This window comes from Pelophylax lessonae (genome assembly GCF_965119305.1).
Source record: "Pelophylax lessonae genome assembly, chromosome: 4".
Taxonomy (NCBI): Eukaryota; Metazoa; Chordata; class Amphibia; order Anura; family Ranidae; genus Pelophylax; species Pelophylax lessonae.
In genome coordinates, this window is record NC_138771.1 from 178451588 (window position 1) to 178595766 (window position 144179).

Sequence of the window (144179 nt, forward strand, 5' to 3'; positions counted from 1 at the left end):
CACGGTACTTGCACCTACAAAGGTCAGGAAGGGCTTGTTTTAAAGCGTATTTACTAATTGTTAAGAATATGAGAATACTTAAATGTCTATAGGATCACAGTTTAATGTCTCAAGGTACTCTGAAAACAAAGCATAAAACAAATAAACTAATGGACATAGAAAAATGAAATTGTGGAATTGCTTTATCAAAATGTAATCTAAATTTTTGACTCAAAATAGCAACATTTTGCAGATATAACAAGTGAACACACTCAAGGCATTCTTTCTATAGTGGAAATCAAATATTGTTCAAAAAATTCTCCTCAAACACTCAAAATTTCCAAAAATGTGTTGCACTTGTAGTTTGCTTTGCCTTTAACCTTATGTCCAGATCATCCCAAAGCACCTCGATGGGGTTTAAGTCTGGACACTGTGTTTGCCATTCAATGATTTGAAGCCTACCATCTCGTTCTTTTCTTCTAAGGTAGTTCTGACCCAACCTGGAGGTATGTTCATTATCTTACTGTAGGGTGAACCCCTGACCAAATAGGCATATTCTAGGTCGTAATCCATGGCACTGCAGAATACAGTGGTAGTAGTTTTGGTTCAGGGTGCCACTCACTTTGTGTAAGTTGCCAACTCTGGATCCAGAAAAAGAGCCCCAGACCAATATGCTTCCTGCTTCATGTTTGACAGTTGGTGTCACACACTGAGGAACCATTTTCACCTCTACTCAACGGCATACAAAAACCCCACATGATACAATGAAGATCCCACATTTTTATTCATCATTCCACAAGAAACTCTTCCAATCTTCAGTAGTCCACTGGCAGTTGTTTTATTGCCCAGGTAAGCCTCTTTCACTTTTTTTTTTGCCATTTTGGAAATGGCTTTCTTACAGCCATTCGACCTGCAGCATAAAGTCTTCTCTTCACAGTTAAAACAGAGATTTGCTTACTTCAATTAGTGGTAAGCTGCGCTTGAAGCTGTTGTCCTAAGAACCGCCTGGCACGCTAGCTGTTGACTCTCAGAAACCTGTCTTCTGATTCTGTTGTGGCTTTGGGTCTGTCAGACATTCTCCTGTCAGAGTTTCCTCTAGTTTCCAAGTGTTTTTTGATTGATCTAGTTTGCAATGTCTCTAAATGAAAGACTTACACTTTCAAAGGTTATAAGGATCTGTCTGTCTTCCTTTGTAAATTGCCTTTTTCTTGACATTTTGAGAGCAATAAACTACTTCCTGCAGTAAATACTATCCATATATTGCTTATAGGCCTAGGTTCACACTGATGTGGTGTGAGTTGAATTTGTTTTATAGTCTCCGTCTCCTTTTTCCTCTCTCTCTCTCCCCGTTTTTAAAATTGCATCGGATTCACACTGCATATATGGGAATGGCCTCTGTAGAAACGTATGTTATTTCACTTGCCATGCGATTCCATGCGTTCTGGAACACATCAAAAATTGTATCAGCTTTCACCAGGGCTAAAGGATGAGTTCACCTTCTGGGGAAAAAAATAATAAATACACTTATGCATGCAGAAAAAGTGCATTTATAATTTTTTCTCTTAGGAGCCTGGAAAGCATTGCACCTGTGATGAGTAGATGACAGGTGCAATGCCAGGCTCCTGCAAGCTGTCTGCTCGTACCTCTCATATAGACAGACAGTTACTGAAGAGCAGGAAGAATCAATAAACTAGGAGAGCGCTTATGGGCGCCCTCGCAGTTTATTGAGACCTTCAAGCTGTCTGCCACAATGACAGATGTTAGTTGTAGTTCTTTCATTCACAGAACTCTGTAAATAAATTGCTCGGTCATGTGGTCCCGCTGTCTTAGGGGAAGGATTGTGGTGGTGTGTGTGGTGCAGGGCTGCTGAAGCATGTTACATGTTACACCCTAAATATGGGTGTAATGTGTAACATGCTCCCGAAGATGAATTTATCTTTTAATGTACTTACATTGCTGCAGAACAACTGTGAGTTGTTAACCCATTACTTCTTCCTTGAAATAGTCCTTTTTGTATAACTCTGAAATGTCCCTTATTTTTCAGTTTTTGTTAACTTTTTTTTATTACCTCTGGTAGTTTACTATTTACCTTTGCACCAGTTCAGGCTATTCACTGAACTTGAACTGTTTAAATTAGAAAAAAAAAAGAACTAGAAAATTGGGGGTGTTCCAAAACTTTTTACTTCAGTAAAAAAAAAAAAAAAAGTTTAAAAGTAAACTACATGAGGTCCTTTTCATGGCAAAGAAAAATGGCATGTAAAGTCAGGAACACAAGAAAGGCATGTGACACAAGGTTGTGAGGGCTATCTATAGTGCTTGTGGAGATGTATTTGGAGAAGAGTTCTACAGTATTGTGTTCCCTACTTAGAGAAGGTTACACTTCTACAGTGTGGTCAGAAGGGGCATTCGTCAGCTCCTATTGAGTATAGCCAACAGTTACACAGAGTTGAGAAGAACATTCTTGGTACTAAACCTACTGAAAGTATTATCTTGCAAGTAGCAGTCTAATGACTAATAAAAAAATGAACCTAATGGACTTGTGTACTTTGTAACTCTTTGTATTAAACTTTACCCCTTAAGCCTGCCCATCAATCCCCACAGATTTAGGTTAAGATCCCTATCTCTTGGGAAGCAGATAAATCAGGCAATTTGCTCAAAAAGCTTATAGGATAAAAGTATTAAACAAAGGCAGGCTGCTAAAGCATAGAAGAAAAGCAAGCTTATGTATTTGCATAACTTATTTGTTCATGGCTAAAAACATTTTCATTGCTACTGAACGGCATTATAAATACATAAAAGACCCCAGATATAATAGGCTTTCGACAATACATGTACAACAAGGCTAAGGTAACCACAAAAAAAGTTACCGAATTCTATGAAACTTAGCATCATATGCAATCCTTTATTTGTTAATACTGAATTCAAATCTAAGAATAAATGAAGAACAGAGCTTAATCCATCAAACATATGGGAATGGTTCTTTGCTTGTTTTCATCGCATATGCAGAACTAAAGCAGAATGTGAATAATACTGCACATTTAAAGACTCATGATTAACAATATTTCTTTGTCCAGATTGCATGTTTGGTTAGTGACACACAAGAGAAATGCCATAGATCATTTTTATGGTTCTTCTTTCCTACAGGACAGTATTTATTACAACAGCACTTGTAGGTAAGTACCTAGGGTATTTGGGGGGGTTCTTATTTTGTTTCCTTGTTCTGCCCATCTCTGGATATTTTTGTGCCGAAATCCAGCCAACGCAACAATGATGGAGTGCCAACGCACCATAATGGACCAGTGGAAGATGTTGACTAAATTCTTTGGGGTAAATTTGAATTTTAAAGTTCTGTTGTTATTACTAATACTGCTAATACTAATACTACATTCTGACTACATAGCAATGAAGAGCTCAATTCCAAGCAGAGTGTATTTTACCTTTTTTTAACTTTTACATCACAGGCTGGCCTTTGTGAATGGTTAAGCAGAGGCAGGAGGTGGAAGTACAACATCTGAACTGTTGTCTTCAATAGATATTCCCAGTTGTGGTGGGGAGTTTGCAGTGTTGCTTCCACTTTATGATCTGGCAGCAGCTGGGTGGAGCTTAGAAACACCTAAAAAGCAAGAGAACACTTAACACAGTTAAAGTAAGTCATAGAAAATATCACAGTTAAAAAAATGTAAAAGTTACTATACCTGGATTTGGGTTTTAAGATGCATTTTGTAGGTACAAAGGACTGTGTCTTGCAGTGTATTCAGCAGGTAGGCTCAGCTTCTATTTATTATTATATTATTATTATTAATAAACAGGATTTCTATAGCTCCGACAGTTTATGCAGCGCTTTACAACATAAGGGCAGACAGTACAATTAAAAAACAGGTTAATTTTGAAAACCTAATAAAAATATTGTTTGAAAAAAAAAAAAAAACAGGTTAATACAATAGGAGTTAAAGAGCCCAGCTCGGTAGAGCTTACAATTTGTTTAACCAGGTCCTTTTGTGCTATACCAAACATTCAGCTTTAGCTACATGCGCAGGGCAGGTGTACCTAATTTTCTCTTTAAAATAGTATGTAACTACAATGTCTGTCTGACTGCATATCTATTTCTATGGCGTTAGTTGGGCTGTAATCTGGTTTGTGTATATTTTGCTTTTTAGTTGCACAGGTGAGCAGATATGGGATCCAAAAGATCGCTTTACAAGTATGTTGGGGGAGCAAAGTTAGCTGCTCATTTGTAAGTTGCACATTAATTGTGCACCACCATTTGTTGTTTTGTTTTTTTTTGTTGGAGGGAGGTCATTTTTTTAAGCCACCCTCCTAATATACCTTCCAAATGCTGATGGTATAAAAGCAGGTATCAGTGTACCACGTGAAAGTATGTTCACAGCCATTCTTATGATTAGTGCACTGACCTGGTTTAATTCAGTGTTGGAAAAAGGACTTAATTATAAAAAAAAAAAAATTGAAACAGCAATTCCTTCAGACCCAGCAATAAACACATCTGTCCATCTGTACTTACAGTGGGTACGGAAAGTATTCAGACCCCCTTACATTTTTCACTCTTTGTTATATTGCAGCCATTTGCTAAAATCATTTAAGTTCATTCTTCTTCCTCATGAATGTACACATAGCACCCCATACTTACAGAAAAACACAGAATTGTTGACATTGTTGCAGATTTATTAAAAAAGAAAAACTGAAATATCACATGGTCCTAAGTATTCAGACCCTTTGCTGTGACACTCATATATTTAACTCAGGTGCTTTCCATTTCTTCTGATCATCCTTGAGATGGTTCTACACCTTCATTTGAGTCCAGCTGTGTTTGATTATACTGATTGGACTTGATTAGGAAAACCACACACCTGTCTATATAAGACCTTCCAGATCACAATGCATGTCAGAGCAAATGAGAATCATGAGGTCAAAGGAACTGCCTGAAGAGCTCAGAGACAGAATTGTGGCAAGGCACAGATCTGGCCAAGGTTACAAAAAGATTTCTGCTGCACTTAAGGTTCCTAAGAGCACAGTGGCCTCCATAATCCTCAAATGGAAGACGTTTGGGACGACCAGAACCCTTCCTAGAGCTGGCCGTCCGGCCAAACTGAGCTATCGGGGGAGAAGAGCCTTGGTGAGAGAGGTAAAGAAGAACCCAAAGATCACTGTGGCTGAGCTCCAGAGACGCAGTCAGGAGATGGGAGAAAGTTGTAGAAAGTCAACCATCACTGCAGCCCTCCACCAGTCGGGGCTTTATGGCAGAGTGGCCCGACGGAAGCCTCTCCTCAGTGTAAGACACATGAAAGCCCGCATGGAGTTTGCTAAAAAACACCTGAAGGACTCCAAGATGGTGGGAAATAAGATTCTCTGGTCTGATGAGACCAAAATAGAACTTTTTGGCCTTAATTCTAAGTGGTATGTGTGGAGAAAACCAGGCACTGCTCATCACCTGTCCAATACAGTCCCAACAGTGAAGCATGGTGGTGGCAGCATCATGCTGTGGGGGTGTTTTTCAGCTGCAGGGACAGGAAGACTGGTTGCAATCGAGGGAAAGATGAATGTGGCCAAGTACAGGGATATCCTGGACAAAAACCTTCTCCAGAGTGCTCTGGACCTCAGACTGGGCCGAAGGTTTACCTTCCAACAAGACAATGACCCTAAGCACACAGCTAAAATAACGAAGGAGTGGCTTCACAACAACTCCGTGACTGTTCTTGAATGGCCCAGCCAGTGCCCTGACTTAAACCCAATTGAGCATCTCTGGAGAGACCTAAAAATGGCTGTCCACCAAGGTTTACCATCCAACCTGACAGAACTGGAGAGGATCTGCAAGGAGGAATGGCAGAGGATCCCCAAATCCAGGTGTGAAAGACTTGTTGCATCTTTCCCAAAAAGACTCCTGGCTGTATTAGATCAAAAGGGGGCTTCTACTAAATACTGAGCAAAGGGTCTGAATACTTAGGACCATGTGATATTTCAGTTATTCTTTTTTAATAAATCTGCAACAATGTCAACAATTCTGTGTTTTTCTGTCAGTATGGGGTGCTATGTGTACATTCATGAGGAAGAAGAATGAACCTAAATGATTTTAGCAAATGGCTGCAATATAACAAAGAGTGAAAAATTTAAGGGGGTCTGAATACTTTCCGTACCCACTGTATGCTTTTAAACTGTTTTTTAATCATTCTCATACACTTATAAGAATATTTAAGAAATTGGATTACAATTACATGGATGTTCAGGAACTTAAAAAACCTGTACTAAGAGAAAACGGAATATTATTTTTGAGTCCCCGTTTGAAAATGCTAGATGCTTGGGAGTCAAACTGATCTTTCAAATGCAATTCTTTCCAAGTTACTGGCCTGAAATAAACATGCAGCAGATGAAATCAGGTAAACTTCTGATGTGCATGTTTATTCTGTTCAAAAAGTGCTGAAGCCATTAGATCAGCATGACAACCAGGGAGCTAGCATTTTCAGCAGGGCATGTGAGCAATGGCAGCTCCCATATTTCTGTTAGCACAGGTTTCATTACTGCTTTTGAGTTGAAAATACAATTTTTAAAAATGTAATAATATTTATTTGCACTAGATGGCAGCATTGTTCTTAACATGTTTTTACCCACTAACATCTCTTACCTTTTCCTTTCTTTTACATAAAAAAGATCAATTCAATCTGCGTGAATTTAAATGGGATTTAAATCATACTGATTTATGAATATCAAATTTACAAATATCAGCACCTAGATAGATCTCTTGGCCAAATAAACAAAAATGAAAACTTAAAGAATTATCTGAAAAAAATAGACTATACACCTCTGCTTAAAAAAAAGATCCAATATTTGTTTTCATTTGTTTACCAAAGTATGGAAATAGGAAGAGCAGTTTTTATAATAAATACAATTTTTGCAGAAGGAGAATTGTGCGTTTAAAATACATAAGCTCTATAAATATATTCAGGGATAGCAAACAACTTTCAAGTGTGTGTTTCTTTCCCCATGCTTAAAGAGCTGTCACTACAGTCCCAGAGTAAACATTTCATCATTTACTTTTAGCCTGACAAGGTCTGAGAACATGGAAGAATGTCTTCACTGCCAGGATAAATATTTCTGCATTGCCATGCACGCATGTAATTAGAAGATTACACGCTGCTAGATACAGAAATAGCAGAGTGCAGAATGCACATTTGGAGGGATCTCTAATGTCTTAGTCCTGGTTTGAAGATTTATGATCTATAGTGTAGCTCAATCTACAATCAACATTAAATATGACAAAGAGTTCCCAAAATTCTATTGGTTAGGTAAAGACACAGCACAGCAGAAGCTCCCTATCTTTTGGCTCACTTTGACAAACTAACAGAACTGTCCAATTTGTCTCATTCACTGCTGTATTATTTCAGCTTCTGCTATTGAACTCTGTAAACAACATACATTTTACAACAGATAAAAGATTACTTCATATTCATACCCAATACTTTATATTTACCTGACTAAAAAAGAGAATGTTTCTACATTTTTATTCTTTTTATCCTGACCATGATAAATTAAAAAAATATATACAATATATTGTCAAAAAGTATTGGGACGCCTGCCTGTACATGAACTTTAATGGCATCCCAGTCTTAGTCCATAGGGTTCAATATTGAGTTGGCCCACCCTTTGCAGATAAACAGCTTCAACTTTTCTCAGAAGGCTGTCCACAAGGTTTAGGAGTGTGTCTATAGGAATTTTTGTCCATTCTACCAGAAGCGCATTTGTGAGGTCAGGCACTGATGTTGGAGAGAAGGCCTGGCTCACAGTCTCCACTATAATTCATCCCAAAAGTGTTCTACCAGGTTGAGGTCAGGACTCGCTCATCCATGTCTTTATTGACCTTGCTTTGTTCACTGGTAAAAATCATTTAGTGGAGGGGGGATTATGGTGTGGGGTTGTTTGGGGTTACGTCATCGGAGACCCGATCGAAGCCGGAAGCGGCTTCGATCGGGACTCCAGCCAGCCGACGGACACAGGAAGGCGGCGGGAGGGGGACGGGACGTCCCCTCCCGCTCGCCAGGGTAATGATTGAGCAGCTCCCTAGCCGCATCGGTCATTACCGCCGGAAAGCCGACCACCAGCTCTAAAAAACGGTATCGGGATGGTGCCTCTAGGTATAGGCATCACCCCAGTATAACCACGCAAAGCCAGCTGACGTAGGTCTACGTCGCTGGTTGTAAAGTGGTTAACAAATGTTAAAACAGAAAAAAGAAGCCTGGCCATGTAATCTGCAATTTAGTAAATGTGCAAATACATTGGTGACCAGTATCTAAGATGCAGATTTGTCTGCAGTTATTAAACTAGAAATTACACTGAGAGCATATATTAGCATTATACCTCCCCCACTGTAACCCCCCACTGTTATTATACGTGTAAAATGCACCCTCTTATAGTAGTCTACACTTTCTCTCTCTACCCAACACATAAAATAGCCGACTGCTCTTATTTTATGAGAGTTTTGTAAGGTTGACTGCCGTTTACTTCATACAGTGCCTTACAAGATTATTAATACCCCTTGAAATTTTCCAAATTTTCTCATGTTACAACCAAAAACGTAAATGTATTTTATTGGGATTTTATGTGATAGATCAACACAAAGTGGCCCATAATAGAAAAGTGAAAGGAAAATGATAAATGGTTTTCAAAATTGTTTTATTGTAAATAGTTATAGTAAGTAAATATCTTAAAATTTGTATTCAGCCATTTTCGTTCCACTTCACAATGATATGCCACTTTGTGTTGGTCTATCAAATAAAATCCCAATAAAATACATTTACGCTTTTGGTTGTCACATGACGAAATGTAAAAAATTTCAAGGGGTGCGAATAATTTTTCAAGGCACCGTATCTCATGTAGAGCTTCAACCCACCACATGAACCTTTCCTCATGATGAAAGGCCATACTTTTTTGTTGTATCTGCTGGAAAAATATATAGCTGGTGAAAGCATATGATATGGAAGAATTTGGTGTTGTAGACTCTCACTGGTGTAGTAATTAAAGTATGTTGAGTTGGTACAAGGACTATAGCATAGACTATAACACAAATAAAGCAGCGCTAATAATATTTAAAAAAATGGCGCAAAGGACAATAAATTGAATAGCCACAAACAAAGTGCAATTGTGCAAATAATAGTGAATATAAATAGGGCCCATATGGACATAGACCCAAAATTCATACAAAAAAAGTTAAGCAAATCAAGCGCAAAGAACAGTCCATTCAGGTGCAGACGAATCCCTTCACAGTCTGTCCAAAAAAACACATCCATTCAAAAAGTTTAGTAAGTGCTTTTAGGACAAGTGAAATTCACCACCAAATGGCAGTAACAGACAGACAATCATTCATTCATTGATTGCCTTTATATTTGATAGTCATTTCTTTTGCATGTGTGCCCTTTTTTCTAAATAAGTAGCTGACAGACACTCATAACCAGAAATGTAGGACTACAAATTATAATTGTCAAACTCGCAAGTGGTAAATCACAAGTAACGGCATCCAAGAGAGAGATGGTAACCACTCAGCAGCGGGTTGCAACATAACACCGAAGGATGGCAAAATAAAAATCCATAATGAAGCACATTTAAAAATATTCAGTTTTTTTATTTCAAAATATTCCAAAGCAGTACCAATCGGTTACAGCAAAGACAAAATAGCAGGCTGACAGCTTACATGATAAAAAAACGCTGTTTGCTATTGGCAGGTCATGCATGATGGTGTAGCAACAGGCCATGCCCTACGCGTTTTGTCAGCAAATTACATCTTCGGAGGAAAGGCTTTGATATGTGTACTGTTCATACAGTTAGTAGACCATTTCCCTTTAAAGTGTCTGTAAACTTTAGACATGAAGTATTGACAAAGCATATCCCTGTATAGTGTGTACTTGTCTCCATCCTTTTAATGCTTTTTTTTTTTTTTTTTTTTTTTAGGGGGGGGGGCTGAATCATTTAAATGCTCTGCTTTATGTTACTGATTATTATGACTATTACAGAGACTTATGTAGGGCCGTCAATGCGCCGTACTTATCTCAATTAAGAGCAATACGTTTAATTTCTGTCTGCTGCTTCGTTCTTCTGCTATCATCCCTTCTGACAAGTTTTCCTGACACCAAGAGAACGATGACAGGGGAGGGATCTTCACCATAGATTGACAGCCTCAGCTCTGTTCCTGTGTGCTTTGTGAAGGAGGGTGTGCCTCTTTCCTCCAATCAGCTCTTCTCACTGAGCTCTGCAAAGTGTAGCTTTATCTCTCTGCTCCCTTTTTTCTGATCACTCAGACAAGCTTTATAAACTCTGCACTTTGAATGCCTGTAGAGAAGAGAAGACTGCAGATAAACAGGAACAACTTATGTAGGATCATTTGTTTCATCTCCGTGTATCACCTGAGGATAGTCACTTCACTGGGTATATGGAAGGGTTTACAACCACTTTAAGATCCCTCCGCTGTTAGTGCAACATGGCCACACACCATTTGGCATAGCATACTGTACATGCCACTTTACTACTCTCCTCCAGATATAAACAGGCAAGGGAAATTCATAGAAGAGTTAGACAGAGCTGGGTCATTAACAGGATCAAGCAGGCTTTCAGCAACACAAATCACAAGGGTAAAGTTGAAGACTATCCAATAATGATACTAGTCAGGCCTCAGGTTTAAAAAGGCTGCCAGGAGCCAGGATCTGTAGGTGCTAGCTTGGTTCTTTACCCGCCCATTAATTTCTATAGTGGGACATGTCCTGGATTCGCAGGACTGGGGATTTTTGATCAAATATAAGGAGTCCTGCAGGGTTCGGGATAATTAGAGCTCATTCATATGTGCAACTATACTGCGGCCTCTCTGAAAATTGGTCTATAGTGAAACTCTTGGGTGTTTGACAGGTACTGAGGGAGCAATATGTTGCTGCCTCTTCACCTGCTTTAACCTCCAAAAGGCCAACCGATGCCATAATCGCATGCAATGCACACAGTTGCAGGACAGTTGAACGTGACCAATTCATTGGAATGTCTAGACTGCTTGGCCTACTTAAGCCTGGTTGTTTGCTGCTGTAATCGGACAGCAGGACATGGCCTCCCAAACTCCATACAAATCACTCTTGGATGTTTGTTAGGCACTCCCAATGAATTGTATGTATGTATATTTTCCATCCATATTACGTCATCACATGGGTCGAATTCAAGCATGAAAGGGATGTGAAGGGATTGTGTGAGGTTAAGGAAAGGAATAAGGTAGGCTGGGATGGGAGGTAGGGTGTTGTCAATGCACAGTAACAGCATGAGAGCAAAATTCAGAATGTTATCTTATGTTGTCTGCACTAAATGCAAGTACCCCGTGTACAGCACCTTACGCAGCAAAAAGTACTTTAAGCTTTATATAGTACTATCTAGTATAATAAAAACCAAGTGTTTTTATTATACTAGATAGTACTATATAAAGCTTAATAATTTATAACCTCAGCTTATTAAAGTAAAACTCTACTTTTGCTCTACTTTATATAGACCATCCATCCCAGATTCAGCAGGCATTTTCAAGATTTTTTTAAAATTCTGTTGTCCTGAGCAGTTTCTCATGTTGGGTGCTTTCCAGCACCTGGAACAGCATCTTTGCTGGTATGGTTGGATGAAGTGATCTTCCTCCCAAGGACTTTAACATCAGGGCATTCTTCCCCTCACAAAGAAGAATGCTGAAATATGTTTGCTCCCACTGACCACCAATCTTGGGGACATTGCTCTCCCATTGATTACCATACATGGGGCATTTTTCATCCCACTGACTACCAACCATGGACTACCAACAGTGGGTCATTTTCCAAAAAATGCTGCGCAATAAATAGTGAACCAAATAGTTGCTAAAACGATCCAAGAAATCAATGTACATCAAATAAATATGCTCATAAAGCAATAAATATATATCTAATTAATTATAAACACCAATAAATATTGTGTTGAAAAAGGCTAAATAAAATAATGTAGATGAATAGTATCCATATAAAAATTAATAAAGTGCCAAATGTGAAAGTCAAAAATCACAACTGATATATATGTGAAAAAGGTCAATATGTGAAAAGAAAAATCCTAGTACAATTAATGCAAATACAATAATAGCCTCTTAGAAAGTGCCAATAGTGCTAAATACATACTAATAATCACTAATAATAAATATGTGCAAAGTCCATATGTGCAGGTGCAAATGCAGCTTCTTCAAAAAGTGCCAATAGTGCTGATTATGTGCAGACAATAGAGCCACATAAAGTGACAGGTGCTCCAAGGTGACACAGTGATAAATCTCCACAGCAAACTGTGCACCCCCTTGTGAGTGGGCGCTCACCTTATGCAGTGCGACTTAGCGATTAACCTAAAGTCAAACAGCACTTAATGGGATCTGTTTTAATCTTCCTGGATGTGGATCCTTCACAGGAAACAGCTCCTTCCATTAGCCATCACACGTTTACCATAAAAAGGGAAAACTCCATAGTGCTGAAATCCATCAGAGCTCGTCTTTTAGACTTGCTTCACCCAAATACAGGAGCTTTTATTATTTTCTCCTGTGTTCTCTGGACTTGTGTCTTGAGCCTGTCTTTACCCTTTTCTGCTGTCTTATAGTTTTTAAGCTATTCTGTGGGTACAGCTTGGCAGGCGTTCTGTCTGACAACTGCGCCATCGTGCGACGCCGCACCGAAATAAACTTGATGTCCCCTTCTTCCCACAAACAGAGCCTTCCCTTGGTGGCAGTTGACCACCACCATCGTGGTGGTGAAGGATATGGAAACTTGACTGTGTTAGTCTATATTCTGCACATAGAAAAGCATTTGTAATAGAGAAGTTTATATCTTTTAATACATGAAGAAGTATTTGTGGGTACAAAGACTGTGGCAAATGTGTGAAGTGTATACTGCAAATAGGCTCAGACTACACCCTTCAACCACACTCTTATAAGCTATTCACAATATTCAGCGCAATGCAATGGTTTACATTGTGTCATGCTAGCCATTGAATAATGCAGAAGGTTTTGAGTTTAAAGTGATATTAAACACAGGCTATTTAATTTACGTTGCCCCTTTCCATTTCTGTATGTGGATGATGGCACTGTAATTTGTTTAACAAAAAAAAAAAAAACATCTTTATTATTTTTTTGGCAATAACACGGTATGGGTGAATTTATGACAGTCACAGGCTGTGTCACGCTCCTCCAGCCTGTGTCTTAGAATAAGAGGGAGGTGAAGCCTTCATCAATCTACATGTAATGCTCATTTACCACTGTGTATACACCTACACGTGTGACTCTATAGTCACATGGGCTGCTCAGATGTGATAGTGAAGAAATGCTCAGCACAGAAGCTCAGGAAAAACTGAGCATGTGCAGAACTGCCAACACTGCTCTGCAAAAGCCCTAACTGCATTGGGGACATGGACAGAATGGGTAGATAGAGAACAGCAGGATCAACCAGGTTTTTTACAGAATACAGAAAAGGAAACTCATAGTGACTGAGTCAGTATGAACAGCATGTAAAACATAATTTATTGATAGTTCTTTATGATGTGGGTTTAGTGACACTTTATGTGATACCCTTTATTGGCTAACTTGAGTTATTAAATATGCAAACGTTTAGGATAATTTGGATCCCTTCACCAAGCTTTTTATATAAAGCCTGATAAAAAGATTTGCGTTATCCAGAAAGCTTTCTGTCCTTTCAGAAAATGGGAAGCATGCTAGTCCTTTTCCTTCTGGCTTTCTTTTTTTTTGGAAGCATAGCTTCCACTGTTCAGTTTCTCTTTAGCCTGAATATGTTCTGCTTTTACTACAGAAGACATCCACTGGATTTTGTAAATTTTGAAATTTCTTTGTAACAGAAATACATTTTAAACAGGATTTACCTGAACCCTACCCCCACTTCTGCTATTGGCTTAGAACTTGAGAATATGGATGAAATATAGGCCTACACAACTATATCCCTTTTATGCGTTCGTAAAAGCTGTCTGTAGATTTATTCAAATCTGGTCATATATAAAGTAAATACATAATCTGACCACCACAGCCACAGTACTTGGCAGCAGTTTATAAATTGAGGAATTGTATGTTTCTAAGAGCGGTAGAGGAGGAGATGAACAGTGCAAATAAGTGCTCCACGTGCTGCTAAACTCATAAAGGAACAATAGAAACCATGGGGAGGTTTGGTAATGTGCCTAATTGACCGTTTTTACAAACAGTAGCTGGTCAGTTGTGCAGTGTTTGTACGTATAGCATATTTTTGGAGCCCAGTTTCCAGTTCTCTCCGGAAGGGCTCTCACATGCTTCTTCTATTGGTGCCAACAGTCCCGATTTGGCCGGGACATTCCCAGAAATCAGGCCAATGTCCTGTCTGAGAAAAATCCTGAAAATTTGCCTCTGTCACAGACATCAGGACAAAGGCAGCATGGCATGGGAGTGGCAGATGCAGGAGCACATGGAGAGGCAGCCCAACCAATTGAGTGGAAGCCAGCAGCCTGCTGAGCCCGTGGATAGTGAGCTGAGCAGAGGACTACTCTGACTGCACTGATGGGCACTGATGAGACTGCTCTGACTGCACTGATGAGACTGCTCTGCTGAGACGGCACTGATGGGAACTGAAGAGGCTGCACCAATGGGCACTGATGAGATTTTAAAGGTAAAGGTATTTTTTTTTTTATCCAGCAGTCACTGGACTGTGAGAAATTGGGTTTAAAACGGCACTGGCCAATTTCTCACAGTCAGACAGTGCTAACTGTCAGCTAACAGCACTCTTTTACTTATATCTTTTAGATAGAAGTAAAAAAAAAATGCTGTTAGCTGACAAAGATCTCCAGTGCAGTTTTAAACCCAATTTCTCACAGTCACACCTTGCTGGCAACTTTCACAAAGGCGCCTTTCACACAACGGGTCCAATCAGGTCTGCCTGTCAGTTTTCAGGCAGACCTGATAGGAAGGTCCATGCATCCCTATATGGACAGGCAGATGTATACACTCTATTTAACCACATCCCCTTTAAGTCATGCCCAATATTCAGCCTAATTTAATCCACGCCCATTTTGCACCACGCACTGGTAATTTATGTTGTTGTTGCCAGACACGCCCACAAAAATGAATGCCCCACCCCTAATTACTATATTGCTCAGCCTACAATGCCTTTCTGCCAAAAAGTGTCCCTAACAATTTTTGGGAAACTGCAACTGTCCCACACAATGTCCAGCAAAGTTATAGTATCGAGCATTTTACGATTTTATATAACCACACCCAGCTATAGCATAAGCATCTGTTCACTAAAGATATCCTACTTTTCTTTTCCTGCTTCCTATAAACAACTCTATGGATATAACTGAATAGTAGACTGTCCAACTGTGGATTTGTTGCTGGTTCACAGTAACTGGTAGAGCTGCATTACAGGGAGCCTCTCCAAATACAGTATGAATACTGCTAGGCAGGGAACACAGAATGCTTCTGGTGAGCTGTGTGAAGGAGGGTGTGTCTTTTTCCTCCAATCAGCTCTCAGACCTCTCCTCTCTGAGCTCTGAAGAGTGTAAATTCAGCTCTCTGCCCCTTTTTTCTGACAGCTCAGACAAGCTTTATAATTTACAGGACAGTTGAATCTGACCAATTCACTGGAACGTCTAGACTACTTGGCCTACTGAAAATTGTTGTAAAGCCTTAAGGTTTTTCTGTGTTGCAGCTCCCCCCAGACACCTCCCTTTTTCTTACCTGAGCCGATCCAGTGATGTGCATGAGCGCAGTGGCTCCAGCCGCTTTTGCTCTCCTCATTGGACAGATTGATAGCAGCAGGTGCCATTGGCTCCCACTGCTGTCAATCAAAAGCTGTGACACAGGAGCAGGAGCAGGGCCAAGTCCCACTGTCTGTGTCAATGGACGCAGCAGCGGGACTCAGGAGCGAGATGAGTATCCCCATGAAAAGCAGCTTTCCGTGGGGGCAACCGATGAAGAGGAGGGGTCTGGAGAGCCGGCGGGGAACCCCATAAGAAGAGGATCGGGGTTATTCTGTTCAGAAGCATTGCACAGAGCTGGTAAGTGTAGGCATGTTTGTTTTTTTTAAATTGAACATTTACAACCATTTGCCATGCAAATTGTTCTGACCAATTGACCACCAACGTTGGGGCATTTTTCATCCCATTGGCCACCAACCATGGGCTATTTTCCCCTCAGCTGACTGTCAACACTGGGAAATTCTTCATTTCACTTAATGCCAATTGTCCTGCCCACTGCACCCTCTAAGCTGTGCATTACATATTCCTATGTACAGGATTTTATTGTCTCAACAGTACTTGGTTAAAAAGTGGTTTCCAACTGTTTTAATTAAGTTCTTCTTCAAGTCAGGCTCAGCCAAAGTGTTAAGTCTCTGTCTATATTCTGCACATAGAAAAGAAAAATGTAAAAGAGAAGTTTACATCTTTTAATAAATGAAGACTTATTTGTGGGTACAAAAACTGTGGCAAATGTGTGAACTGTATACTGCAAGTAGGCTCGGACTCTATTCAACCACACCCTTAAAACCCACTCGCAATATTCAGCGCAATGCAAAAACACCCATTTTATTGGTTTGACAATGTGCTCTTTCTTAGCAGTAGTAGATTATTGTGTCATGCTAACCATTGAATAATGCAGAAACTTTAGAGTTTAAGTGATACCCTTTATTGGCTAACTTGAATTATTAACCACTTAAGGACCGGAAAGGTTTTACCCCCTTAACCACTTCTGGACCGGAAGGATTTGCCCCCTTAATAACCAGGCCATTTTTTGCGATTCTGCACTGCGTTACTTTAACGGACAATTGCGCGGTCATGCCACACTGTAGCCAAATACAATTATTGTCCTTTTTTCCCCACAAATAGAGCTTTCTTTTGGTGATATATTTTTATTTTTTGCGCTATAGACCAAAAAAGAGCGACAATTCCGATATAAAAAAATATTTTTTTTTCACATTCTGCTATATAAAACATTCCCAAAAAATAAATTAAAAAATCAAAATGTTTTAACATTTTAGGCCAAATTGTTTTCTGCTACATATTTTTGGTAAAAAAAAAACGCAATAAGCGTATTTTGATTGGTTTGCGCAAAAGTTTTTGCATCTACAAACTACGGGAAAGATTTATGTCATTTTTATTGTTTTTTTTTGTTTTTTTTTTACTAGTAATGGCGGCGATGTGCGATTTTTAGCGGGACTGCGACATTGCGGCGGAGAGATCGGCCACCTAACTGACATTACTACAGTAATCAGTGCTAAAAATATGCACTGTTACTGTAATAATGACACTGGCAGGGAAGGGGTTAACACAGTGGGTGATCAAGGGGTTAAATGTAAGCCTAGGGGAGTGCTTTTAACTGTATGGGGGATGGGCTTTTGAAATGATCACAGAGACTTGTGATCCTATATAGAAGGATCACAGGCGCTCTGTGATCATTCCAGGGAGAACAACGGTTAGCTGTGTTTACAATAGCTGACCTTTCTTCTCTCTCAGGGGGGAGCGATCGTGGGTGGCCGGCAGCAATCGGAGCTGCCGGCGCCATGCATCGGAGTCCCCGCTGCCGAGTGGGGGTGGGAGCGTGCTGCCGGCAGCAGCGCGCGCTCGCTCCCTAGCTGCAGGCACGTGACCGACGTACAGCTACGTCGGTTCGCGCAGGAGGGGCTGCCAGTAAAATTGCGGGGGCGGTCGTTAAGAGGTTAATGACCAGGCCATTTCTTTGGTGATACGGCACTGCGTTACTTTAACTGACAATTGCGCAGTCGTGCAAAGCTGTACTCAAAAAAATTGATGTTATTTTTTTCCCACAAATAGAGCTTTCTTTTGGTGGTATTTTATCACCTTTGCTGTTTTTATTTTTTGTGCTATAAACAAATATAAAGCGACAATTGAAAAACTGAAAAAAAAACAAAAAAAAAAACAAACAAAAAAACAAAAAAAAAAACACAATATTTTTTTACTTTCTGCTAAAAAGCATTCCCAATGAAAAAAAATTGGAAATCAATTTATTGTAAACATCCCTTACAGGGATGTAATAGGCAGTGACAGGTACTCTTTATGGAGGTAGCTGAGGTCTAAAAGACCCCAAACTCCTCCACTGCACTTAAAAGCATTCAAAGCACCAAGTTTGGTTGTTTTGAATGCTGTCATTTTTATTTTTTTAAATCTGGCGCCTTTAGGTTCCAGTACCCGGAAGTGATGTTTTGACACTGCTTTCGGGTTTTTACATCGAAGACCTGATCAGAGCCGAATGCGGCTTTGTTTGGGTCTTTGGCCACCTGGCGGGCGTGTCGGCTGGTCCCTCGGGTCTCCCGGTGGGACAGGGGATCCAGGCGATCCGTGGAAGGCGGCAGGAGGGGGGACATCCCCTCCCACTCCTTGTAATGACAATCAAGGGGCTGCTCAGCCGCATCGGTTGTCAATACAAGAAAGCTGACCGTCGGCTCTGAACAATGGTACCAGGTTGAGGTCTCTAGCTGCAGGCATCACTCCGGTACAACCACTTGAAGAAAAAAAAATCCACAAAGCTTTACACAGACACGTGGCACCTTTATTTTCAGCTATGTTGCTATAAATTTTAGGTTTCATTGAATTCATCTGAAAATTACTGACTTTTTTTAAATTAAAAGATAATGAAACCCTACCCTGGTGTTTTAGCATTGTAAATTGACCCCGTGATGAAAATTGCTCATGGAGATGTTCCTACCTCGTCCAGCTTTTTGCTCAGTGTTCCAAAGATACAGCCATCCTAAATTTTTCGTAAATTTCCACTTTTCTTGTAAAATGGAGTTTGACCCATCTCTTCTTCTTCTGAGCCTCTGTTCTGGTCTTTGGAGGTGATAAGTGGGCTTACTTAACAACAAGGAGCCTCTGGGTGGTGGGGGCCATGCTCCGCTGTACAGGAAAAATGTACATTTTAAGCTGCTATCTGTGTCTGGATTAGGTGGTTGACATTCAGTTTTAATCTCCATTTACGTTTTTCATGATACTCTCAGTATGAATAGCCCAGCTTTGTGAAAGGTTCGCTTTAATGTTTTTTTTGGGTGCTGAATCATGTTTTATATGCTCTGGGTTACTGATTATTATGAAATTAAACAGTAACTTATTTAGCGCAGTCAATTTACATCTATATTGTGCATTCACATCAGTCCCTGCCCTCAAGGAGCTTACAATCTAAGGTCTGTAACTCACATTCGTAAAAATACTAGGGCCAATTTAGACAAGATCTGATTAACCTACTAGCATGCAATTAGAGTGTGGGAGGAAACCCGTGCAAACTCAGTGCAGGTTGGTATTCAAACCGTCGACTCAAGTGCTGATCATACCCATCTATCATTCAGATGTCTACACTATTTTTGATAAACAGTTTTTAGTTAAAAAAAAAATGCAAAACAGAAAAATCAGTCATACCAAGCCTGCTAGCCCTTTGCAAGTGCCATAACCTATGCATTACAAGTACTTCCCTGTCCCTTGCACCTGTTGTGGTCAGCAGGTTTCTAGCTGTTGTGCTAACACTACCCCACTGCTAATTAACTGAAATTACTGAATCCCAGCTGATTGGGTTTGCAATGCTTTTTCTAATTAAAGGAGAAGCTTGGAGTTTTTAAAAAAAATGACTATACATACTTACCACTATGCTGAAGCACTGGTGGGATACTGCAGTTGTCCCATGTCGGATCTAAGCCTGAAAACTGAGCAATCAATGAGCACTGATCACTCAGTTCTCGGTCAGTCAGAGGGCAGTCATTGCTCTCTGCTCCTACGGTGCTTACCAGAGCACAAGGCTGGGGAGGGGGCGGGAGCGGCGGCTCCAAATCTCTACATACCGAGAGGCAGAGCCAGTGGTCAAACAGGGTCAGGATCCGCCATGTCAGCGGATAGTGGGCAATAGCCGATATTGGCTGATTCTGGGTCAAAGGTGAAAGATAAGAGAAGTGTGGCCAAAAAAGCTTTGGCCATACTTCTTTAAAAATAAGATATTTTATATGTTTATACTTATATGTTATAACTTGTATATAACAGTATATACATATTTTGTCCACCACAACCACAGCTGTCTGCATCTATTGACACAGAACAGGCAGCTTGGCCCCAACGCCCCCTCAGCACAGCATTTGATTGACAGCAGTGGGAGCCAATGGTTTCCACTGCCATCAATCTACCCAGGAAGGAGGGAGACTGCGGTGAGGTCCGCTGCTCTCGTGCACATCACTGGATCAGATTAAGCTCAGGTAAGTATAAAAGGGGGCTTGGGGGGGGGGGGGCATGTGCAGCACAGGTGGTTTTTCACTTTAATGCATAAAATGCATTAGGGTGAGAAACCTTAAAGCGGAGTTCCACCCGTTTTTGTGTTTATTAAAAGTCAGCAGCTACAAAAAGGGCTGGCGGGAGCCTCGCTTCTCTCCCTCTTCTCCCTGTGGCGCCAGGATCTCTAGTGTGGGCACCTGGCTGTGACAGCTTGCGGCCTCACAGCCGGGTGTGCACTGCACTTCCTGAGTTGGCGGGCAAGGAGGGGGAGAGGAGAACTTCCACTTGAGCAGCCTAGGTGGCCCAACCGGAAGTAGGAGCGGGTACCTGTCAAATGTAGGTACCCGCTCTCCCCCCCTAAAAAAATGACATACCAAATGTGGCATGTCAGGGGGTCAGGAGGCCTTAAAGTGGAAGTTCCATTTTTGGGTGGAACTTCGCTTAAGGCTTTAGAACCACTTTAGTTGCATCAATTACATTAAAACGTTTCAGGGGAACCCCTCTTCTTCAGGACTTAAGTAGCCGATGTTAGCGAAATTATAGAAGGAGGTACGGACCTGTTCAGGCTTGATAAAGACTAGAATTAAAAGCAGCAAGCTGACAATGTAACAATTACTTGGTTATGCAACACTGTACCCAAATGAACTTTATATCACTTTTTTGAAACAGATAAAGCTTCCCTTTGGTTGTATTTAACCACTTAACGACCAGCCACGTAGATCTACGTCGGCTGACTTTGAGTGGTTATACCGGGATGATGCCTCTAGCTAGAGACATCATCCCGGTACCGTTGTTTGAAGCCGACGGTCGGCTTTCCGTCGGTAATGATCGATGCGGCTCGGGAGCCGCTCGATCGTTACCCGGGGGGGCGGGAGGGGACGTCCCCCCCCCCCGCCCGCCTCCTGCGGCTTTGCTCGGGGCTCCCGTCCCACCGGGAGCCCCGAGCACCCAGCCGGCGCGTCCGCCGGCTGGATGGAGTCCCGATAAATGCCGGAAACGGCATCGATCGGGTCTCCGATGACGTAACCCGGAGGCGGTGTCCATGACGTCACTTCCAGGTTACTCTGCTGCAAAAGGCGGCAGATTTGAAAAACGGCTGTATGCAAAAATGCCGTTTTCGGTGTTTTGCATACAGGGAAGTGTAGTGGAGGGGTCTAGGGTCTTTTAGACCCTCGATCCCTCCATAAAGTGTACCTGTCACTGCATATTGGTGTCACAAGGGATGTTTACATTGCTTGTGACAGCAATAAAAGTGATCAGATTTTTTTTAAAAAAACCTGTAATAAAGTTAAAAAAAAGAAAAAATAAATAGGAAAAAAAAAAAAAAAAAAAAATTTAGCCGCCCCCGTCACCGTTAGCTCGCGCACAAAAAAAAACGTATACGCAAGTCGAGCCACAAATGAAATCGCTGTTCAAACCACACATGTGAGGTATCGCCGCGATCGCCAGAGCGTGGGCAATAATTTAAAAAAAAGAGCTACACTCTAACTCTAAACTGGTAACCGTTAAATAAATTTAAAGCGTCGCAGATTGAGAACTCTATTGACCGTAGTTTGTCGCCATCCCACGGGGGGGGGCGCAATTTTAAATCGTAACATGTTTGGTATCTATTTACTCGGCGTGACATCATCTTTCACAATATACAAAAAAAATGGGCTAACTTTACTGTTTAGTATTTTTTAAATGCAGTGAAATGTGATTTTTCAAATTTTTTCCAAAAAAATGGCGTTTTAAAGACCGCTGCGCAAATACTGCGAGACAAAAATATTTGCAATGACCGACATTTTATTCTCCAGAGTCTTTGCTAAAAAAATATATATAATGTTTGGGGGTTCTAAGTAGTTTTCTAGGAAAAAATACTGGTTTTAACTTGTGAACAAAAAGTGTCCGAAATAGGGCTGGGGGTAAAGTGGTTAAAAAAAACAATTTTTTTTTCATTTCTTGTTATATACTGGAAAAACTACTTTGTTTTTCTAAAAAATGCCAGAACAGTTTGAACACCCACAAAAGACCCCTTTTTAAAATAGCCACTCAAAAGGTAAATTCAAGTTTTGCAACATTTTTGCTTTTTTTTGTGCAGGATGGAGGTGAAGTTTATATACAGGTCACACAGACAGGCTGGAAGTGGAGAGATACAGGGGAGAAGGGGAGAAGGGGGGGGGGGGGGACACAATCTATTAAAACCCCTTATCATTGACCTGTTTTTGCTTATGATCCCTTCATTCATAGTTCTTCATCCATAAATCCTCTCTTTCTCGTTTGTTGTTTACAATTGTGAACCCTCCTCTTCCTGTCACGTTACATTGGTCATCACAGTAATCACAAAAACTGCTTTGATCAGCTCAAATCATAGCCATTCAAAGGTGCACTGACCGCCTAAAAAAAAAAAAAAAAAATAGCACAGCAGGGCAGATCAATGTACTAACACCAGAATGTTAGTACATTCTCTGCTGTACTAACACCAGAATGTTAGTACAGCAGCTCAGACCTGAGCTGTCACAGGGTTGAATGAAATAAAAAAAATTAGTAGTGTGTACGAGGCTTTAAGTGAAATTTCTCTTTGCAAAGTGAGTTTACATTAGGTTTGGTGAATAAGGTAAATTTTATCTGACAACTAGTATGTAACAAGATAAACGATACAAAGGTGTTTATGGTTGACAGTAGTTAGTAACATTACCAAAAAAAGAATCACAGGGCAGTCCTACACCATATGGAGAAATTTTAGCCCCTCACTAGGGAACCTAAAGCAAGAGGATGAGCTGTAAAGTATTCTCTATACAAGAATCAAAATTGGATAAGCTTATCTCTGGATGAAATAACTAAAGCGTTAGTTTGAGACAATACATTATCACAACTCTCCACCTGAATATCAAGAATATCTCATTTTCAGGGTTAACATTATTGATAACCCTGAAAAGTAAGTGCTTTTGGAGTTTCTAAGTCTCAATTTATATCTTGATTTCAGGGTTATCCTATTTAAGTAGTAGATGGAAATTATTTTGTATGTAATGTTAGGAGGTCACCAGCATTTTCGCTAAGAGATGTTGTAATGCAAAACCTGCTAACCACAGCTGAGCTGCCATTGAACTAGGAAGTCGCATGCATTAAAAAAAAAAAAATAAACACTCTAGAAATCTGGGATTCCTATCAAAAGATTTAAAATTAGATCTTGAATAAAAAGCTGGTGAAAGTATTCAATTCCAAATCTCACCCAATAGGTTTCTCCTTAGAGCCCAGATAGTTCCGGAAGCTGGAGGACACTAGTCTAGCTCAGTTCAAATTAAATTTGCAAAATAAAAGTACTTTGTAAAGAAAACATGCTCTAGTCCTTTAGTAAATCAACCTGAGTAGATATATAGCTATTTTAACTTCACCCAGTACCCAGGGGTTCCTGAATCCATGGCACTCAAACTAATTCTGACCTTCAGTTTAGTAATTGAAGCTCAGGTTTGCCTCCAGCTCCCATAATGAAAACCTCTCATGTAATACCTTAATGGGGTTGATTTCCTAAAGGACTAGAGACTGTTCAAAAAGGTATATGAATGTTCACTGAGTTTAGTAAATGTGAACGAGAGTTTACTTTCATCAACCAATCATGTGCTAGCAAAAGTTCTGTTTTTTCCCCTTGAACATAACTGGATAATTAGATTAAACATAGGCTCACCTTTTGTACTAACATTAACAGGTTAGTCCACCTTTTTTGACAAAAATAATACATTCGCTCATATTCATTTAAATAATAAATAAATAAATAAATGTGCTTTGAATGCCTGGAAAAATGGAGTACAAGTGGAATGCACAGGCTCCTAAAAGCGCTTCCTGCTGCCGCTGGGTATGCACCACAATTAGGTTACAGGGCTGCAGGAAGTGTCAATGGATCACGAGTGCAGTGACTAACATATAGGGGTTGATTTACTAAAATTGGAGAGTGCAAAATCTAGTGCAGCTCTGCATAGAAACCAATCAGCTTCCATTTTTTTTTTTTTGTGAAAGCTTAATTGAACAAGCTGAAGTTAGAAGCTGATTGGCTACCATGCACAGCGGCACCAGATTGTGTACACTCAAATTTTAGTAAATAAACCCCATAGTGTTTTGTTGAGAACTAAGAGTCCCTCTGCCGTGGTGGCAGACAAAATCTGTTTTTTCATTCTGGTCGATGAATGACTTGGCTATGGGTGTAATATGAAATATGGTCAAAAAGATGTTGTTAGCCTTTACCTTGGCAAAGGGAAAATGCGCATAAGTAAAAGAAGCTCTACTTCTTAAGTAAATCAACCCCACTGTGTTCTCTTTTATACAAACTGCAGTACAGCTTTACTTTGAATACCTAGGTAAGTGTTTTTGTCCAGGCGTGGTTAAGCTAAATATGCAAAGGTTACATTATATAGCCAGTTTAGGTGTAAATAGTACATAGCAGTACACAAATGTCCAATAATAAAAAAATAAATATGTAAAATGAACAATGGCCCAAAAATTATGAGTGTTAAATTAAAAACCACAACTACAGACATAATGTGCATAGCTTAGCATATAGATTTATTAAGCACAGATTTGGTTTGAGTATTTCGACCCTCATTTCAAAACACAGTAAAATTATACAGAACAGCAAATACAAAATTGTATAATCATGAAAACAAAACAGGCTCCCTTTATATAAACTGGTAACGAACATTTTCTTAAGAATGCAATGAAAAAATAGATTGCTATCAAAGGAAGAGGCAAACATTCAAAAATGCACAAACAGAAAAGACAAAATAGTACAAATCTGCCTCATGTCTATGAATAAAAAAATAGTCCAAATTGACCTGCTTAGTGGGAGTCCCACAAAGTGTATACGTTTTCCTAAAGGAATGTAACAATCAGAAGCTATTTCGCTTTCTCTGATAATTTAAACTGGTGCACTTTATTACCAACCAAATATTTAAGAGTAGAGTTAGCTCCAAGAGAAAGAAAACTTGTTAAAGTAAAGAATAATACCCTTGTTTTGTAGAGAATAAAATCATGAGGTCAGCTTTAAGCCAGTGCAGTAAATTAGAACATTATCAAAATAATCCTTTTTTTTATTATTTTTTTATTTTTTTTACCAGGCTTCTCTTTTTTTGGGCTTAACCAACCTAGTCAACTTCAAGGTAAAAGAAAAAAAAAAAAAAAAAGTAAAAAATGTGATCTTACAAGGTCTATAAAGAGTTTGTGTATCTTCATGCACTAGAGTCGCTGTTTAATGACAAAAGACATTGTTTAAGGGCAGTGCTTTACTAGAAGATATATGTGAAATATGTAGGCTGCCATTCCTAATACCTCCTTAATATGAGAGATAGCTGGCTAATGCTCCTATGCTAGTACATTCTGTGTTAAAGACCCAGAACAAGCTTGCTGGTCAGGACTTCTGATTGCTCTGGCTGCAAAAAAAAAAACTGAAGCCAATTTTTGCAGTATAATATCCAGGGCAAATGTGTAATCAGAATGAGTTCAGCAAAGGTAGTGTACAGCATGTCTATTTTTTAGTACAGGCTCATTTACGAACAGGCATTAAGAAAAGAATAATTTGAGAAATAAACCTGGGTATGAGTCACTGTGCATTTAATTAAAGCAGAAGTTTGGGGGTTATAAAAAAATAAACATACTTACCTCTCTTCTGCAGGGTCCTCCTGATGCACCAACTATCCCATGCTCTCTTTAAGAGTTGATAGCTGACCGGACACATAACCATTGATCAGACAGCTCTTGGTCTCTGCAGGGATTTCCCTCTCCTTTCTGCTACCCCAGTGTTGACTGGGGCCACAGTCAGGTTAGTGCATGGGAACTGCTTGCTCTGGTTATCAGCTGCATGCTGTCAATTAGAAGAGGCTGGGTGGATTGCGACAATATTTTCAGGATCCTTCTTGAACCACGGCTCTGCCCTGTTAAGCCACTTGCCTTCAGTAGCCCACTATGGACTGGCTTTAGGTCATAGGAGTACATTAGTAACCCTATTCCTGTGACCAAAAAGAGGAGTTCATTAGTAAAAGAACTACTGTGACCAAAAGGAAAAGTATTGCCAAAAAGCTGCCATTGCCTTTTTGGAAGGTTCATGTTCCAGAGCGGTCATCCTTAACCTGTGCAAATCACCGACCCAGAATGACAGCCCTGGAACATGCACCCTCCAAAAAAAAAAAAAAAAAGGGCGATGGAAGCTCCCATATTTATTTCCTACAAGTGGTCAATCAAGAATTGAATTTCCTTAAGATGTCAATTTTACAGGCTTTGTTTGTCCAAGTGAATAAAAGAAGAATTGCATTTGCCCAAAAGTACCCAAAAGCATAGGGTTACTTATGCCACACTCCCTTGTGTTTTTCTTTTAAAAGGATCCTCATTTAAATGTTTTTTCTTTTTTAATGTAGATTAAACATCAGACTCCCCAGTGTCTTTCCATACTCCATGCTAGACAGGCAGCTCCTATACAATCAATGGTGCATGACATTAAGGCTTCGTTCACGTACTGGCTTATCGGATAGCGGGCAGAATTGCTGGGATTCTTCCCATGATCCCGAATCATTGCAAATTGCAGGACGCCCATGCGATTCCTGTGACTTGCAATGGCACCTCAAACGTGGTGCGATTTTGCCACGATTGTCGCCTGATGAATCGCGGTAATATCTCGCAAACAGGATCGCGGGACGCCTGTCGCCCAAAAGAAATTCTTTTTTTGGGCGACAGGCATCCCGCGATTCTGTTTGCGTCAATCGCCGCAAAATCGCGCTGCGTATGGGGTGCCATTTCAAGTCACAGGAATCCCACAGGTGTCCCATGATTTGTGGTTATTCGGGATGGCAGGCAGAATCGCGACCTTATACGCCAGCATGTGAACAGAGTTTTAAGCAATTCCCTTTTCCATAGCTTAGGGTATCCTGCACTACTTCAACTAGGTAAGATTAGCTGTACATTACTGTCCAAGCAATACCAGAAAAAAAAAAAAAAGTTTAGAAGAATATCTTCTCAGGGTCACCTAACTGGGCTTTTTATAACATGGAAACACCACTGGGTGGACAAATTCACAGAAAGATTCAAGCAGAATTAAGTGAAATTATTTTACCATTACTTTTAGATATTTAAAGTGGTTGTAAAGGTAGGGTTTTTTTTTACCCCAATACAGTCTCTGCATTAAGGTAAAAAAAAAAAAAAAATCTTCTGTGTTCAGGTTTCATCCCTGCCAGCACCCCTTTATACTTACCTGAGCTAGATCTTGATCCAGTGCTGTGCCAGAGAGTAGACCTCTCTCTCCTCATTGGTCATGGAAGCAGCAGCCAGGGTCATTGGTTCCTGCTGCTGTCAATCACAGTCTGTGAGGAGAGGTCAGGGAGCCGAGCCACAAGAGCGCCTCCATAGCAAGTGGCTTGCCATGGGGCCACTCAGCAGAGGGGAGGAGCCAGGAGCACCAGCACAGGCCCAAAAAGAGGAGGATTGGGGCTGCTCTGTGCAAAATAATTGCACAAACCAGGCAAGTATAACTTTTTTTTGTCAATATATATTTACAAATCACTAACTTTTTCTCCCTGTCATTTCCTAAGAGTATTCAATAAAGTGTTACATGGGGTAACTGAGATCACTTTGTAGCAGAAGAAAACTTTAATGAAAACTGTACAATAAACAAACCAAAATATTAAGTCAGTTAATTAGATTGCCCTTTAACTTCAGAAATGACCTAGCAATAATAAATACATTTGACACACAAAACAGGCATAGTATATAAAGTCAATTTAGAAGATTGACTACAAAATGAACTTTTGAGAACATTACAAAACTAATGATATTTTTGCAGTTCTTTAAAAATTGGTTTCACTGACTTGCTTACAATAGACATAAAGATGGCACAGTAAGTTACAGGAAATGCTAAACATAACATGAACCTAAGAGGAATTAGTACATCTACATGGACGATTATGGCACATGAAAATGTGGAGTATGGTGCCAGTTTATGGAACTATCTTCTCACAGATTGCCAGTAGCTTAACTGAGAATGTTCAAGTTTACAAGGATAAGTAAATACATTCCTAATCAAATAAGAAGTTTTAATTGCCGTTTTAACATTTAGCAATATTATTGGATTTCCCCAAAATTATTTGAAGTTTTTTCATTACTACAACCCACCCCATACATTTTTATTCAGCAAAAGGAAAGAGCATTAAGCAAAAGTGCAGTGACCAATCAGAATTTAAAACTGATTTGGCTTTAAAAAACTGAACGCAAGATCCGATCACTGCAGTTTGCATATGACCTACTATATGTTCTGACAGCCTTACAGAGTTTTCCTCCCTGCTTTACGAAAATCAAAATAAAAAAAATAAAAAAAATGATCTGTGCTAAAGCCACTCAGAGTTCCTTTTTGTAATAATGTGAAGAATTACTGTGCTAGTGGCAGTGTATTTACTGGTGTAATGAAACTGCAGTCTTCATTTTTTTCTGATGACAGTATTATTAAGATAATTTCATTCATCAAACGGTTTGAAATAAGTACTACCTCTGGTAGCACATAGCCACAAATCATATATTCTAACTCAGATTTTTCTATTACAGGAGGAGAAATCTGAATGGTTGCAAAGAGCAATATGATCAGTTCCTATTTTAGACCATTAGATAACTGAGACCCTAAAGGAATGCCTGGACATTAATATCCTTATTGAACAAAGAGTTCTTATGTGCAGTAATACAAAGCAACCTAGCAGAATCTGTTTTATCATTTTATTCTGAGCAAATTGAATTCTAATTGGCTGCTACAGAATACTGCACTTGATCGGTCTCTTTTGGCATTTTTCCACTGCAAGTACCGGCTCGGCTCTACTCAGGCCCTGCTTGCTTTTCCACTGCTGGTACCGCATGGTACGGTGTTGGAACGGTTCGGTACGGTACGGTATGATTTGCTTTTCCACTAAAGTAGTACTAAAGTTAAGTGGGTGGGATAACAACGGGGTGGGTGGGATTCTCTGACCAATCAGTGGCTAGTAGTGACTGCATGCAAAGGATTGTGGGATATGGTACCGGTTATGGTACCTTTTGGAACCACAATCGAGTAGGTACTGTTTTTGAGAGCCGTACCGTTCAGTTCCATGCAGTGGAAAAGCGCCGCTGTACCGTACCGAACCGTTCCTACACCATACCAGTCGGTACCAGCAGTGGAAAAGCACAAAAGCGAGCAGAACCGTTCGGTTCCATGCATTGGAAAAGCGCCATTTGTGTCTATATTGGATATTGTATTGGTGCACCATTTTACCACCATTACTGACTGTAATATTCCACGGAGAAGTTGTTCTTCAAAAGCTGCCCACACGTAAAAACTAGTCAACCAATATACCAATACCATTTGTCATCAGATAGGCAGAATAATGATGACACAGGTGTGTGACAGCATACTGTAAGAGGTTTTTTTTCACACTTTAAGAAAACATCAAGAACAAACAGAGTTTGACCAAGTTTGCCACACATGACTTCCACTGATCAGGCCGAATGACTCTAGGACTTTGCTGAACATTCAAGAATGGTATAGAAAAACTGATCAGACTTCTTGGTGTCTTTACACCTGAAACGTGTTGCCACTTACTGATGTCACCACTCCCATCAGCAAACCAAACAAACAAATGTTCAATTCACAGCTTCAGGGGAAGAAATTATTTGGTTACTTTATTAGAAGAAAGGTGTATTCTTGATACAATAGAACCAATAACAAATAAAAATCTGTATCAAGACTGAATGCCCAACAGCATGACACGCTGAAAACTCTGGGGAACACTGAAGGCTTTACCCAAAGCTGATAGCCTTTTCTTCCTGCTAGTGAAAATGTTTGGCTCAGCCTTATTGTAAGTAAAGCAGTCTCACTATCCCTAAAAAAAATAAAAAAAAAAAAGAATCCAAGACTTAAAACAGCTAAAGTAACTGAAATTTCATTAAAATGTATATATAGTATATATAGATGCCCTTCAGTTGTTAAGGTAATCTTCACAAAATAATACACTTTTTTATTAAGATGTACCTTGTTGGGCACCTATATTTGCAGTTCAGGCATACTGTATCACTAGTCCTATGTAATTGTTATCAGTCCACCACGCTTACTCCTCCAGCACGAAACCAGTGTAGCAGAACTACCTAGATCCTAGTTTTTTATTCCAGCACTTCAAAAGGACAGGGAAGGGTGCTAAAAAAAAAATTACACCAGAGATTTTGCTCTTGTCTTCCCAATGAACATAAAAAGCAACTATATTAATTCAGTCTAATATCATATTACCCTGCAAAATAGCTTAAAAACAAAGGGGTTGCACAAGACCTGCATGGCATCAATGCATCACCTAACCAAAAATATGTGTCAACCCATTAAAAGAAAAAAAACAGAAAGGCCACTTTGTCAGCAGACAGCTCTGAATCCAGATACTGTAATTTACCAGTCTTATCTTGGCTCTTGAAATATGCTTCTGCTATATCAGGCCTTAATTGCATCAATGGTGAAAATTCAACCTGAAAATGTCCATTAAGGCAAATCTCCAACAAAATGTTCTTCTTCAGTCCAGTAAAAATATCTTTCTACAGCAAACAACAATGCCCTTGACATTCTGGTGTCTATGAATTGTTGGCACTGGATATTTCCTGATTCATTCTCCTGAGGTTGCCTTTAACTTTGAGAAACTCAGGCTTGTTTTCCTGTTCTTCCTCAATCTTATGTTTTTCCATTTCCATCTGCATGACAAAGGAAAACGATTAGAAAATGAGAACTTGGATGACAAAGCATTCTTTAAAGTGATTGTAAAGTCTGTTTTTTTTCCTATAAAAATAACAAACTTGTTATACTTACCTGCTCTGTTGCAGTGGATTTGCACAGAGAAGTCTGGATCCCCCTCTTCTCGGGTCCCTCTTCTGTGATCCTGGTCCCTCCTTTCCGTTCAGTGCCCCCCACAGCACGCAGCTGTCCATTCAGACACAGAGCCCTGACCCAGCCCAGCCCCCTCTCTCTCCCGATTGGCTAGCTGACCTTGACAGCAGCGGCAGCCAATGGCACCGCTACTGTGTCTTAGACAATCAGGAGGGAGAATCTTGGATGACTGAGACACTCGTGCACATCGCTGGACAGAGAGGGACCTCAGGTAAGTGTTAGGAGGGCTAAGGGGGGGCTTCTGCACACAGAAGGTTTTTTTATCTTAATGCATATAATGCATTAAGATAAAAGAAAAACCCTTCTGACTTTACAACACCTTTAAAGAAAGTAAGCACTGCATGACAGCAGTAAATATAAGTGTAAAGCATGGTACAGAGTGTTAAAAGAGAAATTCAAGAATTTAAAAAAAAAAAAAAAACAACACATATTCACCTAGATGGCTGCAGCATCGATCCCAGCTGCAGCTGTCGCCCGACGCCTTCAAGACTGGGAACTGAGTGATCAAACACAGCCGATTGTCTAGTTCTCTGACTTCAGTGAGCAGAGAGCCAATGGCTCTCTGTTCTGCCCCTCAATCGCTCACCGGAGCTCTGGCCTGTGGAGGGGGTGAGATTGGCTGGCTCAGTCTCCCAGAGGCTTCTTGAGAGGCTGAGCTAGCTGCCGGTCCAGGTATCTATAAAGCCGGGATCGATCCAGGGCCTGAACTGGCATGAGTGACGTCAGCCAACAGCAGACTTTAGCCCGCATGCTCTGCGGGCAGTGTACAATTAACAAAAGTTTCCTTGCAGTTTTGCAAAGCTGAACTCCAGGATTAAATATTTTTTAAATGAAAAAAGGATGTGTGTGTATTCTTTCTTAAATGGTTTGTTACCCCAACATTTCCTATTTCTGATATGTGCCCGCTGCACCAGGTACTTGTATGAAAGTCCCCTGCTCTTTGTAATGCTTAATTTGTGTGAAACCTCTGGTGTTCCTGCCACTCCCGCTGCTTTCCTATTAAAACCTGACCACATAAAGCAGGAAAACACACCGTGGTCAGTTCTCCCTTAGTGTGCTCCCCCCGCATAGTCATACACTGGGAAGCTTTCCATTTAGATTTGAAACTGAATGGGTTGTTTTACAAGTGATTGTCAAGTCTTTTTTTTTTTTCTATTAAAATAACGAACATGTTATACTTACCTGCTCTGTGCATTGGTTTTGCACAGAGCAGCCAGGATCCTCCTCTTCTCAAGTCCCTGGCTGGAGCCCCTGGCCCCTCCCTCCTGTTGAGTGCCCCCCCCCACAGCAAGCACCTTACTATGGGGGCATACGAGCTGAGCCATAGCTCTGTATATCCATTCAGACAGGGAGCCGTGGTTTGACCCCACTCCCTCTCTCCTTTATTGGCTGACTGACTGACAGCAACGGGAGCCAATGGCACCACTGCTGTGTCTCAATCAGGAGGGAGAGCAATTCATTGACATCGCTAGATTGAGAGGGGGCTCAGGTAAGTATTAGGGGGGCTGCTGCAAACAGAAGGCTTTTTATCTTAATGCATAGATGAAAAAAACAAAAAACCTTCTGCCTTTACAACTACTTTAAATCTTGGTAAGCTTCTTGTAATATGGAATCCAGTTACTACTGCTCTCCTTCCTTGTGTAGGGTGACTGGTCTTGTATCCACCCTTCTGTAGGCCACCTGTAGTGGTTCGTCCTTCCCATAGCTCTGCTCTCTGCAGAGGCTATGCACAGCACAGTGATGATGCACTGCTACATTTACAAGGTAATAAATAAAGACTGTTTATATGAAAGTTTTTTGTGCTAAAAGTTTAGCTTAAAGTATATAATAATTCACTCACTTCTTCAAGTCTTTGATGTCTCTTTTGAAGCTCTATCTCAAAGTCTGACTTTTTTTGTTCAGCTTCTTCCTTTTGCTGTTTGACAACTTGATCCCGTTTTCGCTTTTCCATTACTTTTTGTAATTCTGGTTTGTTCTGGGGTGAAAGGCCTCTATAAGTAACAAACATAAATTAAACAAAAGTTAATCAATGATGTGACCATGTACAGTGGATATAAAAAGTTTACACACCCAGGTTACAATGTCAGGTTTCTGTTAAGTATAAAAAATGAGACAAAGGTAAACATTTCAGACTTTTCCACCCTTAACGTGACCTCTAAACTGTACAACTCAGTTGAACATCAAACTGAAATCTTTTAGGTGGAGAGAAGTAAAAATAAAAAAATAAAAATGTTATGGTTGCATAAGTGTGCACATTCTTAAACTAATACTTTGTTGAAGCACCTTTTGATTTTATTACAGCTCTCAGTCTTTTTGGGTAAGAGTCTATCAGCATGGCACATCTTAACTTGGCAATATTGGCCTACTCTTCTTTGCAAAAAAACTCCAAATCTGTCAGACTGCAAGCACATCTCCTGTACACTGCCCTCTTCAGATCACCCCACAGATTTTCAATTGGATTCAGGTCTAGGCTCAGGCTGGGCCATTCCAAAACTTTAAATCATCTTCTGGTGAAGTCATTTCTTTGTAGATTTTGATGTATGCTTTGGATCATTGTCATGCTGGAAGATGAAGTTCCTCTTCATATTCAGCTTTCTAGCAGAAGCCTGAAGGTTTTTTGCCAACATTGACTGGTATTTGGAACTGTTCATTATTCCCTCTACCTTGACTAAGGCCCCTGTTCTAGCTGAAGAAAAACCCCAAAGCATGATGCTGCCACCACCATGCTTTACTGTTGGTGTGGTATCTTTTTGGTGATGTGCTTTTGGTGCAGTGTTGTTTTTGCACCAAACATATCTTTTGGAATTATGGCCAAAAAGTTCAACCTTGGTTTCATTAGACCATAACACACATTCCCACATGCTTTTGGGAGACTTCAAATGTGTTTTTGGCATAATTTATCTGGGCTTGGATGTTTTTCTTCAGAAGAAAATACTTCCATCTTGCCACTCTACCCCATAGCCAAGACATATGAAGATTGCGGGAGATTGTCACATGTACCACACAGCCAGTACTTGCCAGGTATTCCTGCAGCTCCTTTAATGTTGCTGTAGGCCTCATGGCAGCCTCACTGACCAGTTTTCTTCTCGTCTTTTCATCAATTTTAGGGGGACGTCCAGTTCTTGCTAATGTCACTGTTGTGCCATATTTTCTCCACTTGAGGACTGTCTTCACTGTGTTACATGGTATATCTAATACCTTGGAAATTCTTTTGTACCCTTCTCCTGACTGATACCTTTTAACAATGAGATCCCTCTGATGCTTTGGAAGCTTTCTGCAGACCATGGCATTTGCTGTAGGATGCGGCTATGAAAATGTCAAGACCGACCTACTAGTACAGCTGAACTTTACAGGCACTTTAAATGATGTCAGGTGTACAATGAATTCTATTTAACATGAGTTTGAATGTGATTGCTTAAAAGGGTTTATTAAGGTAGTTCTAACAATTACTGCCAGACCCTCTGCTAGGATAACATGTAGTATGTGTGTGTCGTTTTTTTTTTTAATTCATCTTCTAAAATACCTTATTTCTTCTCCTTCGGACGTCTGCCGGGTGGTCATGTGACCTCTCTCTGTAGCACATAGATTGGAGGAAGAGAGTGACGGGCGGTCCTATGACCTCTGATCCGCAAGAAGAAATTAGCTATTTAGAATATAATTTAAATAAAAAAAAAAAGGCATACACTATATACTACATGTTTTCCTAGCATAGGGGCTGGCATTGTTAGCAGTAATATTTGCACTGCTCAGAACAGTGCTAGAAGAGAAGGGGAGGGGGGGCCACACATAGTGCTGACAGGCAGGGAGGGAGGGGGGGGAGAGCAGAGAGGAGAGCTGCGAATGACGGAGTGTAAACTGACCACGGTGTCAGGGCTCAGCACCCATGATAAACCATGGTCAGTTTACAGGGAGGAGGGCAGAACCAGGCAGGGCCAGCCAGGTATTTTGAGTGATAGAAGGGGCCAAATTACACAGCTCAAGCACTGTGCTGTTAGTCATGCTTTTTTTTTTTTTTTTTTTAGGGTAACAAACACTTTTATTCTGAGCACCGCTACATCCCTAGTTATAAGAGGGTGTGCACCTGACTTTTTAACAGGGGTGTGTAGACATTTTGTATCCACTGTATACACACATAAAAAAAGCTGTACACAATCTTGTAATCTTTACAAAGTTGATAATTTCCACTAATGGCAGAATAAAATATTATAGCTTCAGTAAATTGCAAAATAAACAAACAAAAAAAAAATACATTTGAGTACTTGGTCATCTCACAAATGTCTTTTCCCTAAAAACTGGATTTTTGACTTACCGTAAAATCCTTTTCTCTTAAGGTTGACGGATGCTGTTCTCTGATCCATATCAGTAGGGTTAAACTGTCCACTACAGGAGTAGGACACTAGGCAGAAAAAAAAAAAGTTCTGGCTTCGCCTATGGGCAGTCCCGGAGGGTACACCCTCTCTCTTCCAGCTTCCAGTTTTGTATCAAAACAGTGTCAGAAAGTAACACCAACCCAACTCAAAATAGAGGGGCAGGTACTGAGTCCGTCAATGAACTTAAGAGAAAAGGATTTTACGGTAAGTCAAAAATCCAGTTTTCTCTATCGTTCATTGGCTGACGCTGTTCTCTGATCCATATCAGTAGGGATGTCCCAAATCAGTGCCATAAAATGAGGGGTGGGAACAGCAGAAAATAAGTCCCCAAGGCTAAACATAGCCAACCAGGCAACATAGGACTCAGCAGACCAAAAGATTAGGCCCACCTGAAACAAACAGTAAACACCCTCAACGAAGGCCAAAAGCCCTCCAGACAGCAGACAGCAAAACTTTGCGGCCCAAAGAGGCACCTGCAGATGCCAGCACATCCACCTTATAAAATTTGGTAAAGGTGTGAACAGACTACCTAACCGTCTTGCAACCTGGAGCACAGATGCCTGCCAGGCGAAAAGCCCAGGAAGCACTAGGCGCCCGAGTAGAAGGCACCGAATCAGGGAAAGGTAGGACCTGACACTCAAATGAATAAGCTTGCACCACCGTCTGTCCGATCCATCTGGAAATAGTCGCAGCAGATGCAGGCAGTCCTGTTCATGGGCCCTTCATAAGTACAGAGAGCGAACCGGACTTACCAAAAAGACTCAGTAGTCGCCAAGTGCACCTTGAGTGCACGAACTCTATCCAGAGTATGCAATGCACATTCCTTAGGATGTGAGGGCTTAGGACACAAGATGGTAATACAATGTCCTCATTCAAGTGACACTAGAAACCACCTTCTGAGGGAAAGACGGATCCGGACGAAGTACCACTTGTCTCCGTGAACCAACATATAGGGAAAACGACAGGACAATGTCGCCAGTGCCGACACCCTGCACGCAGAGTGACAGCAACCAAGAAGGCCACCTTCTGTAATAAGGTAGGCAGGGGATACCCTCGAATACTTACAAAAGGAGGTTCTTGAAGAACCGTCTGCACCAAATCAAGGTCCCCAGTTGGTGACGGAGGTTGCACCGGAAGTACCAAGTGTCTCAATCCCTGGAAGAAGTCACGCACCAGGGAACGGGCAGCCAACAGCCTGTGGAAGAAAATTGCCAAGGCCAAAACCTGACCCTTGACAGTACTCGAGGCAAACTTTTGATCAACTCCCTGTTGAAGGAAGCCAAGCTCTGGGCCACAGAGTAAGAGCGAGGGGGAGCCCAAAGAGACTCACACCACGCAATATACGACTTTCTCGCATGATGAAAAAATAATCCAAGAAGTCGCTTCCTACGCTTCAAGCAGGGTGGGAATCACTGAAGCAGACAAACTCCTGTCCTTCAGGACCTGGCTTTCAACAGCCAAACCAGCAAAGCCAGCGACCGTAAAGCCGGATGGAAGATTGGCTCTGGAGACAATAAATCCTCCCTGAGAGGAAGTCTCCAAAGAGCGTCTGCAGGTAGCCTGACCTGACAAACTCGGAGAGGCCTGGAATCCCTTTCGCCTTGATCCTGCGAAGAATTCTTGGCAGCAAATTGAGAGGAGGAAAGGCAGACAGCAGCCGATACTGACCCTGGCCCATCCGTGATCACTCTCACACGACCATGTCAGCCTCAGCATTGTTCACATTGAACTTAGCAAATGTTCTTGCCTAGGCAGAACCCATAGTACCACCATTGCACTCGCCAGAGGGTCCCGGGAGCGGGCCACAAACCTCCAGTAGATGCAACGCCAGCAGGTCCATGTCTGGAGTGCTCCAATGAAGGCAAAACTGCTGGAAAACGGACCAATCCCCTGCATCCAAGGCCTGTCGACTGAGGCAATCTGCCTGCCAATATTTCACACCTGGAAAGGGAACAGCGGAGAGAGCTGGAACAAAGCGCTCTGCTCAACGAAGAATGCCTGTTACTTCCAAGGCCACAAGGACACCCTTGGTGCCCCCTTGATGAATGACATAAGCCACAGTCGTGGCATAGTCGATGGGATGTGCACTGGACAGCTGCAGGTGCCCGATCCAGTGAACTTGGCAAAGCCGGCTAGCTCTCAGCTCCAAGACATTGATTGGTAACCTGGATCCTCCGGCGACCATACCCCCGAAGCAGAGAACCTGCCGAGGACTCCTCCTCACCCGGACAGGCTAGCATCCGCGGTGACAATTATTCAGTAAAAAGGGAAGGAAAGATTTATAGATCAAGACTCCCTGGTCACCCGGCTCAGCCGAATCCGAAAGTCCAGAGAGTTTGGATTCTAGTCCTATTCAAGAAGGATTGCCTTCTGGGGGATCCTCGAGAGGGATTAAGCGAAAAGGACCATCTCCAAAGATGCCACCAACAGCCCCAGAACTCGCAGGCAGGTCCGAAGGGATGCCCATGTGCTGGACAGTAACAGTTGACCCGCAGTCTGAGGTTCCAAGAGTGTTTTCCCATAGGGAGAAAACAGCCTGACTGAGGAGTCCAAAGTCAGGCCCAGATAGTCCAGTCTCATGGAAGGGACCAGGGATGACTCCCAAAACCTGCTATTAAAATGCACTGAAATGCATTCCTACTGGCCCAATACTAGGATAAGCAATCATACTGGCCACTAGGAATCGAAGGGGAAAAGGGGGAACCAGCAAGCTTTAGTGTGATCAGTAAGTGCTGAAGCTTTGCTTTATCAAACCAACAGTGGATATTGAAAGCTGCTGCAGGTATATGCAGGTATATAGTATTCCTAAAATGACAGTCTGTTTAATGTAGCAATGCAGAAGATCTGCAATTTAAAAAGGGTCAGCATTCATTAGTGTGCGGTCAGCTTTTGTGTTTCCATCTGACAGCAAAAAATATCAACGTGTACATGACATTGCATTCACCTCAGAAGTGACAGCTGGTAAGCAAAACGTAGTATCAGATAAAGGTGAGGTTGGCAAATAAGCTCTATGAACACAGAACCCAGAGATCATGAAAAGCCTATTGTATGACTTGGTTAAGCTTTTCCTGTGTGAACAGTATACTAAAACCATACCTTTTTTGGTTCATTATTAATTCTCGGTGAAGATCCTGATGATTTCTGGAGGTCTTCACTGGATTGACCAGCTTGTGGGGCTTTACTAACTCTGGATTATCGGATTCAATATAGTCTGGTTCAGCCATGATGCTTTTAACAACTGGAAAGTTTTCCCCAAACACGGAGTCAGCTGGAGAATTACCTGTAGCAAAGAAAATGATAATCATTAAAATGGCATCATAAATACGCATAAGATACTATCAACTGTATTCTCAATATATCTCCTTTATCATAATATGGCAAATTAAGTGCAGACATTATCTAAATCAGCTTTACAAGCAGGTAATCCTGTCAGATACATGAGAAAAACAGACCACAGATTATAGCCTTAGTAAGTTACCTTCCAAAAAATTCAGCAACAGGAACAAAGCTTACAGGTCTAGAGACATTGATATTATATAACTTGTTGCCCTGCCCACTAAACCTAAAAAAGGACCAAGAGGACCATAAGGCCTGAAAATCCACCTGGTAAAACTTAGCAAACCTGTGCGCAAAAGACTAGGTGGCAGCTTTAAACCTGGGAAGCCAAGGCCTGATCATGAAAAGCCTATGAAGCAGCAACAATTCTGGTGTAGTGAGCCTTCACAGCAAGGGAATAACCTTCCAGCCTGAATAACTATTTGCTGAATTCACCTAGCGATTGTGGGTTGAGAGGCAAGGTGACTTGCATGTTTCTAAGTACATTCAGGCAGTGGAAAGCAATCTCCTTAGGATACTTAAGAGCCGAAAAAAAAGGAAGGCTCCACTATGTTCTGATTTAAATAAAATACGGAGACCACAGCGATGGGTAAAGAGGATTTCCAAGGTCTCAAGAAAAAACTTGTGCTTGTGGAATAAACAGTTCCTTACAGGATAAGGATAATAATCCTCAGGGCAATGGACTTTTCCAAACCTGACTCAAGTAAGGATAGAACTGAGTACTTCCCAAGATGAAGCTTGCTCTTCTTGCACCAAGGAAAATATGCTTTCCATGAGCAGTGGTGCAGTTTATAGGATGAGGGCTTTCTGGCCTTTAGCAAGGTAGGAATCACATGATCCAAAAGACCCCTGTCCTTCAGGACTTTGGCTTTCAACAGCCAAGCTGTCCATGCCAGCGAATTTGAAGCAGGATGAGAGAGAAGGTCCAGATAATCTAGTAGGGCCCATGAAGAGTATACTAGGAGTCTAACTACATCCAAGTATTATGCCCAACTGGGCCAATTTGGTGCAATGAGAATCACTGGTATGTCTTCCTTCTCTGTCCTCCGAACCATAAGTGGTAGGTGTTAGAGAGAGTAACTTATAAATCAGGCTGAACTGAATCCACAAAGTGACTAGGACTCCGAAGACCAAAGAATCCCTGGACACAAATCTGTCCAGCTTGTGGTTGAGTTTGGATGCCAGCAGGTCTACATTTGGCTCCCATACAAGAGGCAAAGTTAGTGAAACCGCTCCAGGTGGAGACCACTCTCAGGGAAACAGCTGTTGGCAGCTTAAGAAGTCTGCCTGCCACATTCACTGCAGACAGGATCGGAACATGAAGTTCTGCCCAAGTCCGAATTAACTCTGCTTCTCTGAGAGCAAACCCAACAACACCTCTATTATTTACACATGCGACCAACATGGCTTTGTCAGACTGGACCCTGCCTGGCAGTCCCAGGAGTTGAGGGGGGGGGGGGGGTTGGGAAAGCAGTGCTGAAGGGTAATCCAAATTGCCCTGAGTTTCTTCACTTCACCTGAACGGACAGGCAATCCAGGACACTGTCCCAGCTGGAATCTGTTGTCAGAATCTTTACCACCACTGGGAGAATGACTTCCCTGATTCTGGCGCAGGGTTGGAGAGCAAGCCATCAATCCAAGGCTAACTTGATTGCAGTGCTCAGATGTGGGGGTTGATCCAAGAACAGGGTCTGTTCCTCCAATGCTGTCCGTATGTAGCTGAAACAGTTTTGAATGTTCACGCAGGAGCAGATTGGCCAAACACCCCAGAATGGAATCCACCAGGCTGGCAGAAATGCCAACATTAGGGGCAAGGACCTTTGTAAATACTCCTGGTGACTGGACCAGGCCAAAGGGCAGGCTTTGGGGGACCATTTGTGTGGAAGAAGGAGCATGCAGTTGCAAGGGATACTTTTAAGTAAAATGTCTTTTTTACTTGTACTGTAGGCTTAAACAACCATTTATCCACTGCAAGGAATTTTTTTTAGTGCCCTGTAGTGCAAATGAGATGGGAATCCTACATTGTACAAGTTCCCATTACGTTAAACTCTGAAACATATTTTAACTCTATACCCAAATAACAGACATGACTGTTTGCAGTGAAGCCTGCAAGAATAAAACTCAATCAAGCATATTCAACAACCAGATGTTTGCAATTACTGAAACAGGAAGAGAAAACACCCTAAGCAAAAGATGCAGAGGGTACCCAGGAAAAACAAGCATTCATCGAATAAATATATTTACTCCAAATATTTAATTGACAAAACCCCTTATTACAATGCAGGAAATATACAGTAATCCTTATAATCAAGGAAATATGTTTCAATCATGATGTTGTAATTCTCTGATCATTTTACTAGTGGATGTATAATATATCTTCTATAATGAACATCCATTTAAATATATACAATTGATGACAAAAACTAGAAATTACCAGAATCACATTTTTCTTTTCAAGGATGAATTATAGTTCTTATAATATATATTTTTATTCCTTTTAAAGCAGGGTTGTCCAACCTGCGGCCCTCCAGATGTTGGAGGGCTACATCTTCCACACTCCCTTGCCAGCCTCTTAGCTGACAGAGTAGTATGGGAGATGTAGTCCTGCAACATCTGGAGGTCCTCAGGTTGGACACCTCTGTTTTAAAGGGTGGATTTCTCCTTTTTAAGATGAGGGGGAAGGCAAGTGTTAGGTACATCCACGTAACGCCAGGTACTTCAACTGACTGTTGTTGGCCCAGGGAAAGACTTGTTCCCTACCCATCCACCCCACCCCCTCCTTTCCCAAGCCTACTCACTGTCATCTTCAACTTTTCCTGCATTTCTGCTTTTTCTTGTGCTTTTCTTCGTGTTCTTCCCTATACTTGTTGTTCATCTACTACACTGGTGGACCCTCAAGCTTGAATTGCCTACATTCCCGATTAGATATCAAGAGGATGCCCTAATATATACTAAGATCTACCTTGAGTTCTGCTTACCCTAGTTTCTCTAGGAGCTTTTCATGTCCCCTATCATTTTGATCACCCTAATCTGTTCTTCACTAGAAGTGCTCTATGGTACTGAATTTGCAAAGCTTATCTAGAGGTTTTTGTCCCCTGGGTTACCATTGTAATCTGCGCATTTCTCTTGAACTTATGTGAATGATTGTGCCCATGTATTTGTAAACGGTCTCGAGGACTTTGTTTGATATATACACATAGATTGATAGATACACACACATTTACACATATATACCGTACACACTCACCGGCCACTTTATTAGATACAACTGTTCAATTGCTGACAGGTGAAGACGACTTGCTGAAGTTCAAAGCGAGCATCAGAATGGGGAAGAAAGGGTATTTAGGGGCTTTGGACTTGGGATGGTCGTTGGTACCAGACAGGCCGGACTGAGTATTTAAAAAACTGCTGATCTACTGGGATTTTCATGCACAACCATCTCTATGGTTTACAGAGAATGGTCTGAAAAAGCGACAGTTGTGTGTACAAAAATGTCTTCTTGAAGTCAAAGGTCAGGGGAGAATGAGCGGACTGGTTTGGGATTGTAGAAAGGCAACAGTAACTCAAAAACCACTGGTTACAACCAAGGTATGCAGAATACCATCTCTGAACGCACAACACATCTAACCCTGAAGCAGATGGGCTACGGCAGCAGAAGAGCACACCAGGTGCCACTCCTGTCAGCTAAGAACAGGAAACGGGGGCTACAATTCACACAGGCTCACCGAAATTGGACAATAAGATTGGAAAACGTTGCCTGGTCTAATGAGTCTTGATTTCAGCTGCGACATCCAGATGGTAGGGTCAGAATTTGGCATAAACATGAAAGCATGCATCCATCCTGTCTTGTTTCAACAGTTCAGGCTGCTAGTGGTGTTAGTTTATTGGTCTGGGGGAAATTTTCTTGGCACACTTTGGGCCCCTTACTACCAAGTGAGCATTGGCCTACCTGAGTATTGTTGCTGACCATGTCCATCCCTTTATGACTACAGTGTACTCATCTTCTGATGGCTCCTTCCAGCAGGATAATGCACCATGTCACAAAGCTCAAATCATCTCACCACTGGTTTCTTGAACAGGATAATGAGCTCACTGTACTCCAATGGCCTCCACTGTCACCAGATCTCAATCCAATAGAGCACCTTTGGGATGTGGTGGAAAGGCAGATTCGCATCATGGATGTGCAGCCGACAAATCTGTAGCAACTGCGTGATGCTATCATGTCAATATAGACCAAAGTCTTATGTTTCCAACAACTTGTTGAATTTATGCCACAAAGAATTAAGGCAGTTCTGAAGGCAAAAGGGGGTCCAACACGGTACTAGCAAGGCATACCTAATAAAAGTGTCCAGTGAATGTAAATATACATATACACACACAGTATTTGTGCATTAAATATTCATATTTTAAAAAAAATGAGGTTGTTGGTTCTCTTGTTAAACCATTCTTCCATCTCCTATGAGCTGCTTTACTTCGTAACAAAATGGAGGAACAGGCAGTATGCCATAAGAAAAAAAATTTGCTTTTAATTGGCACAATAAAACCAGAATACTAAAAGGTAACTTTTTAAAACAGAAGTGCTCAACACAGATATGGATAACTACATGCGGGGTGATTGGAAGCTTATAGAAAAACATACAATGCCATTTGCATCTAGTGTTCATGTAAAAAGTTAAGTGGAGTATCTACACAGGAGCCAACAGCAGTTCTCGAGTCAAACCATCAAACCATAATCAATACCTATAGTGACAAGAGCTGTCAATACACTGACTAAATACTGGACACACCTATAGAAAAGAATGTCTGACGTACAATGGGTGTTAAGCATGTGTACTGACAGCAGCTGTCATTGCAGACATCAATGAGAAATAAAATAACCCCCTGTAGTCAGGTTGCCATGACCACTCGACACTGTCAAGAGGCAGTCAATGTGTCCGTGGCCTGAAAGTCAATAACTCAAGAGTAATTTACCAAGGGTTGCATTTATAATAGCAACAGAAGAACATTACAGGCAGAAAACTGGCAATTCTAGGTAGAGGGTAAGCCGTTACAAAACATTGTTACAAAGTCCTAACTGAAGGAAGGAAACTGTTGAGACATTTTCAAGTCTGTTGAAACCCGCATTAAAAGCATCCTACTTTCTGGCACAAAAGAGCATGTAGGCCATACCAGCAAAAAACAAAACAAAAAAACATAATACGAGATCACTGATGGTTGTCAGCAACACACATATCATGTTTTTAAAGTGAACCCTGTAGCACTGAAAGAGATTAGAATCTATAGGCAAAGGGTAACTGGCAGGGATCCACAGCTAACAGTCCAAACACATCTCTTCAGCACACTTTGGGGACAGGAACACAAAGTTTACATCTCTTTTAAGGCCTCATTTACATAGTTACATAGTTAGTGAGGTTGAAAAAAGACATCAGTCCATCCAGTTCAACCTATGATGTGTGTGTGTGTTTGCTTTTAACCGTACATTGTATACCCCTGTATGTTGTGGTCTTTAAGGTGTCCATCTAATAGTTTTTTGAAACTATCAATGCTCCCAGCTGATACGACTGCTTGTGGAAGAGAATTCCACATCCTTACCGCTCTTACAGTGAAGAACCCCTTACGCATTTTAAGGTTAAACCGCCTTTCCTCTAGTTTTAGTGAGTGGCCACGTGTCTTATTGTATCTCCTCTCTCTGAATAGTTTGTTCCTTATGCTAGGGTCGCCAGTACAGTATTTGTACATGGATATCATATCCCCCCTCAATCGTCTCTTCTCCAGAGAGAATAAGTTCAGTGCTTGTAGTCTTTCCTCATAGCTGATGTCCTCCATTCCCCTAATTATTTTTGTTGCCCTTCTCTGGACTCTTTCCAATTCCAGCACATCCTTCCTGAGGACCGGTGCCCAGAACTGGACAGCATACTCCAAATGTGGCCGGACCAGAGTCTTGTAGAGCCGGAGAGTGTGATTTGTTGCTCCCAGGAGTCTCAGGTGTTTGTGTACAGCCACGGGCAGCAAGCTGTACATATCAATGACATTCTGACAAACGCCAAAGCTGCACACATATCTGATGAGCGGCCTGGGACACAAACGGTCTGCGTCTACAATCCGTCAGCCTGTCATTGATTTGTACATACAAACCTGCGACTCCGGCGCACAGAAATTACCCCTCTGAGGCTGTGAGAATGAGGCCTAAATTTACTGGCTACAGTGGTTCCTATAAACTGGGGATCGTTGACTTAAGGCTACGTTCACATGTGGGCGCAGCTGATCACGGGCAGAATCACCGCAATTCTGCCCACGATCCGGAAATCATTGCAAATCACGGGATGCCTGTGCGATGCCCGTGATTTGCAATGCCCCCCCAAATTCTGTGCGATGTTGTGATTCCCGGTAACATCGCGCAAACAGAATCGCAAGAAGCATGACGCACAAAAGAAGCTCTTGTACCTTTTTTGGGCGTCATGCGTCCCGCGATTCTGTTTGCGCGATGATACGGCAGGGCGGAAATCGCGGCAACATCACACAGCGTTTGGGGTGCCATTGAAAATCACAGGCATCGCACAGGCGTCCCGCGATTTGCAATGATTTTCGGATCGCGGGCAAAATTGCGGTGATTCTGCCCGTGATCCGCTACGCCCATATGTGAACGTAGCCTAAATATAGGGTGCCTGAAGAGCAACATCTGACATTTCCAAAGAGTTCCATAATATTAGTTTGTAAATGTGGCATCATTATTTGTTAAAGAGGAGTTCCAGCCGTTTTTTGTGTTTATTAACCACTTCTGGACCAGAAGATTTCCCCCCTCAATGACCAGGCCATATTTTGTGATTCTGCACTGCGTTATTTTAATGGACAATTGCGCGGTCGTGCGATGCTGTACCTAAATAAAATGGATGTCTTTTTTTTCCCCACAAATAGAGCTTTCTTTTGGTGGTATTTGATCACCTCTGCGATTTTTATTTTTTGTGCTATAAACACACAAAAAAGCGACAATTCTAAAAAAATAATATTTTTCACTTTCTGCTATAAACATTCCCAAAAAAAAAATATAAATTTTTTACCATCTTACGCCAATTTGTTTTCGGCTACATATTTTTGGTAAAAAAATAAATAAAAAAAAAAAAAAAAAAAAAATCGCAATAAGCGTATTTTGATTGGTCTGCGCAAAGGTTATCGCATTTACTAACTTTTTTTTTTTTTTTTACTAGTAATGGCGGCAATCTGCAATTTTTAGCCGGACTGTGACATTGCGGTGGACAGATCGGACCCCTGACTGACATTTTTGACACTTTTGGGGGGGGGGGACCAGTGACATTACTACAGTAATCAGTGCTAAAAATATCCACTGTTACTGTAATAACGACACTGACAGGGAAGGGGATAACACTGTGGGTGATCAAGGGGTTAAATGTGTACCTAGGGGCGTGTTTCTAACTGTAGAGGGGTTGGGCTTGTGAAATGATTACAGAGACCTGTGATCCTATATAGAAGGATCACAGGAGCTCTGTGATCATTCCAGAGAGAAGAAGAACGGTCAGCTGTATTTACAACAGCTGACCGTTGTTCTCTCTCAGCGGGGAGCGATCATGGGTGGCACGCAGCAATCGGAGCCACCTGCCCCATGCGTCGGAGTCCCCCCTGCCAAGTGGAGGCGGGAGGATGCCGCCAGCGGTGCGCGCTCGCCCCCCAGCTGCAGGCATGCGACCGACTTAGACCTATGTCGTTTTGCGCAGGAGGGCCGCCCTGCCGGAGCAAATCTGAGGCGGGCGGTCTGGAACCGGTTAAAAGTCAGCAGCTACAAAAAGTGTAGCTGCGGAGTTTCAGGCTGGGTTCACACTTAATGCAGGCCGTGGCTCACAGCAGGAGTCAAGTGCATCCCTGTTCTCCATTTCAGGGATGAATCAGGCCTGAATTTTTGCCTGAATTCAAACCTGAAACTGAGCCAAAGACGCACAGGACCCCTGTGCAAATCTGCTCCACAGCAGCCATGGAGAGGTGTGAACCGGCACTATTGAGAGCCGGTCAAAATCTCCTGTCATGCAAATTGGATGCGGAGAAACCCGCAACCAATTTGCATAAGTGTGAACCCAGCCTTAATAAACACACACTCACCTGTCCCAGGATCCAGCAATGTGGCTGCCTGAACCCTCGGTTCTCTCCCTCTCTTCTCCCTGGCACTGGCATTACAAGTGTGGGCACCTGGCTGTAAAAGCTTACGGCTTCACAGCCAAAAGCGCACTGCGAATACGCGATGTGCGTTGCGCCTCCTCAATGGTCGGGCAATCTTCTGGGACCTATGAAGTGTCCCAGAAGATTGCAGGGAGGGGGAGAGGAGAACTTCCGCTCAGATTGCCTTGGTGGCCCGACCGAAAGGAGGAGATGGTACCTGTCAAAACCAGGTCCCCCCCCCAAAAAAAAATGACATGCCAAAATGTGGCATAGGAAGGGGGGTGGGGGGGATGTGTAAAGTGGAGCTTTCCCTTTTGGGTGGAGCTCCGCTTTAATAGGCTATTAAAATAAAAGGGTTTTACCTTTTTTTTTTTTTTTTTTTGGACAAACCAATGCCAAATTTTAATTATTTTCTTTTAGCTTTGCCGCGGCTCCCACACTGGCTTTATGACAAAGATGTCAAAAAATTTTGATGCATTGTGTTGCTGCAGAGCATTCTTATGGGCTCACAAAATGATCAGTTCAGCTACTGGGCTTAGCGCTGGACAATGACTGTCACTAACCAATGCTACTGACACCATCTGTATCTGATGACAAACTTCTAATGACCATAGATAGCGTTATATCCAGCAGGGGCGGACTGATCATTCGGGCACTCGGGCATTGCCCGAGGGCCCGGCGTCAGAGGGGGGCCCCATGAGAGGGTCAGTCCGTCCGTCCCTGGACGGGAAGTGGCCACTGCATACCTCCTGTCACAAGGGACAGCTGGCGAGAGAGCTGCAGATTGCAGAAAAGTTTTTGCAGAGCCTCGTGTGCAGCAGGTCAGTCAGTGTGTGTGTACTATCACACACAGCGCTGCCAAAGGGAGGGGGAGGGGGCACACGGGACATCTGCAGCCCGGTGTCCCACTGGCAGCTATCATCCTCCTGTAAGACACCTCTCTCCCCACTGGCAGCCCGCACATCTTACTGAGCATCCCCCGCCCCCTTCGGATGTAAACAGACAGAAGGAACCCGGGAGGAGGAAGATTTCACTGCCAGAGCCGCGCTGAGGATCTGAGGTCTGTGTATAGTTATAGATACAGTGGAGGGGGGGTCACGGTAACCAGAAAGGGGGGAAGGGCAAGTAGCACACATGATGGAGTGATGGGGGGGGGCTAGAGGATATGTATTGGGGGTGCTTTGGGAGGAGAGAGTACTTCTGCTAGTGGGGGGAGGGGTGTCATCTCTCCTTCCAAAGCACCCCCCAATACATATCCTCTTACCCCCCTCTCCCCCAAATCAAAAGATGCTGCATCCCTCTGTGCCCTCCTCCCTCAGTGTCCCTCTGTGCCAGCGTCCCTCTGTGCCCTCCTCCCTCAGTGTCCCTCTGTGCCAGCGTCCCTCTGTGCCCTCCTCCCTCAGTGTCCCTCTGTGCCCTCCTCCCTCAGTGTCCCTCTGTGCCCTCCTCCCACAGCGTCCCTCTGTGCCCTCCTCCCTCAGTGTCCCTCTGTGCCCTCCTCCCTCAGCGTCCCTCTGTGCCCTCCTCCCACAGCGTCCCTCTGTGCCCTCCTCCCTCAGTGTCCCTCTGTGCCAGCGTCCCTCTGTGCCCTCCTCCCACAGCGTCCCTCTGTGCCCTCCTCCCTCAGCGTCCCTCTGTGCCCTCCTCCCTCAGCGTCCCTCCTCCCACAGCGTCCCTCCTCCCACAGCGTCCCTCTGTGCCCTCCTCCCACAGCGTCCCTCTGTGCCCTCCTCCCACAGCGTCCCTCTGTGCCCTCCTCCCTCAGCGTCCCTCTGTGCCCTCCTCCCACAGCGTCCCTCTGTGCCCTCCTCCCTCAGCGTCCCTCTGTGCCCTCCTCCCTCAGCGTCCCTCTGTGCCCTCCTCCCTCAGCGTCCCTCTGTGCCCTCCTCCCTCAGCGTCCCTCTGTGCCCTCCTCCCTCAGCGTCCCTCTGTGCCCTCCTCCCTCAGCGTCCCTCTGTGCCCTCCTCCCTCAGCGTCCCTCTGTGCCCTCCTCCCACAGCGTCCCTCTGTGCCCTCCTCCCACAGCGTCCCTCTGTGCCCTCCTCCCACAGCGTCCCTCTGTGCCCTCCTCCCTCAGCGTCCCTCGGTGCCCTCCTCCCTCAGCGTCCCTCTGTGCCCTCCTCCCTCAGCGTCCCTCTGTGCCCTCCTCCCACAGCGTCCCCCTCTGCGTCCCTCTGTGCCCTCCTCCCTCAGCGTCCCTCTGTGCCCTCCTCCCTCAGCGTCCCTCTATGCCCTCCTCCCACAGCGTCCCTCTGTGCCCTCCTCCCTCAGTGTCCCTCTGTGCCCTCCTCCCTCAGTGTCCCTCTGTGCCAGCGTCCCTCTGTGCCCTCCTCCCTCAGTGTCCCTCTGTGCCCTCCTCCCTCAGCGTCCCTCTGTGCCCTCCTCCCTCAGCGTCCCTCTGTGCCCTCCTCCCTCAGCGTCCCTCTGTGCCCTCCTCCCTCAGCGTCCCTCTGTGCCCTCCTCCCACAGCGTCCCTCTGTGCCCTCCTCCCACAGCGTCCCTCTGTGCCCTCCTCCCACAGCGTCCCTCTGTGCCCTCCTCCCACAGCGTCCCTCTGTGCCCTCCTCCCTCAGCGTCCCTCTGTGCCCTCCTCCCTCAGCGTCCCTCTGTGCCCTCCTCCCTCAGCGTCCCTCTGTGCCCTCCTCCCACAGCGTCCCTCTGTGCCCTCCTCCCACAGCGTCCCTCTGTGCCCTCCTCCCTCAGCGTCCCTCTGTGCCCTCCTCCCTCAGCGTCCCTCTGTGCCCTCCTCCCTCAGTGTCCCTCTGTGCCAGCGTCCCTCTGTGCCCTCCTCCCACAGCGTCCCTCTGTGCCCTCCTCCCTCAGCGTCCCTCTGTGCCCTCCTCCCACAGCGTCCCTCTGTGCCCTCCTCCCTCAGCGTCCCTCTGTGCCCTCCTCCCTCAGCGTCCCTCTGTGCCCTCCTCCCACAGCGTCCCTCTGTGCCCTCCTCTCTCAGCATCCCTCTGTGCCCTCCTCCCTCAGCGTCCCTCTGTGCCCTCCTCCCACAGCGTCCCTCTGTGCCCTCCTCCCACAGCGTCCCTCTGTGCCCTCCTCCCACAGCGTCCCTCTGTGCCCTCCTCCCTCAGCGTCCCTCTGTGCCCTCCTCCCTCAGCGTCCCTCTGTGCCCTCCTCCCTCAGCGTCCCTCTGTGCCCTCCTCCCTCAGCGTCCCTCTGTGCCCTCCTCCCTCAGCGTCCCTCTGTGCCCTCCTCCCACAGCGTCCCTCTGTGCCCTCCTCCCACAGCGTCCCTCTGTGCCCTCCTCCCACAGCGTCCCTCTGTGCCCTCCTCCCACAGCGTCCCTCTGTGCCCTCCTCCCACAGCGTCCCTCTGTGCCCTCCTCCCTCAGCGTCCCTCTGTGCCCTCCTCCCTCAGCGTCCCTCTGTGCCCTCCTCCCTCAGCGTCCCTCTGTGCCCTCCTCCCTCAGCGTCCCTCTGTGCCCTCCTCCCACGGCGTCCCCCTCTGCGTCCCTCTGTGCCCTCCTCCCTCAGCGTCCCTCTGTGCCCTCCTCCCTCAGCGTCCCTCTGTGCCCTCCTCCCACAGCGTCCCTCTGTGCCCTCCTCCCTCAGTGTCCCTCTGTGCCCTCCTCCCTCAGTGTCCCTCTGTGCCAGCGTCCCTCTGTGCCCTCCTCCCTCAGTGTCCCTCTGTGCCCTCCTCCCTCAGCGTCCCTCTGTGCCCTCCTCCCTCAGCGTCCCTCTGTGCCCTCCTCCCACAGCGTCCCTCTGTGCCCTCCTCCCACGGCGTCCCTCTGTGCCCTCCTCCCACGGCGTCCCCCCTCTGCGTCCCTCTGTGCCCTCCTCCCACAGCGTCCCTCTGTGCCCTCCTCCCACAGCGTCCCTCTGTGCCCTCCTCCCACGGCGTCCCCCCTCTGCGTCCCTCTGTGCCCTCCTCCCACAGCGTCCCTCTGTGCCCTCCTCCCACAGCGTCCCTCTCTGCCCTCCTCCTACGGCGTTATGTGTACACTGCGGCTTTTCCCATAATACTGACATCTGTATACTTTGGTGGGGACAATGCTGCTTACATTGGTGGTCAGTGGGAAGAATGTCCCTTCCATTGGTGATCAGTGGGAAGAATGTGCCTTGCATTGGTGGTCAGTGGGAAGAATGTCCCTTACATTGGTGGTCAGTGGGAAGAATGTCCCTTACATTGGTGGTCAGTGGGAAGAATGTCCCTTACATTGGTCATCAGTGGGAAGAATGTCCCTTACATTGGTGATCAGTGGAAGAATGTTCCTTACATTGGTGATCAGTGGGAAGAATGCTCCTTACGTTGGTGGTCAGTGGAAGAATGCTCCTTACATTGGTGGTCAGTGGGAAGAATGTCCCTTACATTGGTGATCAGTGGGAAGAATGTCCCTTACATTGGTGGTCAGTGAGAAGAATGTCCCTTACATTGGTGGTCAGTGGGAAGAATGCTCCTTACATTGGTGGTCAGTGAGAAGAATGTCCCTTCCATTGGTGATCAGTGGGAAGAATGTCCCTTACATTGGTGGTCAGTGCGAAGAATGTCCCTTACATTGGTGGTCAGTGGGAAGAATGTCCCTTACATTGGTGGTCAGTGGGAAGAATGTTCCTTACATTGGTGGTCAGTGGGAGGAATGTCCCTTACATTGGTGGTCAGTGGGAAGAATGTCCCTTACATTGGTGGTCAGTGGGAAGAATGTCCCTTACATTGGTGGTCAGTGGGAAGAATGTCCCTTACATTGGTGGTCAGTGGAAGAATGTTCCTTACATTGGTGATCAGTGTGAAGAATGCTCCTTACATTGGTGGTCGATGGGAAGAATGCTCCTTACATTGGTGGTCGATGGGAAGAATGCTCCTTACATTGGTGGTCAGTGGGAAGAATGCTCCTTACATTGGTGGTCAGTGGGAAGAATGCTCCTTACATTGGTGGTCAGTGGAAAGAATGTCCCTTACATTGGTGGTCAGTGGGAAGAATGTCCCTTACATTGGTGGTCAGTGGGAAGAATGCTCCTTACATTGGTGGTCAGTGGAAAGAATGTCCCTTACATCGGTGGTCAGTGGGAAGAATGTCCCTTACATTGGTGGTCAGTGGGAAGAATGCTCCTTACATTGGTGATCAGTGGGAAGAATGTCCCTTCCATTGGTGGTGAGTAGGAAAAATGCTCCCTACAGTGGTGGTCTTTTTTATTTAACCGTTCAGCTAAGAAGACATTTGTTGCTCTTGTTATATTGTGTTAATTTATGAAAACCTTAATTCTGGAAATGTACCTTTGTTGCACTTTATTTAATGTATGTGACTAACACGTAATATGGACAGTGCAAGATGTAGGCGGGCTTTGTGTGGGTGTGGCTTGAGTGTGGACGGGGACACGGGGCCCCATGATCTCTTATTGCCCGGGGGCCCCATGAGTTGTCAGTCCGCCCCTGATATCCAGTGTTGGGGTAGTTACTCAAAAAATGTAACTAGTTACTTCTGTAAATTGTAATGAGATTACTTTACTAGTTACTGCATTTGAAAAGTAACTTCACTACTTATTACTTTACTTTCCTCTTTTTAATTGACAGTGTAGAAGAAGATACATGACACTCTTTCTGCATACAGTTTATTGAATAAACACAGGCTTTGGGAAACATGAGAACAAAACCTGAAAAAACAGAATAAAACATAAAGTGCAACAAAAAGTCATAAACTTCATCCATCTCTATTCTTCGAAATAACAATTGTATCACACGGCTTGGGTAACGCAGGAAAGCGCGTTCCTATAGCCTAGTAAAGTAGTGTAGTTACCTCCTATAGCCTAGTAAAGTAGTGTAGTTACCTCCTATAGCCTAGTAAAGTAGTGTAGTTACCTCCTATAGCCTAGTAAAGGAGTGTAGTTACCTCCTATAGCCTAGTAAAGGAGTGTAGTTACCTCCTATAGCCTAGTAAAGGAGTGTAGTTACCTCCTATAGCCTAGTAAAGGAGTGTAGTTACCTCCTATAGCCTAGTAAAGGAGTGTAGTTACCTCCTATAGCCTAGTAAAGCAGTGTAGTTACCTCCTATAGCCTAGTAAAGGAGTGTAGTTACCTGCTATAGCCTAGTAAAGGAGTGTAGTTACCTCCTATAGCCTAGTAAAGTAGTGTAGTTACCTCCTATAGCCTAGTAAAGTAGTGTAGTTACCTCCTATAGCCTAGTAAAGTAGTGTAGTTACCTCCTATAGCCTAGTAAAGTAGTGTAGTTACCTCCTATAGCCTAGTAAAGTAGTGTAGTTACCTCCATTAGCCTAGTAAAGGAGTGTAGTTACATCCTATAGCCTAGTAAAGGAGTGTAGTTACCTCCTATAGCCTAGTAAAGGAGTGTAGTTACCTCCTATAGCCTAGTAAAGGAGTGTAGTTACCTCCTATAGCCTAGTAAAAGGAGTGTAGTTACCTCCTATAGCCTAGTAAAAGGAGTGTAGTTACCTCCTATAGCCTAGTAAAGGAGTGTAGTTACCTCCTATAGCCTAGTAAAGGAGTGTAGTTACCTCCTATAGCCTAGTAAAGTAGTGTAGTTACCTCCTATAGCCTAGTAAAGGAGTGTAGTTACCTCCTATAGCCTAGTAAAGTAGTGTAGTTACCTCCTATAGCCTAGTAAAGTAGTGTAGTTACCTCCTATAGCCTAGTAAAGGAGTGTAGTTACCTCCTATAGCCTAGTAAAGTAGTGTAGTTACCATAGCCTAGTAAAGTAGTGTAGTTACCAATATTAGTATTGTAACTAGTTACTTTACTTTGTTACCAAAAAAAGTAATGTAGTTACTGTAATCAGTTACTTTGTAACTAGTTACCCCCAACACTGGTTATATCCCACCACAAATGACCTTCTACCAACATGATACAACCGCAAAAAAGATTGGAGATAACGCAACTAACAATGGAGAGTGGTTAAATGCCTAAATAAAAAATAGACTATTTTTCATTTAGAAGCTGCTTTACTTATTCATAAAGAAAATATCACTACCATTGGGTGATCACCACCAAGAAGCTTCCTTTGTGCCAACGGAGCGTCGTTCAATGTTTATCACTACCTCTGCAATTTTGCCCAAGCTGTAGAAAACTGCTTAGAATGGCATCATCCTTGCCAAAAGTGATACAGCCATCCATTTAAATAAGTATTGAAACGAATGTGACAAGTGAAAGAAGAGGTAATGGGTACATGAAAATATTTTAATTACATTAAAGAGGAGCATCAGCCAGGTTTCCAAAAATTGAAAAAGTCAGCAGCTACAAAAACTGTAGCTGCTGACTTTTAATAAATAAGACAATGATCCAACGCCATCCTCACCTAGGCCGGTTCAATCATCTAGATATAGATCTATATATCTCAAATATGGCAGAGAAGGGGATAGGAGGATGAAAAGTGTAATCTTCCAGTTAATAGGGCTCATAGGTGTGCACAGCCTATTGCATTAGGGTGTGCACCTCAAAAGCTCAAGAACATATGCGTGTGTGCGCATGTGTCAGTATGGGAGTGGACGGTGTCCATAGTTTTTTATTTTTATTATATTCTTTTTTTATTACTTTTTACAATTTTATTTCATTTTTGTTTCAGAATTTTGTTAGGGGGCTTTGGTGAAATATCAGGGGTCCAAACAAGGGGAATCTGTGCCACACGGGGTGATTAGGGTGTGCCCAGGCACACCTGGCACCCCCCCCTGCGCACGCCTATGATAGGGCTGAGGGACCTGTCTTATGCACCCATCAAAAGTGTTGGCTATGCCCATGCTTTCCTACCCCTGCGTGATTTGCAGTGGCTGTATTATAGCTTCTATGAATTAGAAATGATGAATGGAGGACAGGCAGATAAATAAAAAGGTCCTCCTCCATTCATAGAGGGGAATTTATCAAAACTGAAACAGACAGACTCTAGAACAGCTGTGCATGGTAACCAATCTGCTTCTTTCATTTTCAAAGCTTAACTGAACAAGCTGAAGATAGAAGGCAACCGCTTGCCATGCACAGCTACTCCAGATTCTATCTTGTCTGGTTTTGATCAATTTCCCCATAGAGCACCTTTCATTTACAGAAGTCATAGTACAAGTTCTATGAATGGAGGTGGTGGGCAGAAAGGGTGAGCATAGTAAGCAGTCTTGATTAGTGCATATGACAAGGTCGCTCGGCTCTATTAATTCTGGTTGCACTGGAAGATTACAGCCGCAGAAGCAGGGGGACCAGAGGAGAAAGACTTCAACTAAAAAGAAGGAGACAGCAGCACAAGGAACACATCACATTTATAATAAGTAATACACCTTATGTTAATTTTTTTTTTTTTTTTTCTTTTTACTAAACGCAGGCCTTCACAAAGAGATATACAAGATAAACTTTTAGAAGATAAAATGAAAGTGTAGAAGTAGTATACAGGTAAAAAAAGAAGTACCGGTATTCCCTTTTACCTAAATATTAACCAGGTCCCTGGCTTGTCAACCTCCAACATATGTTATAAAACCATATCCAAAACTGCAGCACATTTTTTTTTCTTTTATAGAAATTTAAGAGATGCCTGGATTATTTAATTATGTTGTCTTTATTTGCATATTAAATCATTATCAAGCAATATATATTGCTAAGTTTTCACCAAGTTCTATAGTCTCCTATACAGGTGATGGTCAAGGCTTGTGTTTTTTCCCCTAAAAATAATAAATAGGTTATACTTACCTGCTCTTTACAATAGTATTGCACAGAATGGCACCACTTGTATTGGGGTCCCCCGCCAGCGCTCTTTGCTCCTCCTCCCCTCCAAGTGCCGCTATAGCAAGCCACTTGCTATAGGGACACTAGCGCAAGCTCGATCCCGACCCAGGCTGTGTGCGACTATAGACACGCTCAGCACAGCTCAGCCCTGCCCCCTACTCACAGGATTTGATTTACAGCAGCGGGAGCCAATGGCTACTGCTGCTGTCTCAGTCTGTGTGAAGAGAGCGAAAGCAACACTGTTTTTCTCTGGCACAGCGCTAGATCGAAATAGATAAGTATTCAGGGGGATGTTGATCACAAAAATTTTTAGACCCTAATTCAGAGAATGCGTTAAAAAGTGGTTGTAAACCCTTACAAACACCCAGTGAAGGGAGTTTCCTCAGGTGATACTCAGAGATGAAAACACATCCTACTTTTCAAGTTGTACCTGTCTATCTGCAGCCTCTTTCCTCTACATCCATTCAAAGTGCAGAATTTATAAGCTTGTCAAAAAAAAAAAAAAAAGGAGGACGGAGAGCTGAAGGTACACTCTGCAGAGCTGATTGGAGGAAAGAGACAACAAAACACACACACACGGACAGGGCTGAGGCTATCAGGTCCCTCCCTTGTCACCATTTTTGTCTTGGTGTCAGTTAAAATTAAGTGATTCATGCTGATAGAGCAGCAGACAGAAAGGACACTTTTTAAATGAGACAAGTACACACTATAGAGGGATATGCTTTGTTCATATTTCATGTCTGAAGTTTACAACCAATTTAAAGTGGTTCTAAAAGGCAGAAGTTTTTTTATCTTAATGCATTCTATGCATTAGGATAAAAAAAACTGAGTGCAGCTCACCCTCAGCCCCCTAATACATATCTGACTCCCATCTCGATCCAGCGATGTTGCACAAGAGTCTCCGCTGTCTGGGACTCTCCCTCATTGGCTGAGTCAATCAAAGTCAGTGAGCAAATAAGGAGAAAGAGGACGGGGCCAAACCGCGGCGACACAGAGCAGTAGCTCGGCTTGGGTGCCCCCATAGCAAGCTTCTTGCTTTGGGGGGGGGGGGGGCTCAGCAGGAGGGAGGGGCCAGGAGCGCTGACGATTGACCCGAGAAGAGGAGGGAGGGGCAAGGAGCGCTGGCGATGTACCCTGAGAAGCGGAGGGAGGGGCAAGGAACGCTGGCGATTGACCCGAGAAGAGGAGGATCTGGGCTGCTCTGTGCAAAACCATTACACAGAGCAGGTAAGTATGACAGGTTTGTTATTTAAAAAAAAAAAAAAAAACAAACAAGACTAATTATCCCTTCAAGGTTAAAAAAAAACCTTATGCCTTTACAACCATTTGAAGGTTCATCCTTGAATGAAAACAACAAGCCATAACAGAATCTTCTGTTCTGAGTACTTACTTCCTAAACAGAGCCAGTAAGATGCTTTTACATTGTCAGAGGAAACTACTAGCTCATTTTCTCACAGTTACTACGAGTCTCTAATAATGACTTCCTGGTAATAACGACAAACAGATCACCACAAAACCACTCCTAACTGAAAGACGACACAGGAGGAAAAAAATAAAAAAATAAGAGATGGCGCGCAGGGATGATGCCAAGTGTGCGCAGACCAAATGAAAAAGCAGTAATGAACATTTGATAGGATTTTAAGATGTCAGACACAAAGATAATTACATATATGGGGTTTAACCACCTCCTTCCTAAGCCTATTCTGACACTTCGCTCCTACATGCAAAAATCTACTTTTTTTTTTGCTAGAAAATTACTTAGATTACATTATATTATATAACACACACACATATTATATATATATATATATATATATATATATATATATATATATATATATATATATATATATATATACACACACACACACACACACATCATTATATTTATTTTACATACACACACATACATACATATATATATATATATATATATATATATATATATATATATATATATATATATATATATATACACATATATATACACACACACACATGTGTAGGGGAAAGCAGGAGTAGGTGAGCAGGTCTCTCAGGTGGGCTGGTGGACTGTGGGGAGAAGTTAGCCTGGAGGAATAGTGGAAAGGGACCACTGTAGCCAGGTGGGTTGGCAGTAATTTATATTGTCCCTGGAAGCGCTTGTTAATCGGGCTGTCGATAAATGTTACGCAGAAGTAGTGCAGCTGAATGGGAGACTTATTCCAACTCTGCTACTGTGGCCTTAAGTTTGAAATTTCCTTTTTTAATTTCTTGTAATTATCTCTATATTGAGTAGACTCTATAATCTTCCAAGTAGGCAAGATTAATTATGCAGAGTGGGCGGAGCTTCGGGGGAAGTGGGTGTGGTAATTGATAGCTGTGCTGCAAAGTGCCCCAGGAAATTTCTTTTAAATGTTGGCAACTATGCAGTAGCCACAGGAGTGATACAAGCTGGACACTAAAATCCTGCTGCACAGCTAAGGAGCCTCGGGTTCCTGCCCGTATTGGGCCATTGGTTCATATGACTGTGTAACTGTCAGGTATACACAGTGTTCCAGCTAGGTTCTGCAAGCGTGTGCTGGATGGAAAAAGAGGAGCTGTATATAGAGAGACTGTATATAGTAAAAGTTGTTGAAGTCAAATTGCCTACCATCCCTATCCAAGTTATTGTCCTTAACCACTTGCCAACTGCCTAATGACTATTTACGTCGGCAGTCAGCCCCTCACAGGCAAAGCGACTTAGTACTACGTCGCTAGCCTGTGAGGCTCTAGGGAGCGAGCGTGTGCCGCCGGAGGCACTCGCGGTTGTCCGTTACAGCGGGAGAAAAGCAGGCGGCTAATGTAAACAAAGCCTCCTGTTATTCTCCCCTGTGTAAGAATTGAGATCATACGGTTCTGCTATGTAGGACCGTTGATCTCTGTTCTTACACCTCAAGCCACATCCAATCACAGTTAGAAGCACGCCCCTAGGGACACACTTAACCCATCCCTCGCAAAAAAGTTAACCCCTTCACTGCCAGTGTCATTTTTACAGTAACAGTGCATATGTATAGCACTGATTACTGTAGTAATGTCACTGGTAACCCCAAAAGTGTCAAAAATGTCAGTCAAGGGTCCGATCTGTCCGCCGCAATGTCGCAGTCCCGCAAAAAAAAAAAAAAAAAAAAAAAAAATCGCAGATGGCTGCCATTACTCGTTAAAAAAAAAAAAAAAGACAAAAATCTTTCCCTTAGTTAGTAAATGCAATAACTTTTGCGCAAACCAATCAAAATACGCTTTTTGCGATTTTTTTTTTTTTACCAAACATATGTAGCATAAAACAAATTGGCCTAAAATGTTAAAAAATTTAGATTTTTACATTTTTTGGGGGGGAATTTCATATAAAAAAATGTGAAAAATATTGCTATTTTTGCAAAATTTACGCTATTTTTTTGCTTATAGCGCATGATCAAAAAAAAAAAAAAAAAAAATCACACAGGTGATCAAATACCACCAAAAGAAAGCTCTGTTTGTGGGGAAAAAAGGACGTCAAATTTGTTTAGGTATAGCGTCGCACGACCGCGCAATTGTCCGTTAAATTCACGCAGTGCCGAATCGCAAAATAGGCCCTGGTCAGGAAGGGGGGGTAAAATCTTTCGGGGCTTAAGTGGTTAATAAAACAAACAAAAAAAAGTCCCAGACTGCTCTCTGACTCAGGAGTGCCTGTGACAAATTGGTGTGCCTGGCTGTGCAGGGTGGGGGATCCTAGTTTACTTGTGGCTCTTTAGGGGGTGCGCTACATATACATTTGCCCATTAGCACACTTTTTTTTTTTTTTTTTAAGGAAAGAAAATAGACGGAACCTCCTTTACATGTACTAAATTTAGCATCATCATGAAAAGTAGGTGCAGTCCTATTTCTTCCTCTGAAGTAGCCAATAAATCCTAGGGCATCAAGTTTCTTAAAGACACTCAGCTCACAGGATATGCATATATAAGTAACAAAGGTCTGCTTTATTCATTAAAATCTAATGCGCCATCATTGTAGAGCCAAAATGAAGGTTAATTAAGCCTTATAATACAAAACATCAAAGGCTTCTCTCTCAGCTAAGCTCAGCATCAGGCCTACAAGCTCTGCAGAAAGACTCTGGGGAGGACATCAAAATGAAAGACAGATTCCAGGTTACAATATAAAATCTGAGAAGGAAATGATAACCTAGTCTGGCCAAATCCAATGTCAGCTTATAAATGCATACAATATTCATTAGCTCCTAAGAAAACATCTTTATATAACACCACTCAGAAGCAGCAAAGGTCCAGCTCAGAAATTGGTGCAGAATATTGAACATTTTTTGTACTATGCATTAAGCTGTCACACAGGAACCATACCGCATCTTACAATTTGATGTTTCCAGTATCAGTTCCTATATACCCCATGCCTAACATTTACTGTAATACTTCATAGCACTTTGTTCTAACTTCCAGGTTCCATAATGGGCACGAAAACCTTGCTAGATGGGATGTGGGGGGAAAAATAAAAAACACCCTCAACTGTTGTATAGTGTATAAATACAGATGTCTATGTTTTGCAACAGTCAATGGAACAATTAGCAGTGCCTAATTTGCCTATCGCTGGTCTCAATTCCTGCTAGCTCAGAAACTGGCAATGACACAATATAACGGAAGCATGAGTAGGAAGAATGAATAAAAAAAAGGGAAGATGACAGTTCTGTACTGGGTGTCATCACTGATAAGTGGTGACACATACAGAGCCACTTAAGGATAGCTGGGCCCAGGGGGTAGTGGTATTCATTTAGGTGCAGTATTAAGAGTAAATTGTAAGTATTTTTTTTTTCTTGAACTGTACTGAAGCCAATACGATCTGTGTAATAAGACTTCTTACCCTCCCAGAGCACCAGGGGTATGAATGGCATAGCACTTCCCTCAGATGCCAGCTTTCCCTGATCTTCAAAGAATTCCTTCAAGCAATGTAGAGGAGGAGATTAGGCAAAAATGTCATATACCGTAGGTAAAAGGAAATCTGGATAAAGCAACGGCAACAGATTTGCAAATATGCATTGCATGCATAATTTACTTTAAAAGTGGATGTAAAGGCAAGACATTTTTTTTATCTTAATGCATTTCCTGCCTTAAAGCAGAGCTATAGGCAAAACTTTTTTTTTTTTCCATTTTGGATAGAATAAAGCAGGGTTATAAGATTTTTTTTTTTTGCCATATGTATCTTTGCCAGGGAATACATTCCATCTCTTACTCTAGTAAAAGCACCTCATACAGTATAGTAAAACACTGGCAAGGCACACAGTTAACCCTTTGATCACCCTGATGTTAACCCCTTCCCAGACAGTGTCATTAGTACAGTGACAGTGCATATTTATAGCACTATATTAGTGTCACTGGTCCCCAAAATGTGTCAAAAGTGTCAGTTAGTGTCAGAATGTCCGTTGCAATATCACAGTCCCGCAAAAAGTCCTGATCGCCGCAATTACTAGTTTAAAAAAAAAAATGTAAAAAAATAAAAAACAAAATAAAAACAAACAATCCCATAGTTTGTAGATGCTACACTTGACACTTTGTGGGAAGCAGTGATACCAATACAGTGATCAGTGCTAAAAATATGCACTGTCACTGTACTAATGACACTGGCTGGGAAGGGGTTAATCATCTAGGGTGATCAAAGGGTTAAAAGAAGTTTTCTCCCCCCCCCCCCCAAAATCATACTTACCCATGATGCATCTGCCCCCCCACCAACTCTAAGACTGAGATCGCGCTGTTCTCAGTGCTCCATAAGTAGAGACCCGACTGTCAGTCCCCGGCTCACTGTTCTGCCCCCGCAACGCACACTAGAGCGCTGAGCTGTGGAGGGGGCAGGAGCAGGTGGCTCAGACTCTCCATGCCTTGCTGAGAGGTTGAGTCAGGTTCCAGTCCAGGGTTGTGGGTGGATTACAACTTTTTTTGTTGCGATCTTGCCCCAGCCTAGACTGACTCTGTGATGTCAGCCTTTCTGCTGAAAACGGGTCACCAGAGTGCAAAACAAACTGCATTCCTGTGATACACTGGAGAAAATACAGCCAAACGAGCTTTGGCTGTACTTCACCTTTAAATGTGTGCCTAGCCAGCATTTTTGTGTACTACGTACAGTGCTTTTACTAAGGGATTTGATGCATTTTCTTTCCCTGCTTTGCAGAGAGAAGAGAGCCAGAATCTCTTCCCAACAACTGACGGGTGCCAGTGGAAATCCCTTCGCCGGCACCTGCTGATTGGCTTCTGTCTCGACTAATCACAGCAGAAGTGGAGCGCTGACACACATACACGTGATTCTGCACACAACGACCGCCCTGTAGCAGTAAATCTGCCATGGGCAGTTTTGGGAGTGGTTAAGAAGAAAAAAAGATTTTATAACTGCTTTAAGGGCCGGTTCACATTAGTGCCATCGCAGAGATCGCATTTTATTCGGACCGCACTGCTCCTAAATTACATGCGAGCTCTGTATGGTGCAAATTTCAGCCATACACTTTGTATAGCTGAATTCGCACTAAACACGCACATGACCCTTTTTTTTATCCGCAGCAGAATTGGATCACATGGTGGTTCACACTAGTGCGATCAGATTCTGTGCGAACTTGCAGATCGCACTGCGATATGCGATCTCAACTGGGGGTGTCGTTAACTTTTAATTGACACCCCCTGTGTACCGCATATGGCAGTGTGAACTGCCAGGGGTGCGGATGCGATGCGGGAACACGCTGAATATTCGCAGCGTTCCTGCATCGCATAAGTGTGAACCGGGACTTACGGTTTATCTTGACTTACAATGTTAGTGTTTGCATTTAAAAAAAAAATAAAAATAATAAAATATGTTGGATTTCATATAAGATTTTATTTTATATAAAAATTATGTATGTATTTATTTCACTTGTGTTTTAAGTAGACAGGGGTGGTAGCTTACCTGCATTGCCTGCTGGGATAAGCCTGTATGTGAAATTAACAATGCAGGGAAAATTGCTGCAAAGGGGGAACACTAATGAGGGTGGGCACTTTGCCATCTTATTAAATAAAATGGCATGTATGTAAAAAAGAAGGGATGTGTCACAAATGATCCCCACATTTTATTGCACTGACCATTCCATGTCCTTTGACTCACTACAGCTACCCTATGAATCACAAAAGCAGTTTAATATCCCTTCCCTAAATCCTGCACAGCAGGGACAGAAGAGGATGACTTCGCATTCAACATCTGGCTCTTTTGGCACAATATGTAGAGCAGAACATGGGAATCTGTCACTCATTGAACTCCATATTCTCCTATATGCAGCTGCGCCTCAAACAAGCATTCTCCAGTGGCAAGGGGAAAACACGTGGTCTCAATTTTTGTGTCATCAGTAAGAGAAAAAAAAAAAAAAAAAAACCTAGGTCAAGGAATCCGTGTCTTAAAATATTTTTGTTTTTATAGTAAAGAGTACATCAGGAACAAAAGAAGATAAACACACATGGACAGGCAGTGTAAAACAGGAAACAGATTTATGATAACAATTTGAGATTTCGAATCGGATGGTGTTATAAACAGGCAATCTGGTACAATACAAAGGACCGTGCTTATTTACTTGGAGCAGGCCATTTACACGCATTTCTTCTCTTGCAGTGACACTAAAGTCATAAGGGCCTCCTGCACAATGTTAGCCCATTTTAACCTGTCTGCTGCTATTCTTCCATCTATCTATTCCAGTTTTCTTGTGGTCCATTCACACTTGTAGAGAAAAGGGGAAGTAGACGGGTTGGCAGCAGCTTCATTTAGATATCAGGGGACACACATGTTGAACAACATATAGCTTTTGCGCAGGATTAAACCCAATTAATCCATCCACTGTTGTGTTTTAAAAAGATCCGATCTGTTGTATAAAAAAAAAAAAAAAAAAAAAACCTCCATATTTGCCCTTTCTGGAGCACTTGCAACCTGTTGCCCATTCTGTTCTGGTATTGCAGCACCCTTGCGGTCCTTTTTTGGGTGCCGCACCCCTACTTCTTCTGGAGCAGCACATCCTTGCTCCCAATGCTGTGCATTCTGCAAAAACACTGGCTAGGCACAAATTTAACCCTCTGATCGCACTAGATGCTTAAAGGGTAAGTTCACCTTTACAGAAAATCTGTAAGGTGAATTTACACTGGACCCCCTCCTCACTATATCAGAGTCCTGTGATCCCCCGCTGTGAGACATTGGGTCGCCGGTTCACCGGTCTGGGGATTTGAAATCCTTGTGGCTTAATCCTCTATATGAACCCCGCAGCGTGTACAGATAGGATGCATTCTAATTGGTCGGTGCCGTCACATAGATGGCTCTGATGAGTCAGATTCCCATACCTCCCAACTTTTTGAGATAGGAGCGAGGAACACCTATTAGTAAAAGTATGTAGGCATAGGACACACCCCCTGCCATGCCCCCTTAAAGAAGAATTATACAAAAAAATGGTTAGGTAAATCCACAGGTGTTTTTTACCACTATTTCCTTTAGGGCTCTTTCACACAGGCGGACCGTTCAGATCCGCCTGTCCGTTTTTTTGGCGGATCTGAATGATCCCCCCATGCATCCCTATGGGGCATCGGATGTCAGCGGAGACATGTCCACTGACATCCGATCCGTCAAATCTGGATGGATGGAAACCCTATTTTCCATCCGTCCAGCGGATCGGATGAGAACAGACCAACGGTCCGTTCCCATCAGATTCCCCCATAGAGATGTATGGGGAACTGACAGCTGTGTCTCCGCACACAGTGCGGAGAACAGCTGTCATCCTCCTGCTCAGCGTTGGATCGGCAGATGGTTGACGGACACATAGTGTGAAAGAGCCCTTATATTGGCTTTTGCCATTTACAAATGCAGCAATTTAGATATTGGATGAAAGGTTTAGAACTGGGAAACACTTTTTGGAAAGCTAAAAAATGCATTTTATATACAACTATATAGACCAGACCAACATGAGGGACAAATGAGGAGGAAAGAGGGACAGAGGGACTTTGCACCAAATCAGGGACAGTCCCTTGAAATCAGGCCCTGAGATTCCACCTAGCCCGTCCTGTCCACACTGGAGAAGAGGAGAGAAAGCCATGGGGGTTTCAAATCCCTGCACGGGTAAACAGACGTCCCGGTGTCTCACAGGGCAGGGGGGGGGGGGGGGGGTCATGGGATTCCGGTATAACGGGACCAGGGGGGATGAGGAGAGGGTCCAGTGAAAGTTAAACTTATAGATTTTCTGTACTTAAACCCCTTCCAAGCCAGTGTCATTAGTACAGTGACAGTGCATATTTTTAGCACTGATCACTGTATTAGTTCCCCTAGTTCCAAGTTTAGATTTTATTTTTTTTTTTTAAATTAAAAAAAATTATTGCGTATGTTTTATAGCAGAAAGAAAAAAAAAAATTATATATATATATATATATATATATATATATATATAGATTTTTTTTTTTTTTTTCCAAAATGGCCTATTTTTTGTTTCCAAAAAAATAAAAAATGCAGTGGTGATCAAATAGCACCAAAAGAGTTAACGCAATGAAAAAATTGCATGGTCATGAAGGGGGGTAAATCATCCAGAGGTCAAGTGGTTAAGTTATTCTTTTTCAAATCTATATATAAGAAACATTTAAAGGTCTTCTACAATAAACAGCCTTAGGCCAGCCAAAGCCATAGAGAGCAAATTAACTAGATTACTCCGTGAACACAGACAGTTTTGACAGGGAAGTTCCTGCCACCGATCCATTGTGTTCTACTTCAACAGATCAAGTTGGGTACATTCAACCGGCCCATACACAGTTCGAATATCGGCCGGTTAAGCAGGAACCACCTATGGCCGGCTTTAGAACCACAACCTTTTGCGAACCACGTAATGCATATGTGCAGTGGCAAGGAGACTGGACTTTAAAGTCTTTTACATGTCCATGGATGTGGAGGTTTGTGTGTTGAGAGCGCGTGCTCCCAGAGTAAAAGGACTGACAGCTCCCATTCTCAAGTTTTGATCGGAAGCTGGTGGGACCGGCATTTCAGGAATTAAAACTTAACAGAATACAGATAACATATGGAAAAAATCGGAAGCATCTAAAATTCTAATATTCTAGAAAGTTGAGTGCCACTCTACAGGATGCTGATGATATAGCATTCTGATAAGTCATGTAGAGCAGACAAGGAAATTAGGCTGACTTTTACGTCTCTCCTACTTCCTATCCCCATTACAAGAAGCCCCTGAACATGCCACTGTGTGTCCGCAGTACTGTTATGTCGGAATTCATGGGAGGCTGAGAATGGATGTGTGATCAGTCCCAAGGCACACATTACTAGGTCACACACAAAACAGCTTGCTCTGAAAATAGACCAAGTTAATAAGGAAAAGATGTGATCATTGTAGAGAGTCAAACTCCACAGGCCAAATGTCACCAGTTACAAATGTATTATTTTCCTAAGATTTTACAGTTTTATTCTAAGTTTATATAAAACATGTAAATATTGGAAAAAGCTCACTTTGTGGAAACATTTTGAACATGTGCAAAAGAACACAAAGTGCATTGATAATTGGCAGTTTGGCTCCATTCACACTTTGCGTAAGGGGGAACACGTGTTCCGGCTCGCTTTTTTTTTTTCCCCACATAGGGCAGTTGACTGTTGACCCGTTCAGTTGACTGGGCTGCCCTATGCATGCCATAGAAGCTCCCACACCTTTTTTAGGCGTTGGGATGCCATCAACACTTACAGTGCCTTGAAAAGGTATTCATACCCCTTGAAAGTTTCCACATTTTGTCATGTTCCAACCAAAAATGTAATTGTATTTCATTGGGATTTTATGTGATAGACAAACACAAAGTGGCACATAACTGTAAAGTGGAAGGAAAATGATAAATGGTTTTCAAATGTTCTTACAAATAAATATCTGAAAAGTGTGGTATGCATTTGTATTCAGCCCCACTTTACTCTGATACCACTGATAACTAAAACTAAACGAAAATCATAGTAACTAAACTAAATAACTAACTAAAATATAGTGGAACCAATTCCCTTCAAAAGTAACCTAATTAGTAAATAGAGTCCACCTGTGTGAAATTAAAACTCAGTATAAATACAGCTGTTCTATGAAGCCCTCAGAGGATTGTTAGAGAACCTTAGTGAACAAACAGCATCATGAAGGCCAAGAAACACACCCAAAAGGTCAGGGATAATGTTGTGGAGACGTTCAAAGCTTGGGATAATTTTTTAAAGCCTAACCCTGATTTACACGTCTCGGGGAGCACTGTTCAATCCATTATCCGAAAATGGAAAAAAAGAGTGCAGCACAACAACAAACCTACCAAGACATGGCCGTCCACCTAAACTGACACGCTGGGCAAGAAGAGCAATAATAATAAGAGAAGCAGCCAAGAGGTCCATGGTAACTCTGGGGGAGCTGTAGAGATCGACAGCTCAGGTGGGAGAATCTGTCCACAGGACAACTATTAGTCGTGCACTTCACAAATCTGTCCTTTATGGAAGGGTGGCAAGAAGAAAGCCATTGTTGATAGAAAGCCATAAGAAGTCCCGTTTGCAGTTTGCGAGAAGCCATGTGGGGGACACAACAAACATGTAGAAGAAGGTGCTCTGGTCAGATGAGACCAAAATTGAACGTTTTGGCCTAAAAGCAAAACGCTATGTGTAACGGAAAACTAACACTGCACATCACCCTGAACACACCATCCCCACCGTGAAACACGGTGGTGGCAGCATCATGTGGGGATGCTTTTCTTCAGCAGGGACAGGGAAGCTGGTCAGCGTTAATGGGAAGATGGATGGAGCCAAATATAGGGCAATCTTAGAAGAAAACCTGTTAGGCTCGGTTCACACTGATGCGATGCGGGAAGGCTGCGAATTCGCAGCCTGTTCCCGCATCGCACACGCACCCCCGGCAGTTCACACTGCCATATGCGATCCGCTGGGGGTGTCAATGTAATCTTAACGACACCCCCAGTTTGATCGCATATCGCAGTGCGATCGTGCAGTTCGCACAGGATCGGATCGCACAAGTGTGAACCGCTGTGCGATCCGATCCTGATGCGGCAGCAAAAATGCCTCCTGTGCGTGTTTGCTGCGGGTGCGATGCGAATTTAGCCATACAAACTGTATGGCTAAACTCGCACCGCACAGCTGATCGCATGTCATGTCGGAGCAGTGCGCTCCGACATGACATGCGAACCCCGCACACGCAGTAGTGTGAACCGGGGCTTAGAGTCTGAAGACATTATTATCATTTGAAATACGTTTACACATCCAATATCTATTTATTCACCATTTTATAATATTTATTTATTCATTCACTTATTTATATGTTGATCACATTGGCACGTTTTGCACGGGAACGCTGCGAATATACAGCATGTTCCCGCATCGCATGCGCACCCCTGGCAGTTCACACTGCCATAAGCGATACGCTGGGGAAGTCAATTAAAAGTTAACGACACCCCCAGATCAGATCGCATATCGCAGTGCGATCTGAAAGTTCGCACAGAATCGGATCGCACTAGTGTGAACCACCATGCGATCCGATTCTGCTGCAGACCAAAAAAAGGGTCTTGTGCCGGTTTCAGTGCGATTGCGGTGCGAATTCAGCCATACAAACTGTATGGCTGAATTTTCACCGCACAGAGATTGCATGCAATTTTAGGAGCAGTGCGCTCCGAATTACATGCGATCTCTGTGATCGCACAAATGTGAAGGGCACTTAATCATATGATTGACTGTCATTTTTTTTATATATTAATTTGATTATTATTTACATTTAATACCGACTGTATATTGCACATTTATATATAAGCTTGGAGCACTTTATATTGCGCGACACTATTTAATTTAGTTATATACACCCATGAGAGGAAAGCTGTATTTGCTGCAATCCCCAAAGAAAAGTGCTAGACCTGTTTAGCTCGCAGGAACAACATTTATTAATGTGCTGTATTAAAAGGGATCCCATTCCTTTGAATGGAATGCCAAATGCATGGAATGTGAGTTACTGTGCATTGTGCTGTGCTTTTATTTGTTTGCATTGCTTTAGAATGTTTGGGTGCCACTCTAAACACCAGGTACAGCAACATACCTCAGAACACGTCTTGCAGTATTTCACGTAACATGTTTTGTCGCATTGCTCAAACACATAGATCTGAATGTTCCCTCAATGTTAATGTCCTAAAAACTCTTTGCCATTTGTAGTTGTTAATAATATATACTGTATAAATGGGGGTTGATGTTTTTTTTACCTGCATCCCATGTTTCCTAATTAGTAACTAAATACTTTCACCACCTGGTAGAAAAAAACTATTTTTTAGGTGGTTTATCTTGTATTAATTTGATCCGTGTACTTATTCAACAAGGTTGCTGATAAACAGTCAGCCATTAGAAGAAGAAACTACGTACTAGGTCTGAGATACAGGAATGAACAGTAGGAACAGTCACTTAAAATTCCTTAAAAAGGAAAAGTTTGTGGTTTGCAAAAAAATAAATATCTCTACTCACCTCTATGCTGCAGCTGTCCCACCTCAGCTCTAAGACCAAGAACTGAGCAATAACATGATCGCTAATCACTCAGTTCTCAATCTGTCTTGAGTGGAAAGCGGTGACTGTCCGTCACCGCTCTCCACTCTGCTCATGCAGCACTCACTGACAGCAAAAGGGGGTGGGTACTGCTGGCTCCAGCTTTTAGACACACTCTGGGAGGCGGAGCCACCTGTCAAGCGGGCAGCTGGGTGGGTCTTGATAAAATTGTCAGGATCCTATCAGAGCTTGGAGCAGCTCTGCCACATCAGCTAATAACAGATGACTAAGCTCCGAGGGGTGGAGCGAAATGCCTTGGAGGCATGGCCTGGTCGGAGTCCAGGCTGAGGTTGCCACACATACACACCTGAGGAATGTCATGAATGTGCGGCAATAGGGAGACTTTCTCTTCACTCTGAGCCATTGCAGGAACCAGGATGAGCTCCCTACCGAGCCAGCACTCCCAGTGGTGGAGATAATAGGACTTGAATACCCTCCAATAGAGTCTGAGCGGCACACAAAGCAGGTCTTTGGTCACAATCAGCAAATATTGGGCTGAAGCTGCTATAATAATGGGACAAGTCACATGGATAAAATCTTTATCTGTAGAAAACACTAGTTTTGAACCTTAATGCCAATCGAAAAAATAAAATAAAAAAAAAAAAAACCTTGCTTGCCCAACTCAGCCCAAATAGATCTATATATATATATATATATATATATATATATATATATATATATATATATATACACACATATACATATACATATACACACATATACATACATACATACACATCACAAGTAAAAGTAATGTTAACATTTTTAACAAATCAATGGGCACATAGCTGAACTGTGTATATTGTTCTAATCCAGAATGTGTACAAAGTCCACTGCCCTGAAGCGGTTAAAGTTCTACAAAGCAAAGGGGGAAAGTCCAGAACTGTCAAGCATGTTCAATTCAAGGTCGCTGGAAATCAATTCCATCAAACTATACACAAACACAAGCTGTCTGCCAACAAATTCAATTAGCAGAAAACAAGCTCCAAAACATAGATAGCTCCCAACACACACCAACATGCTAAGTGTTATTAAAAAGAACCCTACAATGCAAAAAAAAAAAAAAAAGTGCATCAAGCAGATCTATATTATACAAAACTAAACAAATTCACACACATTATAGTATAAAAAGGTGAGCAATGCAGAGCAAAGCTCAAAAGGATTTAAAAAATGGGGTTTCTATATGTTGAAGAAAAGGTCTAACCTTCTCTATATATCAGATAAAGCAAGGAATCAACACACACATAAGCTTTGAACAAGATGGATACTATCTGCATTACAGAAGACCAAAATTAGGTTTTAATAGCAAAAGCGGCACTCCACTCTCTTGGCGCACAGACTTCTAGTTCCCGACTGAACCCTTAAACTCTTGCGACTAAACTCAAGATGGCATCTTTACAATCAAACATTCCAAGTATTTTCCAGTCTAATTTATCCAAACTATATCAATCCCCTGAAAGCTTTAATAGATAGCGGAAAAATTCTCTCTTTGCGGGCCTAAACCTTACATCCACCCCATCGCTCTTCATCCACTACTTGAGCAAGAGACTACCCAATTTGAAGTCTGCTATTAAGTTGCTCAAATTCTGGAACAAATCTGGGCGCTATGTTTTACAGACATTTACTCCAAAGAAGTTGGGAGGACTTACTGGGTCCATTTCTTGCACAAGCCTTGAAAAGTATTCACAAAAAGGTGCCTATTTTACTAAAGAATCCTTCACTGCATCCATAAGTATGATACCAAAGCCTAAATACACACGATACTTCTTGCCTGAACTCTTGTACGATTACTCTTATAAAAAATTGATATGAAGTTGCCTAGTAAAGAACCTCGCCATACGGCCTAATACAGGTTTACCAGTCTCTTATTATTAATAACTAAGCAAAAGGAAAAAGGGATCTTACCACCCCCAATGGCCTCCTCCTTGGAGCACCCTTCGTTCCCTTCAAGAGACTTTCTCCCTCCATTTTCCTGGTGGAGCAGACATTACTTAACCTCTGTTCAAAGCCTATTGGTACATGGAAAACTTTTTGCAGGAACATCACAACATCCCTTCCAGAGAAATATTCAAGTTTAAAAAATGTATGAATACACTGATATCCACCCTACACAGACAGTCAGACAGACAGACCGACAATCTTCAAACTCTGTATTTGAACAAATCCTGTGATCCTTATGCTAATGACATATTATCATACAATTACTCTCAATTATCACTTAATTAAAGTGACTCCCTCCCTGCCTACACTTTGAGGTGGGAGGCTTTTCTCTAAACGTAAGTCCCTATGGGAAGACTGGGACTCCATATGGGCTGAAGTTGCTTAAAGCTCAAGCAATGTAATAGCACTAGAAGCCAATTACAAATTTTTGCTGCATTAGTACCGTGCACCGGCATACAACGAAAGCCATCCCTTTCCTAAATTGGAGCTCCACCCAAAAAAGGGAAACTCCACTTGTTCGCACCCACCCCCCTCCACTGCGACATTTTGACACTTTTTTTTTTGGGGGGGGGGGGGGTACTTGGTTTTAATAGGTACCCGCCTCCCACTTCTGGGTAAGATCGCTACATGGCAATCAACATATTCAGCCCCTCCTCCTTCTGCCCATTGCCTTCTGGGACGTGTGTTGGTCCCAAAAGGTGTCGGGACCATTCAGAAAGCGCAGCGCAACTCAGGCATTCACAGTAGGAAACAGGCTGCGAAGCCTAAAGGCTTCACTGCTGGTTTCCCTTACTTGCAATGCCAGCACCTGAACCCAAAGCCGATGGACGAATCGGCTTAGGGTGCTGACATCATGGGATGCCTGGACAGGGAAGTTCCCTTATATTTAAGGTCAGCAGTTACAGTATTTGTAGCTGCTGACTTAATTTTTGTTTTCAGACGGAGCTCCACCTTAAACCCCCCATCCCACACTGCTTTCGAGGCTGTTCCTGCCCTTGCACCTTTGGACATACAGGTCCTTTTAAAAAAATTAGCATATTGTGATAAAGTTCATTATTTTTTGTAATGTACTGATAAACATTAGACTTTCATATATTTTAGATTCATTACACACACAACTGAAGTAGTGCAAGCCTTTTATTGTTTTAATATTGATGATTTTGGCATACAGCTCATGAAAACCCAAAATTCCTATCTCAAAAAATTAGCATATTTCATCCGACCAATAAAAGTGTTTTTAATACAAAAAAAGTCAACCTTCAAATAATTATGTTCAGTTATGCACTCAATACTTGGTCGGGAATCCTTTTGCAGAAATGACTGCTTCAATGCGGCGTGGCATGGAGGCAATCAGCCTGTGGCACTGCTGAGGTGTTAGGCTGGCCATACACTATACAATTTTCTTGTTCAACTTTCCTTTAGATTTACCAAAACCATGTAATATAGGGTCAAACCTAAACACTTTCAATTTGTATGCAGTCAGGCAGGCCCATGCACTACATAGTTTAAGGTAAATCTAAAGGAAATTGAATAAGAAAATTGTATAGTGTATGGCCAGCCTTATGGAGGCCCAGGATGCTTCGATAGCGGCCTTGAGCTCATCCAGAGTGTTGGGTCTTGCGTCTCTCAACTTTCTCTTCACAACATCCCACAGATTCTCTATGGGGTTCAGGTCAGGAGAGTTGGCAGGCCAATTGAGCACAGTAATACCATGGTCAGTAAAACATTTACCAGTGGTTTTGGCACTGTGAGCAGGTGCCAGGTCGTGCTGAAAAATGAAATCTTCATCTCCATAAAGCTTTTCAGCAGATGGAAGCATGAAGTGCTCCAAAATCTCCTGATAGCTAGCTGCATTGACCCTGCCCTTGATAAAACACAGTGGACCAACACCAGCAGCTGACATGGCACCCCAGACCATCACTGACTGTGGGTACTTGACACTGGACTTCAGGCTTTTTGGCATTTCCCTCTCCCCAGTCTTCCTCCAGACTCTGGCACCTTGATTTCCGAATGACATGCAAAATTTGATTTCATCCGAAAAAAGTACTTTGGACCACTGAGCAACAGTTCAGTGCTGCTTCTCTGTAGCCCAGGTCAGGCGCTTCTGCCGCTGTTTCTGGTTCAAAAGTGGCTTGACCTGGGGAATGCAGCACCTGTAGCCCATTTCCTGCACACGCCTGTACACGGTGGCTCTAAATGTTTTCTACTCCAGACTCAGTCCACTGCTTCCGCAGGTCCCCCAAGGTCTGGAATCGGTCCTTCTCCACAATCTTCCTCAGGGTCCGGTCACCTCTTCTCGTTGTGCAGCGTTTTCTGCCACACTTTTTCCTTCCCACAGACTTCCCACTGAGGTGCCTTGATACAGCACTCTGGGAACAGCCTATTCCTTTAGAAATGTCTTTCTGTGTCTTACCCTCTTGCTTGAGGGTGTCAATGATGGCCTTCTGGACAGCAGTCAGGTCGGCAGTCTTACCCATGATTGCGGTTTTGAGTAATGAACCAGGCTGGGAGTTTTTAAAAGCCTCCGGAATCTTTTGCAGGTGTTTAGAGTTAATTAGTTGATTCAGATGATTAGGTTAATAGCTCGTTTAGAGAACCTTTTCATGATATGCTAATTTTTTGAGATAGGAATTTTGGGTTTTCATGAGCTGTATGCCAAAATCATCAATATTAAAAACAATAAAAGGCTTGCACTACTTCAGTTGTGTGTAATGAATCTAAAATATATGAAAGTCTAATGTTTATCAGTACATTACAGAAAATAATGAACTTTATCACAATATGCTAATTTTTTTAAAAGGACCTGTATATAGTGGCACTGCTCGAAGGGTAAAAGATTTTACACTCAGGTCTAACCAGTACTCTCTATGGTTTTTGGCAAATCTATCCTAAAGATTCTTATTAAGTACTGCTGAAAAAAGGGCAGGCCTACTGTTGAAATTATCAATTTACAAACTGCACATTCACATTTTTGAGATGGCTAAAACAATAGAGGAAGCTTAGAAAATATCTTTGTTTTCTCTTTCTCAATGCCAGGAAAAGGGTCAATCAAACCATGCTCCTTGCAAAACTCACAGCAATGCAGGCTGACTCGATGGCTTAATATCATCAATGCTGGGCTTCCTGGATAGAGCATTATCTCCCATTACCTCTTAACGCATTATAGGCAACTAGTGCCTCTTCAACTCTTGATATCGGTTTCTCTTCCCCTTTTTTTTCCCTTAAATTCTGTCTTCTCTTTTTGTTTTCTACCTTCATTTTCCTTTAACATGTATGTGTCATATTAGACTCCTTTGTCTAATGAGAGTCTACTGTCTTCATTACAAAAAGGTATTTTGGTTCCTAAGACTTTATTCGGAATCAAAAATTTGTACTTATAACTGTGTTATATGTCTCAACCTTTTTGTACAATGTCCCATACCATACCAATGCATTTTGCATATGCAATCTAGGTCTTGCAAAATTCAAAAATAATTTATTGAAGGAAAAGAACTCCAAAAATGTTTTTGTATTTATTTGGGATTAACTGATGCAACAGTATTATTCTGGACCATCTACTAACCAGTGTTCTGCCTAAAATGCCCTTCAACAAGGACTACAGAGACGAGAGCAGTTTCATGCATATCACAGTCAAAATGATAGGTTTGAAAAGCAGATACCCATAAATATCTTCTGCTCTGACATGATTTGCTTTGGTTTAATTTGAGGGACATTAGTGTGTGTGTGTGTGTGTGTGTGTGTGTGTGTGTGTGTGTGTGTGTGTGTGTACCAAGGAAGTTCACACAAATGCTCAAGTATGCACGAAGTCCATGCTTCCTCACATGGACCCTTGCATCAAACATATTCTGCCATTGGGTGACCACTGATGATGCACATGCCCACTGGAATTAGGGTCTTTTCACACGGGCTTTCCGATCATGTCTGCCTGTCATTTTTTAGGTGGACCTGACTGGAAACTCCAGTAAGTCTATGGGCAGGTGGATGTAAACTGATGTGCACCCATTTACATCCCTTTATCTTTGAGTCTGTCCAGGTCCAGAAAAAAAAAATTTAGACTGGACTTTTTTCCAGACCTAAACATGATGATGAATTGGAGGTAGCCTAATAATTTTTGGTACAGAGACATACAAAGTCTCTTTTGTGTGCCAAGTCTCCTTGGGACTAGAAATCTCATAGGCCTCCTGGAGACCACAATTAGGCAAGCTTGGGAATGTGCAGTAGACTTAAGTGACCAGTAGACCACTCCAAAATATTGGGCGACTCCCTAGTTTCCCCAGTGACTTGACAAATCTGCAGTTGGAATCTTACTACTTACGAAGGACAACCTTTTAATGTTTCCTATTCACCATTAAAAAGAATGTATGCCAGGCATAGTTTTTTAACAATAGATCTGCCAATGCAAGAAACTGACAGCAATATATGTGTCCTCAATTCACTGTTCTATGGTAACAAATTAAAAAGAAAAAAAAAAAAAAAATGCAAAGAGTTTTTATACCACAAAACTGGCTAAGCTAATACAAATACAATTTGCCTCAATGTTCTCTGACTCAGGAGTAAAAGGAATTTTAACTTTAACTAGTAAGCAAAGCACCAGGGATAAAATACTTTGCAATACATCAGTTAAATCCCCAAAACTAATAAGATCAATATCCTTCCCGGCAGTTACCGGGAAGAAGTTCAAGAAGGACGGAAAAAGTTAGTCATGACAGAACAACATTAAAATGTGAACTAAACTCTTACTCACAAAATTAACAGGAAACACTTGGTATCTGCATTGTGTTAGATTAGCCTCTGAACTTCAAAAAGAAAGTGGAAAAAGCCACTTTTCTGTTCCTACAATAAACTTGTGAAAAAAGGTCAGCATCTGCAAGTAATCTTTTCTATATCAAAATGTTACGCTACATATACACATTTGCCGATATCTACAAACACAAAAATGTCTGTATTTAGAAAATATTAAATATATAAAAACATATAAAAATCGGGACTAGTTCACCAAGGTGACTTTGAAATAATCCCAAATGAGAAATAATTGTTTTTGTGACTTTCATGCCCGTTTTTGGTTTTTCAAAAGTGCCCATAGACACTCAATGCCAGTTCTGTGTACAAGCTCCTGTCTATTACATTTGAGAGAGTACAGAGCAGCAAAAATACTCAGGGATGGTAGGATTATGCTTCTACATTCAACTACCCATGCAAGTCACAGAGGTATAGTTGGGGAATCCAAGTCCAGGTTGTGGCAAAGAAGAGTCTGCATCTGCAAGGAGCCCTGTTTTGCAAAGAGGTCTTAGTGAGTTGGTTCCAGCAAAGGGCCGTAAGTGCTCATTCGCACCAATCTGCATTGGCTCAACACAAGGGCATAAAGAACACAATTGGTGTATAATTGCCGTTCCCACCATACACGTGCATTGCGTAAAATTGCAGGGTGTCTGAATATCAGAACTTGCTGCAGTGCATAAAGTAAAATTAGGATTTTTTGGTAATTTTAAACAAAGAAAAAGTAAACAGTGTGATATTCTGCAATGATGCATCATACTTACAAAGCGTACACGTTATACACGGAATAATCTTTAAGAGCCCATTGTAAGGGGTTAGCTCGGTAGCGGGTGTGGGTGACCCCTTGGGTGGGTTCGTTACACAGAGAGACAGCCGAGGAGTGGTTGAAAACAACGGTCTATGGTTTATTCTTCCAATTTGCTGGAAACAACAAGTGCAAGCATCCAAACAGCATAAATCAAACAAACATAAAATAAACCCTGGCCACTTGGGGCGTCTACCTTCACAACACAGGAACCTACCTATGGTGTCTGTCCCAACCTACTGCTGGGCAGACACTGCTGGTCATACAGCAGAAGACCAATAGTCTATTTGTTTTCTTTTCACACAGAAAAAGTCAACACCACCTCACCTTCAGAAGTCTCTCAGCTCACTGCTCTCCTTAACGCACAAAGCCTCAGGATGCAGCAATCAGTAGTCATCCTCTGGATAACTTATAGAGGCCTTAATTGCCTCATTCTGAATAGCTGAAGCTTTCCAACGTCCTTAAACCTTTCTGGCTATCTCTGCAGCCGACACCTGATAGTAATTGGTGAATTGTCTAAACAAGGCAGAAATGTATCTCCTGTCTGTAACAACACCCACAGATTTACCTGACTTCCTGTCACACCATTTAGAATCTGTGTGGGCCCATCCATTGTGACTGGAACTCCAATGTGCTTCCAATACACACTGTGAATGGCATCCCGATGTACTGTACAGAAGTAGCAAATGCACAACAAAGAGAAGACACATATACCATGCGTTGTCATGTGCTGAGGTGCATTCAAAAGAAAAGGTATATGTAGTTGGCCTTAGCTGGTCCATTGAGATGGGTTAATAAACTGCAACATAAAAGTAGTAACATCTGAATGGGCCATAAAGGTCTGATTTTAAAAGCAAGAAGTCTTTTAGGGTCAGGGTACTCAGGCCTTTGTTCAAACTAGAATGGATTTTCTTCCCATACAAGTGATTGGGAATGTGAAAGGCAGCTTGATGCAGCCTAGAAAAAGGTAAAATGCAGGTCAAATGCATCTGCTAGGAAATCAGATGGAATACAGAAGCATCTCAAAGTGATATCAAACACAAGTTGAAGATAAATCCAAGGCCATGCTGCATTTGTTCATCCACAAAAGGCTTTAAAATTGTCAGCAGACTATAGGTGTCAGCATTCTAAAAGGTCTATATGATGACACCCTCTGATATATCCCCGAATGAGTCATCAGTCATAGGAGAGAGTGCTGGGACAACAGCCCACCCTCCCGCCCTAATTGAGTTCCATGGCGAGTGGAGATTAAGGTTTTTTTTTTTTTAAAGATTCTATCATGGCAGTCGGCGGGGTACAAGGTCCTGTTATGGGTTTTTGTTTTTTGAGAAAAAAGAAAATGTACATTGGTAGGGACCCATCTTGGATACTACTCTCATTATTATGGTTGGTAGTACCTGTGTGTAGTTGTTTGTCTCTGAGTCAGTGTTCGTTGCGGCTGGAGGCTTAAAAAAGATTCAGTAGTCACACAGGTACAAATAGTTGATGCCCACAAGGACCTTGTAACTCCTATGATGGGGTACAAGGCCCTGCTATGGGTTTTTTGACTATAAAGCATATGTACATTGGTAGGGACCCGTCCTCTGTATGGCTCCCATTAATATGGTTGGTGGTACCTGCATGTAGTTGTTGGTCTCCGAGTCAGTGTTTGTTGCGGCTGGAGGCCTAAAAATATTCAGTGGTCACGCAGGTACAAGTAATGTCCACAAGGACTTTGTGACGCCTATTTTTGGCGGAATGTACTGGATGTTCATATGTTGCATATTTTTATAAGTTATTTATAATTAGTTAATAAAAGGCTGCTATGGCCATTGTACTCCATCCTGAATCTCGTGTGGTTAGTCTTGAAAACTGGTTATTAGAGGAGTGGTGGTCAAGCAGTTGGGAGAACAAGACATCTTTATACCCTAGTAATGCCAGGCCTAAATGCAAACTGCAAATGTAGCTAGGAATGATGGCATACAATTAAAAGGCACATAAACTCTCATTCACATTCCTTGCGGTTTGCCATGCCGCTGTCACCTCTTAAGAGAAATCGAATTGGCGTATTAAGGTCTTCCAGATGCTAATGTAAACTTTAAAAGCCTAGCCAACATGCCGTTAAATAATGACCTAGGATATACATTCATTTAAAAGCATTACAGTGGGTGACAAAGCAGATTCAACAAAACAATTTATCAATACAGTCATTTTAGATGCATGAAAGAACCAGAAAAGGTCAAAGATAACCATTTTAGGTTTCATCTTATTTTATTGTTTTTTGTTCAATATGACAAGTCATACAGAAACAAAAAAGAAAGTGAACAGGGTACATATCAAGTATCAGCATATGTGCAGAAGGCCTGCTCGGTGTTCGATAGCCATTTTAAATTACTGAGCGGGAGTGTAGATACAATGATGCTGCAGACACACAATTTTCATTTTTTTTTTTTTGGTACTTGCAGATGGTGTCGAGGTTTAAAAAGCCAATTCCAACGTTCAGCCCACGTTTCAGGTTACACCCCCTAGTAGGAGTGTAACATAAAACATGGTCAGCATGCCTGGGATTGTGGGGTTCTTCACCCCACCAGCTTATGTGATATTTGAAATCAGCTTGGCTGTGCAAGGCTCCGCATCGGCTTGGCTGTGCCATGTTGGCAGATGAACTGTAGTTCTCAATGCAGCAGAAGTGCAGTCACATCACTGCACTTACAGTTTATTAATACTGTATGCCTTCCAGCGCCATAGCTGAAGGTGCGTTCCTCTGTATGGGCCAGGTCACGGCACCTATGATCCACTGACTGCAAAGCCTTGTTGGCTCAAATTAAAAAAAAAAAAAAAAAAAAAAAAAAACACACACACAACATTCACTTTTTTTGCCAAATGGGTGCATTTATCTTTTGCCATTGAAAGGTGGAATTCTCTTTTAGCTAATATAAGAGATTTAATTATGGGCTACCTGTAACATTTTCTTCCTGTCATAGGTAAGGTTGCTGGATAAATGTATTTTGAAACACCAACACACAAAAAAGGAATTTTATAGTCAATAGAGCACTCTTCTTATAGGGATCGCTCAGCTCCTGCATCCTCTCTCAAAGTGCCCTAAACGTATACATATGGCAGAAAGAGCTTTAATCAACGACCACCTCCTGATTCCAACAGTGCTGGACAGTCTTTGAAACTATGTGCTTGGGGAATGGAGACCCAAGGAAGATTTAAAAGTGAATTGGGAATCCGGAAGCAATTGGGAACTAAGGACTGAAAGTGACTTCAGTGATTGGAAATCAGAAAACGGGAGACAGAGAATGCCTGGAATGATAATCTAAGAAAGTTTGTTTGGACTTCCCTGACGTGTGCTTGCAGAGCGTGAAGTAAAAGTATTTCTCTGTAAGAGAAAAGAATGAAAATTAAGGCTCGGTTCACACTAATGCAACCTGAAAGTTGTGCAACTTTTCCAGGTCGACTCCCTGGAGACTTAGGTACTACTTTAATGCGACTTTAGAAGCGACTTTCGGGAATGCCTGGGTAATCTTCTTGTAATGTCGGATCCAAATCACATCAATATAGAAGAGGATCAGATTTGGAGGTAACTTTTATTAAAGTCTATGGGCACAAGTCAGACAGAAGTCGCCTTGAAGTAGTACAGGAACCTTTTCTAAAGTCTGAGCGACTTCAGTAGTGCTAATTAGGACAGCTCTCATTTACTAACAAGGGATTTCATATGTCATGCAACATGGGGTCTCGCAGTTTGAACCAAGCCTAATAAAGAAATGAAAGATAGATACATGTCCTGGAGAAACTATTGAATCTTATACGTTTTTAAGTGGACAGAACATTTACTTTATTGGAACAGTTATAGAAAATTACTTCTATTACTAGCCCATCATAGGACAGGTAGCCACCTTTACAATAGGTAATTATATACATCTTCCTTTTACAGGGTACCGTATTTTCCGGCGTATAAGACGACTGGGCATATAAGACGACTGCCCCTAATTTTCTTCTACCAGTAATACTTATACTTAGGTTAACTTGGAGATATTATACTCGGCGTATAAGACGACCCCCCATTTTTGGGGAATTTTTTTGAGGTTCAAAAGTAGTCTTATACGCCAGAAAATACAGTATTTAGAAAAGGATTTAGAAGGAGGATGGGAGCAGGTTTAGTTCAGAAAAGCCTGAATTTCTACTTTAACCACTTTAATACTGGACATGTTTCCTCTTCCTGCCCAGGCCAATTTTCACCTTTCAGAGCGGTCACATTTTGAATGACAATTGCGCAGTCATGCAACACTGTACCCATAAGAATTTTGTATCACTTTTTTCACATGAATAGAGCTTTCTTTTGGTGGTATTTATTCACCGCTGGGTATTTAATTTTAAAAAAATGTAACATTTTGAAAAAAAAAGAATAATACGTTTTTCTTAGTTTCGGTTATAACATTTTGCAAAAAAAAAAAAAAAAAATGGTCTTCAATAATTTAGGTCAAAATGTATTCTGCTACATTTCTTTGGAGAAAAAAATAACCCAAAATCGGTGTTTATTATTTAGTCTGTAGGGAAGTTATAGAGTCCACAAACTGTGGTATATACAGTAAAACTTGATAAATCCTGATGTACCGATGGTCTGTCTCGTTTCTGGAGGCCTGAAAACCAGTGCAGTACAGTGTTATCATATACAGTATCTCACAAAAGTGAGTACACCCCTCACATTTTTGTAAATATTGTATATCTTTTCATGTGACAACACTGAAGAAATGACACTTTGCTACAATGTAAAGTAGTGAATGTACAGCTTGTATAACAGTGTAAATTTGCTGTCCCCTCAAAATAACTCAACACACAGCCATAAATGTCTAATCCGCTGGCAACAAAAGTGAGTACACCCCTAAGTGACAATGTCCAAATTGGGCCCAGTTTGCCATTTCCCCTCCCCGGTGTCATGTGACTCATTAGTGTTACAAGGTCTCAGGTGTGAATGGGGAGCAGGTGTGTTAAATTTGGTGTTATCGCTCTCACTCTCCCATACTGGTCACTGGAAGTTCAACCTGCCACCTCATGGCAAATAACTCTGAGGATATGAAAAAAAATAATTATTGCTCTTCCTAAAGATGGTTTAGGCTATAAGAAGATTACCAAGACCCTGAAACTGAGCTGCAGCACAGTTGAAAAGAACATACAGTGGTTTAACAGGACAGGTTCCACTCAGAACAGGCCTCGCCATGGTCGACCAAAGAAGTTGAGTGCACATGCTCAGCGCCATATCCAGAGGATGTCTTTGGGAAATAGATGAATGAGTGCTCCCAGCATTGCTGCAGAGGTTGAAGGGGTGGGGGGGGGTCAGCCTGTCAGTGTTCAGACCATACGCCGCACATTGCATTAAATTGGTCTGCATGGCTGTCGTCCCAGAAGGAAGCCTCTTCTAAAGATGATCGACAAGAAAGCCCACAAACAGTTTGATGAAGACAAGCAGACTAAGGACATGGATTACTGGAACCATGTTCAGTGGTCTGATGAGACCAAGATAAATTTATTTGGTTCAGATGGTGTCAAGCGTGTGTGGCAGCAACCAGGTGAGGAGTACAAAGACAAGTGTGTCTTGCCTACAGTCAAGCATGGTGGTGGGAGTGTCATGGTTTGGGGCTGCATGAGTGATGCCGGCACTGGGGAGCTACACTTCATTGAGGGAACCATGAATGCCAACATGTACAGTAATGTGACATACTGAAGCAGAGCATGATCCCCTCCCTTCAGAGACTGGGCTACAGGGCAGTATTCCAGCATGATAACGACCCCAAACCTCAAAAGACAACCACTGCCTTGCTAAAGAAGTGGAGGGTAAAGGTGATGGGCTGGCCAAGCATGTCTCCAGACCTAAACCCTATTGAGCATCTGTGGGGCATCCACAAATGGAAGGTGGAGGTCGCTAACATCCACCAGCTCTGTGATGTGGTCATGGAGGAGTGGAAGAGGACTCCAGTGCCAACCTGTGAATCTCTGGTGAACTCCATGCCCAAGAGGGTTAAGGCAGTGCTGAAAAAGAATAGTGGCCACACAAAATATTGACACTTTGGGGACACGGACTGGTGACAGTATGTAAAAGAAATAAGAATTAATCATTTTTTTTTTCTTTTCTATTACATTTTTATGATGATTTTTTACTAACACACTGTGACCAGAGCAATACAGTGTTACCATCGTAATAACCATTTTTACCGAATTAAACTGCTTCATTCAGTATCTTTTGTTATGATTAGCTGTGATTGGACAAAGCTAATTACATGGTACAGATGGGCTGTGATTGGCCCTGTCTGTATCATATGATCACTATGACCAATCACAGCTAGCAACACAATTGTATACAATGGATAGCATGAAAGGAAGCCATCCATTGTTTACATTTGTTATGTCATCTGCTGTGATTGGTCACAGCGATCACATGGTACTGGCAGCGGGCTGGTCCAGTGGACACCTCCAGTTACAGATTGTGCCGCTGGCAGGCCCTGCAGCCGCGCGAGAGACGCGTTCTGGGAGGACATCATATGACGTCCTCCTAGAACAACAGTGCTCCCGCTCGGCCATCATTGTACTATAGGCTGGGCAGAATATTTTGCTGCTGCAAATATTATGAGGGCAACAGTGCCAGCATGTAAAATCTGTGGTTTCCATTTTCACTCCTGACTGCCGACTTCATTGTAGAAGTGAACCGCCCAATGACTTCTAAATCCTGAGGTCGGTGCATTTTTCCATTGCAAAATAAATAAAAATTAAAATTCCAGTAATAAATTTTGTTTATAATACAATTTTCCATAAAGTGCAGTTTAACAAAATATTGAGATGTTGATTTCCATAACAGACAGACAGAAACAAGCAAATAAAATGTGCTTTATTGCCAATAATTTTGCTGCGCTTGAGGAAGACAGGTAATACGCATTTAAATGCCTGCGGCCTGATCAGTAAAAGCCTGATTCATTATCTTATCAGACTTCTATTCAAATGGAAAAAAAATCTTGAAAACATATCACCATCAATGAAATGGCATACTGATCTAAAAAATATTGGTTAGTACCAGCATCTGACTTAAAACATAGATACAACTACAGGGATAGCAGCTATGGGCAGCTCATGCGGAGGTGGAAAATGTCCATTGGAATATAAGAAACCGTAGCGTCCAACAATAAAAAAAAATTCTGTTATCGGTTAACTTTTGCAGCAGATGACCATAAGTATCTTGCAGATAGATAATCATAAAGTTTCTCATATTGAACTGTTCTATTCCTACTAAATCAGCCAAAGGTCGAGCTGTGGTTGGCCCTGTTGGCACCACAAAATTTGATTGACAAATGAAAATGTCGGATGGAAAATTGTTGACCGAACATCAAAACAGGTGCAGTCACTGTTCGGGTATTTAGAGAACCATGAGTGTTGTGGCTATCTGAATACAACAGGTGAGATTCCCCCATCTACACAGTTTTAGCGTGGATGGGAAATTTGTTTAACTCAAAGGGCTAAATGGTTTCAATTGTGTATGGCTAGCCTTTCCTCTGTAACTACATGGCTTTATTTCCATCTTCAAAATCCCCTGCACAGTAGTAGTACTCAGACTATTATTAGGAGCCAAGGTAGAAAACTACCTGATCAGGAAATTAGGAACACCATCACAAAAGCAGGCCTAAACTCAAATGTTCTAAACTCAAATCTTATTCATAAAAAAGGACACTGTTACTTTGCCCATTCCGAGCAATATGACAGTGCACCTAAAAGCCCACTGCCAACAAGATATACTCCCCTTACTTACTCCAGCTAAGCATCCTTGCTTCTTTGCTCTAACAGGCCTAGGTTTCTGGGCATAGGTAAACGTGTCCTCCACCATATGACAGTGCCTTGGTAAGCTTTGACATTGCCCTTTGTGTGTGGTGGACTCTTGCAGCAGGGATGCAGCAAATTACTGTTGATTGGCAAGAATCTCTTGTTGGGGTTGTCTGAGGGTACCGTCACCCTGACCGGACAGGCTCAGAGTGTTGCTTTGATGAGAAGGCCTCATCAGGCAACAATCTAGTGCAAATCTTACTAAACGATCAAAGATTTCCAACCCCCCACACGTACGATTCTGCACTTATATTTTCTTTTTGCATGTTTATAAAAAGAAAAAAAACTAAAATTTAAATTGGCACCTTAACCACTTGCCAACTGCCTAACGACTATTTACGTCGGCAGTCAGCCCCTCACAGGCAAAGCGACGTAGTACTGTCGCTAGCCTGTGAGGCTCTATGGAGCCGGCGCACTCCCGCTTGCTCATGGACCCCCCTCCGCACGAGTGAACGGCGGACCCGATGTCCGCCGGTCACTCACGATCGTCGGTTACACCGGTGTTCTAAAATTTAGTCGGACCCGTGAAAATTCCGGATCCTCGTCACTTCCGGTTATACTACGTCACCACCAGCTGGAGCGACAGCTGTTGCGAGCCCCGGTGCGCATGCGCACAAGAAATTTTCCAGGTCAGATGGGATTTTAAGACTTTGTTAAAAGCTGACAGAGGAGGAGGAGGGGCTGAGGTAGGACGACAGCACCGCCGCGGGAAAATTTTACAACACCGCCGCATCATCGAGCAAGGAACATGTTGCAGAGCTAGGCGGGAAGGAAGTGAATATATATAATTTTAGAACACCGCCTGAGGTCCCTAGACTTTCGCCCTCACATAGAGCCACTTCCGCCTGTTCTCCCGAAACTTCCGCCCTTACTGACACATACCTCCGCCTGAGGTCCATTGACTTCCGCCCTCACATAGAAGTGAATTCCGCATTCTCTATGGAAACTAATAGAGAATTAGTTAATAGAGAACCCCTCTAAGTCAGCTCTGCAACATGTTCCTTGCTCGATGATGCGGCGGTGTTATAAAATTTTCCCGCGGTGGTGTGGTCGTCCTACCTCAGCCCCTGCTCCTCCTCTCAGTCAGCTGTTAGCAAAGTCTTAAAATTTCATCGGACCTGGAAAATGTATTGTGCGCATGCGCACCGGGGCTCCCAACAGCTGTGGTGGTGACGTAGCGTCACCAGAAGTGGCGAGGGTCCGGAATTTACACGGGTCCGATTCAATTTTACAACACCGGGAGAAAGGCAGGCAGCTAATGTAAACAAAGCCGCCTGTCTTTCTCCCATGTGTAACAGCACAGATCATACAGTCCTGCTATGTAGGACCGTAGATCTCTGCTGTTTCACACACAGCCACATCCAATCACAGTAAGAATCACGCCCCTAGGGACACACTTAACCCCTCCTTCTCAAATAAAGTTAAAAAAGCCAGTGTCATTTTTACAGTAACAGTGCATATGTATAGCACTGATTACTGTAGTAATGTCACTGGTACCCCCAAAAGTGTCAAAAATGTCAGTCAAGGGTCCGATCTGTCCGCCGCAATGTCGCAGTCCCGCAAAAAAAAAAAAAAAAATTGCAGATCGCCGCCATTACTCGTTAAAAAAAAAAAACAATAAAAATGACAAAAATCTTTCCCTTAGTTAGTAAACGCAATAACTTTTGCGCAAACCAATCAAAATACGCTTTTTGCAATTTTTTTTACCAAACATATGTAGTAGAAAACAAATTGGCCTAAAATGTTAAAAAAATTTAGATTTTTACATTTTTTTGGGGGGGGGGAATTTCATATAAAAAAAATGTGAAAAATATTGTTATTTTTGCAAAATTGTCGCCCTTTTTTTGTTTATAGCACATGATCAAAAAAAAAATAAATAAATAAAAATCGCACAGGTGATCAAATACCACCAAAAGAAAGCTCTGTTTGTGGGAAAAAAAGAATGTCAAATTCGTTTGGGTACAGCGTCACACGATCGCGTAATTGTCCGTTAAAGTCACGCGGTGCCAAATCGCAAAATAGGCCCTGGTCAGGAAGGGGGTAAAATCTTCCGGGGCTTAAGTGGTTAATACTTAAGTGCATCAGCGCAGCTTATAAATCTAGCTGCCATATTATGGTAAATCGGTCTCAAATACAATTGTCCTTTTTTTCCTTCACTGCCCTGTCTTTCTTACAAGTATGTGCCACAGGTTATCCTATCAGCATGCATAATAACCACATAAATGCTATTAATTTGCTTGCAGTTTGTAAATGTTAACAAGTATAATAAATATCTGGAATCAGCACAACGGATCATTCCTCCTAACATTTTATGAACGTTTTTTGCATTAGCCTCAGCAGTTGACTGATACATGAACGTTATATTATGTGGCTTCAACATTCAGTTCAAGGATTGTAATAAGAACGCAACCCCCAAAAATCAATGTATACATTTTTAAACTACTTCAATATAAGATGATCTGTAATACATCATGAAAATAGCTATCTTTTGTTTCATCATAAAAGCATTTAGGCCCTAGATTAGAACAAGGTGTTATTGATTGTAAAGGATATGTATTACCAAGTAAAGAGCATCTTCCAGAAATAAAAAGGTTCTCCTTGGCATGATCAATAGGTATTTTGGTGACAAGTCACCATGGACAAATCATAGTTTTCCATAAATATTCAATAGGAAAAATGTATCTGTTGGGATAAGAAAAAAAAAAAAAGGGGGGGGGGGAATTTCTGTAGTATAAAAAAACGTTTAAAAAAATATTGTGTCCCGCAAAAATACAACATGAATCAATCATCCATGTTATAGTCATAAAATGTACCATAAAGAAAATGGTACACATGCTACTTATTTATAAATAAGTAACCAAACAGGAAATATCTTCTAGAACAGAGGGGTCATTGTGACCTTCTCTTAACATTGAAGGCTCAGCAATTTGTCTGCTGGCCTGCAGCTGTATATTAAAGCACCTCATCTAAAATGCATCCAATTAATGGGTGTCAAGGGCCATCATAAAGAACCAAGTTAAGCCAACTCTATACATCTAGTCAGCTGTTCACGTCATGTTAAAGGGATTGTAAAGCCAGGAGGTTTTTTTATCTTAATCTATTCTATGCATTAAAATAAAAATAAAAACCTGTGTGCAGCAGCCCCCCTAGTACTTAAAGGAGTTGTAAGGTCAGGAAGGTTTTCTTTATCCTAATGCATTGTACGCATTAAGATAAAAAGCCTTCTGTGTGTAGCAGCCTCCCTTGCACCCCCTAGTACTTACCTGTGCCCCCTCTTGGTCCAGCAATGTCCACAAGTCCCCCGGTCATCCTGGGACTCTCCCTCCTGATTGGCTCCCATAGCTGTCAAAGTCAGTGAGCCAATCAGGAGAGAAGGGGCAGGAGACAAAGAGCTGCAGCTTGGCTCAGGTGCCCCCATAGCAAGCCGCTTGCTGTGGGGGCACTCAATGGGGGGGGGGGGGGGGGGGAGCAGCAGGAACGAGGGACCCGAGAAGAGGAGAATCTGGGCTGCTCTCTGCAAAACAAACAGCATAGAGGAGGTAAGTATAATGTGTTTGTTATTTTATTATTTTGTTATTTTTTTTTAACAAAACTTTACAATCACTTTAACTGAGCCCATCTTTATCCAGCAATGTTACAGGAGTTTCTCAGCTGCCCGGGACTCCCCTCTTCATTGGCCAAGACAGCAGTGAGGCGCGATTGGCTCCCCGCTGCTGTCTAAGTAAGCCAATCAGGAGAGAAAGGGGCGGAGCTGGGTCGCGGCTCCGTGTCTGAAAGAACTCAGGGAGCGGAGACTCGGCTCGGGTGCCCCCATAGCAAGCTGCTTCCTGTGTGGGCACCAAATAGGAGGGAGGGGCCAGGATCACAGAAAATGGACCCGAGAAGGATCTGGGCCACTCTGTGCAAATCCAACTGCACAGAGCAGGTAAGTATAACCAAAACTTTACAATCACGTTAAGCTTTTTTATCATTTTTATTTTAGTAGCCCAAGTAAATACATAACATTACCAAAAATGTGAGGTTAACAGTTAAAGGTATCTTTTGATTTAACTGTATAGAGGTTATTGATCTGAGCTGCATGTCCTGCCCCCCCCCCCCCACCTACATCCATATTTTACTTTACTATGGGTGGATCCATATAAACTGAACAGCAGCTGCTTGTCTGCTGCTCACTGTAAACAGCTGTAGCTTATCCACAAATATAATCACTATATGCATTAGTCATTTCTAGAACTGATGTCAATACAAAGTAAATGCCGCAGCCTGTAGAGTAAGGCTTCATGCGCGAGGGGCTGAAACTTCGATCTCTCTGTGCCTGTCACAGAACCATTCCCCTACACAGTTAGTAAGCATTCTTGGGTACACATTAACCCCTTTGATCACCCCCAGTGTTAACCCCTTCCCTGCCAGTGTCATTTATACAGTAACAGTGCATAATATTTAGCACTGATTACTGTATTAATTACACTGGTCCCCAAAAAGTGTCAAATGTCAGTTCTGGGCCCGATCTGTCCGCCGCAATGTCGCAGTCCCGCTAAACATCGCTGATCACCACCATTCCTAATAAAAACAAAAAAATAAATAAAAATTCCAAAAGTCTATCCCGTAGTTTGTAAACGATATAACTTTTGCCCAAACCAATTAAAATACGCTTTTTGGGATTTTTTTTTTACCAAAAATATGTAGCAGAATACAAATTGGCCTAAACTGATAAAAAATTTAGATTTGAAATTTTTTTTTATTGGGAATGTTTTATAGCAGAAAGTAAAAAATATGGCGTTTTTTTTCAAAATTGTCGCTCTTTTGTTTATAGCACAAAAACCGCAGAGGTGATCAAAACCACCAAAAGAAAGCTCTATTTGTGGGGGGGGGGGAAAAAAAGGACATCAATTGTATTTGGGTACAGCATCGCACGACCACGTAATATCATGGGTCATTAAGGGGGTAAAACGTTCCGGAGCAGAAAGTGGTTAAAAAAAAAAAAAAAAAGAAGGACTTAACAATCACTTTAACAACTTCTTATATAATTTCCATAATAAGAGATTAAAGAGAAATTGGATGACAAGGGTGAAATTTTTTTTGAATGCCTGTGGCAGGCTGTTACTATATTGTTGTATAGGAAACATATTTTAGTTTTACATGAATGTGGGGTTCTTGGCTCTTCTGTTTAAGACACACTTATTAATTATAAAAGTTTTGGCTTTACAAAACATTTGTCTTAAAATATGTTATTTGCCGTATTTTACACAATAGTCTTGTGTAATAGCTCATCTGGCTGCAACAATATTTCCAGCATGTGACATTGGTCAAATTCTTGTCATGTTTTTTTGTGTAAATATCACAAGGTCCCATATCAAGCCATGTACAAGTAAACAGCACAATGGTTTGTCATCTCATGTAGTTCTTTGGAGACCCCTGCTTTAGAAGTTTTTCCTAAGGTTCCAAACAGGGGGCCCAATGTCAGCGGGAAAAAGCAATGACCCATCTTTGGTGTGCGTGGGAGGAATTTTGCCCCATTATTGGTGTCATTGGGCCCCATCGTTGGTGTCATTGGCAGGAATTGGGCCCTATCTTTGGTGTCACTTTAGAGAAACTGTGCCCCATTGTTGGGGTCATTGGGAGGAACTGTGCCCTATCGTTGGGGTCAGTGGGAGGAATTGTGCCCCATTATTGGCATTTTTGGGCCCCATCATTGGTGTCATTGGGCCCCATCGTTGGAGTCATTGGGAGGAATTTGGCCCCATCTTTGGTGTCACTTTAGAGGAACTGTGCCCCATTGTTGGAGTCATTGGGAGGAACTGTGCCATATCGTTGGGGTCAGTGAGAGGAATTGTGCCCCATTATTGGCATTTTTGGGCCCCATCATTGGTGTCATTGGGAGGAATTGGGCCTCATCCTTGGTGTCATTTTAAATTAACCGTGCCCCATGGTTGGTGTCATTGGGAGAAGTGGTGTCCCATCGGGCTGGATAAAAGCAAGCAAAGGGCTGCATGCATCTGGCCACTGGGCCGCAGTTTGGAGACCACGGTTAATAAGCATCTAAAGCAAACCTATAAAAAAGGTGTTAATCACTTCTAAAATGTTAACTGCCAAAGCACTACTATATATTTATTTTTCTTAAAGTAGCTGAAACCCTCAGTGAACATAATGAGGTCTTCTGAAAAATCTCTTTCAGTGGAGCCTTTTGTTTCATGTTTGACATACGCAATCCCCAAGTACCTCTGGCTGTACACAAGATCAGGCCACCCACTTCTGCTCTATGACTGACAGCCTGATCTGCAACATAATTTCACTCTGGTGAAGGCCACATTTGGGTGTTCCAGGTGGGTGTCAACAGCTCACATTGTAAGCAATAAAGGAAGCGGTTCTCCTTTTTTCATACAAAAAAAGAAAGAAAAATTCTCACATTCCAAGCCTAGGTTTACACTTCTCCATTTCTTTGCGTTGCGTTGCATTGATGCACATTATGACACTGTGGGAGTTATTTACTAAAGCTGGAGTGTGCAAAATCTGCTGCAGCTCTGCCTAAAAACCAATCAGAATCCAGGTTTTATTGTCAAAGCCTAATTCATTAAGCTGAAGTTAGAAGCTGATTGGCTACCATGCACAGCTACACCAGATTCTGAGTGCACCAGTTTTAGTAAATCTCCCTCATATTAACATGTGCTGCTATAGGGGTACTAGTACTCCCAAACCCCCTCTGTGTGTCCACAAACACACAAAGCATGGCTCAGCCCCACCCCCTGCTCACTGGCTGTGATTGACAGCAGAGGCGGTTATCTCTGAGCCAATGAGCAGGGAAAGAGCTGCTGCTCTCATGCAAATTGCTGGATTGAGATCTGGCTCAGGTGAGTATAAGGAGGGACGGGGGGAGGAAGATGCATGCATAGAATGAAAGGAAAAGGGGAACAGTAATAAGCCCCCTTTTCCTCATGAGAGAGTGGCTGGGGTAGGAAAATAGTCCATAAGGTAATATTTCCCTCCTTTTTTTCCCTCAGGTAAAAAGGGAGGGATTTTCAAGGTATCCTGAGGGAATAGCTGTAGTGGGCGTGGCGTTGCAGGGGTCAGAGCACCTATAGGAATAGGTTTAGTGTAGAAGCTTCTAGAGCCCTCCGAGACCCTATATAAAGGTGGAGCTCCCCTCAGAGGGGCTCATTCGCCTCAGAAGATTTAGCAGTGCGAGTTCCCCATTCCCTCCCTTGTCGCAGCTGTATATTATGTGGTGGATCACCTTTGCTATAGCAAAGGGGGACGGTTTTTCTTATATTTGAGTGGAAGTTGATGGTTTTAAATGTGATTTTATTTATCCGGCCTGAGCCGTGGTGGCTAGCCTGTTGAGAGTGTTAATGTCTTATTATATATTTATTTATTGAAAGTTTTAAAAACCAGTAATAAATGGCGGCGGCCTATATTTTTCCAAAGAACACAGGTGTCTGCTTTTTATTTAAGTGAAGTGTTAATAATATATTGGATCCTGCCTACTGTCCCATGCATTAAGGTAAAAAACCTTCTGCCTAGGGATGCACCGAAATTTCGGCCACCGAAATTATCGGCCGAAAATGAGCCTCTCTCATTTCGGCCGATAATGGGTTAACAGTGCCGAAAATAAAAATGGCCGCCGTGGGGAAGGAGGAGGGCGCAGCGCAGCGCAGGGCAGGGCAGGTTTCAAAAGTCCCGCCTCTGGCCGGCCGTCCGCCTCTTAATAATGTCCCTACTACTCTGTGCATTATGAATGGACATACTAGGCGGGGGGCGGGGAGAGCGGCCGCTATAGAGAGAACTATTGTGATCCTTCACTGTCAGCTCCTCACGTCTATGTATGAATGAGAACTGAACTGAGCTGACACCGGGTGGGGGGGCGGGCGGAGCGGCCGCTATTAGCTGTGACTATGTGAGAGCTTCTCTTCCTTGTCAGCGGAGATACGTGCCTGTCAGGGAAGTGAAACTCTCACATAGTCACAGCTAATAGCGGCCGCTCCGCCCGCCCCCCCGCCCGGTGTCAGCTCAGTTCAGTTCTCATTCATACATAGACGTGAGGAGCTGACAGTGAAGGATCACAATAGTTCTCTCTATAGCGGCCGCTCGCCCCGCCCCCCGCCTAGTATGTCCATTCATAATGCACAGAGTAGTAGGGACATCATTGAGAGGCGGTGCCGCCGGCCAGAGGCGGGACTTTTGAATGCAGGAGAGGACACCCGAGGAGGAGGACGCTGAGGCAGTGGGGGAGGGGGGAGGGGAGCTGAGGCAGCTTACCAATGCTATTAGTATTATGAGGCATGAGGGGTTAATGTATTGTCACTGCTGGTCACTCATCTATTAGTGACTGACCAGTGGCAGTTAATTAACCCCTTTTGTGCTGCATTAGTGCAACCAGTGTCAGTGTTAATTAACACTGGTTGCACTAATGCAGCACAAAGGGGTTAATTACCTGCCACTGGTCAGTCACTAATAGATGAGTGACCAGCAGTGACAATACATTAACCCCTCATAATACAAATACCATTGGTAATTAAATTAACCTCTTGCCAACCCATCACAGTACATATACTGTGACAGGGTGGCAGCGACAGGTGTAGGTGTACGTCGCTGCCTGTTTTTGGTTTATGTCCCTGTTCTATCCATTTCAAATTTTTTTGGGGGAAAAAGTCATTTTCGGTTTCGGTTTCGGTTTTCGGCCAAGGGCATCCTGCATTTTCGGTTTCGGTTTCGGTCCAAAATTTTCATTTCGGTGCATCCCTACTGCTGTGCAAATACGGTGTGAGAAAGTATTGCAACAATCTCCATTTTATTCTGTCACATATGAGCGTTTTGCCACCTAAAGCAAAAGGCCTGAAGCTCAAAAAAAGTACATTAGCTTCTTTTTTGGCAGATTACAAGCAATTTTGTTAGATGTCAATGCCTACTTCCAAACACCTGCAAAAAACGCCCACAAAAACGCCTGAAAACGATACGATAAGGTGTGAATGGAGCCTTAGGCCCCTTTCACACGGGCGGTGTGCCCAACGGAGTCAGTTCTGCTCAGCGGGGGACCGATCCACCGATCCCCGCTGAGCAGGCGGATGACAGCTCTGTCTCCGCTCTCCTATGGGGAGAGCGGATGAGAACGGACTGCCTGTTCGTTCTCATCCGATCCCATCTGATAAGATCCTCCAGACGGATGGAAAATAGGGTTTCCATCCGTCCGGATTTCAGGGACCGGATCGGAATCGGATAGCAGCGGGTGTCAGCGGAGATATCTCCGCTGACACCCGCTGCCCCATAGGGATGCATCCAATCAGGTCCGTCTGAAAAACTGACAGGCGGATCGGATCGGATTGCCCGTGTGAATGGAGCCTTAGGGGATGTCTCCAAACCTAGGGGAAACCCCCTCTTAACAGTTGTCAGCAGAACAGGTGTCCACATAGTTAGATCTACCTTCCCTCTATGTTCCTTTGACAATTTTAAAACTTATCAAGAGTTTCTGTACTGGAATTATTGGTCCCTAAGACCAACAGGGAGGCTGAATCTTCCCAATTGGGACACAGAAAGAAATAAATACCTCCGAGAGGTTCTAATTATTTCAAATTCTGTCCAAAACTAGAAAAAGAAAAATATGGCTTACCATACACTTTTTTTTTTTTAAAACCCTGCCGGAGCATGTCGGGGCATTTTGGGACTTTTGGTTCAGCTGGTTTTATGACCTTGGTTAGTGATGGTGTATGGTAATCTGTTTTGCGGGTTGCTGATAATCTATTCTTTGCTTTTCTTTGTAACACTAAATAACTTTTCCAGCCTGTTCTACTAGTCACACTTTGTGCAGACTCCAGAATGCCAACACTGCAGTGGAAACTTCCCGTAAGCTGATGTTGCCTAGATGGAGTGCACTGTTTCCACTGTGGACTTTAATGTTGATCATATTAGAAGACAGAGATGTTGTTGTTACTCCGCTGTATTTATCTTCCCATTACGCATTCATTTTTGCACATTTTAACTTCCATTGTGGCCTCTTCTAGAAAAAATAGGCTAGCAACAAAAGGAGTAACAAATTGGCTATAAACACAAATGACATTTATATGTATTTCTCAGGGACTTGAAAAATAAAAATAAATGTCAGCAAGTTGTAAATGATTAAACCATAACCCACCCTGCTATACCCATACATCTCATCCTGGATTGCAGTGATCTGCGAAATCTATTCTGCTTCTGGCTGTGGTTATGTAATGTGCTCTGTATACTGTACTCCTTTTCCTTGCAGCATAGGATAATATTTAACTTCTCTGCTGGCACAGTTCATCATGCAGTTGCTTATTTGGATATTCATATTCTGTAGAAGCTAAATTCATCTATCTAGCAATAGCAAACCTGTAGAGATCGAACTACTGTCTGCCATCGCTGAATTTTTAATTGTAGTTGACTGGCTGTCTGTCTCTGGCTATAGTCAGCTCTTGTCACCTCCGTGTTATAGGTCACTTACTGCAGCTTTGCTTTAACCACTTCTGGACCGGAAGAATTTCTTTTACTTTAATGGACAATTGCACATTGTCGTGCAATGCTGTACCTAAATAAAATTGAGCTCCTTTTTTTCCTACAATTAGAGCTTTCTTTTGGTGGTATTTGATCACCTGTGCGTTTTTTTTTTTTTTTTTTTTTTGTGCTTTAACCGCTTGCCGACTGCCGTCAGTAGATTTACTGCGGCAGTCAGCCCCTCACAGGCAAAGTGACGTTAATTAACGTCACTAGCCTGGGAGGGTCTGGGGAGCGCGCGTGGTCACGGACCCCCCCCCCCCCCGCCGCGTGTGACCGGTGGACCCGATGTCCGCCGGTCACTCGGCGATCGTCGGGGGAGAGGGAGAAAGTCAGGCGGCTTGTGTAGACAAGCCACCTGTCATTCTCCTCGGTGTAAAAACACTGATCACACGGTTCTACTATGTAGAACTGTTGATCAGTGTCCTTACACCTCAAGCCACAGCCAATCACAGTAAGAATCACGCCCCTAGGGACACACACAGCCCCTCCCTCTCAAATAAAGTTAACCCCTTCACTGCCAGTGTCATTTTTACAGTAACAGTGCATATGTATAGCACTGATTACTGTAGAAATGTCACTGGTAACCCTAAAAGTGTCAAAAATGTCAGTCAAGGGTCCGATCTGTCGGCCGCAATGTCGCAGTACCGCAAAATAAATCGCAGATCGCCGCCATTATGCGTTAAAAAAAAAAAAAAAAAAGACAAAAATCTTTCCCTTTGTTAGTAAACGCGATAACTTTTGCGCAAACCAATAAGAATACGCTTTTTGCGATTTTTTTTTTTTTTTTTTTTTTTTTTACTAAACATATGTAGCATAAAACAAATTGGCCGAAAATGTTAAAAAAAATTTGATTTTTACATTTTTTTTTGGGGGAATTTCATATAAAAAAAAATGTGAAAAATATTGTTATTTTTGCAAAATTTACGCTCTTTTTTTTTTTTTTTGTTTATAGCGCAAAAAGTAAAAAGCGCACAGGTGATCAAATACCACCAAAAGAAAGCTCTGTTTGTGGGAAAAAAAGGACGTCAAATTCGTTTAGGTACAGCGTCGCACGACCGCGCAATTGTCCGTTAAAGTCACGCAGTGCCGAATCGCAAAATACCCCTTGGTCGTTTAGCAGCCAAATCCTCCGGGGCTTAAGTGGTTAAAACAAAAAAAGAGCAACAATTCTGAAAAAAAAAAAAACCTTTTTTTTCACATTCTGCTATATAACATTCCCAAAATGTTAAAAATCGAAATTTTTTAACATTTTAGGCTAATTTGTTTTCTGCTACATATTTTTGGTAAAAAAAAAAATCGCAATAAGCGTATTTTGTTTGGTTTGTGCAAATGTTATCGTGTCTACTAACTACGGGAAAGATTTGTGTTTTTTTTTTTTTTTGCGGACAGCGACATTGCGGCAGACAGATCGGACCCCCTGCCTCACATTTTTGACACTTTTGGGGGGGGGGGCAGTGACATTACTACAGTAATCAGTGCTAAAAATATGCACTGTTACTGTAATAATGACCCTGGCAGGGAAGGGGTTAACACTGTGGGTGATCAAGGGGTTAAATGTGTACCTAGGGGTGTGTTTCTAACTGTGGGGGGGGGGGGGCTTGGCTTGTGAAATGATCACAGAGACCTGTGTTCCTATATAGAAGGATCACAGGCGCTCTGATCATTCCAGGGAGAAGAACGGTCAGCTGTGTTTACAACAGCTGACCGTCCTTCTCTCTCAGCGGGGAACGATGGCGGGTGTCAGACGGCAATCGGAGGCTCCTGCCCCGTGCATCGGAGTCCCCGCTGACGAGCGGGAGTGCACCGCCGGCGGCGCACGCTCGCCCCCTAGCTGCAGGCGCGTGACTGACGTACACCTACGGCGGTTCACGCAGGAGCGGCTGCCTGCCGCAGTATAACTGCGATGGGCGGTCATTAAGCGGTAATGACCAGGCCACTTTTTGCGATTCGGCACTGCATTACTTTAACTGGCAATTGCGCGGTCGTGCAACGCTGTACCCTAATAAAATTGATGTCCTTTTTTTCCCCACAAATAGAGCTTTTCTTTTGGTTGTATTTGATCACCTGTGCGATTTTTTTTTTTTTTTTTTTTTGCACTATAAACCAAAAAACATCGACAATTGTGAAAAAAAAAAAACTATTTTTCTCTTTCTGCTATAGAACATTCCAAAAAAAAAAAAAAAATATATTAAAACAATTTTTTTCATCATTTGTAGGTCAATTTTGTATTCTGCTACATATTTTTGGTAAAAAAAAAATCCCAATAAGCGTATTTTGATTGGTTTGCGCAAAAGTTATCGCGTCTACAAACTAGGGGAAAAATTTGTCATTTTTATTTACTTATTTTTTTTTACTAGTATTGTCGGCGATCAGCGATTTTTAGTGGGACTGTGACATTGAGGCGGACAGATCGGACCCCTAACTGACCTTTTTGACACTTTTGGGGGGACCAGTGACATTACTACAGTAATCAGTGCTAAAAATATGCACTGTTACTGTAATAATGATACTGCCAGGGAAGGGGTTAACCCAGGGATCAAAGGGTTAAATGTGAGCCTAGGGGGTGTTTTCTAACTGTGGGGGGATGCGCTTGTGAAATCAACACAGACCTGTGTTCCTAAATAGGAGGAACACAGGAGCTCTGTGTTGATAGCAGACCGCCGTTCTCTCTATAAAAAAAAGAACATCCATTTGCAGAAACCTGGCGCCGTATATAGGCGGCGGCTGGTCGGCAAGTGGTTAGTGTAACTAAACCCACAACAGTAAAATCAAAGTTTAGAGGCAGAAAAAAAAAACCCCACTGCCATTGTGCACCTAAATGCATTTAAATATGTGTTAATTTAGTGCTTTAGCATTAAAATGTCACTAAACCCACAACAGTAAAATCAGTCTGTATATGCAGTAAAGCATGTTGTTATACTCACTGTGGAGCCTAAGGTGTTAATCCTGTGCATTGTGTAAAAAGGCTGTTTGATTCTGTCTTCTCTGATCCTCCCCTTCTTCCACAGTCCCCAATCCATCTCCTGATTGTACAGAACCTTGGGAACATGCTCAGTTTGTTGTGTATTGCTAGAGAGTATTTTTTTTTTCTTGGGAGGGTGCATGTGATCAGCACAGGGCCAATCAGCATTGCATGGGATCAGCACAGGGCCAATCAGCATTGTCCAGACAGAAGGTCAGGGGGTCATGCAGCCTCATAGGACAGTCAGAGTAGAATGAAAACCCCTCCTTCAAGCTTTAACCAGAAACTGATCGAAGTCACATCCTTTTGCTGATGAGAAAAGGTATTTAGCAGGTTATAATTACTAAAATAATTGCATTTCCATGTTCTGTGTACTGTGGGAGACCAGATATAGTGAATGCAGAGTCCTGGGTTTAGTAACACTTTCATTCAGATTTGTAGCATGGAGAGCTGTGGCTCCTCTTGCTATAATGTATGAATAGCATACTTGCATATTATGGCAGATCTACCCTTGGGCATGCGTTCCACCAACACTGCCAGCTACACATTTTCTGTCCCCCTGCCATCTTGCCTGCCACTTCTTCTGGACCAGGGTCCTCTGTTATCCTCCATCCTTGGGCAGCCATTGATAGCATCTGTTTTGCCAAAACCTGGCTACGTTCTCAGTGTCCTAAAGATCCCGAGAATAGGCCAAGTTTGTAAACTGCACTGTTCACCTGCACCAAGCAATCTGCACCAAAAAAATAAATGCTGAGAGAAAGGAGTTTTGTTTTGTGCAGAAGAGACATGCAAAATCTTTTCTGTAGTCCATAGCAGCCATGGGATTAAGGTTCATTAGACTGGATTCCTTTAATAGCTTAATTCCAGGAATCCAGACACTTTCTAAACTGTCCTGGATTACTAGGGGTTAAAGTGAAACTTCACTGAAAAAGCTTGTTTGCACCCCCCCACACACTTTTTTGGGGGGAGGAGGCAGCGGGTACCTGGATTTGACAGCAGGTACCGGCTTCTACTTCTGGTCAGATCGCCGTAGCAATGTGTGCGGAGGTTCACCAACCTCCTCCTCCTTCCCCCACAGACTTCTGGGACACATCACAGGTCCCAGAAGAATGTGGGACCATTCACAAAGCACAGCACGGCTCGCAGATGGGCACTAGACAACCGGCTGTGAAGGCTTCACTGCCCGGTTTCCCTTACCTAAGATAATGGAGCCTGCTCCTCAAGCTGATTGAAAAATCCGGCTCGGGTAAGGACATTGCTGGATCCATAGGCAGGTAAAGGCCCGTACACACGAGTCGAAATTCGGCCGGGAATTTTTGTCCGACTGATCTGCCGATTTTCGGCTTGTTAGTATGATGTTCCTGATTTTTTCGGCCGACTTTTCGGCCAAAAAAATCCTGGTGTGCAGGCTATAAAATTTTTGTCGCCCATCAAAACAACGTCCGATTTTCGTCTCATTAGTACAGATTTCGATGGGGAAAAATCTGATGAGCAAGACTAGGCATGCTCAGAGATGAAAGAACACAAACAAAGCAATCCAACACATAACATCACTCTCGAAGTAGAATTCTGTCGTGCGGGAAAATTCGTGTGCAGTCTAACCAACAGACACCACTCTGGACAAAAGACGGACGACCAGTCGGCGGAAATTCGTTGCGTGTATACGAGGCTTTAGTGTCCTTCTATTAAAAGTCAACAGCTACAGTATTTGTAGTTGCTTACTTTTAATTTTTTGGGGAGACTAGAGCTTTTCTTTAATGAGATTCATAAAACCTTGTCGCTTTAATTCTACAACTTTTTTTTTTTTTTTTTTTTACTGAACACCAGGAGTACGGCTATTGCTATACTTCCATTGCTTCGACACTTGACTTTCTGGTCTCTGAAGCTGCAGAAGCACTCTGCCCACCCCTTCCCCTTCTCCTGTCAAATCAATGTAGGGGTTGAGCTTTCTGGAGGAAGCTGGGAGCAACTGTGAGGGGTGTGTTATCTCCAGGAGGCTCGGAGCTTTGCAGGGGCAATGTGGGAGACTCTTGGTCCTGTGTGCACTGGGGGGACACTGTTGGAAATTGGGGGGGGGGCTGGAGGCTCTGCAGCAAGTTAGGGGGCACTGCTGGGTGCTGGGTAGTACTTCAAAGGTTGGGGCACTGTGGGCGCTGAGGGCTGGTAGGGGGTGTGGGGCACTTTGGCCCACTATGGGAGGCTCTTTGGGAGGTTGGAGAGCACTGTGGGTGGCTTGGGGATCTGCAGCTTGCTGGGGGTCCAGAAGGTGGGAGGCTGCGACCCATAAGGCCCCTTTCTCACATACCGTCCGTTCAGTTCAGTCACGTCAAAATGTATCCGTTTTTCATCCGATCTGTTTTTTTGACGGATGAAAAATAGGGCATTCATCCGTTCAAAAAAACGGACATTGACGGAAGCGGATGAAAACGGATGTTAACTGATGATCATCCGTTGTCATCCGTTTTTACATAGAGATACATTGATGTCCGTTTTTCAGCCGTCAACGGATGGATGAAAAACGGACAAACGGACAGCATGTGTGAAAGGGGCCTTAGTGAGTGACGGCCTTGTGATTGAGAACCACTACATTATACCTCTACATGAATTCGGCCACATGATATTCAGTGTGCTGCTGTCTGTTATGTTAATATAACCTCTAGGTGGTATTTATGACTTGCTATTACGTTATCAAGCTTATTCATGAAAGTAGTGCAAGAAGAGAGCTATATTGGAAAGTGGAGTAACTGTGTCCATTTCATAATTTACAGTATGGGGCATTTTGCTACTGGGGGTCCAGAGGCCATTCATTTCTTTTTATTAAAGCATTTTTACTATTGTACTGTTTTTAAATACTGCATAACAGAAATTTGTGTGAGATTTGTTCTCTGGAGAGCAGCTCGTGTCTGGCCATCAGCCTGACCACAAGCCATATTTAATGCTGGTCTTAAGAATGCCATACCAGACATAGCAGGACAGAGCGGAACGCATTCTGCATAGTAAATTGGCTTAGAAAATCAAAATCATGCTGCCTGGCAGTAGAAGATACAGCAGTGTGATACCCATGTCATTTACACAGCTGTCTTTTAAGCTGTGCTTTTCTTTCACTTTTCTTTTCTCCCAATACAAAGTTGTCCAAGTTTCACCTTCTGCCCTTTTAAGGTGGGAGCAGAACTTTATTTTTATAGTGTACATATCAAATAATTTGTTTTTGGCTGGAATTCAGCTTTAACCACTTAAGCCCCGGAAGATTTTACCCCCTTCCTGACCAGGGGGTTTTTTGCGATTTTATTTTTTTTTTATTTTTTTTTTTTTTACTGCGTGACTTTAACGGACAATTGCACGGTCGTGCGACGCTGTACCTAAAACAAATTTTTTTCCCCCCAGATAGAGCTTTCTTTTGGTGGTATTTGATCACCTGTGCGATTTTTTTTTTTTTTTCTTTTGATCATGCGCTATAAACAAAAAAAAAAGCGTCAATTTTGCAAAAATAACAATATTTTTCACATTTTTTTTATATGAAATGTAAAAATCAAAATTTTTTAACATTTTCGGCCAATTTGTTTTATGCTACATATGTTTGATAAAAAAAAAAAAAAAAAAAAAAAAAAAATCGCAAAAAGTGTATTTTGATTGGTTTGCGCAAAAGTTATCGCGTTTACTAACAAAGGGAAAGATTTTTGTCTTTTTTTTTTTTTTTATTTAACGCGTAATGGCGATCTGCGATTTTTTTTTTTTTTTTTTTTTGCGACATTGCGGCGGACAGATCGGACCCTTGACTGACATTTTTGACACTTTTGGGGTTACCAGTGACATTTCTACAGTAATCAGTGCTATACATATGCACTGTTACTGTAAAATTACACTGGCAGTGAAGGAGTTAACTTTTTTTGAGAGGGAGGGGTGGTGTGTGTCCCTAGCGGCGTGATTCTAACTGTGATTGGCTGTGGCTTGAGGTGTAGGAACAGTGATCAACGGTCCTACATAGTAGAACCGTATGATCACTGTTTCTACACAGGGGAGAATGACAGACGGCTTGTTTACATCAGCCGCCTGCCTTTCTCCCTCTGCACCGACGATCGGCGAGTGACTGGCGGACATCGGGTCCGCCGATCACATGCACGGACTTGCTGGGGAACGAGCCGGGGCGGGAGCGCGCCTCTGCGCGCGCTCGCCCGCTATTGGCTCCCAAGCTAGTGACAGGCTAGTGACGTATATATACATCACTTTGCCTGGCCGGGGCTGACTGCCGACGTAGACCGTCGTGCGGCGGTCAGCAACCTGTTAAGTAGTAATGTATGAGGAGTACAGTTTTTAGGCTTGTTAAAAAAGTTTAAGGACTGAAACACATCAATGGGTGCCTTGTGATAAGGCAACTTAACCTAGGGGGCTGTGTTGGGTTATTCTAAGGGCAGAAGTAGGGATGCACCGAAATGAAAATTTTGGACCGAAACCGAAAATGCAGGATGCCCTTGGCCGAAAACCGAAACCGAAACCGAAAATGACTTTTTCCCCCAAAAAAATTTGAAATGGATAGAACAGGGACATAAACCAAAAACAGGCAGCGACGTACACCTACACCTGTCGCTGCCACCCTGTCACAGTATATGTACTGTGATGGGTTGGCAAGAGGTTAATTTAATTACCAATGGTATTTGTATTATGAGGGGTTAATGTATTGTCACTGCTGGTCACTCATCTATTAGTGACTGACCAGTGGCAGGTAATTAACCCCTTTGTGCTGCATTAGTGCAACCAGTGTTAATTAACACTGACACTGGTTGCACTAATGCAGCACAAAAGGGGTTAATTAACTGCCACTGGTCAGTCACTAATAGATGAGTGACCAGCAGTGACAATACATTAACCCCTCATGCCTCATAATACTAATAGCATTGGTAAGCTGCCTCAGCTCCCCTCCCCCCTCGCCTCAGCGTCCTCCTCCTCGGGTGTCCTCTCCTGCATTCAAAAGTCCCGCCTCTGGCCGGCGGCACCGCCTCTCAATGATGTCCCTACTACTCTGTGCATTATGAATGGACATACTAGGCGGGGGGCGGGGCGAGCGGCCGCTATAGAGAGAACTATTGTGATCCTTCACTGTCAGCTCCTCACGTCTATGTATGAATGAGAACTGAACTGAGCTGACACCGGGCGGGGGGGCGGGCGGAGCGGCCGCTATTAGCTGTGACTATGTGAGAGTTTCACTTCCCTGACAGGCACGTATCTCCGCTGACAAGGAAGAGAAGCTCTCACATAGTCACAGCTAATAGCGGCCGCTCCGCCCGCCCCCCCACCCGGTGTCAGCTCAGTTCAGTTCTCATTCATACATAGACGTGAGGAGCTGACAGTGAAGGATCACAATAGTTCTCTCTATAGCGGCCGCTCTCCCCGCCCCCCGCCTAGTATGTCCATTCATAATGCACAGAGTAGTAGGGACATTATTAAGAGGCGGACGGCCGGCCAGAGGCGGGACTTTTGAAACCTGCCCTGCGCTGCGCTGCGCCCTCCTCCTTCCCCACGGCGGCCATTTTTATTTTCGGCACTGTTAACCCATTATCGGCCGAAATGAGAGAGGCTCATTTTCGGCCGATAATTTCGGTGGCCGAAATTTCGGTGCATCCCTACACAGCAGTCTTACAAACGCAACTTTTTTTGGAAAAAATACATTTTTTTGAATAAAAAAAATAAGAAAACAGTAAAGTTAGCTCAATTTTTTTCTATAATGTGAAAGAGAAAATTACACTGAGTAAATGAATACCAAACATGTCATGCTTCAAAATTGCGCACACTTTTGGAATCGTTTTTTTTTTTTTTTTTTACATTTTTGTATTGCTGGCAATTTAAAGGTATTTTTTATTTTCTCTATAAATGCCAGTTTTGCTGCAGCAGGCTCTATACACAGTACAGTTGCGCCACAAAGGAATTTTTAATTTTTATTGTTTCATTTTAATCATAATTAAAAAATCACTGCTCTTTCAAAAACCATCTTTTTTTAAAAAAAAAAAAAAAAAATTTACATTGATACATGTCCCCCAGAGCAGCACCCGGGCCCCCATGCCCTTTTTATGGCCAAGAACTTCCATATAAGCCTTCAAAATGGGGTTCGGTTCGAACTTCTGTGATGTTCGAGAGTTCCGACACGAACAGAAGCAAACCAGGGGTGTTCGGCCTAACACTAATATATACCGTCTAGCCATATACAGTTCATGTGACTCCCTGCCAGAATCCTTTGTGTCTATAGCACGATTCATGCAGCAAGGTGGCACTGCAGCCATACACACCACTTCTGCCAGTAAATCAATTTCATCACATAATTAGACTGTTCCTAGAGATAAGCCAAAGTCTGCAGGCACTTATCTTTAGATATTCTCACAACAACTTCAACACTGTTCTATCTAGAATTTCAAGCACAAGCTGACAATAAACAATATCCTTATTCTCCAAAAATAAAAATAATCCGCACACATTCACCACTTAATGGCTCTGTAACTAAAAACGCATGTGCAAAAACATGCAAATAAGCAACTGAAAACACTGCCATTCAAGTGTAAATGTAGTTTAACTAATGGGCTGGTGTCTATTGTGTACAAACAGTGTCTTGCGTTGTTACATTGTAAAAGTTATTGTTTTGTATTTTGTTTTTTAAACTTTATTGAAATATCACAAAATTACATTTCATTCCTTACTATGCAAGGTAACCAAACAGTGACATGATGTTGGATTTGTTACATTGTGGAAAAATCCACTGCAACTCATCTCAAAGGCAACGTTGTGGTATAATCAGGGCACATAGAAAACAATTACTTTCTATGTACCCTAGTAGGGAGCCAGCGTTGATCGGTGCAAATTAAAGCAGGTCACCACACAAGCAATATACCCTTAACATGGGGAGAAACTTTACCCCCCCCCCCCAACCCCTCCCTCCCAGCAAAGCATCTTGTCCCAATTTTGATGAGCATAAGGGCCTCTTTCCAACAAACCTGGCTTGGTGTTTATGGGGGTCTGTAGGAGGGTGGCTTATTGGAATCTGTAAGAGGAGTCATGAGAGAGACAGTATGGTCTCAACTGAACCCTGATCTCAACATCATTGATTTGGTCTGGGATAACATAAAAAGAGACAGAAGCAAATATGGTTAGCTCTTCTAGATCAGGTGCTCCAAACTTTCTAAACAAAAGGGCAGTTTACTGTTCTTCAGACTTTAGAGGGGCTGGACTGTAGTCAGTGGGAGAAGAAAATGTCTTGGTGTCAGTGGTAGTAAACAATGCCAAATCTTGTGCCAAAAAGTGGCAGGAAAAATTTCCAATCATCGGTGTCAGTAGTAGGAGTAATGCCCCAGTGTTGGGGTAAGTAGGAGCAATGGTGTCAGTAGGAGGAACAGTGGCCCGTCAATGGTGTCAGTAGGAGGAACAGTGGCCCGTCAATGGTGTCAGTAGGAGGAACAGTGGCCCGTCAATGGTGTCAGTAGGAGGAATAGTGCCCCATCACTGGTGCTATTAGGTGGAATAATGCCCCATCACTGGTGCCAATAGGTGGAATAGTGCCCCATCACTAGTGCCAATAGGTGGAATAGTGGCCCATCACTAGTGCCAATAGGTGGAATAGTGGCCCATCACTAGTGCCAATAGGTGGAATAGTGGCCCATCACTAGTGCCAATAGGTGGAATAGTGGCCCATCACTAGTGCCAATAGGTGGAATAGTGGCCCATCACTAGTGCCAATAGGTGGAATAGTGCCCCATCACTAGTGCCAATAGGTGGAATAGTGCCCCATCACTAGTGCCAATAGGTGGAATAGTGCCCCATCACTAGTGCCAATAGGTGGAATAGTGTCCCATCACTAGTGCCAGTAGGTGGAATAGTGCCCCATCACTGGTGCCAGTAGGTGGAATAGTGCCCCATCACTGGTGCCAGTAGGTGGAATAGTGTCCCATCACTGGTGCCAGTAGGTGGAATAGTGTCCCATCACTGGTGCCAGTAGGTGGAATAGTGTCCCATCACTGGTGCCAGTAGGTGGAATAGTGTCCCATCACTGGTGCCAGTAGGTGGAATAGTGTCCCATCACTGGTGCCAGTAGGTGGAATAGTGTCCCATCACTGGTGTCAGTAGGTGGAATAGTGTCCCATCGTTGGGGTCAATGGGTGGAGGGGCGCCCATAATTGGTATCAGTGAGAGGTAAAGTCCTTGTTGGTGTCAGTGGCAAGAATTATGCCCCCATTAATGGTGCTAAGAGGAAGAATACTGCCCCAAGAGCCGTATAAAGGCAAGCAAAGGGCCACATCTGGCCCCCGGGCTGAAGTTTGGAGACCATTGTTCTAGATGTTTGGGAAAAAAAAAAAAGTTGCTATTTGTAATCTGAAACCAAGAAAAAAAAAAAAAAAAAAAAGTGCACATATATGCATTGCAACCACGATCACTGGATCGTGGGTGCAAACCCAGGCTTCTGCATACACTTCCTCTTGTTCCACGTCCATACTGAAATAGGGCCTTCAGTTGGAGAGCTGGAGGAAGAGTCAATAGACTATGAGTGCGGTGATCTCAGCACTCACATTCCACTGAGTACTACTACTGCAGAGGTAAATTGGAAATGTAGCCCATTCATTCACAGACTTCTGTGAGCGAATGAAGGAATGAAAGCAGCTGTCAGGAAAAAGAACCCTAAATATGCGTGCAACCTGGTACAAAAAGTGAACCCACTAAATATTGGTGTAAATATACGTGATTTAAGTTTTTTCCCCAATGTGTGCACTTTGTAGGTGGTTAAATCGATAACAATACAATGAATAGTTTTTTTTTTTTTATTCATTAAAAGCAAAGGTGCGTTTTTCCTTACAATAATAATGTATAGTAATAAAACGAATGATTTAGCCTACATTTATACTTTGGATTATGTTCAGGGAAGCTAAGGTCATGTTCATCTCCCCACTGTACAGAACTGCACCTGCAACCAATGGAAGCCACCTGTTTGTCTAGCATTATGTATAAAGAATATTGACAGATGCACCAGAGGGTGCCCATCCCATTCAAGGACTCCAACGGAATGCGTATTGTTTACTTTTAGTCAATAGTTTGATCAGACAAGGCACAGGCAGAAAAACACACCTACCTACTGTACAATGTAATTAATCACTTCCCTGGCCGAACATACTGAACAAATTACTATTGCATAAACAAGCTTTAAAAAAATAATAATGTAAAAAAAACGACATCAGTCATTGCTCTAGTCTAGTGGTACTGAATTGGCTCAGCACCGCAGTGCTGTTTTTTGCAAAGATCTTCTCTCCTGTTGAAGTCGGAGGTATTTACTGTCACATGGGAAAGATTCTCCAAATCACTTAGGACCCATTCACCCCAGTGAGCTGCGATCATGCACATTATATGCACTCATTGCAAATGGAACCCCTACGCACCTGCATCGTAGTGCACTGTGAAGAAGGAGATCACGGTGCACGCACATTTTTTGGTTTATTGTGGTGTATTAGGCAGCCCGCTCACTATTGGCACTGATCACTGTATTAGTACCACTGGTGATGTCAGTGGCAGTTTGTCAGTTCCCACCCAGTTTCAGTTAGCGTCAGATTAGACGCCGCAGTTTCGCAATCCCATTATAAAAGTCGCTGATCACCACCATTCGTAGCATAAAAATTAAAAAATAAAAATTCCAGTATCTATACACCATAGTTTGTGGGGGCTATAACTTTCACGCAAACCAATCAATAGACACTTATTGGGTTTTGTTATCAAAGACATGTAGGAGAATACATTTTGGCCAAAATTTATGAAGAAATAAGATTTTTTAAATTTTTTTTTTTATTGGATATATTTTATAGCAGAAAGTATAAAAAATTGTTTTGTTTTTCAAATTTTGTCTTTTTTTTTTATTTAGATAGCAAAAAATAAAAAACCCCAAAATAAAACTATTTGTGTTTAAAAAATGATATAACTTTTGAGTACAGTGTTGCATGACCGCGCAATTACCAAGTAAAGTAGCGCAATGCTAAACAGCAAAAAATGGCCTGGTCATGAAGGGGGTAAAATCTACCGGAGCTGAGGTGTTTAAAAAAATCGCTGTGCAAGCAGGCCCAATCATTTTTATGGAGCACTGCAAAGTATAGACGTACCGCACCAATGTGAGTGGCATTCTTTGTAATGGAAGGTACTCTGATTGGAAGAGCAGCAGATGATCTCCATACCTCCAATCACACAGCAACTTGCATTTAGGCCTCATGCACGCTGGACATTTGGCCTTCGCTCCTAGATGCCTTTCCTCCTTGGAGTAGCGTGTAACGGGTTTATGGGGTGTCAAGCACTTGGACGTTAATTCATTTCATTGGTCAGACTAAATTTATTCTGACCATTGAAAAAAATGTAAGTGTTAATAAACCCAGGACTCTGCATTCACTATATCTGGTCTCCCACAGTACACAAAACATGCAATTATTTTAGTAATATTAAACTGCTAAATACCTTTTCCCATTAGCAGTATATAGCCGTCTTGTGACTTCTATCAGTGTCTGGTTAAGCACTGATTAAAGCTTGTAGGAGGAGTTGTTATTCTCCTCTGACTGTCCTATGAGGCGGCAAGACCCCAAACTCCGCCTGGTCAGTGCCGATCACATTCACCCTCCCAAAAAAAAAAAAAAAATCTCTAGCAATACACACCAAACTGAGCATGCGCAGAGTGCCCCCAAGGCTCTGTACTTTCAGTAGATGGATTGGGGACTGAAAGAAGGGGAAGATCAGAGAAGACAGGATCAAAAAGCCTTTTTACACAATGAAGAGGATAACCCTCTTGGGTTCCACAGGTAGTACTGCATATACAGACTGATTTTACTGTTGTGGGTTTATTAACACTTTAATGCTCAAGCACTTAAAATGCCTAGTGTTAAATGCATGTTTACACGCATTTAGGTGTGCAATGGCAGTGGGGGCCTCTTTCTGCCTCTAATCTCCCTTGCCCAGGGGCATTTAGAGGCAGGAAAAAAAAATAAAAAAAGTCAGATGCCCCTAAAAGCACAGTTTAAAAGTATATATATATATATATATATATATATATATATATATATATATATATATATATATATATATATATATATATATATATATATATACAGTTAAACCTTGGATAGCGAGCATAATTCGTTCCGGAAACATGCTTGTAATCCAAAGCACTCTTATATCAAAGCGAATTTCCCCATAAGAAATAATGGAAACTCAGATGATTCGTTCCACAACCATTTATTCATAAATCCTTCAATTTATAGTCCATATAAAAAGATTATAGCATTGCGATAGGTTATATAACCATAAAATGTCCATCCACAAATAGCCGCTTCCACAAGGGGATTAGAAGCAAAATCCAGCAGGAGCTACAGAGTATCAAAGAGAAGAGAGGCGCCTCTAAGTGTAGCAATATGGTTCCATTTAATGAAGGTTTCATGTTTAGCAACTCAGAAGGTTGATGAATAAAACAGGCACATCTAAGTATGCAGGCATCCGGGGTAAAGCTGTCCACATGGACTATCTTCTGCACCGCCGGCTGCCAGTCTGTAATCCTGACCGGGAAGACCACCCTGCAGTAAAGCGATCTGAAAGCGAGGGGCAACATGGAAGGGACGACGTAGATGACGGTGTGGAGGATGGTCCTATGTGGACAGCTTTACCCCGGATGCCTGCATCCTTAGATGTGCCTGTTCCAATCATCAACCATGTGAGTTGCTAAATGTTGAACCTTCATTAAATGTAAACATATTGCTACACTTAGAGGCGCCTCTCTTCTCTTTTATACTCAGCTGTGACTTGAGGCTACTTGTATATCAAGACATCGCTTGTATACCAAGTCAAAATTTATTTGAAAATTTTGCTTGTCTTGCAAAGCGCTCTTAAACCAAGTTACTCTCAAACCAAGGTTTTACTGTATATATATATATATATATTTATTTTTTTTTAATTAAAAAAAAAAAAAGCAAGAGGTTTACTGAATGGAGGAGCTGGAGTGCAAGCAGCCCACTGATCTGAGCACTGCAGCCTGAACCAACACCCAATGAGGCTGCTCATTTATGTCTAGGATACCATAAAAGTATTTACTTACCTGATCGTTATGTCCTTTGAACAATTATTCCATCAAAATTCAATCATTACATTAAGGCAAAAAATAGTGCAGGAACTATTGGTTGTTAACCACTTATTTATTAAACCTTTTATTTTTATACTTTACTTTAAAAAAAAAAAAAATGTTTTTGATCACTTTTATTCCTATTACAATGAATGTGAACATCCCTTGTAATATAAATTAGCAGGACAGGTCCTCTTTAAATGCGAGATCTGGGGTCTAAAAGATCTCACATCTACACTAAAAAGCAAAGCATGATGAAAAAAAACAATGGGCCCCCTTTAAGACCGTATAACGTCGCTCCGGTCCTCCAAGGCCATAGAGTCAAGTGGGGGCCAGCTTGCCCTCACTAGGCTTCCTGCCTAGGAAGGAAAACGACCGGATCGTTTTCCCCGCCACCGACGGCTCCGGTAAGTGGGGAAAACGACCAGGAAGCAGCGGGAGGGGGCTCTGCCGCTAAGACCATTTTTATGTAAAAGAGGACCGCCTGCCCTGTAAAAAATGATCTGCTGCCATAACCCCAGTATTTAATGTCAAATTAGCGATCTAAAACTACAGCGGGCGGTCCGGAAGTGGTTAGGGAGCGGTATCCCTGACTATGGACTACGGGATTTGTAGTGTACATGACCACAACTCACCTCCACCACTTGTTCCAAACAAATGGAAGTGGGAGGAGAGGTTTGGGAGCTCACAGACCTTATTATAAAGGAGGCAGAAATGCACAGCAAGATACGATTTAATGAGAAATAGATTACAGGGCCATTAGCTAGTGGATGTGTATGGATTAATTTTGGAGAAGAAGGGTGTCATTCAAAGTCACTTTAAGGCCCCTTTCACACAGTCCGTCCGGACAGACTCCGTTTATCTCAGCAGGGGATCGATCCGCCGATCCCCCGCTGAGCAGGAGAATGACAGCTGTTCTCCGCGCTGTGTGCGGAGACACAGCTGTCAGTTTCCCATACATCTCTATGGGGGAATCGGATGGGAACGGACCGTCCGTCCGTTCTAATCCGATCCGTTGGACGGATGGAAAATAGGGTTTCCATCCATCCAGATTTGACGGATCGGATCAGATGTCAGCGGACATGTCTCTGCTGACATCCGATGCCCCATAGCGATGCATGGGGGGACCGTTCAGATCCGCCAAAAAAAACCGACAGGCGGATCTAAATGGTCCACCTGTGTGAAAGGGCCCTTAGACTAAATGTATAGTCTTCTTTCTGGGAAGTGCTTTTTTGTTGTCTGGCTGGTCCCTAAACCAGTGGCCCCTGCCTCCCTGTTTGCTGGTGTCTCCTTTGGCTTGCCAGCTGAGGCTGGGTGCGTCCATTCAAACACACAGGGGTTGATTTACTAAAACTGGAGAGTGCAAAAATCTGGTGCAGCTCTGCATAGAAACCAATCAGTTTCCAATTTTTTTTTTGGTCAAAGCTTAATTGAACAAGCTGAAGTTAAAGTGGAGTTCCACCCTAAATTTATACTTACCTCCATCTTCTCGCTCTGGGTCACCTGAAAAGCAAAAGGATAATCGCAATTTTTTTTTTTACTTACCTTGTATAGAAGAAAATATACTTACCTTACTTCCTTCTTCCTCCCCTCGGCGGCCACGGCGATTCGTCACTTCCTGGCTTTGCAATGATTCCTGGGAGCTGAACGTCATCGCTCCCAGGAATTAATGCGCCTGCACTGGCCCCAACGTCAGTTCCGGTGCGCGCGCGTCATTCCCTTCTAAACAGCTTCTGGGCATGCCCAGAAGCTGTGGAGGGATGACGCGCACGCAATGGAAGTGACGGCGGGGCCGGTGCAGTGCATTGTGGGACCGAAGAAGACGGAAGAGGACGCAGAAGAGGATCGCGCTGGCTTCAAGCTGCCCACACCTGAGATGGCAGCGCTGGACAAGACTTTTTCAAGGTAAGTATTTCTCCTAAAAGGTAAGTGCAACCCGGGACAGATCAGAGGCTAGCCATTGTGGAATGTACTAGCCCTGATTGTCCCGGGGGTATTTTTATTAAAAAAAAGTATTCCCAGGGTGGAACTCCGCTTTAAAAGCCGATTGGCTACCATGCACAGCTGCACCAGATTTTGCACTTCCCTGTTTTAGCCTAGGTTCACACTGAAAAAGTTGGAAATTGTGCAATTTCAAACCGGCATTTCAGTGCGAGATCGGGGGCGGTTTGAGAGACATCTGTGTGGGTTCCTGAGCAGATGTCTATTAAAAATCGCCCCCGAAGTCTCCAAAAGTAGTGCAGGAACTCGCACAAAGTCAAACCCGCATTTCAGTGCAAGTTCGGGGGCGACATGAATGAAATTTGTGCCGGTTCATTGAAATCGCCCCCGAAGTCACCAAAAGTAGTGCAGAAACTACTTTTGGAAATCAGTGTAGCACCGAAAAGTTGGTGTCGCACCAATTGGGACAGTGTCGTTGCCAGCAATAGGCTGCAATTTGGCATGTCAAATTGCACCGATGTGAACAGGGGCTTATGCTGGGTTCACACATGTCCAGCTGCAGTTTGCAGTCCGGAGCAGTTCTGTTCACCGGTTCAGGGGCAAATTTGTGCCTGAATTCGCACCTGAAGTGGACCCAAAAAGGCACAGGACCCTTTTCAAAAAAATGCACTGCGGTCACCCTGGACACGTGATACGCCTCCATTAAGAGCTGGTCATATTCACGTTATGTGAAATCGGATGCATTTACAAAAATGCATCCAATTCACATATATGTGAACCCAGCCATAGTAAATCAACCCCCTTGTGCCCAGCAAGCCACGCCCCTTATATAGGTTGCCAATGTGCATCTCCCTTCTAGTCCAAAAAGATAAACAAACGGCTCCCCACAATGTCCAGGACTCTCCACCCATGTGCGTTTACATCTGTTTACATTACTCATTTCAAGTATTTAGTGTCGGTTCACATTGGTGCAATGCGGGAACCGCGCCAATCCACTGTGGGTTCCCGCATCGCCCCCGACCCGCAGGCTGTTCACACTGCCATATGCAAACTACTGGTAGCGTCAGTACAAAGTTAATGACACCCCCAGATTAGTTTGCATATCGCAGTGCGAACTGTCAGTTTAGACATGAATCGGATCGCATGCTGTGAACACCCATGCGATCCAAATCTGGTGCGGACCCAAAAAAAAGGGTCCTGCGTGACTTTGTACCGAATGCGATGCAAATTCAGCCATACAATCTGTATGGCTGAATTCATATCGCACAGACATTGCATGTGATTTGCAGAGCAGTGCAGTGCGAATCACATGCAATGTCTCACATTGTATATTTGTGAACCGGCAATAAGTTCCGGTTCACATTAGTGCAATGTCAGACATCTCATGTGATTCGGAGCGCACTGCTCTGAAAATCGCATGCGATGTATGTGTGATGCAAATTCAGCTATATAGATTGTATGGCTGAATTTGCATTGCATTCTGACAACTCGCACAGGACCCTTTTTTGGGTCCGCAGCAGAACCCAATCACGTGGTGGTTCACACGCGATATGCAAACTGATCTGGGGGTGTCGTTAACTTTGTATTGACACCCCCAGTGATTCGCATATGGCATGTGAACTGCCTGCGATTTGAATACAATGCGGGAACCCGCAGTGGATTTGCAGGGTTCCCGCATCGCATGTATGTGAACCGGCACTTACCCCCAACAAATTACATTTACATCAGTCCCTGCCCTGAAGGAGCTTACAATCTAAGATCCCTATCTCCCATGTATACATACTAGGACCAGTTCAGACAGGAGTCAATTAACCTACCAGCACGTCTTTCGAGAATGGAGAGAAACCAGAGTACTCGGAGGAAACCCCCATAAACACAGGGAGAACATGCAAACTCCATGCAGATATTGTCCTGACCAGTAAAGCCACAGCTAAACTGAACGACCCAAAAGCAGTCTGAATAAAATTATTGAGAAATCATTATCTGCATTTATTTAGGTACTGAAATGTTCTATAAAATAAACGCAGGATGACACTGCACTTGTGAATGAGGCCCAAGTCAGTGAATGAGGCCCAAGTCAGTGAATGAGGCCCAAGTCAGGCCCCAGTCAGTGAATGAGGCTCAAGTCAGGCCCCAGTCAGTGAATGAGGCCCAAGTCAGGCCCCAGTCAGTGAATGAGGCCCAAGTCAGGCCCCAGTCAGTGAATGAGGCCCAAGTCAGGCCCCAGTCAGTGAATGAGGCCCAAGTCTGGCCCCAGTCAGTGAATGAGGCCCAAGTCTGGCCCCAGTCAGTGAATGAGGCCCAAGTCAGGCCCCAGTCAGTGAATGAGGCCCAAGTCAGGCCCCAGTCAGTGAATGAGGCCCAAGTCAGGCCCCAGTCAGTGAATGAGGCCCAAGTCAGGCCCCAGTCAGTGAATGAGGCCCAAGTCAGGCCCCAGTCAGTGAATGAGGCCCAAGTCAGGCCCCAGTCAGTGAATGAGGCCCAAGTCAGGCCCCAGTCAGTGAATGAGGCCCAAGTCAGGCCCCAGTCAGTGAATGAGGCCCAAGTCTGGCCCCAGTCAGTGAATGAGGCCCAAGTCTGGCCCCAGTCAGTGAATGAGGCCCAAGTCTGGCCCCAGTCAGTGAATGAGGCCCAAGTCTGGCCCCAGTCAGTGAATGAGGCCCAAGTCTGGCCCCAGTCAGTGAATGAGGCCCAAGTCTGGCCCCAGTCAGTGAATGAGGCCCAAGTCAGGCCCCAGTCAGTGAATGAGGCCCAAGTCAGTGAATGAGGCCTAAAGTCAATGCCAGATAGTCCAAACTCAGGACACTGAAATTGAACAACTCCTGGAACTAATGAGCTCACTAAACAGGTCTGCGGAGGGTGTACGATGAGGTGTATAGTGCTGCACAGATTGATTATTTCATGGAATGAGCTCCTTTATTACCACTCTTATATTATGCTTTTAGGATGATTCAATATAACATAGCGTGGACTATAATGCGTTTCCTTCACCAGATAAAGCTGAGTAATGCTATAGGTTTTTTTTTTTTTTGCACTGCCTACAAAACAGATTACTTGCAGCACTCACACAATGCTAACAACGAACAATAGAGTATACATTTAGGAAAACCTAAATCAAACAGGTCACATAAAACCTAAACAAAATAAAGAGAAGAGAACAGATTGGCTACAAATAGTGAGCCGTGTTTACATTACTGCACATGGCCTACGATGGGAAAGCCTGAGAACCCCAGACACAGCAACATGATTAGCATCCAGCATGGCTCAGCCACACTCAGGGGCCTATTCACACCGGGCGCTATTTAGCAGTCGCTTTTCACTGGAAACATTACTAATGGTTCAGTCTATTTTAAATATTTCCCTGGGATTTTTTTTCCCCAGATTTCTGCTAAAAAGAGAACTAAAGCCTTCTGCTGCTTTTACAAAATAAAAAATTCCAATGAAAAAAACTTGTTTTATTCATTTGCATTACTATGATGGTTTTAATAACTTAAAAAATATATAAAATAATAATAAAATGTAATAAAACACATGAGGTCGATAATAATCATTATTATACTATATCACGGGTCTCCAAACTTTCTAAACAAAGACTTTAGGGGGGCCAGACCAGGGCCAGTTGGGGGGGGAGAAAATGTTCCGGCATCAGTGGGGGTAAATATTGTTCCATCTTTGGTATTGGGGGAAAAATTAGTGCCCCATCCGTGGTGCCAGAGGGAGGAACAGCGCCCCGTCCGTGGTGCCAGAGATGGAACAGCGCCCCGTCCGTGGTGCCAGAGGGAGGAACAGCGCCCCGTCCGTAGTTTGGTGCCAGAGGGAGGAACAGCGCCCCGTCCGTAGTTTGGTGTCAGTGGGAGGAATAGTACCCCTAGGGCCGGATAAGGGTATGCAAAGAACCACATTAGGCACCAGGCCACAGTTTGCAGGCCACTGTTTTATACTATCATTATTATTGATAATAGAATAATAATAAAACTACTAATAATATATTAATAACCTATTAGTAATTGAAATATTAAACTTCATTAAAATCAATTAATAATAGTATAACGATCCTACTAATTCTAATACATTATATTAATTTATGATAGGATATTATGGATAATATCACTAATTGGTTTTAATAAAATTATATTTACATTAGTTATGACACTACTTCAAATTTCTTAGAAATAATTTCATGACCTCATTCAAAAAAAAAAAAAAACAGACCTCTGCTTTTTTTTTTTTTTTTTTTAGTTTCGCCTTTCAGTCTGGACAATTGTTGAAGTTCTTTATTCCATAACAGAATAGCAGCAACTGGTAGAGCTGTCACAATGTGTGCGATCACTTGACTGTCACACTGCAGACCTATTTCCTATATGGTAACACGTTACCGTTACAGTCATCAGAACAATGGCGGGGGGGGGTCTGCATGGGATTTACTGTGCATCATCCACAAATAACAGCAAATGCAGATAATAAAACAGACCCAGGGGGGGATCATTTCTGAGTCTTTAGCAATGGCTCAGTATCCACATCCTTAAACCCCTGGAGTGATCAGAAGGTGGCCCAGATGGCACAATCTCTCCTGATAATATCTACACATCACAAAGTTCCCCAGATTGACACAGAGGCCACAACTGTACACAAGTCACCATGTGCAACACAACATATCACACACAATGTGCTCCCCTCTGCCAGCAGCATGCTTCCCACTGATCAGACCTCTATAGGGGATCCCACTGATCTATAGAAGATCACACTGCTCAGAGCTCTATAGGGGATCCCACTGATCAGAGCTCTATAGAGGATCACACTGAGCTATAGAGGTTCATACTGATCAGAGCTCTATATAGGATCCCACTGATCTATAGAGAATCCTACTGATCTATAGAGGATCACACTGATCAGAGCTCTACAGGGGATCCCACTGATCAGAGCTCTATAGGGGATCCCACTGATCAGAGCTCTATAGGGGATCCCACTGATCAGAGCTCTATAGGGGATCCCACTGATCTATAGAAGATAACACTGCTCTATAGGGGATCACACTGCTCAGAGCTCTATAGGGGATCCCACTGATCAGAGCTCTATAGAGGATCACACTGAGCTATAGAGGTTCATACTGATCAGAGCTCTATATAGGATCCCACTGATCTATAGAGAATCCTACTGATCTATAGAGGATCACACTGATCAGAGCTCTACAGGGGATCCCACTGATCAGAGCTCTATAGGGGATCCCACTGATCAGAGCTCTATAGGGGATCCCACTGATCAGAGCTCTATAGGGGATCACACTGATCTATAGGGGAATCACACTGATCAGCGCTCTATAGGGGAATCACACTGATCTATAGGGGATCACACTGATCGGAGCTCTATAGGGGATCACACTGATCTATGGGGGTTTACACTGATCTATGGGGGATCACACTGATCAGAGCCCTATAGGGGGTCACACTGATCTATAAGGGATCACACTGATTAGAGCTCTATAGGGGATCACACTGATCTATGGGAGATCACACTGATCAGAGCCCTATAGGGGATCACACTGATCAGAGCCCTATAGGGGATCACACTGATCTATGGGAGATTACACTGATTAGAGCTTTATAGGGGGTCACAATGATCTATAGGGGATCACGTTGATCAGAGATCTATTGGGGTCACACTGATCAGAGCCCTATAGGGGAATCACACTGATCTATAGAGGATCACACCGATCAGAGATCTATAGAGGATCACACTGACAATGCACACTCATTGTTTTCTTTAGCACTGATCCACAATCAAAACATGGCAAAGAGCAGAAAACTCCAATACTTCTAATGCATCCCCTCCTTGATGAAATATCAATGATCTCAGGCAAAACACAAAGAGGCTTGTCCTTTAGCCGATCTCGATGAATGATGAACTTGCTAAGCATGGTATGGAGAAGGAGATGTGGCATGTGCTGTGAAAGTTGCAGCCAGACATACCTTGCCTGCAGCCAGCGCCCTTCCCTTGGATTGCCTGTGTTCCTTAGTCCAGTGTCAGCATGGAGAGTCCTTGTATGAGGTTGCACCCTGGGGTGTCTGCTGTGCCTGGACAGCTCTCAGCCCCTCTCTGCCTCTCACTAACCTCTTACAGCTCAGACTGGAGAGGGGTGGAGAGGGAAGTTCTAGCCCACACCAAGCCCCTCCCTCCTCTGATCAGCACACAGGCAGCTTGTAGTGGTTCCCATGCTCTGCCTGTTTTGTTTGTTGAGATGGACTGTAACTAATTTAGTTCCCTGTAATCTGTACACACACACACACATGCTTTCATCTGATCAGAGCTGGGAGAGCCATGCTGTGCCTCTGACAATTCAAGGGCTGAGAAATGTTACTTTTCTCCATGGAAATTTGTATCCAGATTCTATTAAGGGCACAGGACAGGAAAAAAACGCTGCATTTAGATGTAGATTTGTGCGCATGTGAACGCAGACTATGAGCCCATTCACTGTATGAATGAAACAGAATTGTAAACAATGTGCGCATCTAAACGCGCGTATTTTCTGCAGGATCTTCTGCCAGCTGTGCCAGTAAGAACATGCGTTCATACAGAAAATACACATATGTCTCTGTGAATGGGCACTAAAGTTGTGCAGTGCTGGTCCATTCATTTAAAGGGGTTCCAAAGCCTTAAAGAAGAACTATGGGCAAAACTTCTTTTTTTCATTTTGGATAGAGTAAGGGAGGGTTATAACCCCAGTCAGATTTTTTTTCCGCCATATTTGTCCCATTGCAGAGATTTACCTTCACTTCCTGTCCCATAGCCAAACAGGAAGTAAGAGGAAATCCCTACTAATTAAAGCGATTGTAAAGTATATTTTTTTCCTATAAAAATAACAAACATATTATACTTACCTGCTCTGTGTAGTGGATTTGCACAGAGCAGCCCGGATCCCTCTTCTGTGATCCTGGCCCCTCCCTCCTGTTCAGTGTCCCCACAGCAAGCAGCTTGCTATGGGGGCACCTGAGCCCAGTCACAGCTCCCTGTGTCCATTCAGATACAGAGCCTTGTCCCAGCCCCACCCCTCTCTCTCCTGATTGGCTAGCTGACTTTAAATGACAGCAGCGGCAGCCAATGGCACCGCTGTTGGGTCTCAGCCAATCAGGAGGGAGAATCTCGGATGGCTGAGACATTCATGGACAACGCTGGACAGAGAGGGACCTTAGGTAAGTATTAGGGGGTGCTGGGGTGGCTGCTACATACAGAAGGCTTTTAATCTTAATGCATAGAATGCATTAAGATAAAAAACAAACTTCTGACTTTACAACTTCTTTAACCACTTACCGCATACTAACGTAGGTCTACGTCAGTAAACTTTGCGGTAGTGTACCGGGATGATGCCTCTAGCTAGAGGCACCATCCCGGTACCGTGGTTTAGAGCCGACGGTTGGCTTTCCGTCGGTACCGACCGATGCGGCTCGGGAGCCGCTCGATCGGTACCCGGGGGGGCGGGAGGGGACGTCCCCCCCCCTCCCGCCGCCTTCCGTGGCTTTGCCCGGGGCTCCCGTTCCACCGGGAGCCCCGAGCACCCAGCCGGCACGTCCGCCGGCTGGATGGAGTCCCGATGAATGCCGGAAACGGCATCGATCGGGTCTCCGATGACGTAACCCGGAGGCGGCGTCCATGACGTCACTTCCGGGTTACTGTGCTGCAAAAGGCGGCAAATTTGAAAAACGGCTGTATGCAAAAATGCCGTTTTCGGCGTTTTGCATACAGGGAAGTGTAGTGGAGGGGTCTAGGGTCTTTTAGACCCTCGATCCCTCCATAAAGTGTACCTGTCACTACATATTGGTGTCACAAGGGATGTTTACATTGCTTGTGACAGCAATAAAAGTGATCAGATTTTTTTTTTTTTTTTAAAACTTTAATAAAGTTAAAAAAATAAATAAAATAAATGGGAAAATAAAAAAAAAAAAAAATTTAGCCGCCCCCGTCACCGTTAGCTCGCGCACAAAAAAAAACGTATACGGAAGTCGAGCCGCAAATGAAATCGCTGTTCAAACCACACATGTGAGGTATCGCCGCGATCGCCAGAGCGTGAGCAATAATTTAAAAAAAAGAGCTACACTCTAACTCTAAACTGGTAACCGTTACATAAATTTAAAGCGTCGCAGATTGAGATCTCTTTTGACCGTAGTTTGTCGCGATCCCACGGGGGGGCGCAATTTTAAACCGTAACATGTTGGGTATCTATTTACTCGGCGTGACATGTTCTTTCACAATATACAAAAAAAATGGGCTAACTTTACTGTTTAGTATTTTTTAAAATTAGTGAAATGTGATTTTTCAAAAATTTTCCAAAAAAATGGCGCTTTAAAGACCGCTGCGCAAATACCGCGTGATAAAAAATATTACAATGACCGACATTTTATTCTCCAGAGTCTTTGCTAAAAAAATATATATAATGTTTGGGGGTTCTAAGTAGTTTTCTAGGAAAAAATACTGATTTAAACTTGTAAACAAAAAGTGTCCGAAATAGGGCTGGGGCTTAAGTGGTTAAGGGAATTTCTTGGGTACCCCCGGGTCACCAGGAATAGTGTCCTCATTGGAAGATTTTTCCCTCTAATACCTTTATGGGGACAACCCAAAATATGGGGTTTTCTTTCACTTTCACTTTTAAAGCGGTTGTAAACCCAAAGTTCAAAAAAAAAAAACCTGCAAGACAAAGACATAATGAGCTAGTATGCATAGCATACTAGCTCATTATGTATTACTTACCTTAGAACGAAGCCCCGACACGGACCCCCGGACATCGCTGCGGGCGCTGCCATGATCCCTCGCCGTCTCTTCCGGGTTCGGCAGCTCCGGCGCGGTGATTGGCTGGAAGAGACGGCTCCGGCGCGATGATTGGCCGGAGCCGCGATGACGTCACTCCCGCGCATGCGCGCGGGAGTGATTTTCCGGCAAGCTCCCGGCAAATAGATTGAAGGTCCCTCCGGACCTTCAGAGCGCATGCGCCGCTCGCGCGAGCGGCTGCATGCACTGTAAATATCTCCTAAACCATGCCGGTTTAGGAGATATTATTTGTACCTACAGGTAAGCCTTATTATAGGCTTACCTGTAGGTAAAAGAGTAAAAAAGCGGGATACTACCGCTTTAATGAGTATGGTAAACAGGAAAAATAGAGAGGGTGAATCTTCTTAACGGGGGGGGCACAGACTGCAAATAAAAACTGATGGCGTTCTAACCCCTCTCCACTCCATCCAAAACAAAAAAAAAAGTTTTGCCTCTAGTTATACTTTAGTCCGGGTTCACATATGTGCGATGACAGACATCACATGTGATTCGGAGCGCACTGCTCTGCAAATGACGTGCGATGTAAATTCAGCCATACAGATTGTATGACTGAATGCGGATCACATTCGGACACAACTTGCACAGGACCCTTTTTTGGGTCTGCACCAGTATCTGATCGCATGGGTCTTCCCACCTATGCAATCCAAATCATGTCCGAACTGACAGTTCCCACTGCGATAGCAAACTGATCTGGGGGCGTCGGTAACTTTGTATTGACATCCCCAGCGATTTGGATATGGCAGTGTGATCTGCCTGCGAGTTTAATGCAATGCGGGAACCCGAAGTGGATTCGCAGGGTTCCCGCATTGCATATGTGTGAACCGGGACTTAAGGTTTTTCACCTTAATGCATTCAATGCATTTAAAGTAACACTAAAGTTTTATTTTTTTTGTTTAAAAATAATAAACATGTCATACCTGCTCTGTGCAGTTGTTGTGCACAGAGTAGCCCAGATCCTCCTCTTCTTGGGTCCCCCATGGGCGCTCCTGGTCCCTCCCTCCCGCCAAGTGCCCCCACAGCAAGCAGCTTGCTATGGGGGCACCCAAGCAGAACCGCAGCTCCGTCTGTCCATTCAGACATGGAGCTGTGGCTTGGCCCCAGCCCCTTCTCTCCTCATTGTCAAACTGTCTTTGATTGACAGCAGTGGGAGCCAATGTTGCAGCTGCTGTGTCTTAGCCAATCAGAAGGGAGAGTCGCTGGACTTCGTGGCTCCCATACAACATCACTGGATCGAGATGGGGCTCATGTAACTATTAGGGGGGCTTTTTATCTTATTTAGGGTTTCTTTTTAATCATAGTGTATGGAATGTATTAAGAGTTAAGATTAAAAAAAAAAAAAAAAACCTTCTGCCTGTAGAACCACTTTAAGGTGAAAAACCTTCTGTGCTGTAGCTGCTCCCCAGAGCCCCCCCCCCCTTTTCCTTACCTGAGCCCTATCCAATCCAGAGCTGTGCTCCCACTGCTGTCTCTATCCCCATTGGACAGATTGATAGCAGCAGGAGCCCTTCCCACACAGCAGCTAAACTCTCCATGCAGCTGCATCAGATCTGACCCCTGCTCCTCCACTGCTCTTACCTGTGTACAAACAGACCCCCCCCCCCTATCTGCTCACCTCCCGGTCTCAGCCCTCCACATAGTCAATTTTTGTCTCTGCCTCTCCTCCACTGAACAGCAGCAGGAGCAGCAGTGAGATCGTCCAGCAGGGGGCGTCGTTATCCGAGCCTCCAGGCTGTTTCTCAGCCAGCATGAAATGACCTGTCTACATTAATCTGGCCCTGAATCCGGGGACAAAACTGGGGACAGACTTGGTTTGGTGACAGTGTCCTCAGTCTGGGGACTGTCCCCGGAAACGGGGAACATCTGGTCACCCTACTCTATGCCCTAAGCACAAAAAAGTACAGGAGCTATTGTTGAGGGTATTTGGTCTTTAATAAGAGCTCCTGTAGATGTGCTTTTTCACCTGAGGAACTCCTCTCCTCCTAAAGAACTCCTCCCCTCACCTTGCCCTACCCGGGAAACAAATTCCTGAAGCTTGATACATGTGCAAAACAGCTGTAATAAGCCTGAATAAAATTCTTAATCACCAGGAATACGCTCTGCTCAGGTATGAATGCAGGCTAAAGGCACCTAATGACTTCTACTGCACCTAATAACTTCCACACCACCCTTAAGGTACCAACCCTGCCATGTATCCTGGGCACCACTTACCCTTCTGCTGGCCTAGGACAGGTATGGTGAGTGTCAGTGGTGAGAGCAGAACATGAAAGTGGTGAGGGTTATATCAATTCAGGGTTTAGCTTTGCTGTGGATGGGGATAGAGCTGATCAAGCAATATATGTGCTTGATCAGCTTCTTTGGGGTCCAGAGGTGACATTAGAAATTTAATAGACCCTCAATGTCTATTTAAAGTCCCAGTTCATGAAGCGTAAACGTTCTCCCTCGTAGTGGGGCTGAACCCACACTACAGGGGGTTAACGCTGGCCATAGATGGTTCGAACCCCATTCGGTTCAGCAGGGACTGGCCGAGATTCCAACCATGTATGGGCAGGCTGATTGTACCTAAGTAGATTGACTGAACAACTTGGATACAACCAGCCTGTCGGATTTTTCATGCAATTATTGCGGGCAGCTATAGCCACTAACAATAATCACTAATAATAGCTCAGCAGGAGGGATTCCCATCAACACTTAGGGCTCTTTCACACGGTCCGCCTAAGTAGGCGGATCCGTGTTGCTCAGCGGGGATCGATCCGCGATCCCCACTCAGCCGGCGGATGACAGCTCCGTCTCCGCTTGCAGAGCGGAGAGGGAGGTGTCTCAGCCCCCGCTGCCCTCTATGGGGGATCGGATGAGAGCGGACCGCCTGTCCGCTCTCATCCGATCCGATCTGATCCGATTACTGAACGGATGGAAAAATAGGGTTTCCATCCGTCCGGATTTCACGGACAGGATCGGATACAGATGGCAGCGGGTGTCAGCGGAGGTGTCTCCGCTGACATCCGCTGCCCCATAGAGCTGCATGGAGGATCCGATCAGATCCGCCTAAAAAACTGACAGGCGGATCTGATCGGACCGCCCGTGTGAAAGAGCCCTTACTATGTTGATGGGGGAGTCGAGCATTTTTCTTGGTTGCAGGAAAATAATTGCTCCATCTATGGTCAATTTAACTGCAAAGGATCAGGTAAGTAAATATTCTTTTTGTTCCCCCAGAACAAAACAAGCATTTAACCCCTTCAGTGCAGCATTCCAGCATCCTTTCCTAAAGGGATGATATTTTTAGTTGCCCAAAGTTGTTCTGTAAGGAGAAGCTGTCATGTCAATTCTGCTATTACATTGGGGCTATTAGCAAATCTTCCTAAGAGTCAATTCACACTTGTGCAACTTAAAAATCGTGAGATTTCCATTGCGACTTTTGGGTCTTGTATAGATTTTAAGAGAAAGCCCATGCCAAAATGTAAAAAAAAAATGTTGTGGGCCCCCCCAATTCCTACCAGGCCTTTATCCAAACATGCAACCCAGCAGTTCAAAAAAGGGGGGGACAAGCGAGCGCCCCCCCCCCTCCTGAACCATACCAGGCCACATACCGCCTGCCCCACCCCCTCAAAACCCCTTGTCCCCATGTTGATGGGGACAAGGGCCTCTTCCACACAACCCTGGCCGTTGGTTGTGGGGGTCTGCGGGCAGAGGGGTTTATCGGAATCTTAAAGCCCCCTCTAACAAAGGGGGCCCCCAGATCGTTACCCTCGCCCCCTTCCCCATGTGAATCAGTAAGTGGAAAGTTTTTTTTTTCATTGCAGGCATTTTTTTCACAAGTCGCATGTATATCATGCAGATGTAACTTTCATGCAACTTTTGAGGGCTTACATTGAAGTCTATGGCCCTACAAGTTGCATGAAAGTCTGACTAAAGTAGTGCAGGACTTTAAGTTGAACAGATATGAATGGTACTCATTGGGATACATGTGGTGCAACTTGGGGTCCAAAGTTGCATGACACATGGTACAAGTGTGAATGGCGCCTAACGGGAACACAGAAAGCAATAAAAGTCTGATGGGGACTCTAACCCCTAGCAAGTCTATCCAACTTTAAAACAATAAAAAATTCTCTTTGGTTATACTTTAACCACTTGCCGACCGGCTGCCATACTTATACAGCGACAGGTCGGCTCTGTCCCGCGAAACGACATACCTGTACATCATTTGGCGGGATAGCTAGTGGGGGCGCGCGCACGTGCTGATTGGAGACAGAACGGCGGTCTGCAGATGTAAACACTGCAGACCGCTGTTCTGTCAGTAATGAACACAGGTATCCTGTATTCCTCCTATTTAGGAACACAGCTTTCTGTGTTCATCCAGCAAGCCCAACCCCCACACAGTTGGAAAACACCCCCTAGGGACACATTTAACCCTTTGATCGTCCCTGGGGTTAATCTTTTCCCTGCCAGTGTCATTAATACAGTAACAGTGCATGTTTTTAGTATTGATTACAGTAGTAATGTCACTGGTCCCCCCCCAAAAGTGTCAAAAATGTCACTTAGGGGTCTGATCTGTCTGCCACAATGTCGCAGTCCCGCTAAAAATTGCTGATCGCAGCCATTACTAGTAAAAAATAAATAAATAAATAGAAATTACATAAATCTTTCCCCTAGTTTTTAGACGCGATAACTTTTGCGCAAACCAATCCATATACACGTCTTGGGATTTTTTTTTTTTACCAAAAATATGTAGCAAAACACATATTGGCTTAAAATGATGAAAAATTTTAATTTTTTATTTTTTTATTGGGAATGTTGGGAATGTTATATAGCGGAAAGCAAAAAAAAATTTTTTTTTTCTGAATTGTCACAAATCGCACAGGTGATCAAATACCACCAAAAGTAAGCTCTATTTGTGGGAAAAAAAGGAAAATAATTTTATTCGGGTATAGCATTGCACAAACGCGCAATTGTCAGTTAAAGTAATGCAGTGCCGTATTGCAAAAAATGGCCTGGTCAATAAGGGGGTAAAACCTTCCAGTCCAGAAGTGGTTAAGCAATGTATAGCAGTCAATCACTTTGCAATTGAATAATGTGCTAATATTTGTGAATTCTAATCTCCAGGCAAAAAAAAGCAGTTGTATATTTGGTAACCACCAATTGCCACCTTTCAGTGGTCCCTATACGTGGGATTTAACGCCCGGGAGGTGGTGTGGCTTCTGTATTGGCTCTCACATCGGTCACATTATTGGGAGCCTATCCCCATGGTTCCCGATCAGAAGCCTTGACCAGGAACTGTTAAGGACAGTTCTTTTAGCATGCAGAGAGCGAGCTTTCAGAACACAAAGCTTATGTCACCGTGGATGCATAGGTACAGTGGCTGGGCATTTAAGCCCCCTAAATGTGTGCTCCCGCATGAAACTACAATTGTACATGCAGCTGTTCAGAGCACCGCACACACAGGCGATGGGAGAGGGACACAAATTAAAGGCATCTCCTCCACATACAGCCATTGTAGTTCCAATTGGGAGCCTGCAGGTTGAAGTGATTCCTATGGAACTCCATAGGTCCTGGTAGCAGTGTGGCAGGGCGGCCAGGGGACAGTTTCATAAGAAAGCTTAGAGGAGGACATTTATTTAAAAAATAAAAAAACAGAAAATGCATGTAGATTATTAGTATCAGATTTATGATTCTAATTTTTGATCTGACACCCAGGGCTGCTGTTAGAAATTGCGGGGCCCCGTACAGACTACCTGGCAGGGCCCCCCCAAGAAAATATTAAAGATATATTTAGCTAAAATTACAACAAAATCACTATTATCAGACACAAATATAACATAACTCGCATAATTCCAGCTAAATCTAAAAAAACAAAAAACAAACTATGTTAAATAAAAAAGAAGATGGGATGAGAAAAATATACAGGCTGGGCAGTTGGAGCTCAGTGATCAGAGAGACAGAGAGAGAGAAACAAAGTTACAATTTACAAACTAGAAAAAAAAGTTCGTCGAGACAAACTTTAAGTTGGCTTGAGAAAGCCTGACCAGAAAGTTTGAAAAGTTTAGATCGATCGATCGATAGATAGAAAAGGTTTGAAGATCGATAGATAGATAGATAAGGTTTGAAGATCGATAGATAGATAGAAAAGGTTTGAAGATAGATAGATAGATAGATAGATAGATAGATAGATAGATAGATAGATAGATAGATAGATAGATAGATAGATAGATAGATAGATAGAAAAGGTTTGAATTTTTTTTTACCGCCCCCCACCCGCGGTCTGTCTATCTGCCTGTCTGGCTGGCTGCCTTGCGACAGCAATATAAGTCATCGGATTTGTTTTTGTTTTTTTAAAGACAAGCTAAATAGAAAAAAAAAAAAAAAAAATTTTACCGCCCCCACCCGCGGTCTGTCTGCCTGTCTGTCTGCCTTGCGACAGCAATAGAAGTCATCGGATTTGTTTTTGTTTTTTTAAATACAAGCTAAATAGAAAAAAAAAATTTTTACCGCCCCCCACCCGCGGTCTGTCTGTCTGTCTCTCTGTCTGGCTGCCTTGGGACAGCAATATAAGTCATCGGATTTGTTTTTGTTTTTTTAAAGACAAGCTAAATAAAAAAAAAAAAAAAAAAAAAATTTTACCGCCCCCCATCCGCGGTCTGTCTGTCTGCCTGTCTGTCTGCCTTGCGACAGCAATATAAGTCATCGGATTTGTTTTTGTTTTTTTAAAGACAAGCTAAATAGAAAAAAAAAAAAAAATTTTACCGCCCCCACCCGCAGTCTGTCTGTCTGTCTGTCTGTCTGTCTGGCTGCCTTGTGACAGCAATAGAAGTCATCGAATTTGTTTTTGTTTTTTTAAAGACAAGCTAAATAGAAAAAACAAAAAAAGCAAAAAAAAAATTTTACCGCCCCCACCCGCGGTCTGTCTGTCTGTCTGTCTGTCTGTCTGCCTTGCGACAGCAATAGAAGTCATGGGATTTGTTTTTGTTTTTTTAAAGACAAGCATGATTATCAAAGTTACTAGCATGTTGATTGAGTCTAATGGGATTTGGAGCTTGGGTCATCTGAACATCCTGTCAATGAAAGTCTATGGGCATTTTTTGGGTTTTTAATTTTAATTTTTAAGAAAACCGTAACTCAAACCAGTCTGAAAAGATATAGCACACCGAGTCAGAACAGTATGAAGGTCTGTGCCGAGTTTGGAGTATGTAGCTTGAACGGTCTAGGAGGAGATAGTGTCCAAAAATTTACCGGCCAGAAAAATAATAATAAGAAGAAGAAGAATAATAATAAGTTTAAATACAATATCAGTAAGTTGGCTGTTCCAAGCCAACTTAATAAACTCTGAGCAGAGATAAGTGCTGGGAGGGGGGCCCACACAGGGAGGGGGATTAGTGAGGGACGACTGTCTCTTTCTCAACAGATAAAAGCTGATAGCAGGGAGAGGGACAGATCAGATTCAGGTGCTGGAGGAAGATTTCTGTATTTGTTGTCCATCACTAATCCCCCTCTCTGTGTGGGCCCCCCTGTGTGCTCAGGCCCCCTACAAGAGGGCTGGTGGTCCCCCCCTATCAGCGGCCCTGCTGACACCCCTCACCTAGACACAAAGTGAGGGGAAAATCCTTCATGGAGTCCACAATAAACAGAGGATTTAGGCCTTCATGAATTTAAAATGTTGTTTAGAGAAAATGTGTTTTTATAATTGCCTCTAATTTTGGGTGGGATGTTCCTTTAATTCCTGTTTGTCTGACACCCATAGGTGTGCGCTGGGTGAGTGTCAGGTGTGCCTGGGCACACCCCAATCACTAAATGCGGTGCCGATTCCCCCTGCTGCCCATGCTTCCCCCGTGTTGTGCTGCTGGCTTCATTCCCCTTCGCCTCTGCGAGGGATGTTTCAGGATAGAGAGCGGGGGAAGGGGCTAGAAAATATGTCTTTACCAGTGCCTTCCTTTTTTTAAATGAACACAGCAATTACACTTACTCACTGTGTTCATTCATAACCGAAGCATAGTAAACTGTGTTTACTATGCTTGAGTCTATAAATGAATCAGAAGCCGCTCAGCACAGAGCACTTACCATTCATTGACTGTCTAGTGCAGCTGAGTCTGCAGAGAAAGGCATGTGTGCTTAAGCGGCGGAGTGCACACCCTAATGCAATAGGCTGCACACACCTATGCTGAAACCCATCAAGTGGTCAGTAATTGATGGCATTGACTAGGGATGCACCGAAATTTCGGCCACCGAAATTTTCGGCCGAAAATGGGCCTATCCCATTTCAGCCAAAAATGGGTTAAAATTAATGGCCGCCGTGAGGAAGGAGGAGGGCGCAGCGCTGGTTTGAAAAGTCCCGCCTCCCTGTGATGTCCCTACTACTACTACGATGTGTATGAATGAACTGAACTGAACTGACCTGACAACGGGCGGAAGGGCAGGCGAGCAGCCGCTAATAGCTTTAACTATGTGAGCGCTTCACTTCCCTGTTATGTATGTATCTCCTCTGACAGGGAAGTGAAGCACTCACATAGTTAAAGCTATTAGCGGCCGCTCGCCCGCCCTCCCGCCCGGTGTGTCAGTTCATTCATACACATAGTCGTAGCAGTAGTGACATCACCGGGAGGTGGGCCGCCGGAAGGACACCGGAGGAGCAGAGTGTCTGACAGGAAGGACACTGAGGAAGGGGGGGGGGGAGCTGAGGCAGGGGGGGGAAGCTGAGGCGAGGTTACCAATGGTATTAGTATTATGCAGCATGAAGGGGTTAATATATTGTCACTGCTGGTCACTAATGCATTAGTGACCGACCAGTGGCAGTTAATTAACCCCTTTGTGCTGCATTAGTGCAACCAGTATCAGTGCAACCAGTGTTATTTAACACTGATACTGGTTGCACTAATGCAGCACAAAGGGGTTAATTAACTGCCACTGGTCGGTCACTAATGCATCAGTGACCAGCAGTGACAATACATTAACCCCCTCATGCTGCATAATACTAATACCATTGGTAATTAAATTAACCACTTGCCAACCCATCACAGTACATATACTGTGACAGGGTGGCAGCGACAGGTGTACGTCGCTGCCTGTTTTTGGTGTATGCCCCTCTTCTATCTATTTTAAAATTATTTGGGGGAAAAAGTCATTTTCGGTTTTCGGTTTTCGGCCAAGGGCATCCTGCATTTTCGGTTTCGGTTTCGGCCCAGAATTATCATTTCGGTGCATCCCTAGCATTGACACCTATGCTGACACCCATCAAGTGGTCAGTAAGTGATGGCATTGACACCTATGCTGACACCCATCAAGTTGTCAGTAAGTGATGGCATTGACACTCACACTCATCAAATAGAAAGCAAGTTAAAAGAAATCTCCCAACACAGGGGCACAGCAATAAAAAGTTGACTGAGGTTCTAAACTCTTCACACTCTACAGCAAAGTTTTGGCTAACGTTAAGCTTTAAAGTCTGGCTGCAGCCAAAATTACAAACAGGAAATTGGCACAAAGGACATAACGTATAGTTAGTAGGATTTGTCCCTTGTGCTGATTCCTCTTCTGTTAGTGAAAATCCTCCTATGTCCTGTCCCCCCTCCACTACCACCATAATCCTATGGTTTGGCAGGGAGTTAATACAATTACAAGCTTCCAGAAAGCTTGACTATGCCTTCCCTTTCCACCTAGCTGCTACATTCATAGAATGGAACAGGATCTATGAATAGAGGGGTGGACCGATCACTCCTTCTCCTGTGCTCCATTTATAGAAGCTGTTTCATTCAAAAAAGCTGTAACACAACCATGAATGGCAGAGCTGGGTGGAAAGGCAGGCATAGCTGGGCTCTCTTGATCAGGGCCTGTGACAACCCATAATTGTATTAACCCCCCCCCCCCCCCCGCCTCACTAGAGAATTACAGAGGCAGGACAGAGAAAGATTTTCACTTAGTCTCCGTTTTCACTACCGCGGCTACGAAGTCGTGCTACTTCTAGCGCGACTTCGTAGTGAAAGTAAACTGCGGCTTTCAGTGTGACTTGTCCCTCATTATAGAGGAAAGTCGCACTGAAGTCGGCTCAAAAGTAGTGCACAAACTACTTTTGAAGTCGCCGCAACTGAAGTCGCGGCAGGGAAAACGGGCCCGATTGAAACTAATGGCTTTTGACTTGCTGTGCGACTTGACATGTGTCAAGTCGCACTAGTGGAAACCGGCCCTTACAGAAGAAGAATCAGCACAAGGGACACATCCAACTGTCTGTAAGTTATGTCCCTGTTTATGATTTTGCTGCATTTACAAAAGCTACACACTTTAATCTAAAGGAAATTGTACAGATTATAATGGTTGTGGGCTACCTACTGCTAAACAGTCCTGGGAAGGTCATGTATTAGGGTTGAGCGGACACCTAGATGTCCGTGTTCGACGGGTTCGGCCGAACTTTAAAAAAAAGTCCGGGTCCGTGTCCCGGACTTTTACCGAACTTTTCCCGGACACCGAACCCCATTGAAGTCAATGGGGACCCGAACTTTAAGGCACTAAAATGGCTCTAAAACACCAAAGGAAAGGGCTAGAGTGCTGCAAATGGCAGCAAAACGTAATTAAGAGCATGGCAAGTGCTCTGCAAACAAATGTGGATAGGGAAATAACTTAAAACAACAAAAAAAAACAGAAAAATAAAACAATGTTCTTCTTCATCTCTGAAGGACGAGGCCCATATGGAGTAGGAGGGAGGTTGAGGTGGTGGTGGATGTGGCGGTGACATAGGCGTGCGCACAGGGTGTGCTGGGTGTGCCTGGGCACACCCTAATCACCTAGGGCACATAGCATTGCCAGTGAGGAGATGGGAAAGATCTCCCTGGGACCTGCTCTGCTCTATTTCTCCTTGCCTACAGGTACATGGCCCCGATACATTACTCTCCCTGCTGGCAAACACATGCATGTGTATTTCAACTTTGGGGTGCACACCTTAATGCAATAGGCTGCGCACACCTATGGGCGGTGTAGGTGGAAGCGGCGGTGGAGGAGGACCAGGGCCGGATTAACAGCATCATGGGCTTGGTGCTGAGGATTTTGAAGGGCCTTAAGGGCCGTGCCTTGCCATGCACCCAGAGGAGGAAGGGTGCAGCCATGCATGCCTAATTCAACATGGGATGCTGTCTCTGAAGCCCATAAACACATCCATGCATCGCCAACTGTCCCTCCTTGTCCGGCCTTCACGCTGTGTGGGGAGGTTCTGAGGGTGCTGCCTGGGGAAGCGAGCATAGAAGCCAGACTTCTGTGTTTACAAGTGACAGAAGAGCGGTAACAGTGAATATGGCCAACCCGGGGCCTATATAAAAGGTAGGGGCCTGGAGCTGCAGCTCCAATAGCCCCTACATTAATCTGGCCCTGAGGAGGAGGACGAGGTAGCCAACACTGCTTCTTTTCAAAAATTTTAAATGAGGGTACACCCCAAAAGAGTGAGAAAGAGCAAAAATGGAACAATGGGTGGGTAAGGTCGGTATCCATTGCTATTCTGCATAAGGTACGGAAAAGTCCCGTGGGATCCATGCCTGGTTCATTTTAATGAACGTGAGCTTGTCCACATTGTCTCTGGACAGGCGGCTGCGCTTGTCTGTTATAACGCCCCCAGCCGTGCTAAATACCCGTTCAGATAATACACTGGCTGCAGGGCACGCCAGCACCTCCAAGGCGTAAAGGGCAAGCTCAGGCCATGTGCCCAATTTGGAGACCCAGAAGTTGAAGGGGGCAGACCCGTCATTCACTACATGTAGGCGTGTGCACACATACTGCTCCACCATGTTGGTAAAATGCTGCCTCCTGCTAAGACGTTCCATCTGAGCTGCTGGTGCTGCTGTTTGTTGTGGCGTGCTGACAAAGCTTTTCCACATTTCGGCCATGCTAACCCTGCCTTCTGAGGTGCTGGCGGTGCCCTGGTTGCGTTGGCGACCTCCTCCTCCTCCTCCTCTGCCTTGTGCTTCCACTGTGGCCCCGCTGTCAGATGGGAATGCCAGCAGCATGGCGTCTACCAGCGTGCGCTTGTACTCGCGCATCTTGCGATCGCGCTCCAGTGAGTGAATTAAGGACGGTACGTTGTCCTTGTAACGGGGATCCAGCAGCGTGGCCACCCAGTAATCAGCACAAGTTAGAATGTGGGCAACTCGGCGGTCGTTGTGGAGACACTGCAGCATGTAATCGCTCATGTGTGCCAGGCTGCCCAGAGGCAACGAAAGGCTGTCCTCTGTGGGAGGTGTATCGTCCGTGTCCTCTGTATCCCCCCAGCCACGCACCAGTGATGGCCATGAGCTGGCCTGGGTGCCACCCTGCTGTGAACATGGTTCCATCTCCTCCTCCAGCTCCTCCTCCTCCTCATCCTCCTCATCCTCCAGAACTGTGCCCCTGCTGGACAATTGCGTCCCTGGCGTTTGCGTGTGCAGGAACCCACCCTCGGAGCCCCTTGCGAATGACTGCCCTGAAAGCCTTGGAAATGTTACCTCTTCATCCTCCTCCTCCTCCTCATCCTGTGCCACATCCTCTTCCATCATCTCCCGAATTGTTTTTTCAAGGAGGCATAGAAGTGGGATAGTTAAGCTGAGAACGGCGTCATTGCCACTGGCCATGTTGGTGGAGTACTCAAAACAGCGCAACAAGGCACACAGGTCTCGCATGGAGGCCCAGTTATTGGTGGTGAAGTGGTGCTGTTCCGCAGAGCGACTCACGCGTGCGTGCTGCAGCTGAAACTCCACTATGGCCTGCTGCTGCTCGCACAGTCTTTCCAGCATGTGCAAGGTGGAGTTCCACCTTGTGGGCACGTCACATATGAGGCGGTGAGCGGGAAGGCCGAAGTTACGCTGCAGCGCTGCCAGGCGAGCAGCAGCAGGGTGAGAACGCCGAAAGTGCGCACAAACGGCCCGCACTTTCTGCAGCAGCTCTGACATATCGGGGTAGTTTTTAAGGAACCTCTGCACCACCAAATTCAGCACATGCGCCAGGCAAGGGATGTGCGTCAAACCGGCTAGGCCCAGAGCTGCTATGAGATTTCGCCCGTTATCGCACACCACCAGGCCGGGCTTGAGGCTCGCTGGCAGCAACCACTCATTTGTCTGCTGTTCCATGCTCCTCCACAACTCCTGCGCGGTGTGTGGTTTGTCCCCCAAACAGGCAAGTTGTAAAACTGCCTGCTGTCGTTTACCCCTGGCCGTGCTGAAGTTGGTGGTGAAGGTGTTACGCTGTCCGGATGAGGAGGCGGTAGAGGATGAGAAAGCGGAGTAGGAGGAGTTAGGAACAGGAGGCAAACTGAAGCGCCCTGCAATCCTCGGTGGTGGAAGGACATGCGCCAAATTGCTATCCGCCTCAGGCCCATCCGCCACTGCATTTACCCAGTGTGCCGTTAGGGAGATATAACGCCCCTGACCGTGCTTACTGGTCCACGTATCCGTAGTTAGGTGGACCTTGGCACAGATGGCGTTGCGCAGTGCACACCTGATATTTTCCCCCACTTGGTTGTGCAGGGAAGGGATGGCTTGCCTGGAAAAGTAGTGGCGGCTGGGCACGACGTACTGTGGGACAGCCACCGACATAAGGTTTTTAAAACTGTGCGTCTCCACCAGACGGAATGACAGCATTTCAAAGGCCAATAATTTTGAAATGCTGGCATTCAGGGCCAGGGATCGCGGGTGGGTAGGGGGGTACTTCCTCTTCCTCTCAAGTGTTTGGGAGATGGAAAGCTGAACGCTTCCACGGGACATTGTGGAGATGGTTGTTGGTGACCCAGGTGGTGGTGTTGCTGACAGATCGTCTGTTTGCGGGGTGGCAGGTGCCGGTATCACTACAGATGTGGCTGGAGCGGCCGAGACTGCAGCAGAAGAGGAAGCAGGATGAGCCAGAGACGTTTCTTGGTTTTGAAGGTGTGTACTCCACTGCAGCTCGTGCTTTGCACTTAGATGCCTGATCATGCAGGTTGTGCTCAGGTTGAGAAGGTTTATGCCTCGCTTCAAGCTCTGATTGCACAGGGTGCAAACCACTCGTGTCCTGTCATCAGCACATTTTCTAAAGAACTTCCACGCTAGAGAACTCCTTTGAGCTGACTTTGGTGCGCTCGTTCCCTTGCTGCGTTGGGCAGTAGCGGGCGTAGTGTCTAGGGCACGGCCGCTCCGCTTCTGCACCCTGCTCCCTCTTCTGCTGTGCTGGTGGCTCTGTGCGACCACCGCCTCTTCCTCCAAACTACTCAGGTCACCTGCATGACGTTCATTCCATGTGGGGTCGAGGACCTCATCGTCCTCCACATCATCTTCCACCCAGTCTTCACCCCTGCCCTCCTTGTCGGTCTCCACAATGCTGAACGCCGCAGCAGTTGGCACCTGCGTTTCGTCATCATCGGAGACGTGCTGCGATGATCCTTGCATGTACTCATCTTGAGAAATAAGTGGTTGGGCATCGCTGCACTCAATCTCTTCCACTTCTGGGGCAGGGCTAGGTGGATGGCCCTGGGAAACCCTGCTGACAGAGTCCTCAAAAAGAATAAGAGACTGCTGTATGGCTTGGGGCTCAGACTGCTGGCCTGATTTGCAAGGGGGTGAGGTGAAAGACGGTTGGACATTGGCTGCAGGTGCCAACTCTGACCTTTCTGCAGTAGACTGGGTGGGAGACAATGTGAAGGAACTGGAGGCACTGTCAGCAGCAAACCAATCTACTATCGCCTCAACTTGTTCTGGCCTCATCACTTCTAGGGGCGTTTGATGCCCTACCAAATACTGATGCAGGTTCTGTCGCCTACTCACACTTGAGGAAGGTGTTTCACTTGTGCGTGTAGCTGGCACAGATCGACCACGTCCTCTCCTTGCAACAGGAGCTCTACCAGCAGCACCACGACCCAGGCCACGGCCCTTATTTGACGGTCTCCTCATATTTCTGTAATTTAAGATCTTGCCCTAGAAAGGTTTTTATTGAATAGCGGAATAGGAAATATGATCCAAAAAAGTGTATGTATCTCGCACGTACAAAACCACACTAGGCCCCAATTACTATTGTTTCTACCCCTAAAAGGATGGATGAGGAGTAGGAGGAGTATGGAACAGACAGCACCCTCAAATCTTCAGAAGTATGAGATGAACCCCAAAAACTTGGAAAGGTGGATCTCACACGTACCGACACAGACTATCCCGCAATTCAATTGATCCTCAAAGGTTTTTATTGAATAGCGGAATAGGAAATATGATCAAAAAAAGTGTATGTATCTCGCACGTACACAACCACACTAGGCCCCAATTACTATTGTTTGTACCCCTAAAAGGATGGATGAGGAGTAGGAGGAGGAGTATGGAACAGGCAGCACCCTCAAATCTTCAGAAGTATGAGATGAACCCCAAAAACTTGGAAAGGTGGATCTCACACGTACCGACACAGACTATCCCGCAATTCAATTGATCCTCAAAGGTTTTTATTGAATAGCGGAATAGGAAATATGATCAAAAAAAGTGTATGTATCTCGCACGTACACAACCACACTAGGCCCCAATTACTATTGTTTGTACCCCTAAAAGGATGGATGAGGAGTAGGAGGAGGAGTATGGAACAGGCAGCACCCTCAAATCTTCAGAAGTATGAGATGAACCCCAAAAACTTGGAAAGGTGGATCTCACACGTACCGACACAGACTATCCCGCAATTCAATTGATCCTCAAAGGTTTTTATTGAATAGCGGAATAGGAAATATGATCAAAAAAAGTGTATGTATCTCGCACGTACACAACCACACTAGGCCCCAATTACTATTGTTTGTACCCCTAAAAGGATGGTTGAGCAGTAGGAGCAGGAGTATGGAACAGGCAGCACCCTCAAATCTTCAGAAGTATGAGATGAACCCCAACAACTTGGAAAGGTGGATCTCACACGTACCGACACAGACTATCTCGCAATTTAACTGATCCCCAAAGGTTTTTGATTAAATAGCGGAATAGAAAATATGATCCAAAAAAAGTGTATGTATATCACACGTACACAACCACACTAGGCCCCAATTACTATTGTTTGTACCCCTAAAAGGCTAGATGAGGAGTAGGGGGAGTATGGAACAGGCAGCACCCTCAAACCTTCAGAAGTATGAGATGAACCCCAACAACTTGGAAAGGTGGATCTCTCTCACACGTACCAACACAGACTATCCCCCAATTTAACTGATCCCCAAAGGTTTTTGATTAAATAGCGGAATAGAAAATATGATCCAAAAAAAGTGTATGTATATCACACGTACACAACCACACTAGGCCCCAATTACTATTGTTTGTACCCCTAAAAGGCTAGGAGTAGGGGGAGTATGGAACAGGCAGCACCCTCAAACCTTCAGAAGTATGAGATGAACCCCAACAACTTGGAAAGGTGGATCTCTCTCACACGTACCAACACAGACTATCCCCCAATTTAACTGATCCCCAAAGGTTTTTGATTAAATAGCGGAATAGAAAATATGATCCAAAAAAAGTGTATGTATATCACACGTACACAACCACACTAGGCCCCAATTACTATTGTTTGTACCCCTAAAAGGCTAGGAGTAGGGGGAGTATGGAACAGGCAGCACCCTCAAACCTTCAGAAGTATGAGATGAACCCCAACAACTTGGAAAGGTGGATCTCTCTCACACGTACCAACACAGACTATCCCCCAATTTAACTGATCCCCAAAGGTTTTTGATTAAATAGCGGAATAGAAAATATGATCCAAAAAAAGTGTATGTATATCACACGTACACAACCACACTAGGCCCCAATTACTATTGTTTGTACCCCTAAAAGGCTAGATGAGGAGTAGGGGGAGTATGGAACAGGCAGCACCCTCAAACCTTCAGAAGTATGAGATGAACCCCAACAACTTGGAAAGGTGGATCTCTCTCACACGTACCAACACAGACTATCCCCCAATTTAACTGATCCCCAAAGGTTTTTGATTAAATAGCGGAATAGAAAATATGATCCAAAAAAAGTGTATGTATATCACACGTACACAACCACACTAGGCCCCAATTACTATTGTTTGTACCCCTAAAAGGCTAGATGAGGAGTAGGGGGGGTATGGAACAGGCAGCACCCTCAAACCTTCAGAAGTATGAGATGAACCCCAACAACTTGGAAAGGTGGATCTCTCTCACACGTACCAACACAGACTATCCCCCAATTTAACTGATCCCCAAAGGTTTTTGATTAAATAGCGGAATAGAAAATATGATCCAAAAAAAGTGTATGTATATCACACGTACACAACCACACTAGGCCCCAATTACTATTGTTTGTAACCCTAAAAGGCTAGATGAGGAGTAGGGGGGGTATGGAACAGGCAGCACCCTCAAACCTTCAGAAGTATGAGATGAACCCCAACAACTTGGAAAGGTGGATCTCTCTCACACGTACCAACACAGACTATCCCCCAATTTAACTGATCCCCAAAGGTTTTTGATTAAATAGCGGAATAGAAAATATGATCCAAAAAAAGTGTATGTATATCATACGTACACAACCACACTAGGCCCCAATTACTATTGTTTGTACCCCTAAAAGGCTAGATGAGGAGTAGGGGGGGTATGGAACAGGCAGCACCCTCAAACCTTCAGAAGTATGAGATGAACCCCAACAACTTGGAAAGGTGGATCTCTCTCACACGTACCAACACAGACTATCCCCCAATTTAACTGATCCCCAAAGGTTTTTGATTAAATAGCGGAATAGAAAATATGATCCAAAAAAAGTGTATGTATATCACACGTACACAACCACACTAGGCCCCAATTACTATTGTTTGTATCCCTAAAAGGCTAGATGAGGAGTAGGGGGAGTATGGAACAGGCAGCACCCTCAAACCTTCAGAAGTATGAGATGAACCCCAACAACTTGGAAAGGTGGATCTCTCTCACACGTACCAACACAGACTATCCCCCAATTTAACTGATCCCCAAAGGTTTTTGATTAAATAGCGGAATAGAAAATATGATCCAAAAAAAGTGTATGTATATCACACGTACACAACCACACTGGGCCCCAATTACTATTGTTTGTACCCCTAAAAGGCTAGATGAGGAGTAGGGGGAGTATGGAACAGGCAGCACCCTCAAACCTTCAGAAGTATGAGATGAACCCCAACAACTTGGAAAGGTGGATCTCTCTCACACGTACCAACACAGACTATCCCCCAATTTAACTGATCCCCAAAGGTTTTTGATTAAATAGCGGAATAGAAAATATGATCCAAAAAAAGTGTATGTATATCACACGTACACAACCACACTAGGCCCCAATTACTATTGTTTGTACCCCTAAAAGGCTAGATGAGGAGTAGGGGGGGTATGGAACAGGCAGCACCCTCAAACCTTCAGAAGTATGAGATGAACCCCAACAACTTGGAAAGGTGGATCTCTCTCACACGTACCAACACAGACTATCCCCCAATTTAACTGATCCCCAAAGGTTTTTGATTAAATAGCGGAATAGAAAATATGATCCAAAAAAAGTGTATGTATATCACACGTACACAACCACACTAGGCCCCAATTACTATTGTTTGTACCCCTAAAAGGCTAGGAGTAGGGGGAGTATGGAACAGGCAGCACCCTCAAACCTTCAGAAGTATGAGATGAACCCCAACAACTTGGAAAGGTGGATCTCTCTCACACGTACCAACACAGACTATCCCCCAATTTAACTGATCCCCAAAGGTTTTTGATTAAATAGCGGAATAGAAAATATGATCCAAAAAAAGTGTATGTATATCACACGTACACAACCACACTAGGCCCCAATTACTATTGTTTGTACCCCTAAAAGGCTAGGAGTAGGGGGAGTATGGAACAGGCAGCACCCTCAAACCTTCAGAAGTATGAGATGAACCCCAACAACTTGGAAAGGTGGATCTCTCTCACACGTACCAACACAGACTATCCCCCAATTTAACTGATCCCCAAAGGTTTTTGATTAAATAGCGGAATAGAAAATATGATCCAAAAAAAGTGTATGTATATCACACGTACACAACCACACTGGGCCCCAATTACTATTGTTTGTACCCCTAAAAGGCTAGATGAGGAGTAGGGGGAGTATGGAACAGGCAGCACCCTCAAACCTTCAGAAGTATGAGATGAACCCCAACAACTTGGAAAGGTGGATCTCTCTCACACGTACCAACACAGACTATCCCCCAATTTAACTGATCCCCAAAGGTTTTTGATTAAATAGCGGAATAGAAAATATGATCCAAAAAAAGTGTATGTATATCACACGTACACAACCACACTAGGCCCCAATTACTATTGTTTGTACCCCTAAAAGGCTAGATGAGGAGTAGGGGGGGTATGGAACAGGCAGCACCCTCAAACCTTCAGAAGTATGAGATGAACCCCAACAACTTGGAAAGGTGGATCTCTCTCACACGTACCAACACAGACTATCCCCCAATTTAACTGATCCCCAAAGGTTTTTGATTAAATAGCGGAATAGAAAATATGATCCAAAAAAAGTGTATGTATATCACACGTACACAACCACACTAGGCCCCAATTACTATTGTTTGTACCCCTAAAAGGCTAGGAGTAGGGGGAGTATGGAACAGGCAGCACCCTCAAACCTTCAGAAGTATGAGATGAACCCCAACAACTTGGAAAGGTGGATCTCTCTCACACGTACCAACACAGACTATCCCCCAATTTAACTGATCCCCAAAGGTTTTTGATTAAATAGCGGAATAGAAAATATGATCCAAAAAAAGTGTATGTATATCACACGTACACAACCACACTAGGCCCCAATTACTATTGTTTGTACCCCTAAAAGGCTAGATGAGGAGTAGGGGGAGTATGGAACAGGCAGCACCCTCAAACCTTCAGAAGTATGAGATGAACCCCAACAACTTGGAAAGGTGGATCTCTCTCACACGTACCAACACAGACTATCCCCCAATTTAACTGATCCCCAAAGGTTTTTGATTAAATAGCGGAATAGAAAATATGATCCAAAAAAAGTGTATGTATATCACACGTACACAACCACACTAGGCCCCAATTACTATTGTTTGTACCCCTAAAAGGCTAGATGAGGAGTAGGGGGGGTATGGAACAGGCAGCACCCTCAAACCTTCAGAAGTATGAGATGAACCCCAACAACTTGGAAAGGTGGATCTCTCTCACACGTACCAACACAGACTATCCCCCAATTTAACTGATCCCCAAAGGTTTTTGATTAAATAGCGGAATAGAAAATATGATCCAAAAAAAGTGTATGTATATCACACGTACACAACCACACTAGGCCCCAATTACTATTGTTTGTACCCCTAAAAGGCTAGATGAGGAGTAGGGGGGGTATGGAACAGGCAGCACCCTCAAACCTTCAGAAGTATGAGATGAACCCCAACAACTTGGAAAGGTGGATCTCTCTCACACGTACCAACACAGACTATCCCCCAATTTAACTGATCCCCAAAGGTTTTTGATTAAATAGCGGAATAGAAAATATGATCCAAAAAAAGTGTATGTATATCACACGTACACAACCACACTAGGCCCCAATTACTATTGTTTGTACCCCTAAAAGGCTAGGAGTAGGGGGAGTATGGAACAGGCAGCACCCTCAAACCTTCAGAAGTATGAGATGAACCCCAACAACTTGGAAAGGTGGATCTCTCTCACACGTACCAACACAGACTATCCCCCAATTTAACTGATCCCCAAAGGTTTTTGATTAAATAGCGGAATAGAAAATATGATCCAAAAAAAGTGTATGTATATCACACGTACACAACCACACTAGGCCCCAATTACTCTTGTTTGTACCCCTAAAAGGCTAGGAGTAGGGGGAGTATGGAACAGGCAGCACCCTCAAACCTTCAGAAGTATGAGATGAACCCCAACAACTTGGAAAGGTGGATCTCTCTCACACGTACCGACACAGACTATCCCCCAATTTAACTGATCCCCAAAGGTTTTTGATTAAATAGCGGAATAGAAAATATGATCCAAAAAAAGTGTATGTATATCACACGTACACAACCACACTAGGCCCCAATTACTATTGTTTGTACCCCTAAAAGGCTAGATGAGGAGTAGGGGGAGTATGGAACAGGCAGCACCCTCAAACCTTCAGAAGTATGAGATGAACCCCAACAACTTGGAAAGGTGGATCTCTCTCACACGTACCAACACAGACTATCCCCCAATTTAACTGATCCCCAAAGGTTTTTGATTAAATAGCGGAATAGAAAATATGATCCAAAAAAAGTGTATGTATATCACACGTACACAACCACACTAGGCCCCAATTACTATTGTTTGTACCCCTAAAAGGCTAGATGAGGAGTAGGGGGGGTATGGAACAGGCAGCACCCTCAAACCTTCAGAAGTATGAGATGAACCCCAACAACTTGGAAAGGTGGATCTCTCTCACACGTACCAACACAGACTATCCCCCAATTTAACTGATCCCCAAAGGTTTTTGATTAAATAGCGGAATAGAAAATATGATCCAAAAAAAGTGTATGTATATGACACGTACACAACCACACTAGGCCCCAATTACTATTGTTTGTACCCCTAAAAGGCTAGATGAGGAGTAGGGGGGGTATGGAACAGGCAGCACCCTCAAACCTTCAGAAGTATGAGATGAACCCCAACAACTTGGAAAGGTGGATCTCTCTCACACGTACCAACACAGACTATCCCCCAATTTAACTGATCCCCAAAGGTTTTTGATTAAATAGCGGAATAGAAAATATGATCCAAAAAAAGTGTATGTATATCACACGTACACAACCACACTAGGCCCCAATTACTATTGTTTGTACCCCTAAAAGGCTAGATGAGGAGTAGGGGGGGTATGGAACAGGCAGCACCCTCAAACCTTCAGAAGTATGAGATGAACCCCAACAACTTGGAAAGGTGGATCTCTCTCACACGTACCAACACAGACTATCCCCCAATTTAACTGATCCCCAAAGGTTTTTGATTAAATAGCGGAATAGAAAATATGATCCAAAAAAAGTGTATGTATATCACACGTACACAACCACACTAGGCCCCAATTACTATTGTTTGTACCCCTAAAAGGCTAGATGAGGAGTAGGGGGAGTATGGAACAGGCAGCACCCTCAAACCTTCAGAAGTATGAGATGAACCCCAACAACTTGGAAAGGTGGATCTCTCTCACACGTACCAACACAGACTATCCCCCAATTTAACTGATCCCCAAAGGTTTTTGATTAAATAGCGGAATAGAAAATATGATCCAAAAAAAGTGTATGTATATCACACGTACACAACCACACTGGGCCCCAATTACTATTGTTTGTACCCCTAAAAGGCTAGATGAGGAGTAGGGGGAGTATGGAACAGGCAGCACCCTCAAACCTTCAGAAGTATGAGATGAACCCCAACAACTTGGAAAGGTGGATCTCTCTCACACGTACCAACACAGACTATCCCCCAATTTAACTGATCCCCAAAGGTTTTTGATTAAATAGCGGAATAGAAAATATGATCCAAAAAAAGTGTATGTATATCACACGTACACAACCACACTAGGCCCCAATTACTATTGTTTGTACCCCTAAAAGGCTAGATGAGGAGTAGGGGGGGTATGGAACAGGCAGCACCCTCAAACCTTCAGAAGTATGAGATGAACCCCAACAACTTGGAAAGGTGGATCTCTCTCACACGTACCAACACAGACTATCCCCCAATTTAACTGATCCCCAAAGGTTTTTGATTAAATAGCGGAATAGAAAATATGATCCAAAAAAAGTGTATGTATATCACACGTACACAACCACACTAGGCCCCAATTACTATTGTTTGTACCCCTAAAAAGCTAGATGAGGAGTAGGGGGAGTATGGAACAGGCAGCACCCTCAAATCTTCAGAAGTATGAGATTGTGTTCACTGTACCCCACAAAGATTGAGTTCACTGCACCCCACAATGATTGTGTTCACTGCACCCCACAAAGATTGTGTTCACTGCACCTCACAAAGATTGTGTTCACTGTACCCCCCAAAGATTGTGTTCACTGCACCCCACAAAGATTCTGTTCACTGTACCCCACAAAGATTGTGTTCACTGCACCCTAAAAGGATGTTGTTCACTGCACCCCACAAAGATTGTGTTCACTGCACCCTAAAAGGATGTTGTTCACTGCACCCCAAAAAGATTGTGTTCACTGTACCCCCCCAAAGATTGTGTTCACTGCACCCCACAAAGATTGTGTTCACTGCACCCCAAAAAGATTGTGTTCACTGTACCCCCCAAAGATTGTGTTCA

General features: G+C 43.4%; 1 protein-coding gene and 1 long non-coding RNA gene across 2 annotated transcripts; one reads left to right on the forward strand and one right to left on the reverse strand.

The window, feature by feature from the left end:
* The first annotated feature begins 28894 nt into the window (after positions 1-28894).
* On the forward strand, positions 28895-30134 carry LOC309552313. The gene is made up of 2 exons (XR_014225135.1): positions 28895-29005; positions 29434-30134. It is a non-coding gene; the product is annotated as an uncharacterized lncRNA (long non-coding RNA).
* A 78-nt stretch (positions 30135-30212) lies between these two features.
* Positions 30213-118253, reverse strand: FAM107B (family with sequence similarity 107 member B). Its single transcript, XM_082253211.1, has 4 exons — positions 118095-118253; positions 38593-38776; positions 32967-33117; positions 30213-30933 (listed from the first exon to the last, which is right to left on the reverse strand). Exons 2-4 carry the CDS (start codon positions 38718-38720, stop codon positions 30817-30819), a joined length of 396 nt encoding a protein of 131 aa, XP_082109337.1. The 5' UTR covers positions 38721-38776; positions 118095-118253; the 3' UTR covers positions 30213-30816.
* Positions 118254-144179: the final 25926 nt, after the last annotated feature.

Bases quoted from the DNA above. Each gene is read 5' to 3' on its own strand.
- FAM107B (XM_082253211.1), bottom strand. From the start codon at position 38,720: ATGGCTGAACCAGACTATATTGAATCCGATAATCCAGAGTTAGTAAAG. The intron at 33,118-38,592 runs GTATGGTTTTAG...TGTTACTTATAG, and splicing joins TTAATAATGAACCAAAAAAG to AGGCCTTTCACCCCAGAACA. The intron at 30,934-32,966 runs GTGAGTGAATTA...TTTGTCATGCAG, and splicing joins GACATCAAAGACTTGAAGAA to ATGGAAATGGAAAAACATAA.